The sequence below is a fragment of the Centruroides vittatus genome, unplaced genomic scaffold (genome assembly GCF_030686945.1).
Source record: "Centruroides vittatus isolate TY-2023 unplaced genomic scaffold, ASM3068694v2 contig_349, whole genome shotgun sequence".
Taxonomy (NCBI): domain Eukaryota; kingdom Metazoa; phylum Arthropoda; class Arachnida; order Scorpiones; family Buthidae; genus Centruroides; species Centruroides vittatus.
This window is the reverse complement of record NW_027122172.1, coordinates 2,837,390-2,952,976: the sequence shown is the minus strand read 5'-3', so window position 1 is coordinate 2,952,976 and position 115,587 is coordinate 2,837,390. Positions and strand designations below refer to the sequence as shown.

Sequence of the window (115,587 nt, the reverse complement as noted above, 5' to 3'; positions counted from 1 at the left end):
TTCGTTGTTGTCCGCAGAAGATACGAGATGAATGATAATTGCCGATATTGGACGAATTTAAGTATTGATCATCATACTAAAAAGAAACTAAAGCTGACAAGGGCTCTGTACTAATGTACAACTTTCATTAAAGTTTGACTCCACTAGAGATATGACACAAGACTCCCTTGATCTGTAAGTACCAAAATTTAATAGCATAAATGCCTCAAATATAGAAATAAACCTGCCCAGTATCAAACGTTTTGGTTCATCCAGACCTCGGATATAATGCAAAATATACGCCAATGCGCCCTCGCGCGCATACACACACACACACACACATTCCAGCAGTGGCGTGCCGTCATTGGAAGCGATGGAAGCGCCGATTCCACCTTCCAATGACCTTCCCTTGTATTTTATAAAATATGAATTTTCATATTTTAACGTACTTTGCATTAGTTAAAATTAATATTTTATTATAACTGCATTATGTATCTTTTACAAATTTCTATACTACATGTGAAAAAAACGATAAGATTGCTATTGTATATTCGAATAATTCGGTGGCAAAAGGAATGTCGAAACCGTGTCAGTTTCCAATCAGCCAGATTATATAGGCATTGGCACATGCGGTTTACAGAGCACCAACTTCACCCGGTTTAGCTGGTAGAACAGTGGCGTAGCGTGGGTGTCAGCCGCCCGAGGCGGAGGAAAATTTCGCCGCCCCCTTATTTAGGTATTTTTACAAGATATTATTATTTATTGTGAAATTTTGCCGCCCCCTAAAAGTGCCGCCCGGGGCGGGCCGCCCCTGCCGCCCCCACTACGCTACCCCACTGATTCAGTAGTTTTATCTACTGGAGCACTGAGAACATTACCACTCACATCCGGCTATTTAAGACTAATAAAAATGTTGAATGTGCCAGATATTATTGTACTTAAAGGATAATATTTGCTGACATATTGTACGATTTAACAGAATGTTTTGGTACCTTAGACGACATTTTAGATAAAATGATCATACCGTGTAATTTCTACAAGTTTTTCAGATTTTCCTCTGGATACCTCCGAAATAAGCATTATTGATACGACAGGAAAATATAAATTAGACAATACACTTTTCTCTTAATAGAGATAGGAACGAGATATTAATCAAATAGTAAAAAAACCAAAAAAAAATAAATAAACGACATCCCACACTCAATGCCCAAAGAAGTAATTAAACTTAAAAAAAACTAAAAAGAATTAAATTTAGGAGAAAGAGTAATTAGAAAGATTGCGGCCGAAGTTCAAACTTTATACTTGTACGACAAGCAGAAGTACACGTTTGACGTTTGAACTCCAAGAAATACACGTTGTGCCACACGTTCACGTCACTCACTGATTCAAGGGATAGTGACCCGTTCATCCCACTAGATGGCGGAAATTTTGGTTTTTGTCGAGAGTTGGCAACACCAAGAAAAAGTTGTTAAGTTCCAAAAGGCGCGGAAACATAGTGGAATGCTCTTATAACCGAATTAATGTAAATAGTTGATTTTTGTTTTGTGTGAATAAAATCTAAAGACAGATTTAGTGGACTTTGCTTAATTGGACATACGACAGGGAACCTGGCGTACGAACAAGACGGTCAGATGAGAGTTACGAAAATTAATTAATCATTACACGAGACTAGGATGGGCCTGACGCGACAGATATTGTTGAAAAATGGTGGAAACATTCAAGAGCGGACAAAGGTACCAGCGAAGGTAAATAAACAAATTAAACTATTTTTAGAAATTTACAAACGTATTATGCTGTTGATGGTAGAAGACGCCGTGAAAGAACAAACCTACTTCTAAAGTGTTATGGTAAGCTATTATGAACCCAACTGTATAAAAATTCTATAGGCACTTCATATCATTTGCAAACAAAATTGAATAATTAAATAATTTCTGAATTTCTTTACAATGTTATTCATAAATGCTTGAATAATCATTTTAATAAAATGCGTCATAATTTTAACTCAAAACACAGAAAAATGCAGATGTTTAAGTAGAACTTCTACTCGTCATGCTCGACGTTCCAAACACCATTGTCAAACTTCTAGGCTTACAAGATGGCGGCGCTCGACGTTCGACGTTCGACGTTCACGTTTTAGGGATGAAAACATCGGCCGTAACCTCTATTAAACTATTAAAATTATTAAAACTTGCTATTCTATTAAAATTATTGAAATCTGCTACGCAAATATGAGCACATTACGTTCAAATACTTCTCTAACTTGGATAATGTCGTACATTCCACCCCAAACTTTCTATTGGATATAACCATTTCATTGGTTTATATGGAGTGTGCAGCTTTTTCGGCTATAATACTCCGAAAGAGCGATGGCGTTAGCATTCGTTAATCCGGCCGAAGCTTTTAACTGCTTGGCATTACGTGAGAGCGAGGGAATAATGCCCTCCGGGAGGTTTTTTGAGGGTAACCGGCCCCTTTCAGGCGTTACGGACGCGAAGAAAACCCAGAAAACCTCACGTAGCCAACCCGCGTGAACCCATGACCGAACTCCCAGTGTTCAGGAACACCTGGAGTTCGGTCATGGGGCTTCTATTAGATTTCTGTAAATCAATTCATTTCTATCTACATTTGATTGCTGGTTTTACATGTAACGCCATCTATTGGAAAAAATTAACAAAATAATTAACTAAATATAATTCTTACAAAAAGATACTGTATAATTTATATATATAATATATATATTATATTCACTGAATTACTGTGACAATGATAAAGCGCGAAATAAATGCGCCATTACGCCTTTACTGTGACAGGTAGCACATACTGGAGTGTAGTAGTGTTTTGCGCTCGTGCATTATATTTGTTAGCAATAGAGTCGTGCCGGTTAGGTATCTCAGTTTAGGGAAAAATTTTTGAATTGAAACAGCGTGACTTGCGGTACAACTCGAAAGTTCATAAATAGTTAATCTGGTCTTCTTTTTCTTACGATTTCCATGTTTGGTCTCGACTTTCATCTATCTAACTCCGTTCTCGAGATTAAGGAAGGACAGCGACGGTCGGACGACAGTGGGAATTTATGCTACAGTTTTTTCAAATTTCAGCCCAATAAGTACATTCCAGTAACAGAGTGGATAAAACCACCGAACACTGGTAGTCGAAAGTGGGCTCGCGCGACTGGCCACGTGGAGTTTTCTGGGTTTTCTTCGCGTTAGTAACACTTAAATTGGGCCAGCTTTACATAAACGTCTTTTCGGAATGCATCCTTCTTGGCAGATAACTCACGTGTTACGTTGCCGTAACCAAATAAACCAAACCAAGTCTAATAATTTTTCTATTAACGCGATATTTATATGCTTAACTACCAGAAAACCTGGACATCCCGCCCCTTCCATGATTCCATCTCTTCTTAGTAACTCGTAAAACCATTGCCCTAAACTGCTTTCATTGATGCTGCTTAAAGATATTCTGACGTTCAGCCAAATTAACAATATTTTACAAAAAAAGAACTACTTAAGCATTTCAAACAAAACATTTGCAATTAGTTAATTAATATTCTGACGTAGAACTTATGACGTAACGCGTGACGCAATTGTTGTAACGTTCGACTGATTCGAATTCGTTCCATTTCGTATTGTCGGCGCCATCTTGGAATTGAAAGTTTTCCGGAATTTGCGAGTTATTTTTCGCTCCATTTTGACATTGTTCGTACGAATTTTAATAAGGAATGCCTACTTAACCTAGGTAACGTAATATTTTTCGATTAATAAGTTATTAAAATTGAATAACTTAATTTATATTAGATACGCTTTAATCCTACATTTGCGGCCTGTGAGGATATAGAATACGTTTTTATAATTTTATTTATCACAAATTTCTTAACGATATTTTACTAAAAAAACGACAATTTTAGCATTTCAAACAAAACATTTGCAATTAGTTAATTAATATTCTGACGTAGAACTTATGACGTAACGCGTGACGCAATTGTTGTAACGTTCGACTGATTCGAATTCGTTCCATTTCGTATTGTCGGCGCCATCTTGGAATTGAAAGTTTTCCGGAATTTGCGAGTTATTTTTCGCTCCATTTTGACATTGTTCGTACGAATTTTAATAAGGAATGCCTACTTAACCTAGGTAACGTAATATTTTTCGATTAATAAGTTATTAAAATTGAATAACTTAATTTATATTAGATACGCTTTAATCCTACATTTGCGGCCTGTGAGGATATAGAATACGTTTTTATAATTTTATTTATCACAAATTTCTTAACGATATTTTACTAAAAAAACGACAATTTTAGCATTTCAAACAAAACATTTGCAATTAGTTAATTAATATTCTGACGTAGAACTTATGACGTAACGCGTGACGCAATTGTTGTAACGTTCGACTGATTCGAATTCGTTCCATTTCGTATTGTCGGCGCCATCTTGGAATTGAAAGTTTTTCGGAATTTGCGAGTTATTTTTCGCTCTATTTCGACAATTTTCGAAAAAGTTGAATTACATAAACCCGAATTACACAGGCAATGTAAATTTTTTTTATTTATAAGGGATCAAAATTGAATAATTCTCGATAGAATATTAAATGTAAAAGTATTTTTAGATTTAAATTTTCGTTTAAAGTATTGAAGTTTGCTTCCATTTATCATCGAATGAAATCATCAGATTAATAATAATAATATATTATTATTATATTCTCTTGGATATTGTCTTATATTCTTTTCAATGAGACAATAAATGTCCTGTATTAGAAAATTAGTTTAAAGAGATAATCTTTAATTAATTAATTAATCAACCTATCAAACTTTTTGATCTTTTCTATTCTTAATAATTAAATTCTTAAATTATTCTAGGAAGAAGTATCATTCTCAAATGTATTGTAATCCCCGTGCAATCATTTTGGAAAGTTCTTGTGCTGAAAAAATTAATAAGCAAAACAACAGAAAGGTAAGGCATTTTAATCTATGATACATTGAGGCAGTAAAAAAATGATATATAAAAGTTTAGAATTTTTATTGCCCAGTCTAACAGTTTATTACTCTGCAATGATCTCGAAACATAATGTTATTCATTCAGGCGTTCAAATTAACAGGAGTTACAATTTTAATTAAAAAAAATAATTTATTAATAAAAACCACAATTTTACAATTTACATATTCTCATCTGATTTATATATGAAAAATAATAATGGGATTTTTTCCACGTCTTATAAAGGCCTGAAAAAATATTTAGAATAAATTAATCCTTCAAATTATATTTATTTGATATTAAGATAAGTTATAAACATTTAAGAAAAACATTAGCAGAGAGTTAAATCTTAATGTAAATTGTTGGAAAATTATTCATGAGAATTTAAAATTTCTATCTATTGATAACAGCATTTAAAAAATGAATTTTTAGCTTGTTATTTCAATTAGTTAAATAGAGTACGTACTTAAACAGTTTTATATATATACAAATATCATATTGCCGTCGATTAATTCCAAGTCAAAACAACCTTCCTAAACTTATTACCACTTTTTGGAAATTCGGCAATAATATAAATAATAATATTTCCTTATTATACTGATTTTATGTACCTTTTCATTGCTTGTATAATTCCTTTCTCTCTGTGTGATTGTATAGTTAATATATTTGAATTTAATCTTGTATTATTGTGATGAAAAACGATTTCTTCCCCATTTTAAAAACTAATCCATTTTATATACACAAATAAAGCTTTAACCTATCAAGATTTCACTTGACTAAATATTTTTATTTGCGAAATAATGTAATTTATAATAAATAATTTTTCTCAACTCTTGTATGTAACTCTGGAATACATTGATTGACTTTTTATTTTTTACATGTTTAATAGCTTTAACCGATTGTGAGCAGTTATAGCCAGGAGTTATGTGACATCGTGTAGGCTTCTGATGCACCGCTAGAGCAGCTATGTATTACAAATACTTCGTGGAGAATCGACTCAATGGTAAGTAGCTGGAAGTGATTAGAATTATTTTAAATCATTACTACATTTATTCATATTTTAGAATCTACAATTTTAAATAATGCTCTTTTTTAATTATTCAGGTTATCTGCTCCACAGATAAAAAATTTTTTAATATTTCTACTCTACGATACCTGATGATGGGGATGGTCCTTTAGAGAATGTTGATATTGAACTTTGTCACTGCAATCCTTTAACAAACATTTCCATTATGGAAAAAGCACACAACATTTTCTTCTATAAATGGTCAGTGAACTATACTTTTGCATTCCTAGGACCATTTTGATTTAAAGTTTTTGTAAAAACTTCCATTCAGAGTTTGATTTAGTCTTGATTTTTATTTTGGACTAATCATCCCTACGTTAATTAAACACAATAAAATTAGATTTAAATTTTCTTTATCATATTTAATGTAATAGAGATCACTGTAAAAACAGACTATTTATTATGAATTATTGTAAAATTTATATTTTAGATAAATAAAGAATCGTTCTGTTTAAGTTTTCATACTATATTTCACTATATCTGTACTTGTAATTTATAATATTTGTAATTTAATGTGATTGTAATTGCTATGACGACAAACTATTTAAATTTATTTTTAATTGCATTTTTTGGAATCCTTCCTTTTTTTGTTATTGTTCAATATGGTATAAATATATTTTTTGGATTTGTTGTATTTGTTTAAAATAAAACAATATAGTTTTAAAGAAAATTAAAAGTGTATTTGAGAGAATGTGCTTAATTTTTACTGCTAAATATATAGATAACTCCTCATTATAGAAAACACTCATATAATAAAATTTTAGTATAGCAAAAACTTTGAACTTCAGGTGGCCACTTGTAAGACTTGGCTTCAGAACTGTCAATATAAATTCCAGAGTACCAAAGGTTTATTCACTATACTAAACATTCCCAGTATATCAAAACACTGGGATGGGCTAGATGAAAATAATTATGAAATTCCATAGACGACTGCACAAAAGGAGGCATGGGCATGTCTAGAAGATGCATTAAGTCAAGGCTAGTGTGGTGGGTGGACTGGATTCTTCATTACCCATATTAGAATATCCTAGAAGTGCCCAGAACAGCAAAAGAAAAAAAATCCTATAAGAGTGGATGGCACCAGTGACATGAATGTCATCACCACTAGATGACTACTAGGGATGATACTAAGAAGTTAGAGGAGCAAATAAGTTTTATATTCAATGAATCCTTATACTACTTTAGTATCAGATTGGTAATATACTTTACTACACTGTAGTTATGGTCCATCAGACACTGAAAGTAATATTGTCAGATAATAAAATATGCCAAAGAGGAAAAAATGCAGCCAATTTTCATTGTTTGAAAAGTGCATTCCTACAAGAAATTTATTCTCAGTAAAAAAGTTGTTGTTGCAAGAAAGCATGGCATCACCCTTTCCATTTTGTCAATGAATTTAGAAAATCATCCAACATTGAAAAAAGTTAAAAAGATCCAATGTTGGGTCCAGCAGAAATAAAATGCATAGCATACAGTTTGAGGATGCACAGAAAGTTATTTTCATATGGTTTCAAGATGTTCAAACATGCCACTGTCCCGTGAACAATTTCTTCTTTTTACAAGATTTTGTGAAAAGTATGGAATTATCTCAAAAGCTATATGCACATAAAAATTGATGTTTCATTGCACATAGCATGTGCATAACCTAAAGGCAAGATACAATATTCAAGTACAGCACAGATGGCATTTTCAATACTGATCAAACATGACTTTTCTTCCAACTGCTGCAGCGTTGGATTCTGACCATTTTGGGTGTTTGTTGAAGAGAAACAAAAGTTCCAACTAGTGATTAACTGCAATGTTTTGTTGCAATGCTTCAGCTAAGAAATGATTTCACACTACACTGCAATACATTCCTTCATCCCTTTTAACCTAAGAATGATGTGATAGAGATGAAGAATGATTGCCTGGAAAACATGCAAGTTGAGTGCTTTATACTGCTGCTCTACAGCTGATCTTGGAATAATCCACACTGTACAGGCTAAATACTGAAGCAGACCTGCAACATTGATAACTATGTCTAGAGAAAGATCAATGTAAAGCGAGCTGTTGACAAGAATGCTGCAGTATGAGCACATGTCAAACCATCAACAAGACAGATTGAGTGGCAAAAACATGGCATGATTTCACATAACCTGTCACACACTGACTTGGCTGAAGGAAATGAAGCAGAATCAGAAATTGACGTGGTCAGGTAAGAAGTTGTCAAGAGGAATAACAAGTGAATTTTGTCATCAATTATATTATATACTGTAGATCAAAACAAGAACTGTAATAATGTAAAGGACAGATTTGAATAATGTCAAGAAGAACAGGCAAGTCGTCCATTGTTTTGGTAAGTTGGTCAACACTATGGAAATATGTAAGGAATCTATCATATCATCGATAAAGAAGTGCAATAAGTGCAAATGGTCAGAAATTTAAAGAAGAACCTATACAAACAGACAATGCAAAATTTGCTGAGGGAAATACCAAAAGATACTACTATTGATCCACCAACAAGTGCTTGGAGTAATCAGGCCTTTCTTGTAAAAAAGGACAATTTCAATAAGTAGATAATCAGATGGTCAGTTAATGATTCGGAATTTGATTTAATTTGAAGAGACTTTAATATATACGCAAATAAAGCTAAAAAGCTAAATTTACAACTGGAAATAACAAGGCCTAGATAAGTTTCTTGGATATGGTAAGTTATCATAAAACTACCTACTTTTCAGTTTGGAATTTACTGAAAATCACCTTATACTTTTCTGTCTTGCTATAGTCTTCCAATATAGAACTTTTTTATTAGTTGTCATTCTCCGTATCATATTTCTTTACCACTGGGTAATCCCCGAAAGTGCAGTTCAATACAGTATGTAAAACATCTTTATTTGTAACAAGATATTAATTAATAACTTTCTATAAGGTTCTGAGAAAAGTCCAGCATTCCATATTTCCAGATACATTAACTCTCATCGAGTATTCTCAAAATCATTTATTTTTCCAATAATGCAAATTTCTAAGTTTCTTTGTATTGGTGCTATGACACATGATAACTAAATTATTAGAACACAATATAAGATAATATGCAGGCTAAGATAAACTTCAAGTTGGTCATTTTAATCCAAAATTATAATTTATAAATACCTAATTGTCAATTAGCAAATAATTGACATTGGCAAATTAATAATTGCGAAATATGTTTGAAACTTGTGTGTGGAAATTATTATTATTATTATTTTCAGAAAGTTTGAACAAAATATAAGTTTAGCTGATTTTTGTATTCAAAATTTCAGGATGTTTTAAGGTTTTATGCATAACATATGAAAAGTACTATGATCTTACATTTTACAGTTATATTAAGGAATTTTGTTTTTAAAATGCCAAAACATAAATGAATAAGTATTCTTTTGGCCATCAAGCAAAAGAGAATTATAAATTCCAATGGTTTTTTATATTCTCGTTTGGCCAAAAAGCACAAGATTCAGTAAAAACAATTTTTAAACCTCAATCAGCAAAATTATTTATTAACATAACATTACTTCCAGGATTATAATGGATAAGATTCAGAAAAATTATCAGAAAATAGAAACTGCAGTCTTAAAATGAAGTATATAGTGAAATTTAATAATTGGTACGCAGTATAACTTTCTTTGAAGACAAAAATTACACGCTATGGGTTTAAGTCAACTACTGGTTAACGTCAACACTTACAGACAGTCCCACAAGTAGCGATGCTAATGTGAGTCTATAATAATATATCATCATATTTGTCAAATACACTAAGTTTATGGTTTTCTTTCAAAAATCTTAATATGTAAATCTTATTACTTTTGATAACTTGAAAGAATCATAAAACAAAATAAAAAAATTGAAATAAGTTAATGACAGTGGCATATTATAACTTCACGAGGCCCAGGTGATTTGAATTAGTGGGACCCACATACAGTACAGTGTTGACTTCAGACATTTTTCTTCGGGAAAATTTTTTGAGGAAAATATTTTCTTGTAAACGATTGATTTTGGGCCACCTGTTAGTGGAGACCCCAGGCAACTGCCCTTTTTGCCCATAGGATAACATGCCACTGGTTAACAAAAATATTTTTGTATGTTTTTATTGTTAGATATACTATTAGATATTGTGATATAGATATACTATTTTGTGTATAACACTGATATTCCAAATTTAATTTTATTCATTGTATAAGTTTATACAATACATAAGACTTAATTCTATGCATAGAAACTTAAATGATGCATTAATGCAAAATACTCTCATATATTCAAAATTAATTTAATTACAATGAAAATTTTAATTGCCAAGTTACTTTCGTGCTACTCTAAATACATATTTATTTAACAATTTATTTTTATTACAATTTCCACGTAACCACACACGGCACACTAAATATAGCATAATGGCACCAGTAGTTGACTGTTTACAGCTGTTTTGGACTTTGACATTTTTAATTATAATACATAGTAGCACAGAAAGCAAAATTCATACACGAAAATAGTTTGTTCTATGCATAGCCTGAAAAAAAACATTTTTTATTAGACCTTTGCTTACATTATGAAAAAAATAATTCAAATGACAGAGGCCGTTCACCCAGTCGTCGACCGGTGGGTCACACGACAGTTTACCTTTGTCGAGAGCCCGACAAACGTAGCGACCACGAAAGAATAAGCGAGCTCAATAATAGGCATTTTGTAAAAAATACACACCCAAATCTCGGAGCCCTCGTTATCTCCCAAAGACTCGACATTGCCTCACCACTTAGTCGACTACCAGGAGCGTTTCACAATAATTTTTTCTGTACAAATATACATCAACGAATCCCGATAATATAAGTAAATTTTTTCTATCACCGAAAGCCAGGCAAACCAATATTCTTTCATATCATCAAGAAAGGGGTCGTCTTACGACGCTTCTGGCAAAAACAGCTTGCCTAAACACGATCGGACGGACTAATTATGCACAGATTTCGGCTTACACGGTCGACTATCGGAGCAGTCTGCAACAAAATAGCCACACTTAATACTTTACGAGCATTTTTTGTCTATTGTAACAAAAACGTTGATTTCATATACCATTTTAGGATAATATTCCTAGTTTTTCCAATCATTTAGCATTGTCAGAAGCAAGTTTTAAAGGGTCTAGGTAAATATGTCTAGGAACAATCCCTCGTAATGTTTCTAGGATGCATTTCTACATTTCTTTAGATTGTTTTTACTCAAATAGGAAAAATTTGTAACTGAACTGGGATGATAATGATATTTAATAGCGGTAAAATGTCTGAAAGGAAGGAACAATTATTTTTTCCTGAAATTCATCGTTCACTATTACTCAGACACATTTCCCCCCTTTTTATACACGAGGATTTTCCTATCATAATCGGGGAAATACTGAGTTATTCAGGAAACAGTTTAACACGTGATTTTGATGTCATATGCAATCATAAAATCATCATTTTTCTAAAAAGTTTACAATTGTGCTTGTTTAACACCAAAGTTATCTTGGTTAAGTCTCTTTAACCAATTAAATAATTTCTAGTCATTCTCTAAGCTTAATATAAAAATTTATGAGAAACTGAATAGGCATAACTCCTCTAAAAACTAATTACTGGCATAAACTTACGCCATAATACAAACTTACCACGTGGTTATTTTGACAATTCTCCGTCAAACAACTATAAAGCCACCACTGGTTGCCAACTACAACGATGACAAAAATCTCCGACGATATCGCCGAAAACACGCCAACTATTATTCCTCTCTTATTATTTCATTCTAGATTTCCATTCTGAATTTAAAATTTATAAATTTACCGAGTAATAATTCGTATTTACAATTAGGGTTTTATTCTATAATATTTTATTTATTAGTGCGATATTCCTAATACTGTATATTAATTTACTTTTAAACGCCCGTTAGAACGAGTGCACGCATATAATCCATTAAGTAAAACAGTATTTCCGCATACTTATTAAAAGTTGTTTTTTCGAATTGCCTATATGGTTTTCTCGCCTTACGTTTAAAGATACTACGGCAGTTAATAACCTAATTAATTTGGATGCAAAATTTTATAATATACACGTACACTTAAATTCGATATTCAAATTTGAACTTATATATTGTTTCTATATAATACCAGAAAAGTTTAAATAACAACTAACACATTATATACAAAAATATCGCGATGCAGTTGACATTAAAAAAAGATATTAACGCAATCACTAATTAAATTTTGTCTTGAATTTAATATAAAGTACATTATAAATAAATTATTATAAATAATATTTAGTTTTTATCTTACTTTAAATTTCATAATATTAATTCTATCATTTATAACATATGAATTTATTATATTTAATATTCTATCACATATGTGATTACACATTTTTGATAAACAGCATAATACGGAAGTGCTGTCACATCAAACATACCATTTTGGCAAAAGGGCCACAAAAACAAAAATAAATTAAAATATACAAAAGATTCATACATTAAGAAAACCATTTTAATGAACTGACCATAAAAACTAATATAGAACATTAAAAATAATATATCTTTTTGCACGGCCGACGTCATTTTCCCAAATAACATCTTAGACAGTGACAGAAATCTTTTTGAAGGGCCGACGTGGCTACTTTGCTTGTCGGCGGGTCAGAGGTGGGTTCCACGGACGTGACATCTTCCCGTTTTCATTTGCGACGTGTCTTTCACCTAACACTCTTAGACAGCGACTTTTATAACATTTTTGGAGGGCCGACGTGGCTACTTTGCTTGTCGGCGGGTCAGAGGTGGGTTCCACGGACGTGACATCTTCCCGTTTTCATTTGCGACGTGTCTTTCACCTAACACTCTTAGACAGCGACTTTTATAACATTTTTGGAGGGCCGACGTGGCTACTTTGCTTGTCGGCGGGTCAGAGGTGGGTTCCACGGACGTGACATCTTCCCGTTTTCATTTGCGACGTGTCTTTCACCTAACACTCTTAGACAGCGACTTTTATAACATTTTTGGAGGGCCGACGTGGCTACTTTGCTTGTCGGCGGGTCAGAGGTGGGTTCCACGGACGTGACATCTTCCCGTTTTCATTTGCGACGTGTCTTTCACCTAACACTCTTAGACAGCGACTTTTATAACATTTTTGGAGGGCCGACGTGGCTACTTTGCTTGTCGGCGGGTCAGAGGTGGGTTCCACGGACGTGACATCTTCCCGTTTTCATTTGCGACGTGTCTTTCACCTAACACTCTTAGACAGCGACTTTTATAACATTTTTGGAGGGCCGACGTGGCTACTTTGCTTGTCGGCGGGTCAGAGGTGGGTTCCACGGACGTGACATCTTCCCGTTTTCATTTGCGACGTGTCTTTCACCTAACACTCTTAGACAGCGACTTTTATAACATTTTTGGAGGGCCGACGTGGCTACTTTGCTTGTCGGCGGGTCAGAGGTGGGTTCCACGGACGTGACATCTTCCCGTTTTCATTTGCGACGTGTCTTTCACCTAACACTCTTAGACAGCGACTTTTATAACATTTTTGGAGGGCCGACGTGGCTACTTTGCTTGTCGGCGGGTCAGAGGTGGGTTCCACGGACGTGACATCTTCCCGTTTTCATTTGCGACGTGTCTTTCACCTAACACTCTTAGACAGCGACTTTTATAACATTTTTGGAGGGCCGACGTGGCTACTTTGCTTGTCGGCGGGTCAGAGGTGGGTTCCACGGACGTGACATCTTCCCGTTTTCATTTGCGACGTGTCTTTCACCTAACACTCTTAGACAGCGACTTTTATAACATTTTTGGAGGGCCGACGTGGCTACTTTGCTTGTCGGCGGGTCAGAGGTGGGTTCCACGGACGTGACATCTTCCCGTTTTCATTTGCGACGTGTCTTTCACCTAACACTCTTAGACAGCGACTTTTATAACATTTTTGGAGGGCCGACGTGGCTACTTTGCTTGTCGGCGGGTCAGAGGTGGGTTCCACGGACGTGACATCTTCCCGTTTTCATTTGCGACGTGTCTTTCACCTAACACTCTTAGACAGCGACTTTTATAACATTTTTGGAGGGCCGACGTGGCTACTTTGCTTGTCGGCGGGTCAGAGGTGGGTTCCACGGACGTGACATCTTCCCGTTTTCATTTGCGACGTGTCTTTCACCTAACACTCTTAGACAGCGACTTTTATAACATTTTTGGAGGGCCGACGTGGCTACTTTGCTTGTCGGCGGGTCAGAGGTGGGTTCCACGGACGTGACATCTTCCCGTTTTCATTTGCGACGTGTCTTTCACCTAACACTCTTAGACAGCGACTTTTATAACATTTTTGGAGGGCCGACGTGGCTACTTTGCTTGTCGGCGGGTCAGAGGTGGGTTCCACGGACGTGACATCTTCCCGTTTTCATTTGCGACGTGTCTTTCACCTAACACTCTTAGACAGCGACTTTTATAACATTTTTGGAGGGCCGACGTGGCTACTTTGCTTGTCGGCGGGTCAGAGGTGGGTTCCACGGACGTGACATCTTCCCGTTTTCATTTGCGACGTGTCTTTCACCTAACACTCTTAGACAGCGACTTTTATAACATTTTTGGAGGGCCGACGTGGCTACTTTGCTTGTCGGCGGGTCAGAGGTGGGTTCCACGGACGTGACATCTTCCCGTTTTCATTTGCGACGTGTCTTTCACCTAACACTCTTAGACAGCGACTTTTATAACATTTTTGGAGGGCCGACGTGGCTACTTTGCTTGTCGGCGGGTCAGAGGTGGGTTCCACGGACGTGACATCTTCCCGTTTTCATTTGCGACGTGTCTTTCACCTAACACTCTTAGACAGCGACTTTTATAACATTTTTGGAGGGCCGACGTGGCTACTTTGCTTGTCGGCGGGTCAGAGGTGGGTTCCACGGACGTGACATCTTCCCGTTTTCATTTGCGACGTGTCTTTCACCTAACACTCTTAGACAGCGACTTTTATAACATTTTTGGAGGGCCGACGTGGCTACTTTGCTTGTCGGCGGGTCAGAGGTGGGTTCCACGGACGTGACATCTTCCCGTTTTCATTTGCGACGTGTCTTTCACCTAACACTCTTAGACAGCGACTTTTATAACATTTTTGGAGGGCCGACGTGGCTACTTTGCTTGTCGGCGGGTCAGAGGTGGGTTCCACGGACGTGACATCTTCCCGTTTTCATTTGCGACGTGTCTTTCACCTAACACTCTTTGACAGCGACTTTTATAACATTTTTGGAGGGCCGACGTGGCTACTTTGCTTGTCGGCGGGTCAGAGGTGGGTTCCACGGACGTGACATCTTCCCGTTTTCATTTGCGACGTGTCTTTCACCTAACACTCTTAGACAGCGACTTTTATAACATTTTTGGAGGGCCGACGTGGCTACTTTGCTTGTCGGCGGGTCAGAGGTGGGTTCCACGGACGTGACATCTTCCCGTTTTCATTTGCGACGTGTCTTTCACCTAACACTCTTAGACAGCGACTTTTATAACATTTTTGGAGGGCCGACGTGGCTACTTTGCTTGTCGGCGGGTCAGAGGTGGGTTCCACGGACGTGACATCTTCCCGTTTTCATTTGCGACGTGTCTTTCACCTAACACTCTTTGACAGCGACTTTTATAACATTTTTGGAGGGCCGACGTGGCTACTTTGCTTGTCGGCGGGTCAGAGGTGGGTTCCACGGACGTGACATCTTCCCGTTTTCATTTGCGACGTGTCTTTCACCTAACACTCTTTGACAGCGACTTTTATAACATTTTTGGAGGGCCGACGTGGCTACTTTGCTTGTCGGCGGGTCAGAGGTGGGTTCCACGGACGTGACATCTTCCCGTTTTCATTTGCGACGTGTCTTTCACCTAACACTCTTTGACAGCGACTTTTATAACATTTTTGGAGGGCCGACGTGGCTACTTTGCTTGTCGGCGGGTCAGAGGTGGGTTCCACGGACGTGACATCTTCCCGTTTTCATTTGCGACGTGTCTTTCACCTAACACTCTTTGACAGCGACTTTTATAACATTTTTGGAGGGCCGACGTGGCTACTTTGCTTGTCGGCGGGTCAGAGGTGGGTTCCACGGACGTGACATCTTCCCGTTTTCATTTGCGACGTGTCTTTCACCTAACACTCTTTGACAGCGACTTTTATAACATTTTTGGAGGGCCGACGTGGCTACTTTGCTTGTCGGCGGGTCAGAGGTGGGTTCCACGGACGTGACATCTTCCCGTTTTCATTTGCGACGTGTCTTTCACCTAACACTCTTTGACAGCGACTTTTATAACATTTTTGGAGGGCCGACGTGGCTACTTTGCTTGTCGGCGGGTCAGAGGTGGGTTCCACGGACGTGACATCTTCCCGTTTTCATTTGCGACGTGTCTTTCACCTAACACTCTTTGACAGCGACTTTTATAACATTTTTGGAGGGCCGACGTGGCTACTTTGCTTGTCGGCGGGTCAGAGGTGGGTTCCACGGACGTGACATCTTCCCGTTTTCATTTGCGACGTGTCTTTCACCTAACACTCTTTGACAGCGACTTTTATAACATTTTTGGAGGGCCGACGTGGCTACTTTGCTTGTCGGCGGGTCAGAGGTGGGTTCCACGGACGTGACATCTTCCCGTTTTCATTTGCGACGTGTCTTTCACCTAACACTCTTTGACAGCGACTTTTATAACATTTTTGGAGGGCCGACGTGGCTACTTTGCTTGTCGGCGGGTCAGAGGTGGGTTCCACGGACGTGACATCTTCCCGTTTTCATTTGCGACGTGTCTTTCACCTAACACTCTTTGACAGCGACTTTTATAACATTTTTGGAGGGCCGACGTGGCTACTTTGCTTGTCGGCGGGTCAGAGGTGGGTTCCACGGACGTGACATCTTCCCGTTTTCATTTGCGACGTGTCTTTCACCTAACACTCTTTGACAGCGACTTTTATAACATTTTTGGAGGGCCGACGTGGCTACTTTGCTTGTCGGCGGGTCAGAGGTGGGTTCCACGGACGTGACATCTTCCCGTTTTCATTTGCGACGTGTCTTTCACCTAACACTCTTTGACAGCGACTTTTATAACATTTTTGGAGGGCCGACGTGGCTACTTTGCTTGTCGGCGGGTCAGAGGTGGGTTCCACGGACGTGACATCTTCCCGTTTTCATTTGCGACGTGTCTTTCACCTAACACTCTTTGACAGCGACTTTTATAACATTTTTGGAGGGCCGACGTGGCTACTTTGCTTGTCGGCGGGTCAGAGGTGGGTTCCACGGACGTGACATCTTCCCGTTTTCATTTGCGACGTGTCTTTCACCTAACACTCTTTGACAGCGACTTTTATAACATTTTTGGAGGGCCGACGTGGCTACTTTGCTTGTCGGCGGGTCAGAGGTGGGTTCCACGGACGTGACATCTTCCCGTTTTCATTTGCGACGTGTCTTTCACCTAACACTCTTTGACAGCGACTTTTATAACATTTTTGGAGGGCCGACGTGGCTACTTTGCTTGTCGGCGGGTCAGAGGTGGGTTCCACGGACGTGACATCTTCCCGTTTTCATTTGCGACGTGTCTTTCACCTAACACTCTTTGACAGCGACTTTTATAACATTTTTGGAGGGCCGACGTGGCTACTTTGCTTGTCGGCGGGTCAGAGGTGGGTTCCACGGACGTGACATCTTCCCGTTTTCATTTGCGACGTGTCTTTCACCTAACACTCTTTGACAGCGACTTTTATAACATTTTTGGAGGGCCGACGTGGCTACTTTGCTTGTCGGCGGGTCAGAGGTGGGTTCCACGGACGTGACATCTTCCCGTTTTCATTTGCGACGTGTCTTTCACCTAACACTCTTTGACAGCGACTTTTATAACATTTTTGGAGGGCCGACGTGGCTACTTTGCTTGTCGGCGGGTCAGAGGTGGGTTCCACGGACGTGACATCTTCCCGTTTTCATTTGCGACGTGTCTTTCACCTAACACTCTTTGACAGCGACTTTTATAACATTTTTGGAGGGCCGACGTGGCTACTTTGCTTGTCGGCGGGTCAGAGGTGGGTTCCACGGACGTGACATCTTCCCGTTTTCATTTGCGACGTGTCTTTCACCTAACACTCTTAGACAGCGACTTTTATAACATTTTTGGAGGGCCGACGTGGCTACTTTGCTTGTCGGCGGGTCAGAGGTGGGTTCCACGGACGTGACATCTTCCCGTTTTCATTTGCGACGTGTTTGTTCACCTAACACTCTTTAGACCGCGAAAGTTTTTAGGTTTATTGAGGGTTTGTTATTTTTTTTTATCGGTTTTACAAATATTTGTTTCTTACAGTGTGTTATTTAGCATAGTATTATTTTGGTTAAGAGTAGACGGTTAATTATTAGCAATCAGTCGGGTAATATTAGTTTTTTATGAGAACGCATTGAAAATATCTACAGAATTTTCAGTTATTTTTTTTTTGGATGGTGAAATTATTTATTGTAAAGTAAATTGTTTTCTTTTATTAAATTTATGTTGTTTTTCATTTAGTAAAAATAATCATGTTATATGACGAAAGAAACATTAACTATATGCAATAATTCGTCATTAGAGGGATTTCAAAGTTCACATTTATTTGTTCATTTTTTTGTTTATATTGTAGCGCTTCGTAGCTAATTTATGTGTATATATTATATATATATATATATATATATGTATATATATTCGTTCGTTTTATATTATATTTCTGTTTTTCGTTTATATTTCGTGTATATTTCTGTACGGTCATTTTCGTTTTTTTTTTGTGATACCATTATCCACCTGCTGGCTGGTCTTTCGTAGTGGTGATCGGCCCGTCGTTTGGTCACGTGGGGTGGAGTTACGTCGGCTAGCGAGAAGTTATAAGAACACGTATAACTTATGTACAGAAGATTTTTCTTTTTTTTTATGTCCTGGGACTGTTTTTTGAGGAGTTTTGTTGGTTGGAACCCTGAAGACGTGGCGAGCCGTTTGAGGAAGAAAGCGGAGGTAAGAGGACGAGCGCAGGATAGGTGAATTACGGCGCTGAAAGGGAATCGACTTCCATCGAAGGAATTATAAGAAATGAAAAAGGGATTACCATCTAACAACGAGGAGGACTAACTGTAGTATCACCGTGGTCGACAATTTTTGTATTACAAGAGAAAGTTTGTATATTCAGTCTTAATAATCGTCGGGTAAAATAGGGCCTTGCGTAGAGAGAAGAAACTTAGGAGGGTGATAATCGGACAGTATTAAGATTGTAACGCGATCGGATTTCGGGACTGAGTCGTGTATCGACAATTAATCGTGTTTTTTTGTTTTTAATAAACCTTTGTTTGTTCAATTACACTCTTCCACCGACTTCATTTCCATTATTTTTGGGGTGTTATTCCCTTTCTTTTAAACCCGCAGACCACGTGTTTGCGGAGTTCACAATATAAAGCGGTTGAAATCTTCCAGTGGAACAGGATGGAACACTATTAGAAGACTTCGTAATACCAACCTATTCCAGTTATTCAAAAAATTTTATAGTTTTAATTGGATAAATTTTGTGTTTTTTAACTAGAGGCGGCGAAGTAGCCTAAAAAGAAAGGTCACGTCGTTTAAATGTTTTAATTTAAAAACACGTAAGAAAATGGTGGTCTTTTGAATCGACTGTGTCTTTATTTTACAAAAAATATTTACAGAATTAGTAAATGGGCAAACAGATACGTACTGGGGGAAAAATAACATTAAGTCGTTCCACCAGAAATTATTAAACAGAATAAAAGAATTTCGTATAAGCAAAAAAAAAAAAAAAAAAAAAAAAAAAAAAAAAATATTTAAATATAGATCATAGGAAAAACTGGCAGCACATCAAGAAACTAAAAATCATCCCGAAATATACGGATATGCACTGGTCGATGTGTCACGATCTTCCACCTACCGAACACTTTCTTCACTCGCATCACATTGATCTTATTTTCATTCAGTATGTGAGTGGTGCAACGAGACCGAAACAACAGACGCTTCCTTGCGCAGTATTTTGTACGTTTTCGTCCGTTAAATAATTTGTCTTACGACAGGAATAATACGTTACTTGCTTGTTTTATTGTAATTGCTTTGCTTCCGAACGTCAGAAGAACGGTGAATGGTTTCAGATCTCTCCCGAAGGCCAGTTACACCAGAAGTGAGAACGTACTATTCGTTTCGAACGATGCCTTGTAATTTTCTTAGCCAACGACGACATTTTCGGAGAGTACGCTCGGTTTTTCCAGCGCCAAGCCAGGCCTCGAGTCACGTCAACAATAAAGAAAAAAACAATTACGCGACATTCAAACCAATCGCTGAAAGTCGAGGGAAAAAAAATCACAGAGACGAGCCAGCCAGGATTCGAACCTGGAATCTTCTGATCCGTAGTCAGACGCGTTATCCGTTGCGCCACTGGCCCGCTCGTTTACAGCCTCCACTACTACTTTTCTTAAATTCTCAAGTTAAAATGCATACTAATACACAGTCTCTCGAACCTACTTATATCTCATAATATGTTAATTAAATATACAAGATATCGATAAACTTCCGCTGCTAAGAAAGTACCTGCAGTCTTCATACATGTTGAGAATTTTAATATTACCTTTTTTTTTTTTTTTTAACTCTTTTCGCCCTGTGGGCACTAAGAGGGCCTCTTTTAGAAGGCCCATTATGGGTTCGGCCAGGTCCACAATGGGGCGACCGGGTGGTGAGGGACGGGGCCCGACATATCCGAACGGACCACCCCCCGAAAAATTCCTGGGGATTTTCGACCCGTTCGGATTCGATCCCGGGTCCCCCAGAGCGGTAGGCTACCACCTTCACCGCTCGGCCATCCGGCCGTCAATATTACCCTTTGCAGTTGAAAGATAAAATAAGCCCGAAATGCGTATGTAACCTGTATCTTCAATAAAGGATGTTCCTGACCTAAAGGCTGTAAGATAGTCTACTAGCCTAAAACAACAAATATTTATTCTTCGAGTACATATGGCCCACCAGTGGGCCAGCGGTTGCGTTCCCTGAACACTAGGAGTTCGGTCCTTGCCAGGATAGGCTGGCCAAGGGGAATTTTCCGGGTTTTCTCCACGTCTGTAACGCCTGAATAGGGGCCAGTTACCCTTAAAAAGACCTCCCGGAAGGCTTTCCGGGAGGTCATTCGCCTATGTGCTACGTTGCCGTAACTTAATAAACAAACAAATATAAATTTACAATATATATATATATGGAGAATCTAACCGTTAATGCGCGCCTATAGAGAGGTTTCAAGTCGACATCACGAGTAACGTCTTGAGAATGCGCAATTTGTCCGGCGCCATCTTTGTGGTTTGTTTTTGTTTTATTTGTGTTTTAGCGGGAGTTGTTGTGTTGTTTATTTGTCGCGAATATCACTGTGGTGAGTTATTATGTAATTGGGTGCAATGCTAGTTCACTCAAAAACAAAGGAACGTCATTTTTTAAAATTTCCGGCATTATTTATCATCGAGGACCCAAACTGAAAAGCTTTCACGACGAAGGCAATTTGCATGGTTCTCGAGAATTAACCAGAAAAAATTCAAAACCGATAAAGTGAATATCAATACAGGAGTTTGTCAGAAACATTTCATTTTGGGTAAACAATAACATTTGATTACTATTTATCAATAAATGATTAGATAAATTTTTGCATGAATATCATAAAGCGTGTACAAGCCGGTTACATAAATCTTTCTGTTAATACCGACAAAATGAAGTTAAATAATTTTAACAACCGTAAATTTTAGTTTGTATAGATAATGATTATTCTATCTTTATTTTTCATCTTTCAGTTTGTTTTCTTAGTCTGCACTTGTCAGTAGATTTAATATTAAAGTGTTAAGTGTTTTGCATCAGAAAATTTAAAAGTGCAAGCAACAGGTGATGGGAGATTTATCCATTGAACCAGAAAAAAATTTATGAGTGGGAATATCATAATTACTACAATTGTTTCTTGTTTTAAATTACGTAAAAAGTACAAAAACTTGAAGTTCGTAAACTTTTAAACTTTGCAAACTCCAAGCTTTATTTATGTTAATAGCGAGGTTAAGGCCGAAGTTTTAAACGCGAAAAAGTGTACGTCGGACGTTCAGCGCCTCTTTCCCGTAAGCCTAGAAGTTTGACAACGGCGTTTGGAAAGTCAATGGAATTACTGTATGCTCGACATTCCAAAGGCCATTGTCAAACTTCTAGGCTTACGGGAAAGCGGCGCTGAACGTCCGACGTACACTTTTTCGCGTTTAAAACTTCGGCCTCAACCTCGCTATTGTATTTATATACTAAATTTTAAAAAATGTCTTTAAATTAATTTCATTTTAATTTGCAAAAATTCTATTTTATGGCAGCGCTAAAATATAATTTTGAACAAAGATGCCTTTTATCTATTTGAATAAAATGAAAATAAAATATTTTTATAGATTTTTTTCTTTGTCAATCATATGAAACTGTCCTAAAACATACCGATAGGATTTCATGGATTGGGTTAGGTTTTTTTTTTTTTTTTTTTTTTTTTTTTTTTAACTCTTTCCGCCCTGTGGGCACTAAGAGGGCCTCTTTTAGTAGGCCCTTTATGGGTTCGGCCAGGCCCACAATGGGGCGACCGGGTGGTGAGGGACGGGGCCCGACATATCCGAACGGACCACCCCCCGAAAAATTCCTGGGGATTATTCGACCCGTTCGGATTCGATCCCGGGTCCCCCAGAGCGGTAGGCTGCCACCTTTACCGCTCGGCCATCCGGCCGTCGATTGGGTTAGGTTATGAATTTACTCGCGATCAACGTTGATAGGGGAGGCCAAATATCTGTATTATGCAGGCGACTATCGGGCCAAAACTGGCCCTGCGCCGACATCCATACATATAGAAATTGCCCCCGAATTCCTTTTGCATTTCTCGACGTTTCAAAGTGTCATAAGTCCAAAAATGTAAAAACCTGGGGGGTCATTTTTGCTGGATTATTATACTTTCCCTCTATAACAGCCGGGAAAGTAAAAATATAAACCCGCGATATTCTAAAAATAACTTACCAAACACTTCATGCGTTTGACAGATTTGATCAGGTATGAGATGATCGTAAATTTCCCCTATTCAACATTGTCTGCAGAGATATTTAACGGTTTAAATAAAATGAAATCTAGTTTGGTGCCATCTTTGGACATGCGAAAGATATTTCCTCATATATGCACTTTGGTGCTGCAAATCTCAAACATTGCACTTGTACGAGACAATCGTGCTATATGGAAACTTTAATGGATGCCGGGGACACTACTCGGTTAATGTTACCTTAGGTGCCAAGATGGCGGCTCGTCTCTGATTCCAGCAAGGAAACAGTAGGACGCACGTTCTAACCTAACCTAACCAGCGGCCGGATGGCCGAGCGGTCAAGGTGACAGCCTACCGCTCTGGGGGACCCGGGATCGAATCCGAACGGGTCGAAAAATCCCCAGGAATTTTTCGGGGGTGGTCCGTTCGGATATGTCGGGCCCCGTCCCTCACCGCCCGGTCGCCCCATGTGGGCCTGGCCGAACCCATAACGGACCTTTTAAAAAGAGGCCCTCTTAGTGCCCCCAGGGCGGAAAGAGTTAAAAAAAAACTAACCTATTCTAATAATTTGGTTCCTAATAATTATGGTAATTTACAGTGGCGTGCCATGACATTTGATGATAGGGAAGCTGTGTTTCTGTAAGAAGCCGACTTTCAGGGACAATCAGTTAATTGCGCGTCAGTGATGGCCTAGGGTCCATTCGTACGTGCGCGGTGGCGGAAAAGACGTACCTGACAAAAGCCGACAAAAAGGCACATAAAATAAACATATACTATGTACAAAATAGTTTGCTTTAGGACTGTGGCTTTATTAAACCTTATTTTTTTTCTTTTCTTTACTTCCCTTATACTATCTTCCTGTAGTAACAATTTTACTTCCGTTTTCTATTTACTTAACCACGCGGTAGTTAGTCGACACATGTGGCCTGGACGGTAATAAAAACAAAAAGGGTGTGACACCGAGGGGTCGAGGGGTTACGTCAGAGGAGATAGGAGGACAGGAGAGAGAGGAAGGAAGATTTTTCGGAGAGAGAGAAAAACGGGACGAACAGAAACAAAGAAAGTTATTAAGGAACGGATCCGAGGTTTTTTTTCTTATTTATTACCGCCAGTCACCCCTTCGAACCAATTTTCAGTCTTATCATCTCTGTTTAATTCTCTTCCACCTTATCTTTCTCTAGGGCCCTGTACTTAGTTAAGCTAGATATAAGTTAGAATAAGTTCTTTGTCTTGTCGGCACGCGGGGACTAATTGATGACATTGTTACGCGCAGTCCCAAATGTATTTGTATTAGTAATTAGTAAGTGTGTGTAATCGTTTCTTTGTAAATTATTTATGTTCGCTGAAATTAATAAACCTCTTTTTTTAATTCTATCAAAGCCGAGCGACTCTCAGGGTCTTGTTATTTCATATACTCGGCTAACAGGACAATCGGCCGTTCGGATATCCCGGGCGTCGATGTGGTTCTTCGATAGTCGATCGAAGGTGGCTCCGGGACAGTGGCGTCGACAAGTCTGTGGGGCACGGGAGACTTCGTCCGTTGGAGTCGGGGACACGGTCTAAGTCCGAAGCGGCACGGGCTACAGGTTGGCACGATAGACGAGAAATTGTATATATTTTTTTTTCTTTTGCGCGTCGACACACGGCGTTTTGGTTATTCGGAACGTTAACCCAGTGCCGGGTGTCCTCGATTGTCGGAGATTATATCAATCTCCGTTCTTTCTTTCGTCCATTTTGATCGGTCGTTCTCCCTCAAACACGCTTCCCGAGTGGTCGGTCCCCGGTTACTAAACGTAACGAGACTCTTACCCGGAACGCGAGAAAAGTTCAAATCGAAGACGAATTCGAGTTTCCACCGATCGTAAGACGACTTCCTTCCGCGATTTATGGTTTCTGCCCGGCAGTTTGATATAAACAATGGGTGTCCGACTACAAACGACTTTTACCTATGTTTTTTTAGACTAATAAATTTGTCTTTAAATTAACTGTTTTTTTCGCGTCTTTCGTGACGGGTCAGACCCGTCCGGTACATGACAATTCTATAAAAGTTTTAAGCAAATACTGGAACTGACAATAATAAACAATTTATGTATTTCAGTTCCAAAATACAAATAATACACACATAATACAAATTGATACGATACAAACAATGATAGAAAAACTTGTTTTTTTAATTTTTTATAAACTAACTCTATTCGGCGATTTTTTCCGCAAAGTCGTTAACTACTTTATCGTAAAAGTCGCCGGTCGTCGACTCCATCGACGTATTTGAAAGCGACGCTAGCGACGACAATTTTCCCTCCGACCGCGTGTTCCTGGCCAATGTATGAATTTGCTTCGCGGTCGAAAAACTGCGCTCGGCAGACCCACCGGTAGATGGTACCTTGAATATTAATGATATTAAATCGTATAATTCTTTTAGTACGTCTTCGTTCGGATCGACATTAATTATAATATGTTTTATGTTTAAGAGTTACTCGTCGATATAGTCCGGACACGAATATGAATATTGCGATTCGCTACGTAATTTAGATAAATCAAAAAATTTCTTATAAAATTTACTTAAAGAATTAAAACACGCTTGAAAAAATTGTTGGGATACTATAGATTACTATCTATGGAATTTCGGGATTTTGAGTATATCTGAAGTGGGCGGACCGAGACGAGTTCAACGATACCCTGCTTTTGGACCGGAGACGAAAAATAAGAAAGTTATCATAGTTTTTTAATGCTTTCATACAGACGGCACCGTAGTTGCTAGCGCATCTCGCGGTGAAGTCTGAAAAGAAATTTTAAAAAAACACGCTGAAAGGCAAGAAATTGCACGAACAGTCGAACGCCACTTCCTTTTTTTTCTTTTGTTCAAGAACTACCGTGAATCAATAACTAGTGACGTTAAACAATCGGCGGCCTGCCGGCGGCTCCCCTCCCGGGGGAGTCCGTCGGGAGTACGAACAGTCGAACGCCAGTTCCTTTCTTTTTCCCTTTCGTTCGAGCATCGCGACTCCCGATCGCGATAGCGCGGTCGGCTCGCAGTACTAGCCGACCGCAAGCGAGACTGAGGAACCGTAGTCCCCGAGGTCGATGAGCGCGAGGGTGTGCAAAACGGACTTAACTCGAACTGTAGACGATCGGTGTGCTCGTGGATCGACATCTGCCACCGTTGAAAGTATATATGGCCGACTTGCCGGACTGCCTGTTAAACACGTGATAGGCTTAGCGGAGAAAGCGAATCGACTCCCGATCATCGCACGATCGCCGAAAAAAGTATCTCTATCAATATAATTACAGTATAATTAAAAGAAAATTATAATCAAATATAACTTTGCAAAAAAAGTACATAAAAATAGCATTGAATACTCTTTACTTTTTAAATCTTAAACGATTCACTTAGTCAGATGCTCCCTACCCAGTGGCTAAGAGATAGAATCGTTGGAAGCGTTATACGTGTGTAGCTTCCACCGGCTAAACCGGGTGATGTTGGTGCTCTGTAAAGCGCATGCGCCAATGCCTATAATCTGGCTGCTTGGAAGCTGACCCGGTTTCGACAACACAGCGCTTCCATTCCGCCACTGATATTCGAATATACAATAGCAATCTTATCGTTTTTTTTCACATGTAGTATAGAAATTTGTAATAAGATACATAACGCAGTTATAATAAAATATTAATTTTAATTTAAAGTACTGTACGTTAAAATATGAAAATTTATATTTTAGAAAATACAAGGGAAGGTCATTGGAAGGAGGAAGCGCCGATTCCTGCTTCCAATGACGGCACGCCACTGGTAATTTATTAGATTGGGCTAGGTTAGGTTAGGTTAGAACGAGCGTCCCACTGTTTTCTTGCTGGAATCAGAGACAAGCCGCCATCTTGGCACCTAGGGTAACATTAACCCACTTAATGCAGTTTCCTTGTTAAATATGCTAATTTAAAACGAATTCTCCAGGTTCATTTTTACAATTAATTACTTATATTTATATGAAGGTAAAAACATTTTTCTATATAAATATCCACTTTAATTTTGCTATATTTAATTTTTTGATATAAGAATATTCGTTTATATATAAGTATTAAAAAGAAACAAACAAAAATAATCAAATTATATAATTACATCTCGCTTTAAGACTGCAAGTTTTATAACCTTCACTTTTATGGTTGGTATAAAGTTCCTTTTATTATGACTAAATGGAATGCTGCATTTTTTCTTGTTTCAGTCATCTTTTAATAGATCATATAGTTAAAATGGTCATTTCCACAGACATAATTCAATTTATGATATCGAAATTGCGGGAACCACTAGCCCTCGCGACGGTTTTCCGTAAACCAATAAGGTCGGAAAAGTGAGTTTACTGTTTTTGAAGCTTATCGGAAAAAGTACAAATCGTGTTCACGTTACTTCTCTTAGTAATTATACTAAATATATTTTTGCACCTGTAAAAGTTTTTATGATATTTATTAAATTATCATACCGGTAGTAACTTACTGTCATAATTTTATAAATAGCCAAATTATAAAACTTGTTATATTATTAGACTATTTATTGCTTATTCAAATCTTAAGCCATTTATCCTCACAAAATATGTAATTTTTCCACCTGCTATCAAAAAATTTTTAGTTTTAACTTTCTGCACTTTCCAGGCACGTGGAAAAAGATTTCATTCCTCGTGGGTTCGATCTGGCTCGTGATGGAAAACGTGAGGAACAGAATATATCGAAGTAAACCCATCTATGAAAATATCCGAACCGGCTACGATATGATCCCGACCCTCCTAAAACGATCCTCGTCCTTTGATCGTGTAGCCGTGGGCGTTTATGGAAGAAAGCAAACGGAACACTTGTCCTCCCTGGGATCGAGTAAAAAATTACATAAATTATAATTGCAAAAGTGATCGAGGTACGTAACCTTACACCCTCGACCGTGGGACGCTTTGATGGAATACCGTATTCTATAATCTACTTGCGAGAAAACCCAAAAAAATTAAATAATTAAATAAAAATTCATTGATCTAATTATTTGACTCCCCTGGAAAATTTTCTGTGGACACCCATAATGTAGTCATATGTACAAGAACACGAAGAGAGAAGTTTAAATACTGTGAGACCTCGTTTACGTGGCCACTCTCGGCATATACGGTTTCTGGCCACGTAGGTCGGGTGATCGTTTCGGTGGGTATAAAAAAAAATTGATATACAGAACTATAGAGTACTGCACCGAATTCTGTTAAATGTTTAATTAATACAGATCTCGGCAAACTGTTCCAAAACTACAGCAACGAAGTTCAATTTAAAATGCCTTACATAATGTGTTGAATTGAAAAATGTGGGATTATTCTGTTCTGATAACTAAGTAAATGGGGATAAATGTCACTTTAGGACACTTCTATTTTGACCATTTAAGTGATGTTTCCAGTGGCCACCAAGATAGAGTTTGATTTTCATTAAAACTTATGAGGTTTTACATGGGAATTTCACAAATGGTCACAAAGCGAGGTTTCACTGTATATTGAAATACTTGATATGTGTGTGGGGTGAGAATTAGCCTAAAAACAGTAATGTACCATATCTAGAATCTACATCTTCTTAAAATGTTAATTAAGTCATATTATATGCAGTAATATACAATTTATTAATATAGCTGATCTTGTTTTAATAATAATTAGTATAAATTTTCTATTACTACTTGTGAAATGTTCTATTTTTTGATACAGTATTATATTGTTCAAAGTGTCTTTTCGATAATAGAATTTCAATTTATAAAAACAAACCTAGGGGAAAGAGAGTTCGATTTACAAGAGCTTGTTTACCGACGGTTGTTTGAGAATCAATTAGATGGTAAAAATGGGAATCTCCTACAATCAAGGATATACAGTATTACTAAGAAAGAGTAGACATTGCAAAATACTTCACTAGATATTTCATTTAATTTGAAGCTTACAAAAGTTCTTAAAGATTGTTTTTTCTTATGACAACCATGGATTTACAGCATGTTGATAAAAATAATTTAATGTTAATACTTATATTTTGAATTTTTCATTGTACAGTATATAATTCACTTTTTTTATTGAAAAACTTAATTATCTGTCGAGCGTTTAATGCACAAACACAATTTCATCAATGATCGTATAAGAAATTATAAAGGAATTATAGACAAGGTAGCTCTACTTCCTTCAGCTAGGTAAGACGACGTGACTGAGGTGATTAACATTCTCCGAAAAATGTGACACGGAGCACGAGCCCGTCCCCCAAATCTGCCTCGAGCAGTACCCATATTCTCAAAATCCAGGTTACGCCATTGACGTGTTATTAGGTACTTGTCTGTCTGGTACCGAGAACTGAAAGGCCATTGGGCAGAGATGAGTCGAAAGTTGAGAAAGAGGACCAACGCTCATCCGAAAATTCACGAGGGCAATTTTACTGTTTTATTTAATTAATTCAGGTTAAATTTGAGGCATAGCATTAATTTTATATCAAACCTATAAATAGTCATCATCAGCAAATTATCTTGTAATTTATAATTAATATAGCCGTTTCCAGCCCGATAATTTCGGCTTTGGTGGTAGCTTTATATCAAACCTGTTTCTAAATAGATTATTATGGAGATTCCTTTTCTTATTACTATTGCAGGATGCGTAAAACGATATTTTATATTCTTTAGCATGAATATATTGTATGCAAATTTAATCGGAACAGTTATGAAAATTTTTTATACCAAGTTTTAATGAGCGTTTCTTCAATGTTTCGAATTTTCTCGCCCAACCGAAACCATAATGAAATTGTTATAGGCTGGTTTTTAAATGTTTTATGCCTGAAAAATTCAACTAATTAACACAATTAAAATGATACAAAACTTAGCATATCAAGTTTTTTTTTTTAATCATTTATACACGTTATCGTTTGCTTTGACAAATTTAATGGATTTAATGAAAGCATCACGTGTTTATATGGATCATTGACATCGGCCTGCAATGCACACAGTTCTTGATTTAAATGAATTTACTTTTGTTCTTATTAATGACAATTATTTTTAATTAAATTCTTATTGATAACATTATTAATTTCAATAAAAAAAATATTTTTTTGTAACACTTTGATTAATTTTATCAATTTCTTTGGAATGACAGTTATAACTAAATTAAATTTACTGCTAGATAAATAGTAAACAAAAAAATGAATAAACAATTTCTTAGTAAAATTAAGAAAATAATTTTGCTGTAGATTGTTTGGAAGAGAAATGCAGAATCAATATAAAATCATTCCATTTCTGGATTATTAATTTTGAAAAAACCTCACTTGATTTATCACTAGTTACTTTACATGATTCAAACCAGAGTTAACCTGATCTTTATATACTATTCTAATAATAAATGCATCTCATAAAATTTAAGATCATTCCTCTGATATCTTCTGTCACAATTATCAATTCATTACTGGAGTCCCTGACATACTTCTAAATATACAAATCAGGACATAAGAATATAAAATTTTGAAAACTACTTTATTGAGGTCTTTGACCAATTAATCACACACAGATGACTTAAATATTTATTTCTTTACGTCCGTGTCACAATTTGCCATGAAACAATTCTGACACAGGTATACTAGGAACTATCAATTACTAGTAAATTGCTTTCTGATGAAATCATCTCTCGTTATCAAATATGTTGAAATAATATCTATTTATGTTTTAATTTGTAAATTTATATATTTAGCATAAATACATAAAAATTTAACCTTCGATAATGCTAAGAAATTGTTTATATTAATAAAATTTAATATTTAAATATTATTTTTTATTGATTTAATTTTTAAAATGTGTTTTTTTTTTGGATATTAGAACGTATCTTTCGGCCAATTACCAGTACTTATTAAATCTAAAACAAACTCGTTTTTTCATAAAATAAAGATAATTTATTACATTTTATTAAAAAAACTATAATAAAAAGGTAAACTTTATTAATATTCAAATTTTGATATAACAATTGTACAGTGAAACTGAAGCAATAATTATTATTGTTTAAAATGAGTCAGTTAAATAATAAGTAAATAATATATATATATATATTTTTTTAAAACCAACCCTGTTAAAACAGCAACTTCCTCACCCTGTATATTATAAAAATGTAAAATATTTAAAGAATGTAATCATAAGTCACATTTATGGTGTAAAAAACCACATATGTAAATGGTAACACAAATACAATTATATAGTTTAACAAATCTTACCATATCTATTGCACCTGATTATCACATGTGGACCTCAAAAGTTTTTATGGAATTGGAATTAATATTTTGGCAAGTGTCTAACGCCATCCACTTTTTGTCAAATTCTCCGGGACTAGGAATGTCATTCTTACGAGCTTGTGCTTCTAAAGATATTTCAAACAGTGTTTTTGATTTTTCTTGCTTAGAAATATCAGTTTTTTGGGAAACAGACGGTTGAATACTTTTTGCAGAATTCACCGACTGACTACTACCGTTTGGAATTTGTTCTTTTATGTCCGTTGTTTCGTCGGTCGATACTGCACTATTACTTTTACAAAGTTTTGGATCGCTATTTATCTCCTTAATTTCGTTCAGGAATTCACTCATGGGTGATAGTTCAATAATAGGTTGATGAAAATTCTCAATAGGATTTAAGCACATTGCTTGCTGCCTGGCTTGAGTGGAAGGTAAAGCAGTTATTCGTAACGAAAGCTGCCTTTTAAAAGGGGAAGCGCGGTCGAGTTTTCCGAAACGTCGACAGGAAGCCTGCCGTTGGAGCATTAGCGTCGGAGCGTGGGGTCTTTCTATAGCGTGGGGATTCCGTACGGACTTCACGGGCGGCGGTTCCGACAGTTTACATCGTTGAGGATCCTTTATTCTTTCGGTTAACGGCGCCCGTTTAAAAGAGCCCGTTCTAACGAAAGCGGAGGGTTCGGTCTGGGCAGTAACCGTCGTATCCTTATCTCTATTCATTTTTTTCTCCAAACAAACCGTAAACGCACACCCGACGGCATGACTCAGACGCTCTCCCAAATCTCCCATAGTGTGAAATCCGTAACACATCCACCTTCTGGTAGCTCCGTCGCGACAAATATAAGAAAAGCCCTTCTCGTGGTTCCTGTCCGGCGCACAGAAAGAGACTTTCTCTATAGTCTGATCGACTAACAGTCCTTTAGTTTCGTCCTCGACCACTCGAATGCCGTCGCCGCTAACGTGCAGAACCGCCCTGACCGGATGTTTCCTCGACTTGCGTAGTTCTTCCAGCGCATCCTCGCAAACCTGCATCCCTCTAGATTCGAATACCTGCACACAGCCTAAATACTTGACAGGAAAGCTACAGACACCATTTCTAACAGCAACTTCATCATCGTGCCACTTGTTTCCTTCCCTCTTCCTTTTATGTAAGCTCGCCCTGATGCTTCTTCTAAGACGGTCGATAGTCCGATTTCTTCCGATTTGCTCACGATATTCCGAACTACTGTGACTGTTTCCCATTTTTTATGTCTTCTTCAACTTCTAAGCATTTCAAGTGACGCAATTCGGGCGTTGGTCTTCTTATCTTTTCAAATTAAACTTCTTAAGCACGAAAAATCTCACTATTAGTTGCAATAAACTTTATATCTATCATAAATTATCATAACAACTTAAAATTACTATTAATTTATCTAAGAAAACGAGTTTTTCTTAAGAAAGGCATTAAAATCCCCACCAACTCTACCGTCTTCCGATTATTGTTAGTAGACCTTGTAATAGTTCGCATAACCGACGAAAGATGGCGAACTAGAAAAAAAGAAAAAAAATTTTTTAAATCAAATTATATATATTTTTACGTAATTTCTCTGTACAAAAAATTTATTAAAGTTATTTTAATACGTCTAGAATTTAGTTAAATGAATAAATTTTCAAATGTTTACATAGCAAATGGTTGTCAATTACTATCGTACACGTGTTGATTAACGTTGGCCGATAGTTTTTTTAAGTCTCTCGCAGTAGGTAATTTCCTCATTTAACCTTACTCTGTTAAATATTTAAATATATTAACATTATCTTGAATATGTTTTAAAATATATTCTTTTACGTGTTTACAAGTTAAGAAGATGGATCAACAAACGTTGCTATTTTAAATCTACAATTTATAATGAATTTTCGATTTACAGTTAAATGTATCAGATTCTACAAGAATATTTTCTATAATTCTGTTTATAGATGTGATAAATATATTATAATACAGTTAAATAAATAGATAGGTAAATATAAGTATTCATCTGTAGGAAATATAAACATGATAAGTTAAAATATTCAGTTCTGTGAAGATTCTATGTATATTATGTAAGTTAGAAGTATTATAACATAAATCACAGATATTTTAGTATTCAAAAAGTTCAAATTTGGAAATTTTGAGTCAATATCCATTACTATAATTCAATATCAACTCCAATTATTAATATTTTCGGTTAAAATGAACAAACTCTCTAATTGAAATCTTAATTGCAGTCCAATCAACAAGTTCATTCATTTTTAAGATAGAAATAAAATAAAAATAATAAGATTAAGTGCATATAAAATCGTCTTTTATGTTATGTTCATGGTATAATTCAAAAGGGAAATGAGATATAAGTGAAATTAGTTAATCTTTGATGGTTAATGTAACCCTTGGTGCCAAGATGGTGGCGCGTCTCTAATTTCAGCAAGGAAACAGTGGGATGCAGGGTCTAACCTAACCTAATCTAATAAATTGCCATAATTATTAGCAACCAAATTATTAGAATGGGTTAGGTTAGGTTAGAACCTGTGTCCCACTGTTTCCTTGCTGGAATCGGAGACGAGCCACCATCTTGGCACCGAGGGTTACATTAACCTTTTTGATATTTGGTTTCTTTACATTATATTTTATTTTCCTTTTTCTATCTTTTTTAAGTCATTGATTGTATTTTTAACAATTTAAGTGAGCTCTAATGAAGCAACTTTTTATTATTAGTTATGATATTTTAGTTTCTTTTTTTGCATTTTATATCTGCTAGATATATATAGATATATCTGATACAGTAGTTTACATTTTGAGAAACTGCATTTGAATCTGAGACAGACTTCCGTAATTTATTGTGGATAGTGTGGCCGTCGTTACTCGGTCGTTTGTCCGTGCATGTCTACTTCTTTACCGGTCGAGCTTATGCGTAATGAATGAAATCACGATTAGCTATATAGCTTTAGTGAGCTGGGAATTCTCATTATCAAATCGATCACTTCGTATATTTTATTATTAGTCTCTTTAAAAAGAAGCCTGACATATCTAGATCACACCATGAAATTTCAGAATTTCCAATTTAGGTATAGTAACATAACCAAGGAGACTGGGGCCTTCCCTTACCTCTGTAAATAAATTATCAGTAATTTAAAAAATTTCTTTAGATTCGGTACAACAAATATATTAAAATTTATGACTGTACTGCTTATTAAAGGCAACCAAAAAATATTTATTTTTAAAAGCATTTTTGTCTTTCTTGAAGCCATTTTCAGCTACTGCAATTAGAGCAGATATGTAATTGAGTGGATGAATGTCGATAACGTAGACGTGACGGGACAAATCGTTCGTATGGACGTAGATGCCTCCAAAATTTCCATTGATTGATTGAAGAACAATTTACAAATCCATGAGAGTGAAATAACTTACTAGAAAAATGTAGTAAAAAGAAAATTTTGACAAAAGTAATGTTTTTGTCATGTAGTGTTTCATTTTGGTAAAAGTGTAAATAAAATAAATCATTATATGGTAATATTCATTGTGTAATTGTATTTACTTCATTATAAGGCTTTGTCAAGGCAAAAATCAATGTGACATCATTTGTCAGGAGGGTTATGATAATCAATAACATGAGAGGAAGGGGGTTAAAGTGATCTTAATGAATTTAGTCAAAAGAAAAACTATCTGATGAGTTTGTAATTGCAATTTAAAATTAGCATATAATCTTTCCATTCAAAATGTCTTTCAAACATACATAAGCTGTGAATAATCCAGACAAAAATCCAATACATGCAATGCTTTCAGCCATAATAATTACAATTCATTACCCAAATCATAAATTTCATTTAAATTCAAGAAATATTTGAATTAAAGCAATATTTCAAGCAATTTTAAATTCAAGCAATATTTGAATTAAAAGTAATGTCTTATGCATTCTACAGTCAGATTTCTTGAAAGTATAGATATTTGAAGGACAAACAAGTTCTTTTAACAATTATTATTGCCTTACTGTCCTTTATTTCCTTATTATATATTTTGTCAATGTGTACATTAATTATTAATAAGACAATTATACTGGTTTTAAGCTTTACAGGTACAGGTAGCTTAATAAAGAAAGTCTGTTTTTCTTTAAGAACTTTTTCCTCTATTCTTGTGTAAAAGCTTAAAACCAGTATAATTGTCCTATTAATAATTAATTGACAAAATATATAATAAAATTCTTTCAACATTTCAAAATGTCATATTCAGATTGAGTGTATACCATTCAAATTACAATTTAAAAAAAAAATATCGAAAGAATTTCTTGGGCTGCAATTTGAAAAAATTGTAGATCTATAAATTTCCACTGTCATCTGTCTTTCCTTAATCTCAAGAACGGTGCTAGATAAATGAAATTCAAAACCAGATATGTAAAGCTTAGGGCCAGGAGGTCCCGATTAACTATATACGAACTTCTGGTTTGCATTGGAAGTCACATTATTTCAATTCAAAAATTTTCCCCTAAAAGGAATCAGATAGATGACTGGCACAACTCCATTGCTAATGGAAAAGTATGATGTACAGGGGCAAGACACTACAGTACTAATTTGAGGTGGAGAGTATATATTTTAAATTAAATTAATTAAAAATATGATTAAAAATTGTGATGATGTGACAATAAATAATTGCTTGTTTGTCATTAAAAACTTTCAAGAAAACAACTTTAATGCTGAAAGACAGTTTGGTTCATTCTTAATCTGAATTTGGTGTTATTAAAGAGCGTATTTTATATATTGTGAACTTTTATTGTCCTTTTAAATATTTGTATTAATAGATAATGTGATGAAGCCCTGTTTACAGGAATTTTAATATTTTTGTAATTTTACCATTGACAAAACTAATTTATTGAAAGAATAATGCAAAATGTCTTTTAATTAATGTGTAATTAGCAAACAAAGCAGGAATTCACAGTAGTGGTGAGCAACAGATTGTTCAAATGGTTAAAAAAATCTAAATTGATAGATAGCATGCGAGTCCCTGACATGTTTGTCTCTTGTCTTTCTGTAGACTTAACATTGTATCTTTGCAGTAGACCTGAACCATTGCACCATTCTCAAAGCTTTCGTCAGTGGCGTCATTTACAGGGTAAGAGCTTTAATTTGCTACGTAAATTGTATTTTTAGCCCCACTCAAACTAAGTCAGAAAACTGACACCCTCTTTCAATTAAATTAATATGTAGAATAGATGTAGATACAAAATTGGTTTTATCCCACAGGTGAGATTTTAGTGGTGGGAAATGGTTCATTCTTTTTCTCAGTAGTGAAAGAGTTCAAATTTATTTTAGATGGAAGAGTGATGTGTGGGAAGAATCATGGTTGTCATGTTGCTATTATTTGTGTAGTTGTTTCTCAATTATTATGCTTTTAATTATATTTGCAGTTTTATAATATTAAAAAACATTCGTGTTTTTTATTTAAAATAAAATTATTTTGTAGAGAGCAGTCATTTATAAATAGCAAACTAATTCACACTTAATTTACTCTTTGTTAGCAGTTTCTTTATACTTTTGTTGAGGTTTAAGAGCATGTTATTCTGTTTAACTGTTGGTCATGTTATGATTTTTCTCTTGTTCAGAATAATTTACTTGTTCCTTTATATTATGTATCCACGGTTCCCAAAATATGTCACAACAGATTTTAAAATCATTCGATATTTTTGTCTCATAGAATTAACATTGTACCTTTGCCATTCTGCCATGCCAGAATCATTTCATCTTTCTCAAATTTTTCTTCAGTGGCATCATTTACAGATAAGATCTTTAAATTGATACCTGAACCAAATTGTTAACTCCAGTTGTTTATTCAAGCTAAGTAAGAAAACTGAAATCCTCTTTCAATTAATATATAGATTATTCTCCCTTTACATTGATGATATCTGGAACTAAATAACGTGCACGAAATATCGAAACTTTTTCCTACATTGTGTATTCCCTTACTACTACTACATTTCTTTAATTAAAATTTAACAAAATAAAGACTCCTTGTTGTGTTAACTGTAACGTTTCTTAACTTTACGATCGTTTGCATACAAATTTTAATAAATTCTATTAGTCATCTTATATTTATTTTTCAAAAAAAGACTTTTAGACTTATTTTGGACACTAGTGCATCTTTTCCTTTTATATGTTGTTTCTTTTTTTATTTACTGTATTAAAAAAAATAAATTTCTCTATTTTAAAAATTTGGTTAATGTTACTTATGGTAGCGAGCATGGTGGCTCGTCTCTGAAACAGTGGGGACGCACGTTCTAACTTAACCTAACCTATTCTAATAAATTACCAGAATTATTGCCAACCAAATTATTAGAATAGGTCAGGTTAGGTTAGAACTTGCGTCCCCACTGTTTCAGAGACAAACCGCCATGTTTGCTACCATAAGTAACATTAACCAAATATTTTTTGTTGAAATTAAATTTATATTACAAGTAATTTAATTATATAAACTACATTACTTGTTATTGCTGAATGAATAATCAAAAACAGACATTTCCAAAAATATTAGAATTTATGTAGCATATAGATCATTTATGCTGTATCAATAGGGTTAGTTAATTTTGTTCACAGTCTTAATCTGTTATTATTTAAATGTAGTGCATGATACATAATTATATCTATAAATATCTTTCTATCTGCTAAAATGTCTATATCATTCTTTGGAAAATAAAATGATTTACTCGCATAAGACAAGGTTTTTATTCATTTTTGATTGCTTCAAAAACCTAGGTCATCCTGAACATGCGAGCAAAGGATTCTTTGCGTTTTGCAATATTTTTTGTGAACTGTGTGTTCGCATTTTTTACCGGATGCTCACCCTCTGGTGTTTAAAAACAAAAGTATTTTATCTGGGTTGTTTCAATCGTTCTTGTGTATTGTCAGGAGTAAAGATGAATAGCAATAGGAAAAGCAAAGCTTTGAATTGAATTTCAATTTGAAATTCAAAAATCACACAGGAGCTCGATATAAGCTTTAATCCATTCCCATATGAAAACAGATGATTAGGAAATCAGAATCCAGAGAAACTCATAAGTGTAATCGATGGCGACTGTTAAGAATTAGCAAAAAAACTTCCCCATTGTTCAACTTTACATGAACAAATTATGTTGTCGATTTTACAAGATTTTTCCTTAAAGCTTAAGATGTCAGTCGTTTCTGCGGGACAATGTATGCATTTACGTGCATTTGACATTTTATTTGTGATTAAACAAAATAAAATTAAATTGTATTAATAAAGCTAATTTTCTTTATTTTGATCTTTAAAGTCACACTTTTTCCTTTATGCGAAATTGTCTTATAAGCGAGTAAATATGGTATTTAAAAAATCTTAACAGCTTTTCTTAATTCAATTTTTTGGTTATGTTATTCTACAAGAAAATGAGGTTCTTTGGAGATAAAAAAACAAATAAAAGTATGATTGTTGAAGATTTGATTTGTCAAAGAGAAATTCGTGAGGTAGCATTTTTTCAGAATTCATCAAAAGTGTTCCTTCAACATGTCTCTCAATAAATACAGATGACCAAAAATATGGTCTAGGAATGAGCTGACTATTATAATTGAGCCTACAAAAAGGTCCTCCTTGTCTCATTCTGAATAAACAGGCAAAGTGAGTGAAAGCCCAAGAGAATCCTTTCAACAATATGATAAAAGTGGACTGCCAGTGTATGCAGGAGAATTTCTCCACCCATCAAGGTTGAGGTTACGTGGATCTTGTTCTCTATTTATGAAGGAAAAGGTGAAATCTGGTCTTCATGATAGATGTGGACAGGACCCATGAAATGATGGACTGTTGATGTTCTTGTCACCTGTAGTAAACGATCCATGGTGCCACTCAGATGAAGTGGTGAAGTGGGCTGAGAGACACTCAAGGAAGGTGGCTAGGAGGAACTTCATAGCATGTATCTGGATCTGGTCACAGATTGCATGTACACAGCCTCAGAATAAAGGGAGATAAATGGTATGGAATGGGAATGCCCATTTCATAGGTGAAATACTTTTTACCATAAATACTTAAAGTTACTAAAAATATATCTGTATTAAAGTTTAAGATTAAGATAATAATTTAATTTAAATATGAAAAAGAAAGACTTTAATATGGATTGTCTTTATTGATACATATATATGATTTTGGTTTTTCATTATATCTTTTCAGATATAACATATTTAGCTTTAAATCTGTAGTAGAAATCTCCCTAGTTGGCTCCCTACCAGAAGCTTGTTTATAATTTTAATGATTGAATGAGTTCTGTATTATTTGAAATATGTTTAGCAAAGATTCATCTTACGGTGTCTCTTCGTGAAGAATTTTTTCCCGATGGTCGAACCAGTTGAAAAATAGAATATAAATATTTTTAATATGGTAATAACTGATGAATATATTCTCTCCTATGTTTATGGTAAAATCTAATAATTAATTTAACTGATATTTTTGTTGTAAAATTTATTTTATGTTTGATTTTCTAGTTTAATATTTTATTTATTCTATGTTTGATTTTCCAAAAATTATGAGTTAAGAAAAATTGAACAGAACAAAATTTCAAATTTGTTGTACTTTTGTTCTTCATAAGATTTTCTTAATTTGAAATAAACATAAGCTAATAATGTTTGTTTTATGCCTAAAATTGATGCTGGAATTCAAAAATATCCTGTTACTGATTCACATAAATTTACAAAAATATTGATGAAAAGACCTGTGAAATTTAATTAAATTTCTGAGCTCTTTTTAAACAATGATAAGAACCATGACCATAAAATTTTCCAAAATAAAAACAAGCATTTCCTAATAAATAAAATTAATTAATTAATTAATTTCTAGAAATTGTTATAATATTCATTCAAATTATATAATTTTCTTTAAATAATGGAATCTGTTAGTTACAATTTTGAGTTAATGTTACTTATGGTTCCAAGATGGCGGCTCGTCTCTGATTCCAGCAAATAGAAGGGAAACGGTGGGTACGCACGTTCTAACCTAACCTAACCTAACCTATTCTAATAAATTACCATAATTATTACCAACAAAATTATTAGAATAGGTTAGGTTAGGTTAGAACGTGCGTCCCCACTGTTTCTTTGCTGGAATCAGATGAGCCGCCATCTTGGAACCATAGGTAACATTAACCCAATTTTGATTTGTTGTAACTGAGCTTGAATTTTTAGTTTTAATTAACTTCAAGGATATTTCTTAGGCATTTAAAATTATTTATCATTTAAAGTAAATTTTGCTAATAAAATAATAAGATTGTGTTCTATTTGTTTTTTAACCTTATACATGGTATATAAATGAAAATAGCAATAAAACTTAATAATAAGAATTTAATTTAAATATATTCTAGTGATTTCTGATGTCAATATTGTAATAAGAAAAACTTCTATCCAAAATGATTATCTTTGCAATGATTGTTCGCACTGATGACGGTCTGCCTCTGTCAGCATCAACAGATGTCTGTGGTCAAATGGATAAAGACATCAAAGAAGTCAGAATGCAGATAAAGTTGGTTTCTCGGCATATTTCTCGCTTAGAAGACAGATGCACGATTAATTTAAATCCACATTTAATTCAGTAAGAAAGAGTAATTTATTACATATGAGGGCTGCTCCAAAAATGCATGGACTGAGATCATTGTTCTGAGTTTCTTGGGAGATTGGTATCAATCTCCCTTAATGTTCTACTCACAGTTCCTCAGACTGGAGTGGAAGTGTAGTTCAAAACCTCTTAGAGAACCTTCTTAAATAAATTTCCATAAGAGGTTTTGAACTATCAATCTCCTTTTTGGAATAGCATCTTTCACATTCTATACATCTTTTACAGTGGTCCTGTTTGACTTGGAATCGAAATGTTTAAATTAGGACTTGTCACTAGGGTTGTTCAATTTCCTGGCAGTTGCCATTCACAGGAAAGCAGGAAATAGAATGATAAATCCCAGGATTCCTGGGATCAAACTACAGTTTTATTCTTAATCTGTTTAATGTACCCTGAAACAAAACCAGTCACCAATTAGTAGAAACAAAGAATTACATTTTAGCTCTTTACTAATTTTTATTGAAAACAAAAAATAAAAGTCTTTTTTTTAAAAGATAAATAAGTAAAACCTTTTATAAAATTTCCAAAAACAAAAAAATTTTAACTAGATTTTAGTATTGACTCAAGAAATATATATTGTTGATTTACTGTCACATAATTGAGACTGTAATTTTGCAACAAAAGTCCACTGCAAAAAAGTTCTCTATATTCACACAATTGAAGTTCTTGGATAGAACTGAGGAAAAGAAAGAGTTTGTTTGAATTTTCTGTTCTACAGCTAGTAATTTTGAACAAGTTCATTTTTTTACAAGTGTTTTTTACATCATAAGATGATTCAATCCTCTGTTAATTATAGCTTTTAATAGCCTTATTTATGGCAGCATTTACTATACTGGAAAGGATTTTTCTTTCGATATGCTGGGAATGTTGACTTTGCAGCAAATCCTGAATGAAGATTGGAAGTTGGAGCTGGAGCAGACAAAAAGTTAAAATTTCTCTCAAACAGTTTATTTGTGGCCTTGTATTGGAAGTTTCTGGTGAAGGTGAAGTTAGAAATGGATCTGGTTTCTCTGAAATTGAATTAAGAGTTATTTAAGTTACACTCACACCAATATATGATAGTGTCGATTGTGACAGAATTAAGCACACATTATTATATATTGGTGCAACTGCAAGAGGTCTCACTATGAGAATGAAAAAACATGAATATACAATCAGAAAGAAACTTTCATACATGACTTTAGCCACTTATGCCACAAGTGAGGACATATGTGTTGATCTACAGGACACAATTGCTACACACGGGTTCTGATAGGCACACCTTAAATACCTGGAGGCCATTGAAATGTATAAGAACAGAATAGGAATGAATTTCAAAGAAACGGACACACTATCTACAGTGTAGCACATTTTCTTTGAACTTGTGTAAAAGTTTCTCTTTCTTTGTCTTACACCTTCAATAGTTCCAATGCAGGTTTTTTTATATACGTGTATATTTGTTTGTTTTATTCACAGAAAAATATATTTCCTTTGACCATACATACATAGATGGGTCTAGTCTACTTTCTGTCCTTTCACACGCTGTAGTGGAAAGGACAGAAAGTAGACTAGACCCATCTATGTATGTATGGTCAAAGGAAATATATTTTTCTGTGAATAATACTATTTGTCCTGGCAATTTTTATATTTTATTATTAAATGTAATTATTAAATCGATGTGCTACCGCTGGAGGACGTTGTTAACTGTTTTACATATTGGCGGCGAATGGGGGCCTCAAAAGAAAGGTCGACTTCGCCGTGTGGAATTGTTATTGCCTCGTACAGCGTGTGAAAGGACAGAAAGTAGACTAGACCCATCTATGTATGTATGGTCAAAGGAAATATATTTTTCTGTGAATAATACTATTTGTCCTGGCAATTTTTATATTTTTTTATTTGTTTTGTGTGTGTGTGTGTGTGTGTGTGTGTGTGTGTGTGTGTGTATCACTATACATATATCCATAGATGAAAATTTAGAGTTGGCATTTGTATTTTAAAGGTCAAAAAATTAATTTAAACTAAATTAGTAATTTGTTTGTAAAAGCATATTTGATTTTATTTTGTTTGTTTAGTTCTGTGTTATATGTACAGTACCTGTTACCTGTTTGTTTAGTTCTGTGTTATATGTACAGTACCTGTGATATCTGTTATAAACAGACAAAAACATTTGTAAAAGTGCTAATTTGAGTTAATACAGAGGTTGCGGCCGAAGTTTTCATTGCAAAAATGTGAACATTGGACATTTGGCGCTGCCATCATGGCGTTTTGAACAAACGCCACTGTCAAACTTCTAGGCTTACAGGATGTCCGACATTCACATTTTTGCGATGAAAACTTTGGCCACAACCTCTCTAATATATGCAGATTCAGGTATTTTGTCTGTGTTTAAGTAATATATTCCAGTTTTGGAGAGTATTGATTTTGTTTTTTACATCTATCATTGCCTTTGCAATGCAGTCTTTGAGGAGCAAAAATCCAACATTTTGACCAAACTGTTTTCTCATTTAGTATAATGAACTACAGTAAGATCCCGCTTAACATTGCCTTGATTAATGCTGATTCTATATAATGCAAATCTGCTCGAAGCCTAAAAAAAAAGCTCAAAATTTATGCCAATTCAAATTAACCTGACATTTCATTGATTCATATATAACATGATTATTTCCAAACACAAACCAATCAGCAAAAGGTGGCAATTCATCATAGCACTGTACTTTCCTTAAATTTATGTTTGTTTGGTGCAATTTTAGAAAAAATATAACATCACGGATGCCGTAGGCAATATCAACTTTGCTTGGCAAGAATTAACTGATAAATGCATAATAATGTTTTTTTTTTCTTTTTTTGGCATTTTCATTGCACACCAAAGTTGATGGACACCTGCTTCTTTGTTTATCTTGTACATTTTTTCTATTCTGAAAATATTTTCACCATTTAAAAAGGATTGTTCTGCCCAATGTCTCTTCACCATTACTTCTTTGTATCATCTCAAATGCATTCTGACCATTTTTGTATAATACAAAATTTAATGATGATCCTTTGTTTAATAATTAATGAAATATCTTTATCATCTGTCATCATAAAATCCACTTCACATAAAATATTATAACAAATTCAAAAAGAAATTACATGGTAAATTTGTATAAACTAAGAAAAGGTGGAGGAACATCCTTGGAATCCAAGCTTGTCAGTCACTGCATTAATGACAAAGCAGTGTTTCCAGTTGCATATTTTCGGAACAGCCCTCATAATATCTATAGTCTGTAAAATTTTATTTATAATTTTTTTATTTTAGTATTATTAGCTCATTGGGTATTAGTTTTATGGCTTTATGTGAATCCACTTATCCTCCAGTTCTAGCCTTCAGTTTTCTTGATGAATTAATGAGAGAATTCATTACTACATATGATACGAGCAGTTTGAATTCCATAATAAGACCTTATGCTTTTATTGAATTCGGTAAGTTTTAATTACTTTTTAATAATTTAAATTAAGTTTTAAATATCTTCTATATGTTTTAAATTGTTAAAAGTTCACGTATTTAGATAAGTGAAATGAATGCACAAAAGTAAAATATTTTATATAATAATTCATGCTGAGTTAAAATCTACAAATGAAATTTGCATAAAATGCAGTTTTCTGGGAAAACTGTTTAAGCATAAAAAGGAACTCACTTTGCTTCATTAAGAGTCTTTTTGTACAATATTCAAGATAGTGAGCCTTTAGATAATGATTTAAGGATATCAACTGAGTGAAAAAAATGGCATGGAGAGCAATAGGAATGTTTAAGGCAGAACAAAATCAGATAGAGGAAGCAGGATGGTAAAAGTTAATTGTCAGTTATACTTTGGAATCATTTTCAAACCAAATCTATTTCTAATCATCCTAATTAATACTGATAAAGAAGGACTAGTACCTACTCCTAAATGAAAGAAATCACTGTGAACCTGTACAATTTACTTAAAACCTCACTCAGGCACGCCGTAAGCGGGTGTGCAAGGCGTGCACCGCACGTGGGCAGCAAATTGGTATTGCTGGCAAGCTCGGCATAGATTGTCGTCGTTAAACGGGCGGCATAATTGGTATTGAACACGGGTGCTCAAACAGCTAGCGGCGCTGCTGACCTCACTGCATTCATAGAAGGGCTATCTTCTAGTAAACAGTCTAAAAGGTTTGATTGATAAAATTAAAATTAATTTTTAATTAAAATGATCTGTTGTTTGTATCCCCTTGACATCCTTCCAGAGAAGGGCCTATTTGAATTAGAGTTAAGAATATTGCATATGGACTCAAAATCAGCAGACTCAAATATTTGCAAATAAACCCCTGATTCAGTCATCAAACTGATTCTCAATAAATATTATAAAAACTAGAAAAAAGCTTGTAAAACAGCCAGGACAACAATTATATTTTAAAAATTTTACGAGACAATAATTGAAGGAACACAAATTCTTTGTTTTTCATTCATGTGGTCGTCTCACGAACAAATAGTCTTACAGTGAAGTTGACTTTTATTGTAGGTTTTTATTAACCTCAATATGTAAAACATGAAAGATAAAAAGTCAGCCCCATTGTAAGACTGTTTGTTCCTGAGGTATGACATAGACAAAAAATGAAGAATTTGTGTTTCTTCAATTATTTTCTTGCAAAATTTTTAAAATAATAAATATTGTTGTGAAGGAAGTGTGGAACCTGATATCATTCTATAAATTTTTTGGAGCTAGTGGCTTGATAATGTGGACTGATGTCACAATGATCACTTAGATCAGATATTTGTCCGAGCGCGGCCGCGAACCCGTGACCGAACTCCCAGTGTTTAGCGACAGACCGCTCGGCCACTGGTGGGCATATTGACTCTAGATATCATAAATTCAGTATAACTCTGTTATCCATTATAATTTTTATGTCGAATATGAGCAGATTATTATTCTATACAATAATGTTTTGTATTTCATTCTTTTTTATTTAAGACTACTGATTTGTTTTTAAAGATAGCTTCATTCATAAGACAAGATTAAAATACAATAGTCCTCGCTCACTGACTACAAGAATTGATCTGTCTAATCTAAGCACTGAAATTAAATTACGGCCTCCCCAACAGCTTAACCTGTTTAATCTCCTGCCACAGAATAAAATTAATCCAATTGTTTCATTTCAAGGTGAGTTTTATTAAAAATAAAATTTCGGTTAATTGTTTATAAATTGTTACTTAAATTTTATCATTCAATCATTTGCATTAATAACAATTTGATTATTCTTAATAAATGATAGTAGGTTAACATTTGCATTGTTTTTTTTTTATCAATTTTTCTATATCTTTTGCATAATTTTTCTAATATTTATTTTCAAAAAAAGTTTTAATTTGTTGATAAAAACAATGCTATTCAGATAATTTATGAATTATTTTAATTGAAAAATAATTTTATTTGGCTCAATTGAAAAATAAGTGTTTTTCTTTCAGTCTATAATATAAAATTTGAAAGCTAAAAAGTTTTACGTATTAATCAATCGTGTGGTAAGATGTCATTTTAGCTGTTATGACAGAGATTTAATTCAAGCTCAATCCACACTTCATAATTTAACATGAATAATAAGAGTATATTGTTTTCCATTATTCACCTATGTTAGTCAACTCAGTTACAAGTTGGACTCACCTGTTAGTTCAACTTGTGTAATGGGCTTAATATTACTTAGCCATATAATTTAAATATGCCGATTTTCTTGTTAACAAATTAGGATTAATGTAACCCTTGGTGCCAAGATGGCGGCTCGTCTCTGATTCCAGCAAGGAAACACTGGGACGCACGTTCTAACCTAACCTAACCTATTCTAATAAATTACTATAATTATTAACAACCAAATTATTAGAATAGGTTAGGTTAGAACGTGCATACCACTGTTTCCTTGCTGGAATCAGAGACAAGCTGCCATCTTGGCACCAAGGGTTACATTAACCAAAATTAGTTATCAATCACTATTATTATGCTATTGATTATAAAAATTTGTTATGTGTTTATGTGCAATGTTGCAATCTTTAAATAATCTATTTTTTAGTTAAGTTTAAAACTAAAAGTTTGATCCATGGCTATGGAATTGCTACATAAAATCACTGACTGTAATTCTAGTCTCTCAGTTTTTAAATCTGACTTCTGATGCCTTTTTTTAATAATGGTGAACCTACTAAAATTGTAAAGGGTATCATAAAACATTTCATTGCCACAAAATTCATTGAGACATATTTTAGATTATAACCTGTTTTTAAGTATAAGTCTGTAGTTTAGTCAGACTCAGTACATTTTTACCGACTTTGACTTCACCTAAATTTGGTTAATGTTACCCTAGGTATCGAGATGGCAGCTCGTCTCTGATCCCAGCAATCAGAAGAAAGGGGATGCACATTCTAACCTAACCTAACCTATTCTAATAATTATTCCCCACTGTTTCTTTGCTTCTGTTTTTCTGGAATCGGAGACGAGCTGCCATCTTGACACCTAGGGTAACATTAACCCTAAATTTGCTTCCCACTCCAACTCTGACCCCACAGTCTTGATCTAAAATAAATTGTTTTAATTATTGTTATTTATTTTAAAAATTTTTATTCATTATTTAATTGAAGTTTGTTTATTTTTTTTTAAATAAAATAATTTAAACTTATAAATACATAATTATTTTCAGATAATCCTTTGTATCTTTCTTCGTTGCCATGGTATATTATTCTAACAGTAGCATTTACTTTACCTTGCACATTAATTTCTTTTTACCGTGGAATTACTGGCTTATCAGAATCTAGCATTGAGGTAAGAAATGGATTTCTTTAATATTTTCAATATTTGAAGTTTCTTAAAGACAAGCATTTCAGTATTTCAAATAATTTTGTATATCATTTTTCTAAATATATGCTCCATTCTTACATGCTTATAACAATTTGTTACTATAATTGTGGTATAATAGTGTTTATTCATATTCTGTTGAAGTATTGTCAGATGAATATTTTAAAAAGAACACAAAATTTTATCATGTTGCTATTAAATTTCTCTATGCATTACCAAATAGCAGTGTCATACCATCCATGAAAGCTGTGGAAGTGCCACTTCCCTTATATTTTCTAATATAAATACTGTACATAGTGTGCAATTACACTGCACAACAAAAAAAAATGTTTTTGAATGTTTCCTTTATTTCATGAAGGAAACTTACTAATTTTGGGATGAGAAAATTGAATATGACAAAGAAAAATTTTTATTAGCTCTAGTTTCTGTGATATACAATAGGTGGCAGTATGTGATTTTAACGGCTTAAGAGAAAACGATACACTTTAATTACATATGCTTACAACATTGAAAGTGCTCTTGAATTTTTTTTAAATTACAATTACATTCTAAGAGTTCTGAATTGATGGAAGAATATCTGGCAGGTGGTTTGGTGTAAAGAGAATCATGTGGTGACTTCATGAGATCGTTTTCTTTTGGCTTGCCTGTTGTGAGTGAGTTCTGGTGCATCCCTACACAGACCAGCAGACTACAGTCATGGAGAAGATTCCATTGCTGTAGTTTTTACCCTAGAAGTTCTGCCTTATTCTTTGACAAGTCTAGGTCTCGAATGAGATCACTCAATTCTGTTGACTCTGTCTGTGTGGTGTATCATCTTTTACTTCAGAATTAGGGTCATGGAATGTGGAAGGCTTGTTGGGTTCTTCTTCTCCCACACTTTCTACTTCAAGCTCTTAATGTTGGGGTGGAGTAGGAACTGGTAAACTATCTGAATGTGGAATAGGTTGAATAGCAGATGCAAGATTTGGGTATTGAACTATTCCTTTTTTTTTCATTGACAATCCTGCCATTATAGGTGGAGACAAGCAGAAATAGCAGTTATCTGTATGGTTAGGCTCCCGCCAAACCATAAACACAGCAAAAGCCATAGATCATTTTTTTATTTTTCAGCCATTCTTGTAGTATAACTGAACAAGAGTTGCAACATATATGTGGAGCCCATGACTTAACCTGGTCCTCTACCTTCATACCAAAATAATGTTGATAGGCAGTCTTCACAAGAGGCGTCAGATTGCGTTTCTGTGACGAAAATGTTATTTCACCACAAATATAACAAAAATTGTTCACTAAATTTACACATTTTCGTGGCACTTTGGTATAACCACTATTACACTTCAAAGCACTTCAAAAACCGGGAATTTTGTAAAAAGAAAAACAGAAGCAATATTAAACTCAAAGTCATAGCTACATTTATTACGTTTATAACCTACAAACATATGGAGAAGGTTGTGCTATATCAGTTGAGAGGTGTGACAACTCCCAAAAAATAAATTTTCCCCAAAATACAAATGTAGACCCTAAAAAATGACATGTTACTGTATCTCCAAAGCAAAAGCTAATTGGTCATTTTTATGGAGATTTTTGAATTTAGCAGATGGAAATACATAAGAATATGTTAATTTTGAGCCCGAAACATTTTCATTGTTGTGCAGTGTTATTTTCATATTTTAACGTACTTTGAATTAATTAAAATTAATATTTTATTATAACTGCATTATGTATCTTATTACAAATTTCTATACTACGACGTGAAAAACAATGATAAGATTTATATTGTATATTCGAATATAAATTTGTATATGCACATTCCCAATGGAAGCACTGTATTGTTGAATACGGGTAGCTTCCGTGGCGAAAATATTTGAATGGTGTAAAGCAGCCAGATTATACAATTATTCGGACATGTGCTTTACAGAGCACCAACCTCGCACAGTTAAACTCGTAGATGCTACACACCAAAATATCGTATAACACTTCCAATGATTCTATCTAGGGCCGGCACAGCTTCCCTATCATCAAATGTCACCACACGCCACTGCCAAATACTATTTTATTCAATAAATTACTAGATTTTGGTAAATTTAATGCTATAAATGAATTCCAGTTAATAAAAAAATTTCATTATAATAGATATTTTTTAAAATATGTTTTATAAGCAAGGATAATGATAAATGCAAAGAAAAGTTTAATTTTCATGTTTTTAATTATAAATTGAAAAAACTTTTAACATAAAAACAAAGATTTCAATATTTTGAAATACACTTTTGACTTTATCACAGATATTGTTGTTGTTTAATTTTTTTCTACCTTGTAGACACTAAGAGAGGCTTTTTTCATACCCAAAATGGATTTGAATAAAATAACCAGTTAGTGAGGAAAAGAGATGACAAGTCTAGGCTAAAATTACTCATAAAAATTTTTGCAGATCTGACCCAAACTCAAATTCATGTTTCTAAGTGAAGTAGCTGATATTTTTACATTTCAATTATCTTGTTTTTATTTTTATATTTAATGTTTCTGTTTCTGAGAATAAAGAAAATATATAACTAAATAAATAACAGTTGACTTCTTAATAAAGACTTATTATTTTTTGATTGTTACTATATAACAGACATGGGCAAATGCAGCTCTTGCTGAAAGTGTTCATTTCTGTTTTTTATTATTATTTTTACAATTTTATTTTTTAATTTCGTGAAAATATGTTTATTAAAAAATTCGATATTCGTTTTATATTATATTTATATTATATAATAAAATCGTGCGCCTTACCACACTATCCGCCACGACAGTACAGAACTGCGGCTCCCGTGCATTTTGCAAAACCTACATTTCGGCTCCTACTGAACTCTTGCTTGCCCACCCCTGCTATATAATATACTGTTTAATAGGTAAATATAACAGTTATAGAGAATTTAAATTTTTAATTCAAGTGAAGCATATTGAAAGGATCTGTAGCTGAAGCAGTTTAAGTCTTTTAAACATTATTGCAAAATGCATAAACCTTTACTATCTAAGTTTTATTTTATGTCAGTTATTGATTGAAAAGGTAATTTATGAATAAATATATTCTTCTGAATCTTGTTAATAGTAAATGTGAAGTGAAGAAATAGTTTATCTTTATATGAGTCTGTTTCTTCTGTCTTAATCTTCCCGTGTCATATGGGAATGCCTGATCTCTCCTTTTCATGCAGGTAATAGCTACTACAATCTGATTTGGCTGTTTTATGCTCCAGGTGCCTTACTTACTGCTGGTTCTTTTTATTACCCAGATTTAAAATTGGTCAGAGTCACCAGGCACTAAATAAGATTGTCTTTTTGCAAATAATGTGGAGAACTGTTAGAAACTCAAATGTTTATATCATAATTAATAAGAGGTTAAGAAACATAAAAAAACTAGAGCTTAAAGCAATTTCTTAAGAACCATGTCACTAAAGTATTCTATAAGCAATCAATTATTTCATATTTTTAATATAATGCTACTTATTTTTTATTTCTTAGTAGTTAATTAATTCTCAATTTGTATTTTGAATAATTATTTATTATTACAAAAGTTATTTATTAATAAAAATAAATTTAATATGATAACATTTAAAATATTTTTTAGGAAGTAGATGGCATTAATCCATCACATAGTATGTCGTTTCTTATAGAAGCATTTGCAGGATGTTTACAGGTAAATGTATAGAATTTAAGTTATGTATATAAGAACATTTAATGTTATTTTTTAGAATTTAGATAGATTTAATGTAGTTTGATAAGTTTCCAAATAAAAATTTTTAATCTTAACATTCCTGAAAAAGTTAGACACAAAACATAAACTGCATTTCTTTCTTTCATTAGTTTGAAATGTAGAACAAGTAGTTAATAGATATAATTTACAGAAAAACAGATTATCTTAAGAAACTAAACCTTTAATGTCAAGCAAATCATCATCATCATCATTTAAACACAGAAGAAGATACAGTAGACCCCCCTATAACACGGTAGATACCTTCCGTGTTATATGAATCCGTGTTGTACGAGTCACTTAAATACACGAGCCAATCACAGCTCGGCACGTGTGCAGTTTAGGGGTTACGGCTGTTTGAAAGGTTTTCTTCCATAAAATTAATCGATTCTAGATTAATTTGACTCAACATTTACAAATCATATATAATTTTTTGGGAATAATCCATATAAACTATGCTATAAACAAAAATTGTAGGATTGCTTACCGAGTGTGCATCGTTCGACGATGCCATTGCATAAGCTTGTTTTCGTCATGGAGCGGCTCATCGAACGGCAGACGCATGTTTCCCGATCGGCGAATTTTTCGCAGAAAAATAACTTAACTTTGGAGATATCATTAATAAAAATATAATTTTCATAGTTGTTGAGTAATAAATGTTTTTTAGTAGATCCAGTACTCATTTAAACTCAACAGTTCGTACAATATCCGCTATTGGTCCAGATTCGACCAATCCTGTCGCGACACGAGTCGGCGATGACATTTTACCGTGTTATACGAGTCTCTCTTAGCGTGTTATACAAATACAATTGCAATTTTTTCGCCATGTTATACAAATCTGTGTTATATGAACCAGTGTTATAGGGGGGTCTGCTGTACTGAATTCCAGAACATTGGTTATGAACAAAATATATTCATTTCAAAAAATATTTCAATTCACTGCTTATGGTTTATAACTAATGTTCTGGAATTTTTTTTTCATATTTATAGCCTAGTGATAGCTAATTAAGTTGCCTAAAGCATTTGTTTATGTGCAACTTATATGTAGTATATTAAAAGTTTAGTTTTCTTAGGTTGAATAAATCCAACAATTGCTCACATTAGATGTGAATTTTATTTTTAATAATGCTTTGCTAACTTTTTTATTTAACTGTATAAATTTCAAGTAATTACTTTTTTAAATTAAAAAAAGTAAATTTACTTTTTTTTTATTTTTACACATTTATTGTTACATTAATTTGATGTAATTTGATTTAAAAAATGTATATTCTTAGAAAGTCAGATTAATAATGTTGTTTTTTTTTAAATGCAATTTTCTGACTGTTTTAAAAAGTTATCACAGTGAATATTTAAAGCATAATAATTAACGAATAAAATTAAAAACAGTTTTAATCTGTATAATCCAAAATGATATAAAATATTCACTAGTGGTCTTTATTTTTCTTTAAGAAATTATAAATTAAAATTTTTCAAGCTATGAAATCATTCAGTCTATAAAAATTTCTCAACCAACCCAAAGCTCAGTTCAGAAAATGTCAAAGATTTAATTAAGCAGATAATTAATTATTAAAGTTATGATTAATATGAATAAATTATTTTATATAAAAACTTTACTTATCCATTGTTTATTTATATATGAATATAAACAACAGCATTTTTATTTTATGTAAGAGTGAACTTGTAAGGATTCTTTTATGTTTATATTAATGTAAAGTCTATATCATATAATGCTTGATATTATAATAGTCTAGGATATTAGCTGGTACTGAGCTAAAATAAGCATATATTTGTGTATTAGATCTCTAAAACTACAAGGCTCTAAGTCAGTGATTCTCAACCTTTCTTTTGTCACGATACACTTTTAATAATTTAAAAATTTGGCAGCACACACGGTTATTTTGCTAAGTACCTCGGGACAACCGGTGACGTCATAACAGCGATATTTAAATGCAGTTAGTTATTTAGGTCACATTTTCTAAACGCCTTGCTAACTACTGGCAACACCAGTTACAATTTCCAAATCGCCCTAGGAAAGTAGAACCGATTAAACTACTTGTCTGACGTCGCTTATGTATGGATATTCGCAGTGGCGGCACAGTGGTTGAGAATCACTGCTCTAAGCAAATGCCTAGGCTATGTATCTTAAAATTACCATTGCCATAAATGTCAAAATTTAGAATTTTATCTAAATTTTTTACTTTAAAACAATTTTAATATTTTAATCTGTTTCAGATTTATCTCACAATCTACAAGATGCAAAGAAAGAAATTGGTCTCTCTGATAATACTTGTTGTTGTAATTATTTGCAACATTTATCTTTGGGAGATAAAAGATCTTTGGCAAAGTCTGATGTCAGTTATTGTTTCAAGCATAAACACTATATATATATTAAAGCAACAATCTCAAGTGAAGAAACCGAATTATAATGTGTAAAATTAAAAACCGTGCAACTAATTAAAATAGTAACAAGATATTCTGGTGCTGGCTTAATATGAATCCATATGAAATGTTTATAGATTTTAAACTGAAAATATTTTTATACCATATTCTAAATTTGTGGAATTTGTATTAAACTGATAAAAAGTAAACATTTTCAAATGATTGAATTTTTAGATATGCATTTGTTAGATATAAATAAATGTTAATAAATTGTTAAATGGACAAATTAAAAGAATTCAGGTCAAAATTTTTATTAAGAACTATTTGTTCACGGGTGTGTTTATGATGATAGTTGTGCTTCATTACAGTTATTAATAATGATTATCCATTGAAACAGTTTTTATTAAAGAATTTAAAATTTTACTGTTATAAATATTACCGTATATTTCCACAGATAAGACGATAGTTGAATCGTAAAAATAGGCCCCCAAAATCCGGGGTCGTCTTGTAGGACAGATACAAAAAAATTAGATTGAAATTTATGTAAATTAAAACCATTATTAAAAACAAACTGACAAACCGTAATTGTTTACTAGTAGAGAGTAGGGCATGTCCACAAAATAGAATAACCCGTACGACGTTTTTGTGAATAGTCGAGGCCATTACCCGAATGCCCGAATCGGTGCAAACGTTTGCAACAATAGCAGGGCAGAAAATAAAATTTGTTCATTAAAAAAATTACGAATAGGACACAATTCCGTATACGCCATACAGTATTATTATCCAGACGACGATCGCCGATCTAAACTAAATTCGTAGGCCGTCGATAGTTTGGGGGTCGTCTTATAGGACAGATATGTGCTAAAACTATAAAACTTTGACGAAAATTTATACCTCGTCTTATCTGCAGAAATATATGGTATATAAAAGTGATTTGTTTTTAGTATGAAATGTGTGATGGCTGAATTGTAGAAAAAGCTTTTTTTTTTTTAACTTTTAATTCATTTTTAAGAGGGCCATGTTTTCGTGTTATAAAATCTACTAGGCCTACAATTGGGTAGTGAGACAAAATCTTGACATATCTGAAGTCAACCAATCCATGAAAATTTCTGAACTAAGTCTAACAGAATGGTAGGCTACTGACTTTACTCCATTGATTGCCAGATGGATGATGTGTGCTTTTGGTGATAAGGGCATGTAACTGTTCTGGGAGACACTTATTTTAAATCATTGTTAGATTTAAATGTGGATCAAAAATTTTCCAACAGTGCCAGATATGTCAGATCCTGTCACTCGCTATCTACTTTCCCAATTTGGACCTAGCCAAACCAACAATGAGCATGAATAAACCTTCTAATGTTGATTTGATAAACAAAAAAATATATAAAATTTATTTTTAAAATAGTAATAAAATATTTAATTTGAATTAATTTAAATGTATAAGGATTTAATTTTGTTTAAATGCAAATTCTGATTGGAAAATCTACATTTTAAAGTGCATCCAAATTTTTCAGCTGACAATATATTTATTATTCTTAAATATAAGAATTTATATTATAATAATAATGCCACATTTATAATAATAATTATAATGAATAGATTAAATTGATTATTTATTATATAGAATTAAAATTTGTGATTTTGTTAAATAAATTTTAAATTTTTTTAAATAAAAGTTCTGAATAATAGCTCTGTAACTCTTATAAATATTCATATTAACTTATTTTATGTCATATTACAAGTTTTTCTTTAAATTTTTCTATATTTTATGAAGTGAAATCATATTAAAAGATGTAAAATTTCATATATAGAGGTAAAAGTTATCCAAAATTTAGAAAATATGAGAACTATTAAAATAGGTTTTTAAATTATATTATAGTATTTCCCAGAATAAGAATGCAGCTAATGATATGCATTAAAGATCTAGCAATGTGCTGGATCTTGAATGTGCACTATTCCGCCACCATAGCTAAGCAATGAAGATACAGTGGCAGTTTTATTTTATTTAATAAATTTGAATAATGACGATAAAAACTTTAAGGGCAATACAAAGTTTCTCAATTTTTGAGTCATGGTCATTGATTAGACATAAAATGCATCGTAAGATCATAATGTGACTCATCAGTGAGCTGTAACTATGGCTCAAGCAAACAATGTTTCATAAACTGAGAAGAATGGCTGTAAAAGAGCAGCAGCTGTCTTCATTAGTAATAATACACTTGGGGAGGTCAATTTTGTCATTTAATTTTAGAAATATGAAGATAGGTTTGTGAAAATAGAACAAAGAATGTATTTTAGAAATTCTGAGTACTTTTCTACAAGAAAAAATTATGCACACGGAACCAATATACACTGTGATAACATCGAAAAACATTGGAAAAACAAACGTTTTCAAACCCTTTCTGGGCTCTCTAACCTGAAGCAGAGGCCAGAATGGGTTCAAAAACGTTTGTTTTTTCAATGTTTTTCGAAATTTTTTCTATGTTATCACACCGTATATTGGTTCCATGTGCGTAATTTTTTAAGTTACTGTGGTGTGGTGAGTGATTATTTTTCTACAAGCGTATTGTAATATCTATTATCTTTATCGGAAATGAAATATTTCACTAGAAAGTCCCAAAACATTCCTATCTGAAAGACATAGGAATGTTTTGGAACCAATGTAAAAATTACCCACTGTATACAGGGTGTCTCAAAATTGTACCGACAAACTTCTAGGGGAGGTGGATTATACCTAAAGGAATGAGAATTGCATAGGAACCCATAACTAGAAATGTCAAGGGAAAGTGGTAGAGGTAGATCTGAAAAAGCGCACAACAGTGATTAATGGGAAACATTTATTGGGCATAATTAGTACAAATGGCGTACCAGTTCATAATGCTACAACAGAGGCTGAAAGTTTTCACCATCAGATGCACTGCACGATTGACACCGACGGAGCATTGATTGCCAGACACGTTGGGAGTTTCTTTGATTGTAGCAGCAGTGCAGACGAGTCTTGCCACGAGATCCATTTCATACTCAACAGGCGAATCATACACCATAGCCTCGAGGGTCCCCCACAGAAAGAAATCAAGGCTCGATAAATCAGGCGAGCGTGGGGGCCAGAGAACCGGTCCGTCGCGGCCAATCCATCAATGCGGGAAAGACCCGTTCAAATGCGCAGGAACATCCATTCCATAATGGGGAGGTGCCCCATTATGTTGGAACCATATGTCGTGTCTCACATTTGCTGGAATATCTTCAAGTAAGGCCGGTAGAACCTGTTCCAGAAAGATCACATGGCAGTCATGTGAGATGGTAAAAGGTACAGTACAGCCACCTATTGACTTACAGTGACATTTCCACTTATGAGTTCCTATGCAATTCACCATTGAGTTTATAGGTCTGCAATTTGAAAACTGCAGACCTATAAACTCAATGGTGTCCATTTGTCTACTATCTAATCTAAAGTAATAATGATGCTGGGGTAGGTCCTTACTTTGGTACTTCCATAAATAAATGTTTTTATTTTATTAATTAATGACTTGAAATTGTGTCGCACTTGATTCTTCTTGACTACGAACACAATATAGTGCTTTCGACGATCACTTAGCTTTTCTTTCTCCCTGATAAAACGAAGAGAAAATGGGAGTTTGAAGTTTACAAAAACCATGCGCAATAAATACAGCTCAAATATCCCTTTACATATAAAAAGGAACATTTTTACCATGGAATACAAAAAAATCAGAAACAGAACAAGTAAAATAATTAAGTTATCAGTGACGTCATTGCCTTCATTGCACAGAATAACAGTGGCGTGCCGTGACATTTGATGACAGGGAAGCTGTGTTTCTGTAAGAAGCCGACTTCCAGGGGCAATCAGTTAATTGCGCGTCAGTGATGGTCTAGGGCAGTGGTTCTTAACCTTTTTATACTCGCCGCCCACCAAATATTTCATAATTTTTTTGTGACCCCCATTTTTTAATGATAATTTATATTTGATAATTTATCTATAATAAATTGATTTTTTATTATTGCTTTATTTTTTATATAATAAATGTAAATCATAACTTTATTATTTCATTATCTATTTAAATAACATTCAAACTTCACAATTAAACACGAAAACTCATTAATTTTTAACAGAAAATAAAATAAGAAACACGTCGATAAATCGATCCAACGTCGATGCTAAAACTAAACTAAAACTAAAACGCCCACTTATGATAAGAATTTTGCATATCTTTTGCAAAAATATTTAAATTTTCAAAGCCTACTATTTTTCCTAATTATTTTTAAAATTCCAAGCATTAATAGTTTCTTAAAATTGCTTTGGAATAAAAGAAGTAAATACTGCGGTGTAAGTAGCATATTTACATTTATTTCTTCCGTACTAACAAAGTTGTATGTAGGAAGAAATACAAAATAAATAAATAAAAACTAAATAGAAAAACTTTATCTTTCTTATTTCACTTTTCAATACGATATTCGGATTATACATCAATTTTCTTTTTATTATATTCCGAAGGAAATTTTGCATAATTTGGCGGCCCCCGGCAAACTTCTTACGGACCCCCAGGGGCCGCGGCCCCCCTGTTAAGAATCACCGGTCTAGGGTCCATTCGTATTCATTTGTTCGATAAGCCAGTAAAAACTGTAGACTTCTCTAAATGTATTTTTAATATCGCAATTACATTCCGAATCGCTAGCCACGATATAAGGGCTAAAATTAAAAATAAATTATAAAAACTTACTCGGTGAAATAAAATGTGCGGTGGATATACATACCCGGTACAATGTATTGTTCGATTGTATTAATATACTTTTAAAGAAAATTATAATTAAAATATAGCTTTGTAAAGAAACGTACATAAAAATAACATAAAATAGTCTTTACTTTTTAAATCTTAAAACAATCCACTTAGTCAAATATCTCGATACGAGTAGCTAATGGATGGAACTAGTGACGGTCCGGGTAGGTGTGTAGTGAGTGTGTGCGTGCCAAATCCCGAGGGTGCCGATACCGGTCGATGTCGAATGCCTCTTTTGTCGCGTCACTAGTATATCTCAAAGGACGCCGCGGGGCTGTTGTAAATTTTAAACGTTTCTCACCGTAGCTGTAAAAATCTAACTATGTTAAACTTAATAGTCATTCGTTTTCTAACTAATTCGTTTTAATACCGGGTGTACACGGAAATCAGTTTCCCACTGTACCGAGCGAGTGATTGGTTCTGTTAAGCTTTTGTTGAAGTAAAATTCTGACTCTTTCAACAGGGTTTTATTTATGTCCCCATTCCCTAATCTCTTAATTATTTAGTCACTTCTTAAGTAGAAATAAGTCAAAACCGGTTACTTTGTACCCGAATATCTGTAGTCTTGGGAAAACAGTGGAAAGACAAATTTTTATGACAACGGATATATAAATCGTAAATTTAAGGAAAATAAATTCTAGATCTTTTTTTTTTGTACCATTGTATGTACTGTACGTCTCATTCATTAAATTTGGTTGTAAATGATGCTGCCAAAGTAACAGTTAATTTTTAACACTGTACTAGAATTGTACACGTTTTTTCTGCATCCCCTTACAGATGGGACATACTAAATCGTAATATCACTGGTTTAACATCGAAATCCGTAAGTAATATGAGATGGGAGAGCGGAATAAACGCAGAATAAATATATCAAATATTTTAATGGAGTTTTTTTAAACTCCCGTCAACTATACGGAACTATCATAAAAACGTGCCAGTAAACTCCTATCGGTTGGGTTGTTATAAATCTAGTCTAGGGTGGGCAATCCTTTTTATAACACGGGCCAGAATAAATTTTACGTTTTTTTCCGCGCCGTAGTAGTTAATTGACGCCTTCTTGTGACTCGTAATTGTTTTAGTCTGCAAATACGAAATAAATAAATAAAAAGTTAATTACTACATTTATTTCTCTTATCGTTTCCGAAAATTACAAAGAATTGGAAAAATAACTATTAATTAGTTATTTTTCCAATTTAATAATCTATTAAAGATCTCGCGGGCCGGATAGAAACTTTTCGCCAGCCGTAGCTGGCCCGCGGGTTGCCCGCCGTCGATCTAGTCTGCTCGTGATTCGCATAATCGGGCGAGGGTGGCCGAATATCTAGCGGGCGGCTAACGGCCCACAACCGCTCCGGGATATAAAGTCGCGTACTCTTTACGAGTGTGTCGCTTCTACCAGCTAAACCGTGACGTTTGTGCTATGTAAAGCGCATGCGCCAATGCCTATAATCTGGCTGCTTGGAAGTTGACGGGCAGGCGGATAACAGCCCACAACCGCTCCGGGATATAAAGCTGTACTCTTTACGAGTGTGTCGCTTCTACCGGCTAAACCGGGTGAGGTTGGTGCACTGTAAACCGCATGTGCTAATGCCTATATAATCTGTCTGAGTGGAGACTGACCCGGTTTCGACATTCCTTCCGCCACCGAATTATTCGAATATACAATAGCAATCTTATCGTTTTTTTTCACACGTAGTATAGAAATTTGTAAAAGATACGTAATGCAGTTATAATAAAATATTAATTTTAATTAATTCAAAGTACGTTAAAATATGAAAATTTATATTTTATAAAATACAAGGGAAGGTCATTGGAAGGTGGAATCGGCGCTTCCATCGCTTCCAATGACGGCACGCCACTGCAGAATAATAGCTACAGTTTTCATTAAATTCGCATCAAGGGAAAAATATAACAGCATTGAAATTATGCGAATAGCTATTTGTTATGTATAAACAATTAAAAATTGGCATTTATAGTATCTACGAAATTTTAGGGTACTTTATATCAAATTTGCACAATGTGGGAACGCTTTATTTATATTTATTGTCCTTTGAGGAAATAAGTTCTAATAGTGGGAAGGGGTTGCCGGATGGCCGAGCGGTCAAGGTTAGCAGCCTGCCGCCCTGGGGGACCCGGGATCGAATCCGGACGGGTCGAAAAATTCCTGGTTATTTTTCGAGGGGTGGTCCATCCGGATATGTCGGTCCCCGTCCCTTACCACCCAGCCGTCCCATTTTGGGCTGGCCAAACCCATAATGGGCTTGCTAAAAAGAGGCCCTCTTAGTGCCCACAGGGTGAAAAGAGTTACAAAAAAAAAAAAATAGTGGGAAGGGCGTTAGACGCTCGAATAAATGAGTTTTTTTTTTTACTTTTTCCGTTCTGTGGCCCTCTTATAGCAAGCCCAATAGGGGTTTGGCCAGGCCCACAATGGGGCGGCCGGGTGGTGAGGGACAGGGACCGACATATCCGGATGGACCACCCCTCGAAAAATAACCAGGAATTTTTCAACCCGTCCGGATTCGATTCCGGGTCTCTAGAGCGGTAGGCTGCCACTTTAACCGCTCGCCCGTCCGAATAAATGACATTTCAAACGTACAGTATCAGTCTGCCATTTTGCGGGACCTGCTTTCGCGTCGAGAGCAGAACCTCAAATTTTTATAAGTGGTTTGATCCGTATATGCCGGACCACATATCATCCCGCCTCTTTCGTTGTGAGCCTTATCGAATTCATAATGGCGTTAAAAATGCGCCAGAACAGTTATAAAAAACCGGAATCAAAATTCGAGAAAAATAAATTTTTCAATCGTTTACTAAAGTAGATTTATAAATTTTAATTAAAAAATAAAAAATTAGATTATTATTATTATACAACTTTAAAATACGTTTAATACGTTCTTTAGAAAAATATATTAATACATTTTAAAAATTTGTTACAGATTAAAATGTTTCAGGTGGCGCTTCTCAAGATCAAAAGTAAAAGTAAGATCCGTGAAAATCGAGTCGGAAGGTGGGAAATGTCCAATTTTAAGATGATAATAGGTCGCTTTGCCGGCCTAGCAAATAATATAAAGTTACGAAACACCCAATTAGCATTTATTTCTATCGCTAAACGTTCTATATGTAGCAAACAGATGAGAGATATTAATTACGTTAGACCTAAACCTTGGCCGTACGAGACGAAAAAATATAAGTTTTGGCACGGTTGGATCGATAATACATTGGATAGATTCGATGAAAATACTAAAATAATCGTTGTAGACGGTCCCATTGCAGCTGGAAAGTCGACATTTGCTTCATCTCTTGCTGATGAACTCGATATGAAATACTTTCCAGAACCCACCATGGACCGTCTGTATATTAACAAATACGGCTACGATCTAAGACAGTTAGATGATCAATTACCTCCCCGTTGCAGAACTTTTGACGTCAAGAAATTCTACCAAGATCCTACTAATAGTAATGTTGCCAAATTTCAGATTTCTATGTATGTCCTGAGATTTGAACAGTATCTGGATGCTATGGCTCATTTACTCAATACCGGCAAGTATATATGTTAAGATCATCGTTATTTTTTAGGGTTAATGTTACCTATGGTAGCAAACATGGCAGCTTGTCTCTGAAACAGTGGGGATGCACGTTCTAACCTAACCTATTTAATAATTTTGTTGGTAATAATTATGGTAATTTATTAGAATAGGTTAGAACGTGCGTCCCCATTGTTTCAGAGACGAGCCGCCATGTTTGCTACCATAGGTAACATTAATCTTTTTTAGATATTAATCTAGAAGTTAAAATACCTTTATAAAATATTGAACATAAACGTACTCGGTAAAAATATATATACTCCAATAACCACCACCTTATAAGTTGCTGAGGGAATTTTAATTAAGAAAACTAACGTTTTCGATCTATTCCATAGATCATCCTCAGGTTTGAACTAATGAACAAAAATAATTCCAAAGAATGGAACACCAAATATTTAAATTCAAAAAAACCGACAACGGAGCAACTAATTAAAATTAGAATTAAAGCGCAAAAAATACATAAATGTAAACTAACAAACACATAACAATACCAAGGTTATTAGTAAAATGATATTAGCGTGTACTAATAACCTTGGTATTGTTATGTGTTTGTTAGTTTACATTTATGTATTTTTTGCACTTTAATTCTAATTTTAATTAGTTGCTCCGTTGTCGGTTTTTTTGAATTTAAATATTTGGTGTTCCATTCTTTGGAATTATTTTTGTTCATTAGTTCAAACCTGAGGATGATCTATGGAATAGATCGAAAACGTTAGTTTTCTTAATTAAAATTCCCTCAGCAACTTATAAGGTGGTGGTTATTGGAGTATACCTTTATAAAGAAAGTCGGTTCAATTGTCTCCGTGCGCTACTTATTAAACTAAAAAGTGACTGTAAAATACACGTGTATTGTCGAGTGAGGATGTAACAGTATTGTCGTTTCGGGCAAACTGAGACGAGTTTATTGGCATCGAAAAATTTTGGCACCGGTACAGCCGTTGTCAGCTTCGTCCGTTTACTGAGGAAATTTCAAAATTTGGATTTTTCGATGTTTAGTGCATTCAAAAATAGGATAAATATTTATTTTTTGTGAATGCTTTAAACAAGTAGTATTGTATTGCATTTAACTATAAAATAGTAACGCAAAAGGAAAATCATTTGGTTTTTATATCCTGGAAGATCGTCGTCTAGTCCGTGTATTACGAGTTTGTGGATGCTTTCTGACAGGATTGCTCGTATATATGGTTTTGTGTCGTCTTTCCTAATGGCTGTATAACTTTGTATTAATTTCTTTAAAGTCCTTGATCGTACTAGTTGAGTATCCATGCGTCTATTGGGGATACCTATGAAAGCATCTATGAACTAGTATTATATGACCTAGAAGAATGGAAAATCCTTATAGATGCAACGTTTGGATTTCACGTAAATTTATGTAATTAGTGAACTTAAATTTGTTCAAAAGCAATGTTGTAAACGAAATGAACAACAAAATGGTATAGTTAAAATTAAAATATTTAAAGAGTGCTTTCATCAGTTTGTTTCAGATTTCTTCAGTTTGCTGAAATTAAACAAGAAGAAAGAATGTTTCAAAAGAACACACTTTACATTTTTAATTTAAATGAGATTCTAGGAATTATAACAGTTTTTCAACAATGGTAAAAACATAAGAATTAATACCATTTTTAAAAAATATATATAGAATTACAAAATATGGAAAATCATTGGCAAGTTATCCTCTTTTTTTTCCAAATTTAAATTGAAACATATTTTTAATCCAAATTTAAAACAAAAAAAAATGTTATCTTAAATCAAAATAAATAACTTATAAATATATGAAATACAAAAAGTATTAAAAGCTTAATAAATTATTAACATTAAAAATATAAATTAATTTTTTTTTTTTTTAAGAAAGTCATATTGACATTTTCTCTTATATCAGGATTGACAGCATTTTAGTATTTAATAAATCATTTAATTACAGATTTTTGGCCAATACACCATTTATTTTTAGGATATGCACAATTACTTTCTTAAATTTCACATTTTCGTTGTCTTTAATTAGCTTTTTCTATTCAAATAAACAAAATGTAAATATTTATTATTGTGTCAATTTTTAAAAAAAAAGAGATTGAATAATTAGAATGACAAAGTGCCAGTTGGGATTGATACAAAAGAATATGATAGAAATGCGATACTTTAACGGGATGCATTGAAACCTAGATTTTGACAGTTTACCTAATATATAGCATGCAGAGTTCAATGGGCAACTGACTTGCCAAAAGACTTATTGTAAAAATAAATGTCTTCATTTTCATGGAGTAAATATTTTGCAGAGATGCCAATCTGATAGTTATTTTGTGCAACTTCACTTATCAGTTTCGTTCGAGATGATTTTCCATTTCTTTAAATACTTCTGTCAAAGTCTGTTGATATAATTAACTCTGAAAATAATGATCAAAAATAAATATATTAAGACATCTTATTATATATTTTGTCAACGTGGACATTAATCATTAACAGGACAATTACACTGGTGTTAAGCATTTACACCAGTATTATTGTCCATATAATTTACACCAGTATTTACACATAGCGAATCTTTATATTTTTAATTTAAATAAATATTGACTATCCAGTGGCTACTTTTGAATTAATGACATTTGCATTGTAACATTTTGCAGTGGTATCTTAGGAAAAGAGTTATATCCTATGTTAATATTTGGAATTGATGCTATTATCAAGTGTTGCCAGTAAAGAACAATAACTTATCTAATCCTAATGTTAAATTTTAGAAGTAAAAATTAGATCATGAGTATTTCCTCTTTTTAGATGACACAATGGGTTTTACAGAATGTTGAGTTTCTGGGATTCTACTGTATTTGCTTTTCTTTATAACATGCTATCATATCTTCAAAGAAACAAATTAGAAGGAAACAGATTTATCTTTTCTTGTTAATTTTTTGTATTAACCATTGTTTTTTATAAAAAAAACTTATGATTAATTTTTTTATAAACAGTATCAAATATTTGTGAGGTTATCTCACATAAAGAAATTTCTGATATAAATCTTAGTTTTTTCAATCAGAATAGGTAGAATAATCAAGTTACAGAAGCTCTTTACAATGCGTAATATTCTGGAATAGGAACTTTTTTGATTGCGTGGCAAAATATTCATATTTTAATTTTAAAAAATTAATGTGTAAATCTCAGATTTATCACGTTTCACCATTTTTTAAACTAATATTCGTTTTTACTGGTTATTTGTTGATCTGTTGATCAATGGGATATTAAAATATCCCATTGATAGAATAAAAAATTTTAAATGCAATAAGTTATTGTTTTAATTCAATAAATTAGTTTATTATTAATGATTTAGAAATATTAATTCCATTTTTAATACTTTATAATCTAAATAACTTTTTATGAAGTTAATTAACTCAGTTCATTTTAATCTTATAATTTATATAAGTGGAAAATGTTTCCATATTTAGATTATAATGTTTGGATGATAATTTTATTTGAACATTGAACAGTGTTAATATTTAATAAAACTTATATTATTTAATTTATATTAACAATATTATATATATATATATATTTCAACTTTCTGATGAAATAAATTTTTGATGTTATGCAGGTCAAGGAGTAGTACTAGATCGCTCCATATTTAGTGATGTTGTTTTTATGGAAACCATGCATAAATTTGGTTATTTAAGTAAGCCATGTAAGTAGTTATGTTATTTCAGTAATTTATGTATTATGAAAACAGTAAATTAGTTAAATTCAGAATAAGGCACATCATTTCAAACTGTGTCTTATCTGCTTTTTAAAATTCTTGTATCATCTAGGCCAATATTCTTCAACCTTGGGTTTGTGGACAGGTGTCGGTCCATGGAAATTTACTGTTAGTCTGCAAAAAATTTTGTAAACTGGCAGGAAAACTTGTAATTAATATAAACAGTTTTTATTTATTTTTTTATTTATGTCTTGAGGTTATAGGAATTCTTAAATGCGGTTTAATATGAGGAATTTTTTGCCCTAATTACTATGTTTTTTAGCTAAAAAACTGATTATAATCTTTCTTTTTTTTAAATTGGAATTCTAATAAATCATACATATATACCATAACCTCAGTTTTAACTGAATTTAAGTCAACTTAAAATATAGAGAAGAAAAATAGAGAAAGTTTAGGACTCCACCGACCAAAGCCGAATATAATCGGGCGAGAAATGGCTATAATAATAATAATTAATAGACAATTTGGCATTAGAGGTAGATGTTAGGCGCCATCTAAAGATGTTTGAAGTTTAGGACAATGTTTAATTGCATTATCTGTGATATTTCCCAAAATTTGGGTAAATAATAATTTGTCCTTGCATATTTTAACAATGTAACAATTAACGTAAGCAATGCATGCACGTTAATGGAAGCGGTTGTGATTGGACTGCTTCCCTTAGCAGTGCAGTCCACAGATTACTATTCCTATTTTTGCCAGTCCGCAGGTGTGAAAAGGTTGAAGAACGCTGATCTATGCTATCTAATTATTAACGTAAAGAATTATCATCAGCACCATAGCTAGGGTCTAGCAAAATGGGCATACACCAGGAGTGCACATCCAGAGGGCACAATCCACAATATGATTCTTAGTATTGCATAGAGAATTTTATTAGTAAATAATAAAAAGCCTCAGTTTAAGTTTGCTGCCCATTGTGAGAGAGTGTGCTAAATGATTATGAACACTAGGAGCTGTTGCTAACTTGGCACAATAATAGTGTAAGGCTATTTCAATATATCTAGTAGAGAATTTTTGAGGGAACAAAATCAGGATCTTGTCTTGGGCATCAATAACCCTAGCTATGACACTGATTGTCATAAAATGTTTTCATCATTAAAAACAAGTTTATAGCATAAAAATTTAATATAGAAAATTGAATGACATTTCAAATTGTGTCTTATCTATACTTTCAAGTAATCCAACTTGTTTTATCCATCTTATAAACTTTAACATCTTCCCAATTCTTTGTTGAAATTATAATCCCATTGGCTAATAGTGACATTATGTTCATTCTACATGTTGGTTTATAAACCAATGTTGCATTGTCAAATTTCAAGCTTTAGAAGATTTTGTTGAATACTGAAAATTAAGTGAAAGTGGATAAGATGCACTTAGGAATGATATTCCTCAAACATAATAGACATTATTACATTAAATTAGCAATAATTTGAATTAAATCTTCTTTAAGACAAAATGTTGTTCATAATTTTTCTGTTTTTGTATATTAATTATTAATACATCACTTTTTTAAAATATTTGTTATATAAATAATTCTTTTCACTCTATGGAAACTAAGGGATGATTTAAAAATGATGCATTATATTTACATATATTATTGTTAATATTTATTGTTGCTTTTGTTTTTACTCATGTAATTTGAAATTTGTCTTGTGTCCTCCTAATTTTAGGTTAAATGTTTCACATCATTCTTTTATCATAATATGAATGTGCATAATTTTGACATTTATTACATTTAATTTGTATTCATTTAAATCTTTTTGTAAAAAATCTATGTATTTATAAATAATTTTTTTATTTTTTATTCTTGTTTTTCTTCTGATTTTTGTGGGTTGTATATTTTGTTTGTTACTTAAGGGTGGCAATCATGGGGGTTCAGAATATTTTCATTGTTCAAATGATGTTTAGGGGAAATAAAGTAGTTTTCAACTGTACCAAATGCAAATAACTGTTTAATGTGGAAAGATATCTTTTGCCCTTGGATAGATGTTTAAGTGGATGTCCTGTACATTAATTAATAATAACAATATTACTACAATACAGTGGTACCTCGTATAACGTACTTAATCCGTTCTAGGTGCACGTCTGTTAAGTGAAATGTCTGTTATACGAAACGCATTTTCCCATAGAAATACATGTTAAAACATCTAATTCATTCCGCAGCATAAAATAACTGTACTGTATCATAAAGAAATGAACATGGAGTGCGTTCTTTCATTCCTCCACATAACTCTGTGCGAGCAACATCCGTTAAAAAATTCCTGCGGAACACGTTCCCGAATTCCGGTGAGAGTGCACGCCGTCGAACGGCAAAAACGGCCGCTTGTAGCAGTAGTTTACGGTGGAAAGCAACATGGCGTCCTCCATGGCTAAGATAGTTTCGTTTCCAGGTCCATTATGTGGTTTTATGAATGAGAATTTAGAAATTGTGAAAGCGCGAGTTAGCGCACGCGGTGATGTGTCTTTACGAATTTTTTTCGAGGCTATTTTGAATGCTCTTTCAACAAATAATCCATTTTATGGTTAAATTTTACAATTGGGACCCGTCTTTTGCCTTTTAAAGCTCATAGTTTAGAATTATAGATTCCTCCTTCACAATACTATCGAAAGTGCAGGCGCTGCCATCTTTCTTTCTTTCACCGTCGTTCCTAAATGCCTACAAACAGCAGTGCACTTCCGTAGTAGCGGAGATGCGGAGCGACCGCTATTAAAGAACGCACCCATGGAGCAGTCACCAACTATGCTGGAAAGTCCATTGTTCGCAGCCAGTTCGTTACTCGAGTCACGTAACGGCCAAACAGAAAGTCCATTGTTTGCAGTGTCCGTTATTTGAGGCGTACGTTATACGAGGCACCACTGTACTTTAATAAGTCTTCATATTTTTACTTTTTCAGCTGTTATATACAAGATGATTCATTGGTACTATTCAGTAGATTTTTCTCGGAAAGAGACTGATAGCAAAGTTTGTAGAACAGACAAGGGAACAATTATGAATGTAAAAATCTATGGTTTCTGAGATTCAGAACAAAATAGGGTTTTTTTAAATTATAAGGGCACTTCTGAGTCACTATATGGATAGTATGAAACAAAATTAACATCTTTTATAATAAGTCACATTTTCTTAAACCTAACAATGTTCTAGATATTGCCAGCTTCTTCTAAGAATCTAATTTCTCTTTTTCCTGAAAGTTTTTATGCTGGAAACTAGGCAGTTTATTTATCAAAAAGCTTTATATAACAGAGACATCATAGTAATAAAAGTACATCTCAAAATTTATTTAAATTGGATGCTCAAACTGTTTATCCTCTTGGCATGTCCAGGTATTTATTTTTCACTTAATACATTTTGTAATTAACATCTACTAATCTTAAGAAAACTTTTCTGAATTATGATTTTCACATTGTCTTCAGTAGAAGGATGCTGAAAGTAAACGATTTCTTAATTCATCCCCAAAGGAAATAATATACAGCAATTAGATTGGGAGATCTAGCAGAGAATGAAAGTGGACCACCTTGATCCATCCACTTATTTAGGAACATATTGTTCAACTCTTGCCTTGATTCACATGCAAAATGTGCTGGGCATCCATCTAATTGCATCCACATTCAACTGTGAGTACTTAGCAGAACATAATCTAACAAATTTGTCAAATTTCTTAAAAAATTAAAAAATTCTCTTGCAGTTACTGTGGAGTCAAATAAATGCAGCCTACTGAATGACAGCCAATAATCCCAGCCCATACATTAACACGTTGATTAATGAACTTGCTGCAGATAATGGAAATTTATTTCACTCCAGTAATGTTCCAGTAACTCCATGAATTCTGTATTTTTGCAAAATGACCAGCATGTTGTCTATCCAAGGTAGACCATAAAATCAGATATTTCTGTATGATTAAAACCAGCATTCTGGTTTAAATGAGGTTATATATCCCTCTGTAGAGGGTGCATTATAAAAACAAGTGAGTTTTTATTCTAAAACAGTGAAACTGTCAGCATTACATCAAAAACTATGATTATATGTTTAATTTCTTCATTTTGTCTTCTTTCTAATGACATTAAATACACTGGGAATTTCGAAAGTGCTTTTTTTATGTGTATTTTATTGTTATTTGATTAAAAAATACAAAAATAAACACATTAAATTTAGGAAACTTGCTGTAAAATATCTCAGCTTACACCCATTAACACTGGCTTTGTGTGAAATTTGTGAGAAAGGTGTTATTTTTAAGGTCCAGATAGATGGTCAGTGCAGCCCATACTGACTAACTAACTACTAATGTAAATAAGTCATTAATTGTTTTATTATCTTGTAAACAAAAACTCTTCCTGATTTTAAATTGGTCAAATTACAATGTTATTATTTTATTGCACTCGGAAGAATGTTTTCTTTAACAGTTTAATTAACAACTAGTTTTGTTAGATATGATTAATTTTATGTTTTAGTTGTAGTTTAACCGGCATGCCAGTAATCCTGGGTTTTCCGACTTGCTGGTCTTTCCCATTTGCATGTGGCATGCTGGTCATTCCACGAAAATACAGTATTTAACACTCCATCATTTTTGGGCTGCAGTTTGAAAAAATTGTAAACCTATAAATTCCTACTGTCACCCATCCATCTGTCTGTCCTTCCTTAATCTTGAGAACAGAGTTAGATAAATGAAAGCTGAGACCAGATATGAAAAGTTCAGAGGCAGGAGGCCCAGATTAACTATATATGAACTTCCAGTTTGCACTGGAAGTCAAATTATTTCAATTCAAAAATTTTTCCCTGAATGAAGTTAGATAGATGACCAGCGTGATTCTGTTGCTAACGTGAAAAGTATGAGGCAGGACACTAAGAATTGAGAACATTGTGATGAAAAATTGCAGCCTGGCATTGTGACAATGTCACAATAAATAATTGCTTCCGTTTGGGAAGGACTTTGTCTTCAAAAAATTAAATAATTGCTTGTTAAAAGTAATTTCATCAGTAAACATCACATTTTGAAAGAAAGTAGGATGTGTAGTCAATTTGTTCCTATTTGCAAAATTGAAGGTATGTTGTAAAATTGTTTCCTGTGAGCTCTTGATGTAAAGAGATATGATAGGAATGGTATTTATACTTTTATAATATCCCCACTACAGATTATTGCCACACTCATGCACTGTTATGTATTGAAATCGACGGATTAGCAGCAACTGCAGCTTAGTATGTCTGTGATAACATTGTTGTTTTGGAGCAAACTTCAACTGAGATATTGATAGGATCTCAGCTATACATTTTCCACTACTACTAACTCAGCTAATGTTGAAACACATCTCAGAAAAAATGTGCTCATTCTGGGTTTCAGCTGGCATAAAGATTTGTTTTCTGTAAATAATTTTGGTGACATGTACCTAAAGCCATCAGCATATCAATGCTTCTTCACTTCAATAACTCATTTTCATAGGAAACAAGTAAATACAAAATTGACAAAGATCACTCCTTCGTGCCTTTGAAAAAGTAACAAGTCAGTTTTTTTTATTCAAAGTTTACTTGTTCAACTATCTGATATGCTAAGATAAAGAACAAAATCTAATAAACTTAGTTCCCAGCAAAGAATCTTTCAGAAAAAGGGAAATTAGATTTTTAGAAGAAACTGGCTGATATCTGAAACATCATTAAGTTTAAGAAAATGTAACGTATTACAAAAGATTTCTTTGTCACATACTATCCATATAATGGCTTAAAAGTGCTTCTTATAATTTAAAAAATACCATGTTTTGTTCTGTATCTCAAAAACTGCTGATTTTCAAGGTCATCCAAGGTGCTGAAAATTGTCTTATCTGTAAATTTGGTTATTAATTCCATCTTCTTATCTCCAATTATCTCTGGAAAAAAAAATACTGAATGCTACCAGTGAAGCATCATTCTGTGTATAGTACACTAATAAAAAGTTGCCTATAACTTGAAAAACTATTATAAACTAGTGTTGAAAATTAATAATAAAAATAAATGTATTTTTGTTGTCATTTTTAGTTCGAGAATACTATTACGAATGCCGGGATTCTACCTTATGTGAACTTTTGCGGCCTCACTTGATAATATATTTAGATGTTCCGGTACCTCTTCTAAAAGACAGAATTAAAAAAAGAAATCGTGTAAGTTTCATATAAATTTTTATAAAGAATTTTAAGCTTTAATATGAGAAAGAAACAGAATTTTTGTTTCTGAAATGCTTTCTAGATATTCATCAATATAATTTTTAGTTACGGAAAGATTAAATAATTAATTTTTATTTATCCTTTTTGTTTGCTATTATTGTTATTCTTCATTACAGTGAAGTCCATTAGGACTGGTGATAATGTCTCTCCAGTTTAACTAGAAAAACCCAATAAAAATCACAAATATTAATAAAAAATCAAAGATACAAAGTACTAGATAAAATGTACATGAAACAAAATTACTATAAAACATTTTACAAAAATAAAAACTTATTATTATTGAATTAATAATTTTTACATATTTCTTTTATCATGTTTTATTTCATAGAATAGTTTTATTTGTTTTTGTTATATAGAAAGAATTTATTAAAATAAACTTTTCAATTGAATTATCAATATACAGTATGTTTAGGATATGTGTTACAGAATGGATATTAAAGTAATTTCCTCAATAGTATGATTATCTGTAATATATAGGTTTTTACAATTTGTCACAATTATTTCTATGGCCAAGTACTGTAGTGGCTTTAAAATGCATATAGTTATTTAGGAATTTTTGCTGTGGAAAAATGTTAAGCCAGCTGAATTTTTGTGTATCGCTTTATTTAGTCATACTAAACAAAATGTCAAAAGTCCCCAGCATTCTGCTATACACTTAATGTTTTAGTGCTAAAAAGGTGCTTACAGGGGATATAAAATTGGTTTTTTGTTAATATCTCTGTTGCTATTACTTTTACGACAATAAAGGTTACATATAAACTTGAAGATTAGAAAATTCTCTACAAAAATGGTCCTTATCAATTTTTCAATGATACAAGCGATAATTTCCGCTCAATTTAAAGTTGAAACTATAAATCACCCATTCGTGCAGATATTAAAGGAGTAAAGTAGATTTGAAATAAATGAAAACATACATTTTATTAATACATAACATTTTCATAGAGGTTAGAGAAGTATCATTTTTTAACATATACTTTTATCATAGATACATGTTAAAATAAATACAAAAAAACTGCTAGCATTCTTGTTCTTTAACGGATTCATAAGAATAGAAGTCCTGTTCAATATAATCTAGCTGGCTTACTTCTATCTCTTGTATTTCCTCATCTCCGTTGATGACTTCTTTGCCACTTCATGAGTGGCAATAGAATTCAAAATTCATCTAAAATTTAAATTTTAGACATAAGGTCAAATTCTTCATAAGTCTAAAAGTTCGTAACTTGAATGTTTATAAGTAGGGAAGCACTTATTTATACAGTATATATAATTAATTGATTAATCATTAATCAGCCAAAATGCGTATTGGTGCATCACTATTTCAGACTACAGGGATTTGGATTAGTGAGATTCTGTAGAAAATGTAATTTTGGAACTTCAACAATTTATTAATTAAATAGTAGAAATGCAGCAAATTTAAACAAAAATTACTTAATAATGCCCCCAAATGCTATTGGAATTTCAAGTTTGCATAAAATTAAATTTTTAGAAATTATTCTGTTTGTATGTGTATTGTATATTTAATTTCAGAATATTTAAATATATTCTACTTTGTATATTGTATAGCAATAATAATTTGTGGATTATTTTCTTATATAATTTTATTTGTTATTATGAAGCCATATGAAGTTAACTCTAAGGTTCTTACAAATGAATATTTAAGTACCATGGAAGATTATTACAAACATACATTTTTAAAGGATTTCAGGTAATTATAAATCTCTAAAAGTTTATTTTATTATTAATCTGTCATTGTAAATAAATAAATAAATATATATACACTCGATTCCACTTAATTGGGACACATTGGGACTAATCTATTTTGGCCCAATTAAGCAGCTGCCCCAATTAAACAAACTAATAATAAATTCTAAAATAAAATATGTAATATGTAGGTAAATAAATAGTAGGTAAAAAATAATAATTAGGTACCTATTTTAATGCTTTATTAAACCAAAATACAGAAAATATTTGTACTATAATTTTGCAAGACTCGCGATGATAGATAACTGATTTGCATCGTGCTAGTGTGCCAAATACAGTATTAGTAGTGACGTACACAAGGGTTGACCATTCGGTTCGTTCCTGATCGAACGATTTTTGTTTCTCCCTTGTTAGTTAGAACATGTTCAACCAAAAGTCATCTTATGGTCTTCCTTTGAGCACAGTTTCCTTTACTTGGAAATGGGCCTATTTGGCGGGAGTGTTCATAGACTCCGCCAGCTCTGGATGCTGCTCTCAACTATTGGATGGCTGCTGTTCGAATCTAGATCTAATCATGCACACAATACCTTCTGAGAGAACTCTAGCTGTCTTCCAACTCAGTTGAGAGACCTTGAAAAATTGTCTGGGGATCTTTGTCCTTTCACTTTTAAGGGAATCGTCCAGTCCAATCCAGGGCATGGTCAGCAGCTCGCATTCAGGTCTGCCTCAGATGGCATCCCCGTGTGATACGTCTCACTATGTTGACCTCCCTCTGGAAAAACTGAATTGCCTGAGCAAAAGACAAAATCACTTTGTCTCTGCCAACCGTTACTCCTACACAACATTAGTGTATGTTGTATGTAGTGTCTACATATTTTTGGAAGATCCCTAAAATATATCAAAACTTGCTAAATTCCTTTTCTGCTACTGTTCAAATTAAATGAAAAGTTGTCCTAATTAAACAAATAAATTATGTATTAATTTATTAGTTTGGTTTCCATTCTTTGAGATTTGGCCCAATAAAGTGGCTGCCCTGATTAACTGGTGACCCAATTAAACAGAATCGACTGTATATAAAAGAAGTTTAAATTTCTTTGTTTAACAAAAATGTGAAATTGTTTTTACTGTCACGATTAGGTGGGCATTTCTGACATCAATTTTTATTTGGGAATATCCTTTTGACCGAGACATGTTTTGGACATAAGCCCCTCTTCTGTCAGCTACATAATAAAACGTAAACATGCATTTCCTATACTACAAATTGTTTTATATTATAATAGGTTACAACGTACCATTACATCCAGGATATCCTGTAAGGTGGTGTTAACATGTATACATCTTTTACATTTACATCTCTAACATTTTAGACTGTTTTACATAATTTGGCAGAGGCGTAGCCTCTAAAGAAAGGTCATCTCTGCTGTGGAGAATAGTTTGTTCCTGGTGATTGGACATGGCGAGTAAAGAAGAATTTCATTATCTGTTTACGTGTTTTTACATACAAACAAATGTATACATTTTGTTTAAAATCACTTGTTTACAGTTTAAAATATTTTACTGTTAAAATACCTTTACAGTTTAATCTATATTTACAGTTAAAAATACCATTACAGTCAACATTTTTATGACTTTACACCGAACGTCACGTAGCACAAGAGGGGCTTATGCCCGAAACACATCTCGGCCAAAAAGATATTCCCAAATAAAGATTGATGTCAGGAATGTCCAGTGTCTGTATATGCACCTAGTTGTGACAGTAAAAACAGATAAAAGAAGACACGGTTTCAGAATACACAAAAATGTGAAAGTTCATACCATGTTTTTATATTGAGTAACTTAATAAGAAAAATTATATGAATTACAGAAATGTATGACAAATTTAGTTCACATATCATGATTTTTTAATTTCTATGGAATAAAACTTATAGGTAATACAAAAACAGTTTTATATTGAAAAAACAAAACCAGAATGCTATAATATATAGAGGTCCCTTTCTTATTTCTCTGTACTAAATTTGAGCTATTCAGCTCATCATCAGATACAACAAATTCTATCGTTGGAATACTTAAAGTCCATTAGACTTTCAATTTTTCAAGAATCTTTTCAAATTAAATTCTAATGGACTTTAAGTATTCCAATGATAGAATTCATTGTATCTGATGATGAGCTGGACAGCTCAAAAAATATTTAGTATGTAGAAATAAAGAAGGGACTTCTATATGTGATGATGATCTGTTTTTTTTATTTTTAATAGACCATGGAGTCAGAAACAGAGTATAATTTCATATTGATCTAATAACTATTATTGTCTTGTAACAGTTTTGTCATAATAAAAATTTTAAGAAAGCAATTTGTATATTATATTAGTAGTTTCATCAAAAAATTTTTTATTAATGATTATGTATATTCAATTTTTAAGAAAATATTAACAACGTGTATGATTCTTTAATATATCCAACATGCCATCCAGATGGCTGAGGCAATTAAGAAGTCAGCCTACCACTCTGGGAAACTTAAGTTTGAATCTGGGCAGGTTGAAAAACCCCAGAAATTTTTTGGGGGTGGTCTGATATGTTAGCCCTGTCCCTCATCATCTGGCTGTCCTCATTGTAAGCTGATAGGCAGAAAAAGACACTCTTAGTCCCCAAAGGGTTAGAAGAATAAATATATGTATGTGTACTTGAAGTATCTTGTGATGTTAAAAATAAGTTGTTTTAGTTTTGACTTTGTGATTTTCTATTGAAAAAGTTATACAATATTCAATCATCTATATATATATAAATGAGGACGTTTGTTTGTTCGCTATACACTCCTAGGCTGTTCGACCAATTGCTACAAAATTCAGCAGTTACATTCAAATACTCTTAACTTAGATCATGTCATACATCCCACCCCAAATTATTGATTGGATTTTTATATATCGATTAATTTCTGCCTACTTTCAATTGCTGGCTTTACATGTAGCACCATCTGTTGGAAAAAAAAATTAGCAAAATAAACTAAATATAATTCTTACAAAAAAGAATATAATTTTTAAAATGTATATATTATATTCACTGAATTACTGTGACAATGATATAGCATGAAATAGATGCCTTTACTGTGACAGGTAGCACATAGCACTTGTCTGCACAGAATGTGGTACTGTTTTGTCCCTGTACATCATATTTTTCCTGTAAGCAATTGAGTTGTGCTGGTTATGTATCTAACTCCGTTCGGGGGGAAATTTTTGAATTGAAATAACATGACTTGTGGTACAAATCGGAAGTTTGTATATAGTTAATCTGGTTTTCTTTCTCTTACGATTTCCATTTCTGGTTTCGACTTTCATATACCTAACTCCATTGTTGAGATTAAGGAAGGACAGAAATGGACAGATGATAGTGGGAATTTATAGGTCTACAATTTTTTCAAATTGCAGTTCAATAAGTTTTTTATAAATGCAATATTTACGAGAACATACTTCCCACATAGTTCATACAGTCTGTTGCCAAAATTTAAACACTTTATCACATTAAAGCAATTATTCTCAAATTTTTACGAGAATTTTTTATTTAAACAAGTCATGTGAAATCTTTAAGATGTTAAGGTTTGCAACTTTAATTGGTTGTCATTGACCATTCTCTTCCCCAGGAGGAGGTGAATGACTACTTTTGGTCGAATTTACTTCAGTTCCCTTTTGCAACAGTCCTTTCTATTGGACTAGTGGTATGGTAGCATTCAAATAGGAAAACTATTTTTTAAAAACATTTTGTGCAGGCTGGTAACCATAATATAAGGTTAAAATATGTTTTAAGTGGATTTTGAGGGTGCAGAGTTTAAATATTTGGTTTGTTTTTTTGTGAAATTTGATTTATTGGCAGATTACCATTTGATATTTGGCTGTGAATGGAATCATTTCTTAGAGTTAACATTAGAAAATATTTTGATATCTGAAAAATTTAAGATATATTTTCAATTGTTGTCTACTTGACCGTTGAATTTGTGCCATTTTGCACCATCCATGTACTGTAATAAATGTGACAACGGTAAGCTAAAATAACTAAACTCTTTAGGGTTTTGTTTTAATGTTTGTTATATTATAGTATTTGATTTATATGACAAGAAAGGTTATCATATGTAAGGGTTTATCACACCAAGTGACCAATCTAATACGTTTAAAAAATTTTTTATTCTTCTACTGTACACATTTTAAATAATTTTTAAATTGTGTTAGATTGGGCATTTGGTATGATAAACTCATACATAATATAACCTTTGTAAATATAAATCAAATACTATAATATAATATAATAGAAGGGTTAAAAGTACAAAATGATCTAATAATCTTAATCTTTGCTGCTGTTATTTTTTTACCCAAGCAATGCCAGGTTCATCTGCTAGTTAGTTAATATTTCAGAAAAGATTAAATGAATCAATAAAAACTGTTATTTAGTTTCTGAAGTGGTCCAAGATAAAAACAAATTATATATGTTTTATAATAATATAAATTTCATTTGGAATTTATCAGGTATTTGTTAAAAATTTTTAAATACTACTACAACTTTTTCATTTCTTTTTTTAACATTATTAACAACATTATTATTCATACACTTTCTATTTTGTACTACGAATTAAATTTAAAGTTTGGCGCACAAAAATTACAGCTTTGATGTGTGTTGATTTTTCTTCTTTTTTAATTATGCAATGGTACATATGAAATATAGTAAGTTGACTCATTTAGCACAGCTGTTAACTGTATATACAATTAAAGACATTTTTATCATTAATTAACCACCCAGAATCACCATTCTATCTTGAAATCTTGTAAATTCTCCATTTTTTTTTTTTTTTTTTTATTTTAAGATTTATTACTTACTTACTTAATTTAGATAAGGTATAATTACAAATAAAGAAATAAAACATAATTAATTCATACTTTAATAAAATGTACTTTTATCGTGTTTTCAATATAACTTTAGGAATAGATATATAGTAGATTTGAACTTCCTCATTTTAAATAATCTGTAGAAATATATGGAATACCTCAATATTAAATCTATGTTGCTCATATGCATTAATTAAGATATAGAAGATAATTAGATAATTATGTTTTGTCATTTTCTAATATATTTTTATATTAAAACATGATGTATTTGTGTGAAAATCTCGAATTTAGGGCCGATAATTAATTGAAAAATGTTAAAAATTAGAAATAATATTTTGTTAACTTTAACAAATTTGTCGGATAATGGATGTAGAATACTTTTGATATTGAAAGAAAGTTCGCATCCTTTCAAAAAGACGACCGAGATTGAATCATAGACGGGACTTGGCCGTCGGTCGGCCACTCGTCTCTATAAAAAGGGGCCATTTTCCCGCTCAAATTGTGCAGTTCCTTAAAGACGATATGCCATACTAAGTCGGTAGAAGACAGAATTTGCCATACTAAAGAAGAAACCTATTGAGGTATTTTAAATTGTCAGAATATTTGTAAACTCTCTCTCCACGCTCTATGTTCCACGCGAGTTAGGTAGATTTAAGTTTAGTTATTAAGTTAGATAGTCATATCGGATTATCGATAGTTGTTCATTTATTGCATACTCAATTTATTTGTAAGTTGTTGTATTTTATCTATTTCGTATTTTATTAAATTCATTTGTTATTTTAATGAATGACTTTAGTTATTTAATTAAGAACTACTTTTTGCTAGTCCTTAGTTAATCACGCATGTTATTCTGCGTATAACAAAACCAAATAACTGGTGTCAGGAACCCTGATGTTAAAGAGAACGTTGATTTTGCAATCGTCAGTTTTCCACCCATATTTTTCCCCACTCGACAAAGTCCATCCAACCACTCGTTACTACATTTTGAAGGCCATTCTTTTAGACAACCAAGGACTTGTCTTGCAACAAGTTGCCGATTAAGCAGTATAGCGATCACAAAGATATTTTATACCCCCGGCTGCCCCCACATATTTAATATGTTACTAATTTTAATATATTTATCCTAACAATGTACTCTTTTAATGTTCTTTTATTTAAATTTTTAAAATATTTTCTTAAATGAATTTATAAGAGAACTTACACATTATTTAAAATTTGTTTATGACATGACTGAGATGTTTGTCTAATATGTAACATAAATGAATTTTGAAAACTGTTAAATAATTTCATCATTAATTTGGCAAATCTCAATGTATGTAAATGAATAGGATTTTAGCAGTTTGAGAATTAACCTTCTTGAGTCGGTGCTTGTTATTTACTTGATCGTAAGTTTAATTTTTGTTTCAATTATAAATGTTTCTATTTGTTAATTTTGGTTAGGGAATATATTTAAGAGATTTATTAAACACTTTTTAATTTTTTTTCTCCCTATGGGCACTCAGAGGGACTTTTAAATTTGACCAGGCTTGCAATGGTGAGGCGAGTAATACAGTAGAGCGTCGTTTATCCGAGTCAATTGCGAACTGGGGTTGTTCGGATAACCGATTACGTACGAAAAAATATATTAACCTATCCCATGTTGAAATTTTTCTCTGTTGCGTGTCGCTTCGTGTTGAATTTTCGTCGATTTTAAGCCTAACGAAAATTTTTATAATAATAATCGAGGCTATCGTATCGTTAAAAATTATTTGTTTGTACAAACAAAATAAATATATTGAAAAATATAAAAACAAAAAAATTATACTTTAGAAGTTAATCTAGTATCAAAAACGTTCGATTCGGCACGACACGGTCCGACTGGAAGGCTTTCGGATAAACGACGCTCTACCGTATTTTGTTTTTAAATATTGCATCAACAAATGATTAGAATTATAATAATTGAAAACTTTTCTGAATTTCAAAGATAGATTACTTAATTATTTTATTAAATAATGGATTTATTATTATTTAAATTGAAGTATGAATTATGATTTCTTTCATTATTAAGAATCTAAATTTTATTTTTCAGTGTTCATTCAGAATTATTAATTTATGATTGGAGTAATTTTGGAGATGTGGAAGTAGTAAGCAATTTTGATTATGTTAATTAAATTAATAAACTATATTTTAATGTTAATATTTTTAAGCAATGCAAACACATTTTGTTTTATTTCAAAGAAAAATTAATACTGAAATGTCCAGATTTTAAAAACAAATTTTAGTATAATTTTCATCTATTTTTGACTAATAAAAAGATGTGTCATAAAAGATTGTTGATAAAAATAGTAAATATATAATAGAATTTGTAGTAATGAAATCTGATGCATTATATTTATTACGTATAATTACAGCCATTATTGCCAAAATTCCTAAATTATTATACATAACTTTTCACAAAGATACTTTGACTTGTTTTGTTATTATCATTAAAAAATAGTAAGAAATTTAATTTAATATTACATTTAACATTATTTAACAAAACCATTATAAGTAAAAAATTAATGTTAGCTTTAACTTAAAATCATAAGTATTTTTGTGCACCTGGAAAACAGAGAATATTATGTATATATTATTCAGCTTACTAATACTTAGAATGAAAAATTCTAAGATAGGAAAATATTAATTAAGCATTATCTTTTCCAAAAAATACAGAAATGAATAATTTGACATTGAATGTCAAACATGCTTAACAGATATTTTTAAAATATCTTTATGCTTTATCATCAGACATACATAATAGCCCAAAAGTCAGTCAGTTAACCAAAATATATCATTGTTAATAATTAAAACTGGTTTCAAACAGCTGCATGTTGTTACTTGTGGTTCAGTTATTTCATTGGAAGTAATAACATGCAGCTATTCAAACCAGTTTTCACATCCATAAAATAATCTTAAAAATATGTCTTTGTTAACCGGCTTTCGGATCACTCAGTATTTGATATCAGTTTTCTAAACAAAAACAAAATAAACAGGTAAAAACAGAAAAAAAAGAAAGTATATGTAGTCATTGTATAGGATTAAATGAAAATTAAACTTTGAATAAGTTAAATTTGTCATAAATTTAATAAAATCTGTGAAAACTGATATAGTAAATATTTATATAATTTCAAAATTAGATTATTTTACATATTTACAAATTTATCAACAGGTACATAAAAATTTATTTGTCTTATAATGAATCATCATTTAAAATAAAACAATTTTAATGCTTAAAACTGCTTAAACATAAATGACTGAAATAGTAGCATGTTATTAGAAAGCAAATTCAATGAACTCTTATTAATTTGAATTCCAAGATACTCAGAAGAAAATTTAAGTTATCAGAAATGTTTAATGATGTAATAAAAATAACAATATAATTTTTACAAATAGGGAAAAGAGAAAACCATCATATTTATTGAATCATAAAAATTAAGCTTAAAAGAAATCATTAAATTTCAAACCTGAATCTATTTTACCAAGTTTATGAAAACAGAATGAAAATGTAAAATGATTTTGAGACACTAGGACAATAATGGTTAACATTTCAGGAAATTTTTACTGCGAGTTGAAAATCGAGATATATAATATTCAACTATCAAAATTACTTTGCCCGAGTCAGCTTTTTTTACATCGTGGGTATAGAAGTGTAAGCAGCTAACTCTAAATTTTGCAGTATTTCATTAATAGAGTACTCTTATTATGTTCAATGTGGGACCATGAGTAGATATGTAAAATTTCAAAGGATTACATAAAATAGCAAATTTTTGGTTGGTCCAATTTTTAAATTCTGTTTTCTGAAAATGATGGTTTCATAGTTAGTCATGCTTCTATAATCACAATATTTATATAATAAACTTGAATCTTGAATCTTCAATTCAGACATATTGAAAACATATATAGTTGAAAACATAGATAATTTATAGTCTGATGTATATTATGACGTAAATAAAACTATCTTAGATTAAAAATAAAAATCTGTTAACTTCTCAATACTTACTTAGATTATTGGATTGGTTTTCTAATGATTGGTGACTTGAATGTCTAATAAGACTATTGCTATTTTTCATTTGTGGCAGTTCAACTCTGATTTGTAATATATATTTCAAAATAAAATGTACTCAGATAGTGAATATGGATTCGGTGTATGCTGAGAGAATGTTTGAGACCAGAATTCACTTTACCAATAACAGGATTCAAAAGAGATGACGTTATTGTGTAAAGCTGTCTTTCTTGATTGTTGCACTGAGTATCTTAAGTACCTATATATAATTCAAACATTTTAGATGGATAGAAAGCATTATCCAAATGCTATCTGTTATGATGTATATATTATATTATGATGGATCCTAAATAGAATCTACTATATAAAGCTGAAAAAATGGGCAGTCTCTTTCTTTCTTTCTGTCACGGTATGCCAAAAATGGCCGCTAGGGTCGCCCCTAGCTATTATTTAAATTAATTTAAATTAACAATATAAATTATTTTATATTTTTACGGTATAATATTTAGTATATTATTGTTTTTATTTGTAATTTAGTATGCCCCGATGCTTGCATCGGGCCTTTCAACTTGTGTACAAATATTTGGAAGAAATAATAATGAATCTTCTTTCTTGAACTCAAATATTTGTGGAGTAGATTTGAATATCTATGAATTTAAAATAATGAATGAATTTTGCTGTTTTGTAGAAGAATAAAGAGCTATTCTAGCTCCAATCTATCAGTCACCTGTGAAAAAGCCATCTAGGAGAACAGTTTGTGCCCATAAATAGCAAAGAACGGAAACTTTCCATTAATTTAGAGATAATGCTGTCAATTTGAAGTTGAAACACTTTATAGAATAGAATACAGTTAAGAAAAATAAACAAAAATGAAAAAGCTTACATGTTATTTGAAAAAATTAAATAGTTATTTAAATAAATAAGTGGTTATTTCTTAATTACTTTAGTTAAAAATTTATATTGTAAAGTATAATTTTAATGTGGATTTAAAAGATTAAACTGCTAAAAATTGAATTAGAGTATTTAACTGATAGGCATAACATTTTTTCATTAACAAAGTGAAGAGAAAAATAAATCAATCTTAAAACTTTCAGAAAGATTATTTATACTTTTACAACAGTTTAATAATTAAATTTACTATTTTTTCCTATTTCAAAAATTCATTATTCTCATAATTACTTATTCACCTTGTTAATGTAAGGCATTTGTATTTCAAGATAGTATATGTCAGACAATTTTGCCCATTACATGTGCACCCAAACCTTAATAGTGTCAGTCAGTTTAGATGAGATGACACCTGAACTCATTTTCCACGTTAAATTTTTGGAGTCTAGATTAGATTCAAACCCAGATCCCCACTACAGTAGATTATCATCTTATCATTTCATAGTTTTTAATTTTATTAAATAAATAGTCAAATTATCATATCGAATACTTATGACAAAAAAATTGAGGCTTTATATAATATAGTTATTGTACAGTTGGAAGCCGACAAATCTGAACACATCTCGATCTAAAAGGTCCATTGTGTACTCGATAAGAAATTACTTTATAACTAATCTTTTTAAAAAAGACAGCAGACTTCTGAAGGAAAGCTGAGGATGTTGTCATGGCTCAAAGAAAGGAGAACCCAGATGATCAAGTTTGATCAGGCAAAGATCAGTTCAGTACACTCACAAATTATGAATTATGTTCAGAGGAGTTTCTTCAGCAGATTCTCAAAAGCAGCAAAAAGTTAAGGAAGAAAGTTTTGGTTGGTACAAATGTTCACAAAAGTGACCAAAACCAGTCAGAATACTGACCAAAAAGTGAACAATATAAAATAGTGGACATGTTAATATCAAACTTATTAATATAAAATAACAAATTATAATACAATAGCCATTGTTATATCACACTTGTCAGGAGACAAAGAAAAAGTATGATATGTCTGGCTGTGCAATATAGTAGAGTACTAAAAATTATACTTGCCATGGAATCTCCATCCTTTATTCTTTCATTGGCAAGTGTTTCTGGTATAAAGTAGGCTTACTTTTTCAATACTAAAGTTTATTCTTGGTTATCTGGTATTAATAGATGTTTATGTAAACATACCAGGATCGCCCATTTAGCATTATTGTTATTTCTTTAACAATGACATTTAAAGACAAATATTGCCGATATAAAAACAAAATATGAGTTGCAATTTTATTATAAGTATTATAATTCATAATAAATCACTCTTTGAAAATTTGTGTAATTTATATTTTTCAATAAAAATTATAAATACACGAATTGAAAATTTAAAAAATAAATATTGAACATATAATAGAACATTGAAACTTATAAAATTACAGAGTAAAAATTATTTAAAAAGCAAAATAAAGTTACTACTGTATAAAAATTTTAGAACTTTCTCTTCAAAAATAAATTTTTTTTTACACATTCCACAGTGAATTGGAAATTTCATATACCTTTATGTGAATTGACACAATACTGTCAATTCACAGAAACTTGTAAATGAGGAGACAGTAGACCTACTTAAAACCAATAAACAAACAACTTTTATTATTGAAAGGAAACAAATGATAAGTGATCTGTCCACCCGTTTTGCTTATTTAGATCTTGACGAATTTATTGTTTCACCCGAAGTGGTGGTTTCAAGAACAATGATAGGAATAAAATACCATATTTCTTTGCAAAAAGAAATTCAATGGCAATTGATAATTTAAAATTTATTGACTTGAGTGCTTTTAAAATTTGGGGACCAAAAAAAAGTGAAATATATCCAAATCAGCAAATGACAAGGGGCTACTGTAATAATGATCCAACAGATAATAAATATTTAATATTAGTTTTAATGCATAGTTCTAGGTTATGAATTCATGCACTCTTCCACATTAATTGTTTTATTGTTTTTGTGTCTAAGTATTCAAACTTGGACTTTATTTGAATTTGGATACAACAAACTCTTCAGTTCATGAATAGGGAAAAAAAAAACAGTTGAAAATCGACAGAGAAAATGCAAAATATTAGTGTGATAATTTTGTATTATTATTATTTTTTATTGTAGATTGTAGAAGACATTGAACGAATTGATTTTGATTCACCCCGTGAGGATAAAAAATTTAAAGATTGGAGAGAATCGGAGAAATGGGAATGGAATAACTTACGTAGAAGGTAATCCTAAAGAACTTTGTTTTAATCAAAATATTTACTCTTTGTTACAAAAATTAAAAATTGCTTTCATATATTCAGAGTGACGAATGAAAAACCAAAGCTGTTCAATCTTTTAAATAATCCAAAATTGGATTGTCCAGAATTATTTTTAACTGCAGAAGAAACAAGTGCAATGAAAGATGTGATGAGAACTGTAAGTTTTTTAAAGAAAATTTCTAAACTTTTAGATTCTGTTACACAATTACACACAATAAATATACGCATATACTCACACTGTATGTATACACATATGATTTGAAATATGCTTTATATCACAGATGAAAACATTTCAAATCTTCTACAGGCAATTTCCAAATTTCAGATGTTTTCCAATTCCCAAATTTCAGATGTAATACATTCCTAAAAATATGTACAAAAGTCAAATGTCGTAAAGTTTAACAGTAGAGTTGCATTTTATAAAGAGTTTAGTTTCCATACAGTTAATAAGAAATCATATATTTTTCTTCTTAAGCCAGGAAACTGTTTTTTTATGATAATACATTATAATGTATAAAATATTATTTTAAACTTTAATAGATTATACAGAAAATAAAGAAGAAAAACCAATTTTTACAAATTATTTTGATGTTTCCAAACTGTCAGAAAGCAATGATGGTTTTAGAAATATCAAAATCATTGTAGTAAGAGAGATGCTAATTATTGCAAGCAGAATAGGCATTGTACATTAGGATAAATAAATAAAGATGCTTGCATTGTTTATTTTTTGTGTTTAGTGTGAATTTTACAATTATTAAACTGTATCAATAGTAATAATTCAAAGATGCATGACATACAGCCTGGTATATGTTTCAATATGGCCTACTGTCTGATTTGTAAAAATGTTTTTATGATAGTAAGTATACATTAATTAGTGCATCAATACTATTTTAAATTCATATAATGCATTTGAGTTTGATATAGTTTTATATTATTGAATTTGCACAGAAATATTTATTTAATATCTACATGAGTATATTTTAGCCATAATATTGGGGCATGTCAAAAAACAATTTAACCTAATTTGATCCAAGGCAACATTTAAGTTGTGCACCCCTGATTAATGGCTAATTCAATTTGTCAATTTTTTTCTTTTTATAGTGAATATAAGATAAGATTATTCAGTAGTGTAGTACAGGAAACTCTCATTAGTTCAAAATTCAAGGGGCGAAATAATCGCAACTTCAAATTATCTGAGATTTACATATATCTGACCAATATGCCAAATGCCATCTAATTGATATAATTTATTAAGCAAATTGAATACAGCTATGTATACAGAATGCTATTTTGTCAATTAATAATTAATAATAACAGTATAAATGTGAAGGAAAGCAGCATGTGTTCAATGAGAACCTCACAGGTTGCCAGATAGGTTTTATAACAAATAAAGCAGAATTTCTTGAAATGTAGCCCAAATTATTCTTAAAGTAGCCCAGAAACTAATAAGTTACCCAAATGTAATAGCCTAGAGTCTGCAAATATCTCAATCTGCTACTTGTAGCTCAATCACAGAATCTCGAAAACCAACTGTATTTTATGAGATAAGAGAAAAAAGGGTAGCCCATGGGTAAGGTGACACCAAAAAAAGTGTGTTACTGAAAAAGCAAAGCCGTATTGACCAGATTAAAGTTGTTCTTGGTCTATTGTTCTCTTATAGTATTGAAGTATTTCAATCTAACTGAATGAGTTAACATACACACATATCATGGTTCAGACAGAATTTTCACTTCAAATTTTGAAGTAACTGTATTTCGAACTAACCAAATTCCTTAATGTATAAATCTCTTTATCCTCGGCTGGAACAAAAGTACAGTTACAAACTAACGGGATTTCAAACTGTCTCCAAGTTTGAATTAATGCAGATTTCCTGTAATATTATCATTCATTTTCATTGCATCAATTCATAAATTCTTACTTCACATGATACGAAAATATGTAAATTTGTATTATCCTGAAAAATTCTTTTATTTTATTATAAAAGAATTTTTATAATAAAAAGTAGCTGTTTCTATCAGCTGTATACAAAGGCCATTTTTAAAATAAGAATAATTTACACATATCTGTACATATCATTGGCCAGAGCTGTTTTAAGATCAGAAACATTCTTTAGACATTTGCCACATTTCTAGAAAATTCTGTGTCTGTATACTGTATCTCTTAGCTATTTATAGTTAAGCATGTTGTTCTCCAATTTTGCCAATTGCAAGATGTACTCAGTGATATGGTTTTTTTGAATGCAAAAAAATTTGACTAGCTGAAATTTATCATCAGATTATTGAGATGTGTGGGAAAGATTAATGAACAAGCAATTATTTATTATGACATAATCACAATGCTGGGCTGCAAGTTTTATTCATATTTTTAACTTATTTAATTTAAAATATATACACGCCACCTCAAATTAGTAGTGGCTTGCTCCACTACTAATTTGAACTCTACATCATACTTCTCCTTTAACAATAGAGTCGTGCCAGTCATCTATTAACTGCTTTCAGGGGGAAAGTTTTGAATGGAAATAATGTGACTTCCGGTTTGCATTGGAAGTTTGTATATAGTTAATCAGGGCCTCTTGCCTTTTCATATCTGGTGTTGGCTTTCATCTATCTAACTTCATTCTCGAGATTAAGGAAAGACAGACTTATGACGGTGGAAATTTGTAGGTCTACAATTTTTCAAATTGCAGCCCAACAAGGAAAATGTGTGTAAGTGGTGTTGACCACGAACCACTTTAAGGGATGTCATTACTGACAAGTTGAAAACTGATGTTGATGTGCATATTAAGAAAAAAGACACATTATTGTGGATGAGGTTAATGAGGCATTTTCTATTGTTTCTCAATATGTCCTTTATGAAATTGTCACTATTCATCTTCATTATCAGAAGATTTGTGTAAGCTGGATTTCACAAATGCTTACACCAGAACACAAGCAGAAAAGATTGGCCGTGTCTTGGGCATTTGAGAGTGCTACCAGAGAGAAAGTGATGAATTTTTGGATCAGTTAGTAGCAGGAGATGAGACATAGGCCTCTCACTACATGTCCATAACCAAGCAGTAGTCTCTTGAATGGCTTCACATGCATTTGCTGCCAAGACCAAAAATTTCAAGAAGACACCTTGAAACCTGGAGGTTATGGCAGAGGTTTTTGGGACTGGAGAAGTAAGTGTTTCTTTTTGGTTGATTTTCTGTCTTGAAGAGAAAGAAAACAATGTTTACAAGTATTATGAAATGTTGAAAGAATTGTGGCATACTATCCAAAACTGTCAGCACCGCCTGCTAACGAAGGGAGTTGTGTCTGCTTCATGAGGATGCACAGCCACACATCACAAACATTACCACAGAAGTTCAGATAGGAAATGGTCAACCATCCTCTCTACAGTCCAGACCTGACATCTTCCAATTTTCATATTTTTACTAAGGTAAAGAAGTTTTTGGTGGAAACAATTGCAGACAAATAATAACATTCAGGAAACTATTACCAGTTGGTTAAATGGATTGGCAGAAGATTTTTTTAACGAGGGAAATGTCAAGCTCATCTTTTATTGAAAAAAATTTATGAATGTGAACAATTATTATGTAGAAATGTAAGAGAGAATAGTATTTTGTTGTTAAAACAAAAACTTATTGAATATATTAATGTTTTTTCAACTTTTTCTGTCATGTGGTTCATGACAGGATTCACGAAGAAAGTCCTCTTGGTGACTAACAGGGTAGAAAGAGTTTTAAAAATAATAGTAAGAACTGTTTTGTTATAAAGAAATAAAAAAAACACATTACTATATTTTAAAAATTTTTATTCTTACAACAAACTACTAATCTCTCTTACTTTTATACATATTTGGTCTGTTATGGGTTTGGCCAGGCCCATAATGGGTATGATTGGGTGGCGAGGAACAGGATTCAACATATGTGGGATAGACACCCTGTGAAAAATTACTGGTGTTTTTCAATTGGCTAGATTTGTTCCCAAGTACCCAGAAATGGTAGTTTGACACCTTATTTTTCCTCAGCATTAATTGTTCACTTACAAAATAACACCATATCCGTTGGCTGTAAACACAAAAATGCTATTGTTTTGATTCGAGGAATTTTGTTATAAAATGCTGACAATTGAGAAATATAATTTTTAAATTATTTTAACTATATTTAATTTGAATATAGTTTGTTCACTTATGCTTAAAATAAACACTATAAATAGTGACTACTTTTTAGTGAGAATGCATTAAAGTGATGATGTGAAATCCTGCATAAGTGCAGAATGTTTTTGATTTTAAGATAGTAGACAGCAACTATATATACCATGACAAGATGTTAAATTCCTATTATAATGTCAGTGTTTGACATTATCACTTACTGTTAATTTTTATTTTTACATAATGCTATTTGTTTCTCTGTAAATCTTACAAGTAAGTTTGAGAATTTCAATATAGCACTTCTAATATCCAAAGGTTTTTAATGACATGGACTTTGTTTGATTAATTTATTGTTACAAATGAATTTCCAAACTATGTATATTTTTTTCCCTCTTAAGTGCTGACTGAACTAAAAGATAGTTTCAACAATTTTTGAATTCAAATACATCCAGATCGCATACTTTAAAAACATGTTAAAAGACCACTATCATATCTGAAATGTTAAACAAACAATTTTAAACATTTACTATTTCACACTATTAAAGTGTAATACAGATATTTTACACAATAAAATAACATTTTACTATTTTGATGGTAAAATGCAATGGGAGCAAAGCAAGTGGTGGTCAGTCCAAGGGGGTTGACCCATCATGGGAATTTGAATCGTCACAGAATTTTTGTTATGAATAGTCTATATTGAGAACATGTGGGATGAAAGAAAACAAACCACATAACCATGGAACTGGAAAGATTTTCTGTGGGATGTTCAAAAAAATTGATGTTCAACCAATTTGAAAAAAAGAATATTTTTTATTCTCGAATGTGAAGATTGTTTTTTATTCAGTTTTTGTTTATATTTAGACAGTTAAGGTATACATAATATTGAAATTTTAGGAGAATAGGGGGGGGAGAAACACTGCAATATTACTTTTTGCTAAAATTGCTCCACTTTGATGTATATGTGGGTATGTTGTCTTGTGTGAATCATCCAATTTCCTGCATTCCATAGCTGGAGGAATTTGTGCCTTACATGACCCTTTAGATTACAAAAGACATCAATGTAGGAACTGGCATTGACAATCTATTGTTGCAAAAAAATTTTTATGGTTGTCAACAAAAGGGATCAACATTGGCTTCATACTGCTCCTGACTTGCCATATTTCTTAGGATAAAGCAACATTTGGATTTTTCACTGGAAAGACTTGTTTCATTTTTGGGTAATATCCATAAACCCATGTTTTGTCCTCAATAATTTCATGATTTAAAAAGTAATTATTAGCACACACAGTTTCTTTGACTTTTTTGACAGATCTGCAAGAAATGTTCCCTTCAATCAGCTGTCAGAATAAGTGGTACATTAGGTGCAGTTTTTTGGTCAGAATTGCCTGAATGGAATAAAAACTAATTTCAATCATTTCTGTTATGTTACATATTGTCATTCTTCAATTCTTGTGGATTAATGTGACATTCTCTGCATGTCTTTAGGTGTGTACTGGTTAAAAGGCATCCGGAGTATTCATTGTCTTCCAATGATTCTTGACCATGTTTGAAATGCTCGTGTCAATCACAAGTTTGGGTTTTTACACAAGCTTTACACAAGTACAATGTTCTAGTTTTTAATTTATTATGCATTGTAAGAAAGAAACTTGACACATTTGATACAAAAGGATGCAGAAAAATCAAGTGAACACAGAACAATGGTATGTCACTGACTGACTGACTTACTGACTAATGCTAGTGGCATTTTGCTCTAGATTGTTCTGTTCATTAACAGTGGGAGTAGTTTGGAAACTCTTTGATTGCACTTTGTGTTTATTAATATTGTGGTATATGTCTTGATTGTTTATATTATGATCTTTATTAAAACCCTCTTATAAGATTTTTTCTATTTTATGCAGCAATACTTTGATTCAACTATTTTACTTTTAATCTATATGATATGTTTTCGCTTCGGAATATTTTGTAAGAATAAAATACTGAAAGTAAAACAAAATCCATTATAAATAAATTATATAGCAAAATGTTCATCAAATTAATAAAATATTTAAAGCAATCTTTTTGTGCAAATTATTTATTTGAATACAAAATATTTATTCATTCTGTGCTTTAAGTATGTCCGTCATATTTACAGTAGACCCCCCCCTATAACACGGTAGATGTTCCGTGTTATACAAATCCGTGTTGTACGAGTCACTTAAATACATGAGCCAATCATAGCCCGGCACACGGGCTGTGATTGGCTCGTGTATTTAAGTGACTCGTACAACACGGATTTGTATAACACGGAACATATCTACCGTGTTATAGGAGGGTATACTGTAATAGACGTTTTTTATAAATATGACATAAACCATTCAAGTATACAGTTGTATCAATATAATAATTTATTAATTAATAGATAACTAAATTATAGTGATATATAAAGGCAATTAATTTCTCATTAATTTATTGTTGAAACAGCCTTACAGCTATGACCAAATAAGTAATTGATGAATTATAAGACATCATTTTCTACTTTAAATATAGTAACTTTTTGCAAACAACTAACAAATATCTGTAATCAAACTGGCTTCATTGACAATAAATAACATGTAGAGGTTGTAAGTATTTTGAAATATAGCTCTCAATTAAAAATAATTGCATACTTCCATAGGAAAAAATTATTATTTCTTTTTGTTTTATATAAAACAATCCATACTTATACTACAGTAAATTACGAAAATTGTACAGTACACCATGCGTTTTATATTTGCCACATAAATATATTCCCTTGATCGAAAAGACGAATGTGGTTTTTACGATGACAAAAGATTTTTGATTTATTTTAATTTTGTATAAGAGACTTTTTTTACTGTTACTATAAGTGTTTTAAGAGTTATTTACAGAAATGAACAATTTTTCCGTTGTTGCTATTTTTTAAAATAATATTAACATGTTTTCAAGCAGTTTAAATACTGTATAATTGTATCATACTTGTCAATTGTATCATGTATAATTGATCAGTGTATAAGAGTACATTTTAATAAAAAAGATATTTACATTTTAAATATCTTGCTATTGATTTTTTTCTCAAATGACTCATAAAAATAAGTTATTTTTAGACATATATTAAATATATTTTGGAAAAAGTCAAAGATTTGACTAGAAATGTCTAACTGACTTAATATACAGTGTCAATATAGGGCTAGATTCTAGGTTAAATCCTCTATAAAAGTTTTTCACGATCTACTTTTTTTTTGAGATTTGGACTGCCAAAAGATTATATCAGAAACCATTTTTAAACCTCCCTCCAAAAAGATATAGTACCTCTATTTGTTTTTCACTCCTGTGTTGCCAACACATCATACAAACTAAAGCTTTTTACTTTAAATATTTTTTTACAGAAAATTTTTTTCTAAATACAGGTATACCTCGCCTTATGTCGGTACTTGGTTCCGGGAGAGGCAACGTAAGTCGAATTTACTTGTGTAGTTACGACGTAAGTCGAAACTACGGCGAAAAATGCCAATAACGAGCACTTAAAGACCGTTAAATAAGACGACGACACAGAAACGCAGATGTTTTCGTGTTTCGTTCTCTAGGATTTATGATGATTATATTAACATTTACTGTAAATGTACATATTTTAATATAATTTTACGTGCTTTCGACGCTTTTCTAGTGATATTACGACTACAGTATTTGTGGCAAACAGATTTAAAGTCGAATAAAATGACTTAAACTTGATTTTTATTTTTCCGTATACTTTTTTGTCAAACGACATATAATCGAGAACGACGTAATTTGAGGTATACTTGTACATGTTAGCCGGTGTGTGCAAGTTGCTGTTTTACTGTACAAATGTGTCTCTTTATCCACAAAAGACATTTTGAGTGGTTCTTATAAATTATTCTATTTAATTTTGTAAAAAAACAAAATGTTATTAAAAGTAAATTTACATTGAAAAACCCTTGCTTTCTTTTTTTTTTTCTTTCTTATAAAACAGATGATAATGATAAATCTGAAGATGAATAAAGTTCATTTACATTTACTACAATAGGATCTATGTGGGCAACATTTACTTATCTCAATCAGTTTATAGAAGCATAGAAAATACAAAATTTAAAATTTGCGACTCTAGTCTTAAATATTTTAGCAAGGAATTTGAAAAGTTTTGTAGGCAGTATCTTGAAAACGAAATGGATTTTGATAAAACCTTTGTAGAGGATTTTAGGCCTATTTTTGCTTCTAGAAGCTATCCCTAAATAATTGACACCAAGTTCTGTATAAATTTATACAGTGTAATTTTACGTTTGTTACTCACAAAGAAATTCATATAATTATTCTATTATTAACAACAAATTAGTATCAATAACTTACACCTGAATTACATATATTCTATATAACTGTGCCTGTAATTGGGCAGCAATTTGAAAAAGTTGTACACCTATAAATTCTCACAGTTGTCCATCTGTCATTCCTTAATCTTGAGAACGGAGTTAGATAGATGATAGCAGAGGCCAGATATGGAAAGATTAGGGGCAGGAGGCCCCGATTAACTATATACGAACTTCCGGTTCAAACTGGAAGTCACATTATTTTAATTCAAAAATTTCCCCTGGAAAGACAGATGACTGGCATAATTCTATTGCTAATAGAAAAGTGTGATGTACAGGGGCAATACACTACTCATTTGAGTGCATATATTTTAAATTAAGTAAATTAAAAATATGATTAAAAATAGCCCAGTGTTGTGATGATATCACAATAAATAATTGCACGTTTTTCCATAGATACTAGTTTCATGTTACTATACACTATTATAAAATTTTCCTATGCCATAACACTAACAGACATTCTACAAAAAATATACATCAACTTTATTAACTTCTGTTAATTTAAGAAATAAACACATGTTCCTATTTATTTTTTGCTTATTTATCTACTAAGTTATATTTAACTGATTTGGTTTGTTCTTACAATCTAATTTGAACCAATTATTATCAAAAAATAACAAAATACCATTATACTTCCAGCAAATTTTTAATTATATAAAAGAAATGTTTTCAGTTTGCTTAATATATCATTCTCACGTCAACATTCAAAAGAATATTAAACGTATAATCAAAAATAATAGAATTTGAATTAAAAAAGAATAAACAGAAAAAGACAGTGTTTAATAATTTACTTTTTATATTTAAAATGCAATAAAATGTAATCAGTTACATGTGATTTTTGTGCTTTAATTAATATAAGCTTCCAGGACTGGAATAAAATTTTATAATCCTTTACATTGATTGGTGGTCTAGTGCATGGTACTGAATTGCTAAGCATACAATCTGGGATTGAATCTCAGTTGCAGCAGGTTTCTGCTTGTTGCAATTGGGGTTGGTTTCAGGTGTTCCAAACTCCTTTACCAATGATACCTGAAGAGTGATGTCTCTGGGAGTAATGTCAGCATCAGCATGGAGCTGGCCAGGCTGTGAATAGAGGAACATGCATATACTCTTTCTCCAAATATAATGCTGCTAGAAGGGACTTCTTTCCCTTTAATCTTTTCTTTTCCTTTTATCTTCCTTAACATCCAATCAAAAATAATTGAGTTTAAATTATTTTTTAGAATGTAAAGCTACAAATAGTTTATTAACAAACTAAAAACATTTGTTTCTTAATTTTCTGGAATTATAGAGTTCATTTTTTATTTTTTTGAGCTTCTTGTTTAAATTACTACATTTACAGTTAAATTACATTACATTAATTAACAAATAAATGAAAGAAAATAAAATGAGAACAGTTTGTAATTATTTTAAAATGAAACTTCTGTGTCAACGCATACATAAAATTCTTACACGACTAAAATTCGTATATAGAAGACAAAAATTACCAAAGAAGTTATTACGTCAACTTCCGCCGCTGGCTCCGTTCCCATCCTTGTTTCGTCGTGCCAGACAATTGTCCAAGGTGGTATGTGACCGATCACATGCCACATTATCTTCTCCGGTGCTATATTTCAAGTTCTAGTGAACTGATTTTGAAAAGTCAAACACGATTCTTATTCTTTTGTGATGTTGAATCAGAATAATGCCAGGAAGTTTTTTGTATATTGTCTGTTTATTATTAAAACAGAATTTTTTCTTGAAGATGACGGATTTTCTGGATATCTGTAGCTTTCATTGGTCAAGCAAAATTTTGGCCTGATACTTTTGAGCTGCATGAAAGTTTTAAAATTTTTTAAATAAAACATGTATCAAACTGTAGAAGAGGATATATAAAAAGTTTTTTTTTTTTAGTTTTTTAGTTTTTGTAGCATTTTTAAACAATAAAAATTCTTTATAACATACATCAACCCAATTCAATCATTAATGCCAAACAAGTTTCCAGATTATTCATCAGACTGTAAGACAAATTTAATGATTAAATATAAAGCAATTTGTCTACAGGTTGGTATTTAGGCTACCAGCTAATGATAAATTTAATAATTAGAAATAAATTTAATGTTATTTTAAATTTAAAATATTTTGAAAAATCGGCCCAGAGCAGGATACAAATCTGCAAACGTCTGCTTTCGAGCAGAAGTGTTTCTAGTTTTGCTGCTTGGACCCCTGTTTGATCTTTGCTTTCAGAACTAATTTAGATATACAGGAAATCCTTGTTAGTTTGAAATTCAAGGAACAAAATAATCATAACTTTAAATTATTGAGTTTTATCTGTACAATATGTCAAATGCCATGTAATTAATGTAATTTATTAAGCAAATGGAATATGGATACATATACAGAACACTATTTTCGTTAATGAATAATTAATAGTAATGTGAAGGTAAACAGCACGTGTCTGATGAGAACCTCACAAGTTGCCAGATAGATTTTATATAAAGCAAAATTTTTTGAAATGTAGCCCAAATTATTTTTAAAGTGGCCTGAAAACTAATAAGTTATCCAAATGTAGTAGCCTAGTCTGCAAATATCTCTATCTGCTACTTGGAACCCAATCTTTTAATTCCAAAAACCAACTGTATTTTATGAGATAAGAGAAAAAAAAGGAAATCCATGGGTAAGGTGAAGAAAAATTTAAAAATTAAAGTTAATACGTTTATAAGCTCAAATCAAATCAAAAAAAACCTAATAACAAGATAATTAATTACTTTTAATAATAAACAAAATTATATATTGAAATACAGTTAAATTCTAGTCTAGGATCATCAGTTTGTTTTGTAGTAGTCTTTTCATGATTAAAATTTAAAACGTAAATACATTTGTCATTCATTATTTATTGAATTTAGCAATTAAAGTTTTAAATAACATATTTAAATATAAATAATTTATTGCAAAATAAATCACAAACGTGCATTTAACCAACATTATTTTAATCATTTCCTTGCTTATCTCTCTTTAAAGTTTAGTAATTGCTCGAGTATAGAACAATTGCATTAATAATTTTTATAATTAAATTTTTTTTTTAAAAACATACAATGAAACAGTACAGTAAGGTTATTTAAATATTTTCCAAAAAAAAACATAAATTTTGATATTTTTATCTTTGAGAATTGTTCTCTTCATTTCTTAAGCTATTATCTTGATGTTCTTCAGACTATCTGTACATGTTATGCTTTACGATTATAAATGAAACATGCACCTCTTCTATTACTGGATTACACGCAGACAACTGTGAGGTACCCAGCTTTGCTCGGGAAAATTATATATAAGTAAAGTTAACGTAATGCAACCCAGCATAAACTATTTGCAAACTAATATTTTTGAGCTTAGAAATGAAAAAAAAAAATCTTATGGTGGACAGATAAATTTATTTTCATATTTTGGACCTTTAGTTTACACACAATACAAGATGGCTACATTTGTCCAAATTACATGATATCTCTATTAGTAATTTCTCTTTTTAACTCTCTGGAAATAGAATTCCTGTTTATAGCATATAACTCTAATGTTTAACTTTGGACATTCAACTTTTATGCATATTTTTTGGAATGCATTATGTCTGAAAATTAGATCATTCAATGTAAGTTTCATACAAATAATCATAAAGTTTAATTTAATTAAAAACTCAAAAGTGTTTTTACCTACTTATTTAGGGTTTATCAATTAATTTTAATTGAATATTAGAAGGAAGAATTTCAAAGAACTTTTTAAATTTGGAAATCAAACAATCTAAAGATCACAACAATTCTACGAGAGCAGTCGTAATATAGAATAAATATAAAAACTGCTTAGAATTTTTATATTTATTTTGTCCTAGAGTTTTTAAAATCTTTTGAAATTATTATTATGTATAATTCTTGTTTGAAGCTTTTCACTTTAATGCCATACTCAAATTAGAGCCAATTTCAGGAGTGAATAAATATTGGAGCTTAATTGAAGTTTGACTACAGGTACTCCTCACTTTACGACCTATCTGCTTAACGACCACTCGCACTTACGACCGATCGAGTTCTGACCTGCAATTCGGGGAATCCTTTTTTTCAGCTTGAGTGTCGGTCGGTGGCGAATGGTGACGTGCGCACTAAGTGTACTATAATAGTGTTTTTATGAATAAATTTGAAGTTTGTTGCATAATTTGTATAATTTTACAACGATCCTATATTCCCGGCACGAGCTCCTCGCTTATCGACCGGTTCGCTTAACGACGTAGTCGTCGGAACGGAACTCGGTCGTAAAGTGAGGAGTACCTGTATATACGAGAAATGTCCTGCACATTGCATGTGTGTATGTATATATATAACTTATTTGTATGTATGTTTATACATACACACAGTAAAAACAACCTATCTAAAATGGAAACTACCTATAGATAGATAAATATTTGAAACAGTGTTAAATTAAGCTATGTTAAATTTTACTATAAGCCAAAAACTGTCCAATACAGAAATGGAAGTGGTTTTCAGATACAAAGAACATAATTTAATCTGAATAAAATAGAAAATATTCCACTTATGGATGAATAAGTAAAATTGTTTCTAGATATAACGGTCATCACGTGACAAACTATACTCCAAGAACAATTTTGAATTTTTTTACAGAAACAAAGATCGTGTGATGAGGAGACATACTAACAAAGTCTTTGATAATACGGAATTAACCAGGGGCAGAATTGAGAACTTTCAGGAATTCAACAAGTTACTGAGAACAAAGTCCTCAAGAGCAAACAATGAATGAAATTTATTTTTAAAAAATGAGAAAAAAGTAACACTATTGCCAATTTACTTTATATGGAGTATTTAGTACACTCCACTACTGCTCACTAATACAAATTATTCGAGAACGAGTTGATCAACACTGTTGATAATTACAGAGATTGAAGTTAACAAGCAAATTGTGCTCAAGAACTCTTAGTTTTTGAATGCCTAGCACAAGTTCTCATGAGCAACAAAAACTTTTTAGAAGTGAATGGTTCTCAATTCTTGCATTTGAATATTTCCATGTTTAGTTGGAATCACTTTGGATTAAACATAATAAAAAAAATTTTTATGTATAAAAGAAATTTTACTATAAAAATGAATGTAAGTGTGACATTTATTCAGTATAGTTTAAAGATAAAGAAAAAAAAAAACTAAAACCTGTTCAAAATGGAAACTTTCCAATGGATTGGTCCACTTGGATTAAAGATGTTATAAAATTTTAATTTTCCATATTATAATAAACAATAAAAAATGGATTATAACATATAATTGAATGACAAGTGATCAAAAGTAACAAATTAATCTATATATTTAGCAAGTAGTTTTTTAATTGCATGATAATTAGAAATAAAATTGAATTTAGCGCATGGTGTGAGACCGTGGATTTTAGAGGGAAATTTTTAACTGAAAGGAAACTTTCCTTTTTTTCAATGTTCGAAATTGTTGTAAACACCCACCTTAGAAAAACTCCTTGCGGAGTATTGGAGCAGAGGTCTCCTCCAACTATCAACAGTCAGGTGGGAAAGTTGACACTTAATTGTCAAGAATTGCAAGTCATTGTCAACAACAGATCCTTTCCCACACTGATGCTATAAAAGCGCGTGCTACCGGAAGCTCGGAGCGCGTCGGCACACGGAAGTTATTACGGTACTTGTGCCAGTCGACCTCCGTGCTTCGGACTCTAATCCCGTCGGAGAAGACGTTCGACGGCAAATCTTCCATACCGTCGGCAACCGCCACACTTCGGCCATATTGTCCAGTCTCACATAGAGGTATTTGTTAGAACTCTGTGAACTCTCTCTCTCCCTAGAACGGAATATGCGTAATTCATAGCCGCCTTTTTAGAATTTGTAAACTGCATTTAACTGCATATACTCAAGTAATAGCTAGTCGATAGACACGTAACCAATCTTTGTATGTTAACCTTAGGTAATCAATAAATGTTTTATTTGTTGACCTGTCGATCTCTCTTTCTGGAAAGATGCCCGTCCACTTGCCGACGCTCTCCCCACTCACTTTTCGCCCTCCTAAGCCATCCACCGACGCAGAGATCGGGTTTTACCAGCCCGTGCAGAGTAAGTGGTCAGAAGTGGATTAACCCCTGGCCCCCTGCTTATCTCTCACATGATAAGGACAAAAATGAATTTTATTTTTGTTAAGATAAGTGTTATAAAACTTTTTTCAGTCAAAGAAGCTTTTCAAAGAAAATTCAGTCAAAGTAAAAAGTGAATATTTAAAGATCAAAGGAATATGATGTATATAACCAAGAAACAAAATATGTTTAAATACATATATGAAAATGTAGATCATAATCTAGCAGAAGGAATACGTGCAGGATAATGAAGGAGCAAATGACTGTCTTTAACTGAATATCTGTTTCAAAGATGTAAAGTTGTAAACACGAAACACCAACTTCTCTCACTTCAATAATATTTGACTGGATAGTCAAGGCAGCTAAAGTGAATGTCTGTTACTATAAAGAACCTGGATTTGAGTCCAACTTGAAATCAAGCGTTTCTTGGCTTAGATAGGTTAGTCTCATCACTTAATTTCCTCACTGTAGACCTGATAAACATGTGTTGACTATGATAAATTGCTTTCTTTGTGCTCTCAAAGCAGCAAAGGTTTAAAAAAATTAATTTTTGGGTAAGAATAAAGTAATGTTGGCATGGTACATTAATACAATTAACTTCTCCGATAAAGAAGAATTTATGTAAATTTTGAGATTGGAGATTTTTTTTACAATTTCTTCTTTGTAGTTGAAAAAACATAATACACTGAAATCAAACTACACATATCTAGGATATATATTTTAAAAAAATACAGAGACGGGTAGCTTAAAAGTAATAAATAAAATTAAGCAATAAAGAAAGCAATATCAGCTACTACCATACAACTACAGAATTCCTTCAAACAATGTGAAACTTTTTTCAACAAAACTAAAACAAAGACAGTTTTAGAGTTACTACCCCTACAGGAGAAAAACAACACTTCATACAATAAGAAGTTGTAAGTCCCAGCAAGCTATAATGTATACGCAATGAAATAAAAAATTTCAAAGATAGTGGGACTAAAAAGTCCCGTCAGTCAGTAAAGGGTTAACTTAAAATGAAAAATGTATTAAGTAAATTTAAAATGACCACGAGCTATGGCATAAGTTTTCGTATCAGCTCATTATTTGAGGGAAAAGAATTATTCCACCAAATAATAACAATAGTTTCATAATGACCTTTTTTTTTTCCAATGAACTTCACGTATGTGGTTGTCCACGTATGCGCAGACACACTATGTGGTGGTCACATAAAACTTTAAACACTGATAACCTCTTTTCAAACCAAACTAAGTTTACCTAAAGATGTGGTTAAATATCTGGTCAGACTCAAATGAATTGTGTTGATAGAAGCGTTTAAGGTATATAAGTATTGATAGCGTTACTATAATTGGCTAACCTTGTTTCCTGTTTGTTATTTATAGATTTAAAAAATTGTCGGTATAATTTTCTGTTAACCTGTTGTTCTATATTTTAATCTCTAAATTATTTTTTCTCGTTTTATAATTATATAGTATTTTTATTTTTTTAATATTGTTCTTGAATCTTTTAAACATATTACATCTTACAAAGACTTAATATTGTATGATTTCAGCAGATATAAAAATTTTGTTTATTTGAAGATTTTATAGTTGTGATACAGCAAGAAAAGTACTTTTAATAATTTATAGTGTATTATGTAATGTTTTAATAATTACAGGTACTCCTCACTTTACGACAGAGTTCCGTTCCGACGACTACGTCGTTAAGCGAATTGGTCGATAAGCGAGGAGCTTGCGCCGGGAATATGGGATCGTCGTAAAATTATACAAATTATGCAACAAACTTCAAATTTATTCATAAAAAGACTATTATAGTACTATAAGACAATTATAGTATGCTTAGTGCGCATATCACCATTCGCCACCGATCGACACTCGAGCCAAGAAAGGGAATTCTCCGAATCGCAGGTCGAAACTCGATCGGTCGTTAAGCAGATAGGTCGTAAAGTGAGGAGTACCTGTATTTAAATAGCACTAAGATTTTAACTTGTATGAATCATGTTAAAAATCGTATTGATTTAATAATCGTGTGGGTGGGTGCGTGTAAAATGGTTTTAATAATTGGTAGTGTCATATTTGAATTACTCCTAAGGTGAGTAGTCGACTCCTCGGTCCATACCATTGGATATTGTGGACATTAAAAATAAATTATTTTCTGTTTAATTTTTTTGAATTTATTTAAACGTTTTTTATTATACATTATATTATTGTTTTACTTTCCTGAAGGTTATAACAGAGGGAAAGTATGGCAGTCCTTTGATTGCATGGAAAAAAATGACCCCTCCCCAGATTTTTACATTTTTGGACTTAGCACTCCTTGAAACGTCGAGAAACGCAAAAAATTTTGTGGGTTATTTCTGTATGTATGGATGTTAGTGTGTGTGTGTGGAGCATGATTTTGTTTACCCTGTTTGAAGCTTAATAACTCCTCTGTTTTTTGTCAAAAATTTCTGAAATTTAAATTTTTGCAGGGAGGTTTGTTCATTAGGGGATTGGTGCTATTAAATTTTGGCGAGTAAAGGTTGAGGGGGTGGGGAAATAATGGGGGTCACTTATCTCCAATAGGGTCAGACTTAATGACAATTTTACTCGTTATTAGCATTTACAAATTTTTTTATAAAACTCATTCCTACCCTCAAAATGAAGTTTTTGCTATTTTATAATAGTTAAAAATATAAAAAGTCTTTTAACAGAATATGATGAAATGAAGTCTTTTAATAGAATATGATTGAATATAATGAATAGACAGGAAACGGGAATAGAAATTCCCGTTTCCCGTCTGACCTTCCCTAATCTCGAGAACAATATCAGATAGACGAAAGTCAAGACTAGATATGGAAAGCTTAGGAGCGGGAGGCCTCGATTAACTATACACGAACTTCCAACACAAACTAGGAGTCACGTTATTTTAATTAAAAAAATTCTCCCCTGAATGGAGTTACATAGAAGACTGGCATGACTCAGTTGTTGTTGGGTAAAGTATGATATACAGGGGCAAGACACTACTAATTTGAGATGGAAAACATACTTTAAATTAAATAAATTAAGAATATGATTAAAAATTGCATACAAAATTGCATAAAAAATTATTAAAAAATTAATAATACAATGAACAATTATTTAGCGTGACGCTAAATAATTGTTCATTGTATTATTAATTTTTTTACAATTAACACAAGATTTATTAGATAGAATTATCAAACAATCTGCCAGATTTTCATTTGGCTATTTTGTTTTTAATTATTAATTAGATTTAAAAATAGCCCAATAAATATGTTTATTGGGCTACTGTTTGCTTATTGTTTGGCAGATTGTTTGCTTATTCTACAATTTATCCATTTTTAATCAGGTAATCCTAATTTTTTTAAATAACTTTATTTTCACTAATTTGTCTTATTTTATTTTTTTTTTAGCAACAAAAATAAAATTTCAATTCTATATTTATTTCTGAGAAAGTTATTTTTGTAATAACACAAATCCTTGAACAACCAAATTGTTTATACTGTAGATTTATTACTTAACGTTGGAAAAACAGTCTATACTAATAATAAACTTTGACTATTTATCCTAAAATGCTTTTTGTTTGTACAGAACAAACATTTTCGGTAGATTTTTGTAATCTTCGGCTTTCAGATTTCTAATTAGAAACGTCTGAAACTGTACAAAAAGCAGTTCTAGAATGAACTGTCTCCTAGATTATGAATTTTCTACGATTGATGTTTTTAAAGCATTTGTAATTTAAAATTTATGGACTAACGAAGAGATAAAGTCGAGAAAAACTTTACTACGTATAAAAATATCTTACGATAAAATTACCAGTTTATTTTTATTATTATACATAATTAATAAATCATGGTCTAATATTTAATATCCAAACTTATCTAAAATCCAGATTATTTTTAAGCTAAAATTTGACTGATTGATTAAATTTCATTAATTAATAATTAGATTAATTCTGGCTCTATGATTTATTTAACTGTACATCAATCTTAAGAAGAAAGAGGATAATCCATACCTTTTCCTTCTTGTGAAGAACGAGTTATGTTCCATATTGTTGTCGTAAGTTTCGTTGTCGTTGAAGTTGCATGTGATTACTGTATATTTCTGCAGATAAGACGAGGTATAAATTTTTGGCAAAGTTTTATAATTTTAGCATATATCTGTCCTATAAGACGACCCCCAAACTATCGACGGCCTACGAATTTAGTTTAGATCGGCGATCGTCGTCTGGATGATAATACCGTATAGCGTATATGGAATTACGTCCTATTTGCAATTTTTCGAACAAACAAATTTTATTTTCTGCTCTGCTGTTGTTGCAAACGTTCGCACTTATTCGGGCATTCGGGTAATGGCCTCGACTATTCACAAAAACGCCGTACGGGCTATTCTATTTTATGGACGCACCCTAATCTCTACTAGTAAACAATTACGGTTTGTCTGTTTTTTACAATGTATAAATTTGTATAAATTTCAATCTAATTTTTTTGTATCTGTCTTATAAGACGACCCCGAATTTTGGGGGCCTTTTTTTATGATTCGACTATCGTCTTATCTGCGGAAATATACGATAAGTTACGAATCTGGTCTAAAATTAAGCATAAACTTCCAGTTTTCATTTAACTGAGATGATTTCTATTACAGCATTCACCAAAAACCAAACACTTTATACGTTTTTTCCAGCACAGTACTTTAATAAAACGTTCATATGTTTTATTAAAGTATTCTGCTAGAAAATGTATATAAGATGTTTGGTTTTTTGATGAGTTTACAACAGTTCAAGCTTGGACATTTGGTGCTGTTATAGCTTTTTCGCGTCCTCTTTCTCTTATCTTTCAGTTTTGTTATTTTAACAGAAACAACTTGTCAAGTTGTTTAGAATCTTAGTCAAAAAACTAATAGACTGTGTTAATAATGTTGTTTAATAACAATAAATAAAATATTCTTTAGGAAACCTTATAAACTGGAAGTGATGATTTAAACCAATGTGTCTCAAAGTATCAATGTTTGTATGCCCCTTATTAAATTTTTCTAAGTATCAGCACACTTTGTCAAAAAATAAAACTTTTGCAAACTGCAAATGCAACATTTATCACAACTCGAGTTAAAGAATTTGTACAAAATATATACATTTAAAATAATTCATTACTATAGTATTTTTTCTTAATGATTCTATACATCAGTGGTAACTTACATAGCCAAAAATGGCTTATTAGACCTTTTGCATACTCTTGAGGGTACATGAAAGGTCTTTGGGGACCACATTTTGGCAAACATTGATGTAAACCATAGCTGAACAATCATATTTAGTTGGCTACAGGAAAAAAATTCTTTACTTTGAACCATATTACTGCTAATCTTAGCTAATTAAGATTGAAATTAAGCGTAAAGCTAGGTGATAACGGTGCCATAATTTTGTTTAAACAATAATAAATTTTAGTTTAACTTAATTAAATTATTCAGAATCCAAGATCTGAATCGGACTTAAACCCACAACTCGTCTAGATGATCGTGCACATTACCCACACCTGGAACTTTTTTGTTGGAATTTTACTATAAAATTCAAAAGAAAATGGCTTTTTGATCTCTTTAAATATTCAAGTTAAAATTTGAAATTCTGAAATATAAGGATGATAAAAATTCTCTGATTGTACTTTGTATACATTTTTATTAAAACTGTTTTTGTGTAATTGAATTTGATTTTATAATGAGTTTTATAACAAAAGAAAATGAAATGGTAACTCTTATAAAAAAAGAAATTTGTATATTTTAAAATAATTTATGAATACGGTAGACCCCCGTATTACACGGTAGATACGTTCCGTGTTATATGAATCCGTGTTGTACGAGTCACTTAAATACACGAGCCAATCGCAGCCCGGCACTTGTGCAGTTTAGGGACTCGACTATTTGAAGGGTTTTCTTCCATAAAATTAACGATTCTAGACTAATTTGACTCAACATTTCCAAATCATGTATAATTTTTTGGGAATAATCCATATAAACTATGCTATAAATAAAAGTTGTAGGATTACTTACCGAGTGTGCACCGTTCGACGACGCCATTGCTTAAGCTTGTTTTCGTCACGGAGCGGCTCGTCGAACGGCGGGCGCGTGTTTCCCGATAAGTTATTTTTCTGCAAAAAATTCGCCAAACTTTAGAGACGTCATTAATAAAAATATAATTTTTATGGCCGTTGAATATTAAATGTTTTTTCGTAGGTCCGGTGCTGGTTTAAACCCGACGGTTTGTACAATATTGGTCCAGATTTGACCAATCCCGTCGCGACACGAGTCGGCGACGACATTTTACCATGTTATACGAGTCTCTTTTAGCGTGTTATACGAACACGATCGCAATTTTTTCGCCGTGTTATAGGGGAGTCTACTGTATTTTATATTTATAATAATTTTTAACTCAGTAATTCAATAAAAAATAAAATTTTTACTGTTGTAATCTGTTCAATTACCTTTCCTAGACAGAAAATTATCACTTAATTTTTTGTTTATTGTTGTTATTAATTTAAAATTATCAAATCCTACGTATGTTTAGTCCATTCAGACCTCAAGTATTTAGCATTATTATTAATGCATACATACATTAGAAATCAACAAAGGAATCAAACAGAAAGCACTGGTAAAATTATACGTCGTAACAATTATACAGTCAATTTAGCTATCTAGGAATGTGCATCCCGATGGACAACTGATCGTGTTTAGTTGATTGGAAGTACATATTCTGTACTTTCATTTTTTCAGAAGTGTTGTAAATCAGAGATAGGTGCATCCCTATAACCCAAAACTTCTATAGCCACGTTGCTCCATCCATTTATATATGTTGCAGGTTGGAAGCACATGGTCAGTTATTTTTTGGATAAAATGAATGGAAATAATAATTACCTAATTATACCCAAGTTGAATGCACATTTTCCTATATCATTCATTTAATTACATGGATTGGAGTAGATGTATTGGATCATTAGTGTTGAGTTTCACAGAAGTGCAGAATATATTTTTCCAACCAGCCAAACTCCTTTCAGTTGTTCATTCAGATGCAAGTTCCTACATAATTAAGGTTCCTGATTATGAGCTAGACCTGAACTTTAAAGAAGGTAAGCCACTGGACACTTCCCGAGAACTTCTAGTCTCAGACTTTTACATCTTTAGATACTTTTTCACAAAAAAACATATTCTCCTTTTTCCATTTACACAAATTTGATGGCCCACTGTGGTTTGCAAAATTTCTGAATGCTTTAAATTTACAGAATTTAAGAAAATTCTTAAGTAAACAATACATGCACGCGAGGAAAATAACAATACTATCGCAGAGTCGACCTTTTATCCGAGGCTACTCGTCTGCCCGATACGTAAAAAATTCTCGATGTTTTGCTTTAATCAGATAAAATAACTGTAAAGTTAATGATTCTAGCAAAGAATTTTGTGTTTCTAAATGAGTTATATTGTTGCTTAAGAGAATTTATATTTGCTCAATGATGATTCAATCGTGTATTTTTTCAAATATAACTGTTTTCAAGTTAAAGCCTGCAACTAAATGAAGCAAGATTAATATCCTGTTATTGCCCAATTATCAGTTACCAAGCTATAAACCCCAAGTTGTGTCAAAAAGGACATATCTGTGACATTTTGGGGTCTAGCTCAACAGTTATTAAAGATATGACCACCAAAATTAGATAGTCTCATAAAATTTGCCTAAAGATTTGTTTGATTCGGTATATGTGCAAATATCTCAAGAACTGTTGAAGACATTCAAAATACGAGGAATGACATTATTCAACTTTTTGTTTGCCTTTCGAAACTAGTCCCATTTAACATCGAACTGGTGGTTCAAGCCGTATTCCCCAATGGCATTTTTCTATTCTTTTTTCAAATGCAAATTTTATGAAAATTAAAAAGATACAGTACGTCCAAGTAAATTTCTTTAATCCTGGAGTTGTGTAGATCCTGGAAAGGTGATTTCAACGAAAAAAATTTAATCAAAATTAGACTACTGGGACCTCAATAATATAGATTTGAAGTTTTTGTTAGTGTGCTACGTAAAGTGTTACATCACTGCCATTTATAATAGTAGTTTATACTAGTAATATGTAATATGTTTTTATGATGATGATATATTTAAAAAATATAGTTTATTGATAAATAATCATTGCTTTCCAATGGTAACTGCAATGGAGCTTTTCCATCCCCTTGTCATAGAATGTTTCGCCAGTGAATTGAGATGGCCTTAACGACATTGTTTTGAAGATCGTCATTAGACTCAAACCTCTGCCCTCCTAGTCATGTTTTCAACTCAGGAAAGAGGTGGAAGTCTTCACACATTAAAAAGTTCCAAGCTGGGTGCAAGTCTTCACTACCTTTAAACACCCAGTGTATAGTCGCAATTTAGCGCCAAGCAATTTCCACCTCTTTCCCGAACCGAAAACGTGTCTGGGAGGGCAGAGGTTCGAGATTAACGACGATCTTCAAAACAACAATAGGGCCCGTCTCGAGTCATTGGCAGCAACATTCTACGAAGAGGGGATTTCAAAGCTCGTCCACAGATAGACAAATGTCTCAATCTTCGTGGCGATTATGTCGAAAAGTAACCACGTTTGTACCTAACGTTTTGTAATAAATTCATTTTGTTTATTTACATTTGTCTTTGTTTTATGGACCATTTGAGGTCGAAAACATCGAGTTTAAGTCATTTTATTCGACTTTACATCCGTCCGTCACAGATATTGAAGTCGTAATATCACTAGAAAAGCATTAAAAGCATATAAAATCGTATTAAAATACTCGGAATCGGCCATCGATGCCGACGGTCCACGGCCATCTACGTCCGCGACGTAAATAAACAAATTGAATGTAAATATTGGTAAATTTAACATAAATTAGTTTTTTCTAGTATTGCAAAATAATTAATAATTAATTAATAACTGTATTTGTTATTTAACCTTACAAAATCATCTTATTTTATAATATCTTAGAGCAAATCACATTCACAAATAAAGAGTTCGCGTTGTACTGTAAACGTCATCAAATTGTAAACACGTACATTTACAAGTATTTACGTACACGTATTCGTAAATTTAGATTACTTTTTTTCCGTACTATATTAAAAACTAAAATCTATTTGTTTGTAAGCTTAAAATAGATTTATATTAACCATATATTATTAAAAATGCATTTATAAATAAAATACAGAACTGGGAATGGTTATTTGTAGTTTAGCCTAGTGACAAGTAAATTCCTGGAACCGATTACCGACGTAAGGTGAGGTATACCTGTATTTATACAGCATTAACATAAGAAATGAATTTCATTTGAATATTCTTAATATTATCTGTAATAATAATCAAGAAAATAAATAAAATGAAAACAATCACTTCTACAAATGATTTTTTTTTATTGTCTTTCTAGGCACCCGGAGAAAAGTACGAGCCAGGATTCAATGCCAGTCAAGGAGACAAAGGAATCTGGTTTAAGAGTTCGAAAAATTACAGAGATCTGACGCTAACGTACTGGCGTGAATAATTTCATTTCTCTTTACAAATTATAAAAGTATAAATGTCAGAGAGGAAAAATAGAACTGTATTAGTTAATTTATACGAAAAAAATAAAAAAACAAGTGTTACGTATAGATTTTACGGTGCTTATTTAAAAGAGGGAGGATACTATTTAAATATCTATTATCGGAACAAGAGAGAGATTTAAAAATACAGGTTTCGTAAGAAAACAAAAAGAGTCAGTTTGTACTTTAATCTACAGATTAATTTATCAAAGCCGATATTAATATTTTTTAAAAGAAGAAACATATTTTTTTAGATTTGACACATTATAATTATTATGCAATGTCTACTTATACTTTGATGTAAACAAATCCGACGATATCGCCCGAATGACAAATGTATACATTTATGTTACGAAACGTCGAACAACTTAATTTGATCTCTTTTTTTTATTTAAGGTCACGCAGGAAATTTATTACTTCTGTAAATTAGTGACTCATTCAAAATCTAATTCTTAAATTTATCAGAAAAGGGAGTGATATATTAGTAATTTTATATTAAACAATTATTTATTTGATTTCTAAGTAGCCTCATATAATGTAAACAAAGTCTATTCTGATTTATTAAACTATAGATACGTTTGACATCTACAAAAATAAATTGTTTATAGACTAGTTTTTAATTAGTTTAACAAGTTTTCTTTTATTTTTCAGATAGAAAATTGTTTCCAAATTTTTTAAATTTAATTTTGAAAGTTTTTAGCCGTTAATCGAGATTCGTAATGAAGTTTGAAATAATTTTACAAGAAAAAATAATAAATGTAAATACTTTAATTATTTAAATTCTGTTTCGTTGTCATTCTATTCGTCGGACTGCAATTTTCGGATTGCAGACCTCTATACAATCCCGCCGTAGTCCGTCCGTCTTTCCTTCTGTCTGTCCGTCTGTCTGTCCTTTGTTAATCTTGAGAACAGAATTAGATAGATAAAAATTGAGACCAGATACGGAAAAATTAGGGCCAAAGGCCCCGACTAACTATATGCAAATTTCCGGTTAACTACAAAAATTTAACTTTTGCTACAAGTTTAGCAAAAATATTATTTTTCAAATAAATTTATCTTGGAGTTATATACGGCAAGGACTTGCAGTGGAAGGAGTGCCGAATAGATCGTAAAAAGTAAAATAAAAGTAGGCAAATTCGAATCTGGCACCGTTAGCATAGTTACTACAAATGCATTGTCGTAGCACACCTAAATTAGATAATGCTACGCGGTTGGAAGAAGGTTCGTCTCCGTGTGCCCGTTTGCTCCAAACAGATACATTCGTGTAACTGCGAAGACCACTCGCAGAAGTGATCTAAAGACCTATAATATTTATTCTCTGGATAGTTACATATATATACATTTTTGAAAGATAAAAATAATCTAAAATAACATTTTATAAAATTAAAATGTATTTTTAAATTATTCAATTTATTATCATTTACAGCCACCCGCATGTTAATTTTTTTTATATAACTCATTTTAAGTGTTTAAAGTTATGTTCAAAGCATTGATATTGCAATTAATAACTAATGAGATAATTCAAAAAGCATTTCAAAATATATAATAAAGCTTTTATTCTTGTTTGATTTCAATTCTGTGTTAAAAAGTCACTACTTTATAGTAGAGAAGTGAAGTATTTTACGATCCATCCTTGTTTTCTTAAATTATTTTTAAGTTGTATTTACTTTTTTTGGTTAATGTTACCTTAGGAGCCAAGATGGCGGCTCGTCTCCGATTCCGGCAGGAAACGGTGGGACGCACGTTCTAACCTAACCTAACCTGTTCTGATAATTTGCTTGCTAATAATTATGGTAATTTATTAGAATAGGTTAGGTTAGGTTAGAACGTGCGTCCCACCGTTTCCTGCCGGAATCGGAGACGAGCCGCCATCTTGGCTCCTAAGGTAACATTAACCCTTTTTCTTTTTAAATTTTATTTAATTCTAAAAAGAATTTATAACCTAATTTAAGTTATAGAACTCTTTTTATAAGTTAAAAATTATAAACCGTGTAATTTATATAAATTATAAAATTTTTATATTTATTTTTAATGTTAATTTTAATTACTTAATTTTGTGTTGTTTAATGTTAATTTTAAAACTTCAGCAAATTTTATTTTGTATATTTAATTATTCTGCATCTTTAATTTACTTTTTCAGTCTTTTTTTTTTTAATTAAAAAGATTTTATGTTTAGATTACAAAGGTCATTCGGATGAGCGTTCTGAAAGTTCATTATTTCTATCAGTATAAACATTACGTTTTACTAACATTAATTATTGTACTATTAATAAATTCCATTAGACAAAAACTCTCATTAAAACGATGCATTAATTTACTCTTTATAAATAAATACAACACTTTCTTATGGTTTATTCTTTAAAAACATCATTTAAGCTCATCTTTATCATATTTATCAAATGATTTATTAAACGGCAGTACGTCGAAAAGAAATTTGAAAAAGTAATCAATGTTATTTAGCATTCTTTATAATACATAAGACTCCACAAAAACAAAAAATATTTGCTTTAATGGATTGTATAACAAGATAGAACATAAAAAGAGTGTCAAACTTTAGTGCTTTTGCACTAATTCTGTTATCCTCTAAATGCTCCGGAAAATGGATGCAAATTAAAAGTGCTAGAACTTGCTTTTTATGTTGTTTTGTTGAATGCTTGGTCTGGGGCTTGGCGGTAGAGCAGATTCTTGCTCCTCGGTGGCCTCTTTTTTTTTGAAAAATGAAATACGCAGACTATTTAACTCGATAAACGACTTCTTCTAATAACACCGTAGTGCGTAACACAGAGACACAGACTAAAACCTTTCGGTGTTTTCTCCGGGTCCAGACTATTTCTTTAATAGCAAATGACAATCTTAATGATTTTATTTTGTTTGTTAACGTGACATGATTTATAGGAGTAGAAACTGCTATGGGCTCTTAAGTTTTCTCCGGGTCCAGAGAAAAATCCACAGCTCCCTCCCTCTCTTGAAAGCCTCATTTGTACTCCATTAAACCACATATTTTTTTTTCATTTAATATTATTTATTTTGTTTATGTTTGAATATTATTATAAAGTTACTTTATAATTTTATTTTTTACTTATTTAAAATTAAAACGGCTCCGACAATAAAGAAGTCGAGATTTATCTGTTCGTTTTCGAGTGTGCTTGACGTAAATTTCTACGACAAATTATTAAAATGTATATTGAACACATTTGAAAATGGAGATCCAAGAACGTTTGTGCAGCAAGTAATGTACAAAAAATGCAGAATCTTTCAAATAGTAGCACTCTTCCATATGACTAAGGAGAACTCTCCTCATATGTAGAATTGTAGTTACTTCAGTGTAAATAAATTTTCTTACAAAATACCATTGATTGTTATTTTAAAAGAAAATATATAGGAATAGTAAAGGCATTAGGTGGGGACAACTAACTCTCTTGATGTCTTTTCGTGGATGCCCTTGTTTAGAGTATAAATTCTGACAATATTTCTTGGGCACACTACAGAAATACGAATATAATGAGAAATTACGCAGCATTCTTTTAAAGAGGGTGAAGTTATGTAAAATGAAATTAAATATTTAATAAGATGGTTTTTCAAAAAGTACTGTTAAAATTATTTTCTATTTCCATTTTGCACTATTGCAATTTGTGATACAGATATATACCAATATATGATTTCCTTTTGTGCATGTATTGTGAAGCTCTGAATCTTTTTCATTTTCAAAATATAAAGTGATATGCCCCAACAAAGTTCCTTTTAACTCCATCCAATGAACAAAGCGATAATACAAATATGTCTCGCTAACCTTGTATAGCTTTGCAGGTAAAAACTCGGAACGTATCTGGAAATTTGAAAATTAGAATAAAACCAGAAAATGTTTATAGAACACCTGAAGAAGACCCTACAGAGTGGGTCGAAAACTTTAGTGATGCGTTCTGAGTTTTTACCTGCAAAGCCATACAAGGTTAGTGAAGACGTAAAGTTCCTTTTGATCATTATCGAGTCTTGATGGAATGAATCTACCACATAATGGAGAATACTGTATGTACTAGTTGGTATAAACCCAAACGGTACAAAAATCAAACTTGCATATATCACAATGAATGATTTCCTCACAATTTAATTGTATAGATCGGGTACGGCAAGCCTTTTTGAGTCCGCGTGCCATATAGCGAGCATAATTATCTTTAAAAATATTTATGCGTGCCGAAGTTTTGGACTTCGAATAACAATATTTAAAGAAACGCAACAAACATAATTTACTTGGAGTAAATGTAAAGAAGCTGATTGAAAAAGAATGATCGGACGATAAACCAAAAGGATTATTAAAAAAGACGGGTGATAAACCGTAATTGTACGACACATTACGTGCCAGTCGATTCTCCCATTGTGCCACTTTGAGCATTCGTGCCGTAGGTTTGCCAAACCCGGTATAGATAACGAGCAAGACTTTTAACGAGTAAGATGCATATTTGCTTATATTTACACTTGTACTCGAGTGCATGTCTTTATACAATTACTCTTCAAAAAGTGAAAAGTAAATGAGGACCAACACCCGAAACCAGCACAAATTAACTCAAAATACTAATTTTACTGATGTTTTCATCTGTTACAGACAAATCACTTCTCCCAAATCTATCTGCATCATATGTGTGTCTTACCATTAACTCCAAAGATTAAACTTTAAAATAAAATTACTTATTAAATTTAGACCTTTTTGATTTGGCACAATATAGTTGTAAATTTTAAGTAAAATGAATTGCTCGATCATTAAGAGAATTAAATGTTGATTTTGGATTTACGAATTTTTGGTTAATGTTACCCTAGGTATACAAAATGGCGGCTCGTCTCCGACTCCAGCATACAGAAGCGAGGAAAAGTGGGGACGCACATTTTCTAATAAATTACCATAATTATTAGAATAGGTTAGGTTTAGAAAACATGCGTCCCCACTGTTTCCTCGCTTCTGTATGCTGGAGTCTGACGAGCCACCATTTTGTATACCTAGGGTAACATAACCATAAATGCTTTAAAAAATTTAAAAGTAATCTTCTAAATCTAAATCGCACTTAAACAAGCCACAAACATTTGTTTAATGAATGATCTCTAGCTTTACAGGATGACATTTATTACTTTTGAATTCATTAATTTATCATCAGCCAAAATTGGAAATTAAAAAAATCTTTAAAAATATTTGTATAATGAATCATTAGAACATCTAGTTTGAGAATTATATTATTATTATTTTAATTTTTTTATAGTAAGTAATTTTTCTTCTATTTATGTGATGTTTAATAATCAATAAAATATATAGTTACAGTCAAACCTCAATATAATGATAAATTGATACTATACTGACCCTTTCGCATGTTTCTACCAATGTCGATATATATACGAAGCAGACGTCTTTGTCCTTTTTTGGTGGTCGGCATCGAGCTTTTTATCGAAGCGTTCCCGATTAAAAGTTTGGCTAATAAAACTTCGATAAAAAGCCCGAAGCCGGCCTCCGAAAGAGGTCGAAAACGTTTAT

General features: G+C 32.2%; 3 protein-coding genes, 1 long non-coding RNA gene and 1 other non-coding gene across 9 annotated transcripts; 3 read left to right on the top strand and 2 right to left on the bottom strand.

Moving 5' to 3' along the window:
- Positions 1 to 4,849: 4,849 nt before the first annotated feature.
- Positions 4,850 to 6,384, top strand: LOC136974474 (uncharacterized). Its single transcript, XR_010880645.1, has 3 exons — positions 4,850 to 4,930; positions 5,841 to 5,954; positions 6,056 to 6,384. It is a non-coding gene; the product is annotated as an uncharacterized lncRNA (long non-coding RNA).
- Positions 6,385 to 20,342: 13,958 nt separating this feature from the next.
- Positions 20,343 to 20,415, bottom strand: TRNAR-ACG (transfer RNA arginine (anticodon ACG)). Its single transcript has one exon. It is a non-coding gene; the product is annotated as a tRNA-Arg (tRNA).
- Positions 20,416 to 25,405: 4,990 nt separating this feature from the next.
- Positions 25,406 to 32,797, bottom strand: LOC136974423 (protein numb-like). 3 transcript variants are annotated; one of them, XM_067269296.1, is made up of 2 exons: positions 31,273 to 32,797; positions 25,406 to 25,429 (listed from the first exon to the last, which is right to left on the bottom strand). In XM_067269296.1, exon 1 carries the CDS (start codon positions 32,524 to 32,526, stop codon positions 31,294 to 31,296), a length of 1,233 nt encoding a protein of 410 aa, XP_067125397.1. In that variant the 5' UTR covers positions 32,527 to 32,797; the 3' UTR covers positions 25,406 to 25,429; positions 31,273 to 31,293. The 3 variants fall into 3 exon arrangements, with proteins under 3 accessions (XP_067125397.1, XP_067125398.1, XP_067125396.1); XM_067269297.1 differs by lacking the exon at positions 25,406 to 25,429 and adding an exon at positions 26,298 to 26,319; XM_067269295.1 differs by lacking the exon at positions 25,406 to 25,429 and adding an exon at positions 31,006 to 31,152.
- Positions 32,798 to 32,945: 148 nt separating this feature from the next.
- On the top strand, positions 32,946 to 54,030 carry LOC136974424 (vesicle-trafficking protein SEC22a-like). 3 transcript variants are annotated; one of them, XM_067269298.1, is made up of 8 exons: positions 32,946 to 33,024; positions 39,458 to 39,664; positions 40,641 to 40,867; positions 44,163 to 44,326; positions 45,859 to 46,026; positions 47,543 to 47,664; positions 51,302 to 51,370; positions 53,657 to 54,030. In XM_067269298.1, exons 3-8 carry the CDS (start codon positions 40,686 to 40,688, stop codon positions 53,855 to 53,857), a joined length of 906 nt encoding a protein of 301 aa, XP_067125399.1. In that variant the 5' UTR covers positions 32,946 to 33,024; positions 39,458 to 39,664; positions 40,641 to 40,685; the 3' UTR covers positions 53,858 to 54,030. The 3 variants fall into 3 exon arrangements, with proteins under 3 accessions (XP_067125399.1, XP_067125400.1, XP_067125401.1); XM_067269299.1 differs by lacking the exon at positions 39,458 to 39,664 and having other exon boundaries at positions 32,958 to 33,024; XM_067269300.1 differs by lacking the exon at positions 39,458 to 39,664 and having other exon boundaries at positions 32,974 to 33,020.
- A 7,528-nt stretch (positions 54,031 to 61,558) lies between these two features.
- Positions 61,559 to 110,139, top strand: ND-42 (NADH dehydrogenase (ubiquinone) subunit ND-42). Its single transcript, XM_067269294.1, has 8 exons — positions 61,559 to 62,136; positions 65,758 to 65,844; positions 71,915 to 72,036; positions 73,716 to 73,804; positions 80,737 to 80,791; positions 85,742 to 85,848; positions 85,927 to 86,041; positions 109,922 to 110,139. The coding sequence occupies exons 1-8, from the start codon at positions 61,611 to 61,613 to the stop codon at positions 110,033 to 110,035; spliced, it is 1,215 nt and encodes a 404-aa protein (XP_067125395.1). The 5' UTR covers positions 61,559 to 61,610; the 3' UTR covers positions 110,036 to 110,139.
- The last annotated feature ends 5,448 nt before the right edge of the window (positions 110,140 to 115,587 follow it).

Coding starts and splice junctions, on each gene's coding strand:
- LOC136974423 (XM_067269296.1), bottom strand. CDS start 32,526: ATGGGAAACAGTCACAGTAGTTCGGAATATCGTGAGCAAATCGGAAGA.
- LOC136974424 (XM_067269298.1), top strand. CDS start 40,686: ATGATTATCTTTGCAATGATTGTTCGCACTGATGACGGTCTGCCTCTG. Junction 44,327..45,858: donor TTATGCTTTTATTGAATTCG/GTAAGTTTTAAT, acceptor TTGTTTTTAAAG/ATAGCTTCATTCATAAGACA. Junction 47,665..51,301: donor TATCAGAATCTAGCATTGAG/GTAAGAAATGGA, acceptor AATATTTTTTAG/GAAGTAGATGGCATTAATCC.
- ND-42 (XM_067269294.1), top strand. CDS start 61,611: ATGTCCAATTTTAAGATGATAATAGGTCGCTTTGCCGGCCTAGCAAAT. Junction 65,845..71,914: donor TGGTTATTTAAGTAAGCCAT/GTAAGTAGTTAT, acceptor TGTCATTTTTAG/TTCGAGAATACTATTACGAA. Junction 85,849..85,926: donor TGGAATAACTTACGTAGAAG/GTAATCCTAAAG, acceptor TCATATATTCAG/AGTGACGAATGAAAAACCAA.